Here is a 122,703-nt window from a genome sequence, read left to right as displayed (position 1 = left end):
CACAGCAAGAAGGTCCGGGTTCGAGCTCCGTGGCCGGCGAGGGCCTTTCTGTGCGGAGTTTGCATGTTCTCCCCGTGTCCGCGTGGGTTTCCTCCGGGTGCTCCGGTTTCCCCCACAGTCCAAAGACATGCAGGTTAGGTTAACTGGTGACTCTAAATTGACCGTAGGTGTGAATGTGAGTGTGAATGGTTGTCTGTGTCTATGTGTCAGCCCTGTGATGACCTGGCGACTTGTCCAGGGTGTACCCCGCCTTTCGCCCGTAGTCAGCTGGGATAGGCTCCAGCTTGCCTGCAACCCTGTAGAACAGGATAAAGCGGCTAGAGATAATGAGATGAGATAATTACAGGAAAATTACATTAAAGACACTGAGATTGTAAATACTGAAGGTTGTTTTCTGTTAACTCTCAGGCCTGTTCAAAAAGTCTATTATTCTAACTGCAGCACCTGCAGTGTTGTGTTGTAATGAGTGAGCCAAGACCATGTTGAATTAAGCAGTTGGGTCATTCTGGAGTGTTTGGCGTGGTAGACTGGTCAAAGCCACAAGTGTTGTGTTCATTTGCAGCCTGTATTAGCCTTAAACCTGATTTGACTCCAGTCATTTTGAATCATGTACTGTACGCTCTGAATGCTGTGTTATTCATGACCTACCACTGCTTCTGATATGTTTTGATTCTTTCTGAATTGACCATTCATACTGGAAAATTTAGCTCAGGTGATACAAAATACGAAACGTGAAATGTACTGCCCGAAAGAAAATGTTGAAGTGGTATGACATACGTTAACCAATGAAATTATTTGTATACACTTTTTTTTTTTTTTGAGACAGTATAAAATGAGAACTTTGTGATTTTGAGTTGGTTCACTCTGCAGACTGAACACAGCTTTTATTATTTGATTTAATAAAAGTAAACCTTTCTGCAACCTCTTGGACTTTTAAACTCTCCGAGCAAAAAATGATTCAGAATTTCCACATGTCCAGGGTGAGAGTTTGTTCTGCGGGACCATGGGTTCAGAATTCAGTAGACTGATTTACTCGATTATGAAGACACAGCAACAGGAACAAGGTTAGTGTTCACAAAAAAAAAAAAAAATCAGATTGTGAAGAATGACTTCAGAAAATAACCCCATAACTTCATTGTCGTTAAAACAAACCAACCAGTGTGTTTTGCCAGGGGCGGCAACAGCACATTGCAAAATTGTGTGATGTCTCACCTTATAAAATGACACTGTTTTTGGTTTGTTGCTTACGGTCCCACACTCACACTTCAACAGCAACTGTTCTGAAAATATGCACACGAATTTCAAGCCAGTGAAGAAAAATAACTGCCCATGCTTCTACCAAAAGTATAATTTGCTATTTGGGATGTAGCCCTGAAAGAATAAATTCCTATAAGATTTTTAATTACAAGGTTCATTTGAACAATTCTATGACTTCAGATCCAACTTTAATACCCAGGTCTCAAAAGTATAGACAGCGGTATTATAAACCTTTCGAAAGGTCTTGTTTATTAAATGGGTTCTGATTGTAGTGTGAATTTTATGCATGTGGTTTTAGATAGAGGGTTTCATGCTGTGTGTGCATGAGTTCACATGCAATCACAGGGGATAACATAGTGAAAGACATCATTACACAATTTTCACAATCACATATTACTCACAAAGATATATGAAGAGAAAAAAAACACCCACAAACTTAGTCATATGAGAAATGTGTGCGTTTTTCCTGTAAGGGAACCTTGAGATAAATCATGGAACCCTACAGGACCACCAAGCATAAAATAAACCAGTGGAGTTTAAAAAAAAAAAAGGGGGGGGGGGGGGTAATTCGATGCCTGTAACATTTCCCCCCCCTCGAGATAACAAAAAAGTCAAATCTATCCTAGGGCCATGATGGGTCATAAAAGGGCATGCTGTGTAGCAGCCCATCCTTTAACACTCATCTGATTGCACTTTATTTTATCAGCTTATCTTGTGCCAAATGTCAATCCACAACAGTCCGAGCCTGAAGACCGACAGTGTGTGCCAGTGAACCAACCTCCGGCAATTTCACCCTCTAGTCACTTGGACGCTATTTTCTTCCTAAATGTATTCAGAAGCATTTTTTTTTTATTGTGGGAAAACAGCTGAAGATTATAAACCACATTCAAGTTTACTATTATTTTGTGTATTTTGCAGCAATGTAAAATCCATTTTAAAAAAAAAACCTCAATAGTTATGTCCAGCAGGCGGCACGGTGGTGTAGTGGTTAGCGCTGTCGCCTCACAGCAAGAAGGTCCGGGTTCGAGCCCCGGGGCCGGCGAGGGCCTTTCTGTGCGGAGTTTGCATGTTCTCCCCGTGTCCGCGTGGGTTTCCTCTGGGTGCTCCGGTTTCCCCCACAGTCCAAAGACATGCAGGTTAGGTTAACTGGTGACTCTAAATTGAGCGTAGGTGTGAATGTGAGTGTGAATGGTTGTCTGTGTCTATGTGTCAGCCCTGTGATGACCTGGCGACTTGTCCAGGGTGTACCCCGCCTTTCGCCCGTAGTCAGCTGGGATAGGTTCCAGCTTGCCTGCGACCCTGTAGAACAGGATAAAGCGGCTAGAGATAACGAGATGAGATGAGTTATGTCCAGCTAATTTCCTTTAACCCCAGTGTTCCTTGTTTAGTTTTGTAGTACAGATACAGCTCACATTACTAACAAAGTGAAGAAACTTGGAGCTCCAGTATAGCGTCGTGCAGTGTGGGTGCACTTACACCAAATCACTTTCACTCACTTATTGATCTCCAGTATGCACTCTATCCTGGTCTGGGTCATGGTGGATCCAGTGTCCATCCCTGAAAACACTGGTTGTCATCCTAAATGGGACATGGAGCACCCATACACAGTATGGTACGTGTATACACATGTACACACACTCACTCACTCACACAGTGGCAATTTAGTCGAGCTAATCCACCTACTGGCATGTTTTTTGGGATGTGAAAGTATTTAAAATCACCCATGACTCTCTTTTAGCATCGCAGCATCGTTTTGTCCATTTTTATAAATAACAATACTTTACAGCATCAAAAATACAAACTTTGTTTTGACAATTCCGCATGATTTGATGTGTGTGTGTGTGATGATACAGTATAGATAGAAAAGTAAATGCACTTAATTGCACACTGATTAACTGGTAGCTATGCTAGTTGAAGAAACGCATCACATCTGAGAGGGGAAAACTAAATTATATTTGTTTTAACTTGAACACTGGTTATCCAACTAAGTTCAATGCATTTCTCGGACCATAAAAAAAAAAACACAACATAGATGACACACAAGTGAAGAGTGAATAAAACACACACCCCCAGGCCAACTCATTAACTCAGACGTTCACAAAGCCCCATGGTATTAGGAGCTGCTCTCACACCTTGCGAGTGAGTCACTGAGGGAGCGGATCCAAATAAGATAAATCCGTGTTGGCCCATTGGACTGTGACAAGCAAGCACATCTCTCCCAGGAGGCACGGGCATGGATCCATATACTGTAATTACCCACGTCAATAAACGGTGTATCCTACGCCAAGGCACAGATCCAATCCTGTGTAGAACAGCTTTGCACTAGGCAATAAAAAGTATGCATGGAAAGCAGGTCTTCCCGCACCCACTCTTTTAATGTAGTTATTGGACTCCTCTATTTAAAAATAAATAAATAAATAAAAATCCTCCACTGCCTCAGAGGCTGGCATTTACATGCAGGAAGCATTGCGTTTTTAATCTATGAGAGCGCGCATGCGATCTGCGCATTAGCCCTAATGATTGTCTTCCCATTGTGCATCTGGCCTATTGTTATTCCGAAATGGCCCAGGCACAGAATTGAACCTTTCCATGTCTTCCTGAGCTGAAATGGTTTATTAAAAGCAGATAAATAGGGAGAAAATGGCGCTCCAAGCAGAACCCAATGGATTGTGCAGTTTCAAAAAGGTAGAACGCAATAAAGAGTCGCTCCAGCTAACCTGCACACAAACACTTCATCAGCACATTTGCTGGCTATGTCAATAGCTCTTGCAGGATCAATTATGTACCCTACTTCCCCATCTACTGTGCAACAAATCACTTCGGAGTTGAGATAAAACTATATGGCAACCGTGTTTGTCTTGCGATTTCACAAGACCATCTGCCCCATTTCAGATTTTGGACTAGCTGGATGATAATGAGTAGAAATTAGCACCCCAGACACACAGACTGACTTGCAAAGCACGTGGACGTATTTTAAATGGCTGCAGCAATCAAAAAGTCACAACTAGGAACATCGTAATCAACTCACTATGTCTGCAACTTCAAAAATCACGTGCATGTTAAACCATGGCCACGAGTTCACTCTTATAGAGCCAAAGCACAGGCTCTCCAAAGATGAATGCTGATAAACACACTTCAGCAGATGGCCTTTGCGCTTTGATGGAGAATAGCAAGCCATTCACAGTCTTTCCCTTCCAGACATTTCAATCTCAAACTCAGCAAGGAGAATAAAGCAAATAAACCCCATGCATGCCAAGTGGATAGATTGGACAGATGCACCATGTTGCACATTAAAAAAATTAGAGTAGTTAAAAACACAAGAAGATACAGATGGCACCTGAATGTGGTTTGCCTTTTAAAGTCCCAGTGTAAAATGTTGCTATTACACCAAATTGAGAGTTAAGATAAACATCCAGAAAAGAATATGAAATAATTAAAAAACAAACAAACAAAAAACCCACAAGCTAAGCTCACCAAACAGACCAAGCCGAAAACTGTCCTAACGGGTGTGGTCTAATAATCTAATAAATATGCACGATTGACAGCCTACTGTCCAAGATACAGAAGCTGCTACCCCTCTCAGGAAAGAAGCAGAGGAAAGGAGAATCAGGAATGTTGAACACAATGTATAACGTTACAAACTCTACTCATCTTTGGTATATACACTATAGATAAAGATGCCACCCTTGGAATGCTTTCAGAAAAAGCACAAGCTGTAGAGGTTTTGCCCAAGAGCCGCAGAAAAACCAAGTCACACAACATGTACACTGTAACCATAACAACACACTAAATCAGTCATCGCTAGTTTCAGCTAACTATCTAGATTATAGTTACCATCAGTAATAAAGATGGCGATGAGGAGATTGTTATCCCCCTGGCATATAATGCGGCGGGATATAGCCATCGCTCCGTCTGTCTGTAAACATTTTAGTTTCTGGAGCACAACTCAAACTATTAGGATTTTTTTTTTCACAAAACCTGACAGTTATGTTAAGGGACTAGAGGAGTTGTGCGTTTTAACATTTTGGGATCTCTGAGATTTTTATTTTTTCCGTATTTACATGGCAACCAATAAAACTTAGGAAAATTTGGAGTGGGGTTTCATGTGGGGAGGGGGGGGGAGATAGGTCATCTCCTGCTGACTCTTGTTTGCCTTTGACATGTAAGAGATTTAAAATCTAGAGAAAAGGACCTGGCTGCGCGACTTGACTGCATGCAGCCCTGATTACAGTGGGACGTCGTATCACTAACCCATGAATATACCAAAAAGAAATACTTTTTTTTGTTGCATCGCAATGTTGGAATACTGGCAATAAAATATATTATATCCAACAATCAGCCATAACATTATGACCACCCACAGGTGACGTGAATAACATTGATTATTCTATCCACATTCACTGGATATGAGCAATTGCGTGCTCGGATTGGCTACTCTACTACTCAGCTATCAGCTCATATATCATGAGTAGAGAAAAACAAAATGGTGGAGCACGTTACTCAACCAATTGAGGATGCAATTAAAAGCTCTACTTGAAAACAAAACTCCAAAAAAAGGCAACAAAACACGGAATGAAAGTATTTGATGGTAAGAACGGTACCCCCGCCAGAATTATTATAGCATTTTTCATGAATTGCTACCGTCATTTTGCCATTTTTACATTCTAAGCAGATATTATTTTGTCGGACATTTTGTACAAAAGTTATTTATCGAATTTGTAAAAAACAAAAAACAAATAAAACAGCTCCGTTTCTCAAAATCGGCGCTACCATATGTGCTTCATCAGCTATCAGCTCATGTACGACTCGATTTCGTGGAATAACTTAATTATCTCATTACAAAGGCAGCTGTCAAGGGGTGGGATATACAGTGGTGCTTGAGAGTTTGTGAACCCTTTGGAATTTTCTATATTTTTGCATAAATATGACCTAAAACATCATCAGATTTTCACAAAAATCCTAAAAATAGATAAAGAGAACCCGGTTAAACAAATGAGACAAAAATATTATATTTGCTCATTTATTTATTGAGGAAAATGATCCAATATTACATATCTGTGAGTGGCAAAAGTATGTGAACCTTTGCTTTCAGTATCTGGTGTGACCCCCTTGTGCAGCAATAACTGCAACTAAATGTTTCTGGTAACTGTTGATCAGTCCTGCACACCGGCTTGGAGGAATTTTAGCCCATTCCTCCGTACAGAACAGCTTCAACTCTGGGATGTTGGTGGGTTTCCTCACATGAACTGCTCGCTTCAGGTCCTTCCACAACATTTCGATTGGATTAAGGTCAGGACTTTGGCTTGGCCATTCCAAAACATTAACTTTATTCTTCTTTAACCATTCTTTGGTAGAATCACTTGTGTGCTTAGGGTCGTCATCTTGCTGCATGACCCGCCTTCTCTTGAGATTCAGTTCATGGACAGATGTCCTGACATTTTCCTTTAGAATTTGCTGGTATAATTCAGAATTCATTGTTCCATCAATGATGGCAAGCCGTCCTGGCCCAGATGCAGCAAAACAGGCCCAAACCGTGATACTACCACCACCATGTTTCACAGATGGGATAAGGTTCTTATGCTGGAATGCAGTGTTTTCCTTTCTCCAAACAGAACGCTTCTCATTTAAACCAAAAAGTTCTCATCCGTCCACAAAACATTTTTCCAATAGCCTTCTGGCTTGTCCATGTGATCTTTAGCAAACTGCAGACGAGCAGCAATGCTCTTTTTGGAGAGCAGTGGCTTTCTCCTTGCAACCCTGCCATGCACACCACTGTTGTTCAGTGTTCTCCTGATTGTGGACTCATGAACATTAGCCAATGTGAGAGAGGTCTTCAGTTGCTTAGAAGTTACCCTGGGGTCCTTTGTGACCTCACCGACTATTACACGCCTTGCTCTTGGAGTGATCTTTGTTGGTCGACCACTTCTGGGGAGGGTAACAATGGTCTTGAATTTCCTCCATTTGTACACAATCTGTCTGACTGTGGATTGGTGGAGTCTGAACTCTTTAGAGATGGTTTTGTAACCTTTTCCAGCCTGATGAGCATCAACAACGCTTTTTCTGAGCTCCTCAGAAATCTCCTTTGTTTGTGCCATGATACACTTCCACAAACGTGTTGTGAAGATCAGACTTTGATAGATCCCTGTTCTTTAAATAAAACAGGGTGCCCACTCACACCTGATTGTCATCCCATTGATTGAAAACACCTGACTCTAATTTCAACTTCAAATTAACTGCTAATCCTAGAGGGTCACATACTTTTGCCACTCACAGATATGTAATATTGGATCATTTTCCTCAATAAATAAATGAGCAAGTATAATATTTTTGTCTCATTTGTTTAACTGGGTTCTCTTTATCTACTTTTAGGACTTGTGTGAAAATCTGATGTTGTTTTAGGTCATATTTATGCAGAAATATAGAAAGTTCTAAAGGGTTCACAAACTTTCAAGCACCACTGTATCAGGCAGCAAGAGACCAGTCAGTTCCTGAAGTTGACGTGTTGGAAACAAGAAAAATGGGCAAGTGTAATAAGGATCTGAGTGACTTTGACAAGGGCCAAATTGTAATGGCTAGTTGATTGGGTCTGAGCATCTCCAAAATGGCACATCTTGTGGTGTGTTCCTGGTATGCAGTGGTTAGTACCTACCAAAAGTGGTCCAAGGAAAGACAACCAGTGAACCAGCGACAGGGTCATGGGTGTTGAAGGCTAACTGATTCACATGGGGCACAAAGGCTCACTCATATGTTCCAGTCCCACAGAAAAGCTACTGTAGCACAAACTGCTGAAAAAGTGAATGCTGACACCTTTCTGTTTTAGAAAGCATTAATATTTTCAGCAGTTTGTGCTGCAGTAGCTCTTCTGTTCGATTTTCCATCTGCGCTTTTTCAGCCATGTTTGCTTTTCTCACTTATCCTCCAAGCTGCAACCTGATCGGGTCAGGAGGCAAAATGTCACGTTGGATATAGTCATATTTCCATACAAGTCCTACAAACATTCAACCACTTGTTCTTGAGATATGACGCTAATGACGATCTTGGATGAAAACACAGACAACCCCAAAACATACTGTCCCCACCAAGTCAAAGATGAAAGCACTCAATGATCTCCCTCAGACGTCTGGCATTATTATTATTATTATTCCCACAGAGCTTTATCAATTCTATGCATTCATTCCAAAATATCATGAGTATGAGCAACCTAAGAAAAACAAATGTGAAAATTTTTTTTTATAAGTTAAAAGCTGTCAGTTTCATTAACCATTTATGCACAGCTGTGAATGCTCGATTCTGATTGGTCAAAAGGTGTTGATCAATTTTCTAACACAGCAGCTCTGATCATAGTTCCAGCCGTAAGAGAAATCACAGGTTTACATTAATGTGCTCTTTCTAATACGTTACTGCTTATGTCGTAACAGCTAAGGCACTTGTACGGAGGATAAAATAACGGTTGCGAAATTGCTGTGGTTTAAGATGAATTTCAGAATTTGCTGTTACTGGGGGGAAAAACAACAGTAACTCTGCTTCACGTTGAGCCTGTTGATTATTTTTCTCTAACAGGATGCCCCATTCTGTTATTCTTCACGTAGCCCCTCCTACTTTATGTATAAAGAGAAGCCGTTCTTGTTAAATACATCTAGACCTTTAAATAAATTAATTAAATAACCCCCCCACAAAAATATTCATGCATTGTCCTACAGACCGTGCCCACAAGACCAATATTGACCCAAAAAGCAAATCAGGGATTGTGTGTGCCAGGGGCTTTAAGATTGGCAGCAGCAGTGCCGTTATCTGTGCATCCTACTGACACTTGGTAGCTCACATAAAATTTCCATTTCTAGATTTATCTCTGGTGGACAAAGACAGGCTGTTATGTACAGATAAAGAAAGATGGTCTAGCAAAGTCTAATTAGATGACTAAAATGTGTCGTCATAAATTTTATTTCACAAAATCTAATCCCACAACGTAGAAATGCATGAGACACACAAAACATCATTTGAGTCCATTAAACATGAAGTGTGAGCTGAGGGAAGCTGTGGCCACAGTGTTTGGTGGAAGTGAACTAACTCTGGCCTCCCAGCAAGTGCAGCACCAACTCCTCATCCTCCGCCAGTGAGAGACCAGTGTCCAGAGGCTCAGGTTCTGAGCTGTGCTGCTTGGCCTTTTTCCTTCCTGTAGCCCAGTGTCCATCATCATCGTCGTCTTCACTACTGCTGTGGGTCCTCTTCCTCCCCGCAAGCTCAGGGCCATCGCTGCTTTACAAGAGGCAAAGCATAAAAGATTAGCATGACCCTTCCATGAACAAGGCAGTCCCTAATGAAAAGCTGGTCCAGTATTTCGCACAGCAATACTAATCCACATGTTTGCAAAAAGAAAAGCGGTTCTGTGTCTCTTACAAGATCTAACACGGCCCATATGTGCTGTGTGTGCGCGCGCGTGTTCCCTCATATCAAATTAGGTTCTCTCTGCAGACTGACTCGGGGCCAAACTCAGACTGTGTATCTGTAATTTCCTCCAAGCTCTGCCCAGAGCATTCCCTCCACACTCCTGATGACTTTCAAGAGTTCACCAGCTTCTGTACGATGAGGGACATGTATGCATGAGCACACCCGTGCATTATCCGACTAAAAGGAGTTCAACTAGGCCTACTGCTGAATTATTTAAGCCTCTTATCTAAACGTCCCTCAATCACCATTTCATAATGAAGCATCAGCATAAAGCCAGGGCAAATAATGGCTGTGGAAAAAAAAGTGTTCGGTTCAAGTATTTTTTCTTCCTTTGTTTTACCTTTTCTTTTGGCCTTTATTTATGGTTTTTGCCTACCCATAAATGTCTCCACGCAGTGAAAAATATTAACCTTCCGAAATTGCAGACCATTACAAGACGCAAGTTATAATTTAATATTGATGGTTTCTCACTCACAGCTCACATGAATAAACCAAAAAGGTTCCATCAAAAGGTGAGGTTCAAAACTTTCAAATACTACATTTGATGAAGAGTCTGACAACTGTAACATGGTGAAAATATATTAAGGATGTATTGTTTTGTTTTTAAAAAAAAAAAAAAGAGGAAAAAAAAAGAAAAATATCTTTAACAGTGGTGGTGGGTTGATCAAACAGTTAATTGACTCCACTAGCATTTTTATGATTTTAACAACTCTTCATTTAATGTTTTTACATCTCTCAACAGTTGATGATCAACTTTTTTTTTTTCATTGAACATGTGCACATTTGGGCGGCACGGTGGTGTAGTGGTTAGCGCTGTCGCCTCACAGCAAGAAGGTCCTGGGTTCGAGCCCCGGGGCCGGCGAGGGCCTTTCTGTGCGGAGTTTGCATGTTCTCCCCGTGTCCGCGTGGGTTTCCTCCGGGTGCTCCGCTTTCCCCCACAGTCCAAAGACATGCAGGTTAGGTTAACTGGTGACTCTAAATTGACCGTAGGTGTGAATGTGAGTGTGAATGGTTGTCTGTGTCTATGTGTCAGCCCTGTGATGACCTGGCGACTTGTCCAGGGTGTACCCCGCCTTTCGCCCGTAGTCAGCTGGGATAGGCTCCAGCTTGCCTGCGACCCTGTAGAAGGATAAAGCGGCTAGAGATAATGAATGAATGAATGAATGTGCACATTTGTAAAGCTACTTCAGTTTTTGGCTGCTGGAAGCTGGACAGTTACGTTAATGGACAAGAGAGATAATCTGAGCTATAGCTTAATTTAGAACACAAACAAACAAACAATCTTCAACTTGAGGTAAAAGTGTGTTTTTGGTGTTAAACAAGACCGTCAATGACGGCGTCGCTCACGCCAGCCCTGTCTAGTCCAGAAGGAATGATCTAAAGTGGGGCACTTTGCGCAATAAATGTTGCAAGCTACAGTATATACACTATATACAGAAGCTATATACACCCTAGGAATGCCGACCTATTTGCCAGAAAGAATCCAAAACGGTGAGGAACTGACCGAGAAGATGCGATTTTTGTTGAACTGCTCATTAAGCCTTAATTAGTCCATAACTTCATTAATAACTGTAATGAAGCAAATCTGGGTAGAAGTTATATGCACCCTAGGTACCCCTACCTTCATGCCAGAAAGAATCAAAATCGGTGAAGAATTGAGGGAAAAGAAGCGGTGTGTGTGAAAACTGCTCATTAGGGCTCAATTACACTATCTTCATTATTAACTGCAATTATGCAAATTTGGGTAGAAGCCATATGCACCCCAGGCAGACCTACCTTCCTGCCAAGAATAATAAAAAAAAATTATATATATATTAGTAAAATATTTAATCGCGATTAATGTCGCGACTGTCATAGTTAACTCGCGATTAATCGCAATTTAATCGCACATTTTTGTCACATGAAAAACCATTGTAATTCTCTTATCAGCATAAAAAAAGTGAATGGGCTTGCTTTGTACCAATGTTTTTTTTTTTATTGCAGAGCATAACACGTCTTGTCACAGCCACTGACATCCATAACTTCCATATTAGATGAGAAAACCAAGGGATGAAAAATAAAGTGCATATCACTGTGAAAAATGTTTTATTTTACTCTTCATTAGTTTCTTTTGAAGAGAAGTATTTGCCATAAAAGAAGAAAAAAACAGATAACAAAAATAAAAACATTCATCATACGTTCAAAAACGTTCATCATAGTGTGGCACTGTATTCTCTAATTCTCACTGCTTATAACTCTACACCTCCCCGGTGGAGATGAGCTGGGAAACTGAAGACTGAAGGAACAGTATTGAAAAGTATTTTTCCAGTCTCACCTGTGAAAGGTAATCCCATGTGATCTCGTTTGGACGGTAAACCTGTTGGTACAGTTAAACACAGCACATGAATGAGGCATCTTTATTCTCGGCTACTGTCTAGACGCTATACCAGAGACGGTTGAAGAATCTCCACTTTGCCCCATCCAATATGGCGGCGAGGATGTTTATATGTCTATGCCTTTCTCCATCACTCACACGTACTCTTATTGAAGCAGCGCGCGGCAAGCCTCAGCGGGAACTACGGGTGACTCGCAGGGCCAAATTAGAATTTGCGTTAACGGCACTATTTTTTTTAATCGCGATAAATTGAGATCGAGTTAACGCGTTATCATCGCATTAACTTTGACAGCACTAATATATATATATATATATATATATATATATATATATATATATATATAAAAATAAATCACAGACACTAGTGCATCTCAAATAATTAGAATATTGTGAAAAAGATCCCCCCCGTAACTTGATTCAAAAAAAAAAAAAAAATTATATATATATATATATATATATATATATATATATATATATATATATATATATATATATATATATATATATAAAAATAAAAGTATGTGTGAGTACATTCATGTGCTGCGTTTAACTGTACCAACAGGTTTACCGTCCAAACGAGATCACATGGGATTACCTTTCACAGGTGAGACTGGAAAAATACTTTTCAATACTGTTCCTTCAGTCTTCAGTTTCCCAGCTCATCTCCACCGGGTAGGTGTATAGTTATAAGCAGTGAGAATTAGAGAATACAGTGCCACACTATGATGAACGTTTTTGAACGTATGATGAACGTTTTTATTTTTGTTATCTGTTTTTTTTTTCTTTTATGGCAAATATTTCTCTTCAAAAGAAACTAATGAAGAGTAAAATAAAACATTTTTTATTTTCACAGTGATATGCACTTTATTTTTCATCCCTTGGTTTTCTCATCTAATATGGAAGTTATGGATGTCAGTGGCTGTGACAAGACGTGTTATGCTCTGCAATAAAAACAAAGCAAAAAAAAAAAAAACACCACCATTGGTACAAAGCAAGCCCATTCACTTTATGCTGATAAGAGAATTACAATGGTTTTTCATGTGACAAAAATGTGTGATTAAATTGCGATTAATCGCGAGTTAACTATGACAGTCGCGACATTAATCGCGATTAAATATTTTAATCGCTTGACAGCACTAATATATATATATATCGGTGAAGAAGCAATTTTCGTGAAACGTGGACAACGCAGAAACAGACAGGCAACACATGATGGCCATAAGCTCATCGCCTGTTGGCCCGGATGAGCCAACAAGGAAAAGTTAATGTACAGCAAAAGACAAAAATCAAACTACAGAGGGTTAAACTCTGTGTGAACGGCTGCTGTTTACAATTCAATAAAATCCTGCTGGATAAACCCATATATTAAGTCCAGTCAAATATTATTTCCCAGCAGAACAGCCTGTCTTATGTATCATTTTGCAAAAAAAAAAAAATTTATGATTTCCAATTCACATTGGCTTTAACGAATATCAAATTACAGAAAATCGCAGCAAAGCATACGCTAAATGAAGAACATTTACTCAATTCAAAGCAAGAAAGAACGCGTGTCCTACTTCATTCTCCTACAACGTTCTTCTATTTAACAAATCACTGAACAAATTATCCATCCTCATTCGAGTGAAACGAAATTGAATTCTGTCCGACCTCAATCTTTTTAATCTGTAGTGATTTAGGTGTGCATATGAAGCTTCCCCCCAAATACATTTTGACTGATCCAGCTACAAATTGAATCAACATATGACGCTGCATGTAAACATGGCTGCCGCTTCACTCTATAAAACTTAGTAAACGGTCTCATTCTCCCATGTGTGCATTGTAACAGTTCATATCCGCGCAGTCACTGAGACTTGCATGAAAGGGCATTAAATGTCATTCAATCTGTTTAACAGTCAGCAAGCACACATCATTAGCCTTTTAAGGCATGTCGACTTTCACTCACTCCCATAAATCACTGGCCAGTTCCTAACAGCGCCGAGACACGCTGCTGAATATCAATTTGGACAGGAAGTGCTGGCTCCACTCCTCTCCAAACAAGGAGGCATCGACGGAGCCATCCGTAAAGAATAGGGCGAAGCTCGGAACAATATATTTTAAGATGTGAGTAATGCAGGTGGACAGGAGATAAAGTAGCTCAGCTCCAGAGGTGGGAGGATGTGCAGTAGAGCCAGGAGAATGCAGTCAGTGACAGGTGGTGTGTGAGAGAGCGCAGCAGAGTGAGCAGGGAGGACAGATAGCACCCAAATGAGCCAGGGCTGTAGTGCAGGACCTGGCTCTGGGCCCAGGCGTAACGTGACAGCGGCTGCTTCGCATTAAGGCTGGCCGGTGGAGGGAGGCCGAGAGCGAGCTGCTCAGATTTACAGTGCCTAAAGCCTCTCCTGCATTCGGCAAGTGTAGCCATGCAGTAAACAGCCAGCCAACGGGCATTAATCAGAAGTGCTGCTGTCTGAGGCGCTGGGGAGTGGCCCAGATCACCTGCCTCCAGCTTTAATAAACACCAGTGCAGACAAATACAGGAGACCGGGAGGAGGGCTGAAAAGGAAATATTGAGAGATCCTGTGATAAGCTCTGGATCCACTGTGACTCACAGCAGGATAAAGAGCTTAGAGAAGGTGAATGAATGAATGAATGAATGAATGAATGAATGCAATTTTAAAGGAAACACAATGTAACAGAACACAGAAGGAAAGGAACAGTAAAAGTAAAGAAGGAAGGGAAGGACAAGGAAAAAGAAAGAAAAGAAAGGAAGGAAAAATTAAAAGGGAAAAAGGAAGGGTAGAAAATGAAAAGGAAAGGAATGAAGAATGGGATATGAAACGACAGTGTAGCTCACCTCTAGTCCTGTCCAAGTCCAGAAGGAACGATCTAAAGTGGGCCACCTTGTACAATAAATGTTGCAAACTATATATAGAAGCTGTATACACCCTAGGAATACCGACCTATTTGCCAGAAAGAATCCAAAACCGAGAAGAAGCGATTTTTGTCTAACTGCTCATTAAGGCTTAATTAGTCCATAACTTCATTAATAATTGTAATGAAGCAAATCTGGGTAGAAGTTATATGCACCCTTGGTACCCCTACCTTCATGCCAGAAAGAATCAAAATCGGTGAAGAATTGAGGAAGAAGAAGTGATGTGTGTGGAAACTCCTTGTTCGGGCTTAATTACTCCATATCTTCATTATTAATTGCAATTATGCACATTTGGGTAGAAGCCATATGCACACCAGGCAGACCTACCTTCCTGCCACAAAGAATAAAAATCAGTGAAGAATTGAGAGAGAAGAAGCGATTTTCGTGAAATGTGGACGACGTCGGACAGACAACATGATGGTATCAGCTCATTGCCTGTCGGCTGGAGGAGCTAATAACCCAGAAAAGAAAGAAATAAGAAATGAAGGAATAGATAAAAAGAAAAAAAATGAATGAAAGAAAAGAAAGTAATGAAACATTTAATGAAAACAGAAAAAAAAAAACAACAACAACAAAGGCTTTCAAACAAATTTAATCTGCCAAACGTGGTAACCATTTGGCCTAATGAACACTGACACTCCTGACAGGAGAAAAACAGGACGAAACACGAAAGTTTACAAGCACAAATGTAATAAAAAAATATATTAATTTGGGCATTAAACATTCATTTAAAGAACCTTTTAGTCTAACTGTCCTAAAATACTCTCATGCAATCTTTTGAATATAGAGAAATGCAGTGTAGCCTCAACTTTGTCAGATGCTGTTCAAATGCATCAAAAAAGCAGTCATGCCTTTTCCGAGGCTAATTAAAGCGGCTGGCTGTTATTTTCCAGCTTCCTTATTACCTGACTAAATTGATTAATAGATGTCTCAGATTTTCTAATTGCGTTGTGATGGTGCATTATTAGTGGTAATTTATAAATTTGTTCCATCTCACAGCTTGGAGTGTGTTTTGGCACCTGGGAGTCAGACCATGCTGGATTTTTTAGCAATAAAAAGTATTAATCTGATATTTAACATTACATCACAGTGCTGTTGAGTTCTTGATTCTGATTTTTCAAACTTGGTGGAAGAACTTTTTTCTCTCCGTGCTCTTGCGGAAGGCGGTCGCATTCTCTCCATCTCCCTTCCCTTATCTTTCCTGCTTCTGCTGTCTCGTCTGTCTAAGTGTCTATATTCTGAGAGACTCTCTCCGCATTACTCTCCGAACTAAAAACCATGGAATTGGTTTCTTCACGCAATTGACACAATCTTCTCGACGAGAAGCCTGGGTTCGGGGGAACCAGCTTATCCTGCCGGAACGTTCGCAGCTGGCTATACGATGGACGCGTGGGAGAGGTGGCGGGTCGTGTGCCTGGCGGTTCTTTCTGTGGAGGACATTGAAGACATCTACCCATTCGGAACCATGATTACAGGACTTTTGCTGATTGGATTAGGCATTGCCCTGGTTTATCGAGGAAATCAGAAAACGATGACAGCTGTTCAAAGCCCCATAAAGCTGCCCGACATGATTGAAGCAGTGGGCAGAGCTGTCGGCACTCAGACTGTGGCTATTCAGAACTTGACCCGCAATGTGGATAATATCTTGGAGAAGCTTTCGGCTTTGCAATGGAAGTTAGATCGTTTTGGAGACCAAGATGGACATGGACATGCGGCATAGGCGTGAAAAAGAATGCGTCTGCTCACTAAGACCAAACAAATTCCAACCTTATCTATTTCGGCTCCCTAGCCAGCACTGGCCTTGGCAAGGTCGTTGCTGGGGCAACAATTCCCCTGGAGAACACTGCTGTTAGACCCTCTCTTCGAAATTCCTTCCCCCACTCCCCGCGGTCGCCGCTTTTCACCCCCCAGTGTGACAAGCGGATGCGTGACCAGCTCCCTCATGGCTGCAGGAGCGGACGGCTGCTTGCTTGCACTGGGTTACCTCTACCTCCTCCCCTCCCTCTCCACCCCCCCAAGTCCCGTGTCATGATGTAAAATGTACTTGTGTTTTCTTGTGCTTATGTGCTGAGGTTTTTTTAATGTTCCCACACTGTACTCCCGCAGGAGCATCGAGTGGGGGGTGTTCTTTTTTTTCTCCTCTCCTTTCCTCATGTTCTCCGTAATTTCTTTTTTTCCCTGTCTTCCTGTACTGTCCCCCTCTGTAAGGACAGGTTGATGGTCAATTTCACTGGTAAAACAGTGATAATAAAGGGTCCATTCCATTCCAAGAAAGTCTGTGTGGTTAGCATCCAAGTTTGCCTAATCAGCAAGAGAGCACAGGTTCAAATCCTGATGATGCCACATGGCCAAGAGTGCAAGAGAGCAAAATGCGTCTCCCTCTCCCACCCCCGTCACAGCTACTAGCCAATCACTGGTGCCACTGAGCTCATGTATGCAGAAGAGGGCAGACAGCTCTGTGATGTAGCATAAGCAGCAGTTCGAACAGATGCAGCTGGTCAACTTCACATATCTCAGAGTAATCACATTTGCTTCCCTTACCCTCCGGACCCTCCCTGGGTGGTAGCTATAATATGATAAGGGAGAGCTGGTTGGTGGGTGGGAAGCTGCTAATACTGAATTAGCGAGAAAATGGGGAAGGGTAAAAAGTTTTTTGGTATTTTCTTTTTAACCTTCATTCCACATGCTATCTTTAAATGTGAGGCAATTGCGTGCTTACACCGATATCGAGCCAAAAGTTGTATCAAGACCACATGTAATGTGTTCTTCTGTTACGGGATTTGCACACAGAGACGAAAATTGCTAGTCCTCCATTTGTTTTTAAAGTGTCTCCCTGTGCATGAGCGAAGAAAAACAAGAAAATCATGTGCGCGCTCATGGCTTTGGCCAACATCTTCAGCGTGTGCAAACTCTGGCTTGGTTGCTACAGAAGCAAAAACTGATGTACAATGTGAAACGCAAGTGATTTTTCACCTCCTGTATGAAAAGCTGTGCTGAGCGGGAAATTCTGACCTTTCGTAAATGAAGCGGAGACATGCAGAGCAGAGAGCCAACTGCTGTGTGAAAAGCTTTTTAATCAATACACTCTTGTTTGTTTATTAAATAGTATTAGGGAAGCGTGGTAGGCTGCTTAAGTCCAAATCTGCTCTCGTACATATGCTCCGAAGTCCAAGTTCTACTCGCATTTAAAAAAAAAAAAAAAAAAAAAAAAAAAAGGGAACAAATTCAAGCCAAAAACACCTGCACTACAGAAGCCTGCTTGTATACAGTATTCTTCAGACAGATTGCTGACTTCCCTGCATCTCCTGCTTTAAATCTGAATGTAATTACGCGTTTTATAGACAGTCCACTGCCATCACAGGGATCAATGTGTTACACCGCCGACAATTAATGAATCTTGTTCTTCTGTAAGGGAATAACTCCTTCTGAGAAGCAATTATGTAGTGCAGTCCAAGGCTGATGCACACAGGAGTGACTGTGCGGCAAACCTAATCAAAGTGTAGACCCAACAGACCCAGCAAGAGCCTTTGCAGTAATTAAGTACGGCAAGAATCAATTTCTCATTTTGAGATAATTAGAGGCTTATGGTTTGATGTTCTGCTTCGCTTTAGTATAGAACGCTTCTGATTTACTGTATGTCTCAGCACATTACACAAAAGTAACAAAGCAGAAAATCAAGCGCTTGATATATCTACACTGCAGAGGGGGGAAAAAGAAAATAAGTCAACTGGACTTATGACTAGCGTGAGGCAATGATGAGATTAGGGCTGAACAGTTAATCATATTTTAATCATGATCACGTTTTGGCTTCTGACATTAACTTATGCCTCGGTCACAATCGGCCGTATGTGCTCCTACGGCCGGTCTACGTGCAAAAAACGCAAGAAACGCACGGAGGGCGCGCGTGACGTGCTGATTTTCGAGCCGTAGACTGGCCGCAGAGGTTCTTTGTCATGTCAAACAAACTCTACGGGCGCTTACGTTTTTTTCAGGTTGCAAGACAAACTTACGGCCAACGTGCGTCTTTCTTCATGAACAAAAAAAAAAAAACCACAGCGATTTGGGAAACGCCAAAAATCGCACGGCCAAAAAAATCGTACGTCCAGTTGTGACCTAGGCTTAAGTGTAGGTCAGGGGTCTTCAATCCTATCCACAAAGGGCCAGTGTGACTGCAGGCTTTCATTCCAACCAAGCAGGAGCTACACCTGATTTCCCTTGTTTAATCATTTCACCCTCGTCTCCAGTCAACAATCAAGTGAGCCTCCAATTTGGCTGTAATGAAAGCCTGCAGCTACACCGGCCCTTTGCGGATAGGATTGAAGACCCCTGGTGTAGGTGATTGTGGCATTGGTGAGCTAACTGGCTAACATAATAGCCTAAAATTGAACACTTTTTACTAACTCTGGTAGCCTGGCTAATGCGACTTCAAAGCTCTCCGAGCTATTGGTCTGGCCAAGATAGCCCAACCGTTTCCCAGAGCCCGTGGTTGACCCGCCTCCCTGAAATGCCTCAGTTTGCTACTGGTCGAAGCCAGAAAAGGCTGTGACGAAGCTTAAACCAATCACATCACTCTTTCCTCTGACGTATGTGACGCGACGGGGCTAACTGGTAGATTAAACTCTTACCGAAGCCGGTCGGGAGCAAGACGAAAACGTCCTTCCTTTCAATAAATACCTCCAGGGCTGCTCTTTGCTCCGTTTTCAATGAGAACTTCCCGTTGAATGCTTTCAATACAGCATCTATGCGTAATAGATGCAGAAGCGTGAATGAAGCGCTTCCGGCATAGATTCTGTAAACAATCTATGGCTTCCGGTCGCAGTTCTACTACATCGGTGCCTTGAACACGCCTCTACCCAGGGCCGTTGGAGATGCTCAAAGTTGATTGGTTCCCGATTTTTCCGGAGCTTGGAAGAGCTGTAGATAGCTTGCCTGGCCAGACTAAGCTCGCAACAGGCCCTCGTGTTGCGTCACGCTTAGGATGGGCGGACCCAGGCTATAACTCTGGTGCCCTAAATTTATTTATTTATTTTTGGCCATGTCAGAAGTTTCGAGGTGGGGGGAGGGAAGATGACGACGGACCCTCGCCACACAAATAAAGCAGTTGTCCTCAGAGAAGACAAATAAAAGGTAAACCAACATAAAATACTTTAGCAAATATTTGAATTGATTCTACAAGTCTCTGGAACTGTACGAGAGAAATTAACACTTTTTTTTGCTGATAAATTATAAAAAACACTACTGTATTTCTCTTCTTCCACTGATACAAAAACACCATCAGGTATAAACGTTCAACAGTAAATGTACAACGTGAAAGAAGAAAAAAAAAAAACGTTCTAGGTTCATTTAAGATGGTGAAACGTGCAGTTTCGAGGTTCAGTGAAGCCATTTGATTCCTAAATCGTTTTAATAACTTGATTGCGACACACAATCACTTCACAGTTCATGCCTAAGACTTGCCTTCCTGCTGCAGTGGATAATCTCAGCTCAGACACTACGGAGTTCCACTTCCTAAGAAAAACACTCGCGCTCATCTCAGAACCTCCTATTCTTAATTTTAATTACAGAAATCAGATTTCTATAAAAGTTGCTTTGTGACCATGTGTATTGTTCAAAGTGTGAGACAAAACACAACTAAATTCAATTAAATTGAATTTTAATCCTTATGAGTCTGCAGAAATCCACGGAGATTTCAGAAAGAACGAAAAGACAGGAAGCAATAAAGAGAAACCAGTATGAGCAAGAAGCAGCAAAAGGAACACAGCAACACTAAAATGATGTGCTGGTTTTTCACAAAGGGAGAGGAATATTAAAAGGATAAGCCACATGAAAATCTTTCAAGTTTAAGCCTTTTTATAAAGACGGTCTTACCTTTCTTCATCTTCATCCTCTGAAACGCGCACTTTGTCAGGGTCGGGTAGCGTGCTGGGGTCAAACTCTTCATCAGCACCTGACAGGTACGCCACCACTTCCTCCTCCTCCTCCTCCTCATCATCTTCCACCCCAACGCCAGCCTTCTTCTTCTCCTGTTTGAAACAAAAGAGCAAAATTGCATATATACAAATCATTTCTGGTCTTGTTCAAATACCAAAAACTTATGAAACCCGGCAGGCAAAAGCAACATGGTGTGGAAGAGAAAAACTGGACAAACCTCTCTCTAATTTTTCTGTTTAAAATGGTCAGGAGAAAGCCTTGACCAGCTTCTCCATGGTTGGCGAACTTGAGTAGTGGGAAAAGTCTCGTTAAAATAATGTAACTCAAGTTCCCTGTTTAATTTATTGACCCATTCAGTCTCCACACATTCCTTATTAACTGTGCGAAAGCCCTCGCAATTAAAAAGAAGTTTTATAGTAATGAAAAACAATCAACTGCAATCTTGCGTGAACCCAGCTAAAGTTACATATATAAGAAATAAAACAAAACATGATGGGGTGTGCTTTTACAGGATAATAATAAACAATAAGGTGGTGTGGTTACAATATTTTTTAATAACAGTATTTTCCAAACAGCTTCATTCCTTTAATAGCGCAGCAGTGTGCCAACAATTGCATTTTTAAATTATTCAAGAACATTTCATACTTTTTATCCATTTATTGTTACTTTTATTGTTGTGAAATGTCCACAAAGCAAGTTACTTTCTGTTATCACTTGCATGATAACCTCTAGAAATAAATCAATCCCTCACCAGCCCCCTTATCTCTCCTTAGAAGTCAAGGAAGGGAGGGGGGGGAAGAAGAAGAAGAAGAAAAAAAAAAAGGCCGCTTGACATGTTCCTGAGAAACTGCAAACTGCACAGTTCTCTCTCCTGAAAGTTAGCGCTTTACCTTTGACTGTTACAGAGCGCAGTCTCTGAGGACTCCTTCTAAACATGTCAAATACTCCTTCCAGTTAAATACATTTCCTTAAGCCTCGGTCACAACCGGCCATACGTGCTCCTACGGCCGGTCTACGTGCAAAAAACGCAAGAAACGCATGGAGGGCGCGCGTGTGACGAGCTGATTTTCGAGCCGTCGACCGGCCGCAGAGGTTCTTTGTCATGTCAAACAAACTCTACGGGCGCTTACGTTTTTTTCAGGTTGCAAGACAAACTTACGGCCAATGTGTGTCTTTCTCCACGAACAAAAAAAACGCAGCGATTTGGGAAACACCAAAAATCGCACAGCCAAAAAATCGTACGTCCGGTTGTGACCTAGGCTTTAAAGAAAACAGCTTAACCAGAACATCAAGGACATAGTAGCTCATCTGGCCTGCCATCAAAACAACCATGACTACCAAAACGTCAAACAGAACTGAAATGTGACAATGTGAGAGAGGACCAATCTTCACAACAAACTGTTTACAACACGCAAAACAACAAAGGACTAAATTTTGTTCCCCGAGGGAAGATCTACCTAAAACATCGATCAGAACTGAATTCGCATGATAAATGAGAGAGGAGAGAGAATTCTAGTCAGAAGAAAATTGGTTAAGTTGACCTAATTACTAAGCAAAAAATTGACAATACAATGACCAAGTTGAAAGGAGATGCGCAGAACCATGGCCGGACTTTTTTGTCTATAAATGCCTTGAGACCTCAAGAATGGCACAGGAATAGTTTTAAGCGTTAACAGTAAAGCTAATATAGTAATTTTTACGATTAAAATTATTCATACAGGTAGCGGTCTGAGTGAATGACCTTGACATCTGTGGCGTCACAGCAGGAAGGCTATCAGTCTCATCGCCATTTCCGCTATACTAAAACACAGAGCTAATTGCAACTTTGATCCTCCATTTTGAGCTAATTTATCGCCATGCCAAGTAGACGTGTTGCTAGCGGGTGCAGCAACATGACAAGGTGGATTTACGTTGCATTCATGGCCCAAGAATGTTCAAACTGCAGAGATTTGGACGCGTTTTGCGAGAAGTTCACGGGCACATTGGGCGCCTACGAAGTGGTCTCTCCTCTGCTCTGCACATTTTACTGAAGACTCGTACGAGACCTCTGATCTGTTGAGGAGCGTAAGCTACAAGCCCGTATTGAAAGAGGGTGCAGTACCAACAATTAAAGGAAAAGAGAACTACAAGAAAAGGAAAGCAAGTTCAGTTGCACCAGTTCTCCCAGAGTGTGAGCCGAGGGTTGTTGCTAAAACCCGGGACGGAATGGGACGGGACATATCGCTCGGGCAGTGACCTTCCCGTGGTTGTTGCTAAAACCGGTGACGTCCTGTCCTGGGTTTTAGTAATTGCCTGAGCCGAGCAGCAATGGTGGAGTACTCAGTATGGAGAAAATAGAGAATGAGTGGAGCAGCCGTCTGATTTCTAAACTGGATATTGCTGCCATCTCACCCTTATGTGGAAGAAGTAAATGAATAGAGAACTGAACGAACAATTGAAAGATTGTTTCAAAACAAAATCGGCCACAAGATCGGCCTTCAAGAAGCGAGAACACAGACGGGTAAGCTCCGACTCTCACTTGGATACAAAACAACACGTTGTTTACCTGCATTTAGATTAATCCATGTAACCTGTATTGTGTGTTTAAGTTAGCGGTATGAGATTATTTAATTTGCTTCAGAATGTGATTGTCTCAGTTCATCTGATTATTTAATGAGCCTTTTACGTTTTATCAGTGAAAATGCATGCATGTATATGTATGTTACATAAGTTATAACACCCATCCTGTTTTAATGAGAGTCAACCCACAATCAATGAAGTCAAATCAGTCTTAGTTGAGCAAGTCGGTGACGGTATTTCTTACTTTCACCATAAATTTTTATTTATATGACTTTGGTCTATAGCTGTAAAAGGCCTCGGCCTTAAAAACATCATGCACTCAGGGCTGGCTGGCTCAGCGGGGCAACTCGAATGCCAACTTTACGGTCGAGTTGAACTCTTTTTTTTTTTTAAATTCTCATTTATGCAGCATACAGGAGTCAAGGATGGAGATACTATCCACTCAGAAATGTATTTAAAAATAAAGGTTCTGCGTATCTCCTTTAAGTAAAAATAAACAAAACAATTAGAACTGAAATCCATTGAGAACTGCGGGAGGAGACTAGCCTGGGAAATCCCACGCTGCTTTGCACAATCGTTCCGATCTGAAAAGACAGCATGGAAACTATGGTCTAAAGGCTCGCCTGAGTTAGGGAGCCAATCAGAGAGTGGGGAGGGGTGGAAAGATGGTGACGCGTACTACTCGACAAACGGTAGCTTGTAGTTTATTTGGGACTGTTTACGGATCACATTTAACATGGCGGCGAGCGATACGAACCAAACTAACCAAACCAGCTTCTCTCATATTTGTCTTGCACAAACGGCAGTAATCGTTCGGTGCCATTGTTTTCCTATTTTTGTTTTGCCTTCTCTTTCTCTTTCCTTCTCTTCTTTGCCTCTTCGTCTTCTTCGTCGCTCTAACTACGTCACCGGGTACAACTGCCATGATTGGCCATGGGCTACGTATACGCCAAATGATAGACATTCGCAACGTCCAATAAACGGCCGTTGACAATTGTAAACCACACCTCCCCTACGAGAAATTCAATAGGCGGATTCCAGACCATATTTCACTTGTGATATGGTCTGGTGTTAACCAGACTAGGAGGAGACACTATTTAACCGAAAATAAACAAAGTTACAAACAAGAAAATCAATAGAGTGCTCCGAGATGATGCTAAAAATAGTAACACTGCGGTCTGCGCGGCCATCTTGGAAGTCACTCGCTCCAGAGCGCTCATAGAGTACACACCATAGAGTACACATTCACCGATTCGTTTCCACGTTAGAGGGCTTAGAAGCTTGGATTTTTTAAGAATTTAGACATCTGAAGTGATGGAGCACTACTGTGAAAGTTTGGATAAGCAGGCACGGGAGCGTTATGCTGAGAAGGTACGTTTCATTGGGAATGTAGATCCATACACTGTTAGTGAGAAGGAATGGAAAGCTGACCCCAGCTTGTTGCCGCATAATTATCAATTATTTTAGTCAGTGAATAAAATGTAGGCCTAGTATGTAACTTGTACTAACAGCATGTGTACATAAACATTACTAGGCCTAGATCTTAAATGCCATTTGATGCAACAATGCACTGCAGTAGATATAAGCTACCTAATGTGACAAATATATCCATTAATCATTGCTGAAAGTACATAGAAAAGGTAATAGTTTGTATCACATTTATTTTAGTAACTATGAAATTCAAGACAATTTAACCTACCTGTCACAAAGTGATCAGAACAAATCCAGATACAGTCAAGTTGTCCTAAATTTGATCGGTTAATGGCAGCCAGCCACTGTCGTCTCCTCCGCTCGCTTTTCTCCTGTGCTGCAATTCCCTGGTTAGTCACGACTTTAGGGAGTCTGTGGAAGCTTTTGCCACCCTTTTCCCCCTGGCTACTACAGCCAACAATGACACACGTATTCGGCATTTTGCTTCGCTGAGCAACAACAATGCACTGACACAGCGACGTTTGACTTCCAATATGGCCGCCGCCGGGTTTGCGCTGATCTCGAAGCACTCTATGACCAAGATCTACCCAAAACATTGACCAGAACTGAAATCAGGTGAGAACTGCAAGAGGAGATACAATTCTAATGCTAAAGTTTGAAAACTCATTAAACTGACCTAATTACCAGCTCAATAGCAAAAAATTTGACAATACAATGGCTCAGTGTTGTGCAGAATGACTAGTTCTTTCAAACGAAACAATCAGAACTGAATTCCCTGAGAACTGAGGGAGATACGATTTAATTGAAAATCAACAAAGTTGTAAACAAATTGTTTACAACAGGAAAATCAACAAATAAACGACCAAGTTTTGTTCCTCAAAGGAAGATTTATCAAAAACATTGATCAGAACTGGGATCGGATGAGAAATGAGAGGAGATATAATTCTAGTGAGAGGCCGGGGAAATTCGTTAAGTTGGCCTAATTACTAACTCGTTAGCAAAAAAAATTTGACAAAACAACGACCAAGATTTGTGCGGAGTGATGAGTTCTTTCAAACGAAACGATCAGAACAGAAATGTGTGGAGAACTGATGGAGAAGATATGATTTAACTGAATTGTGGACGATGGACGCCATGCCGTGGCAATAGCTCATCGGCCTTATGACCAGATGAGCTATTGCTAACGTTAAAAAAAAAAAAAATCAACTTCAAACAAAGAAAAAAAAAAGTTATTAATATGGTGAACCATCTGTTAAGGGACATAACACTTGAGAAATGTAAAAATTTTTTTTTTTGGAGATTTAATAAGGGGCGGCACGGTGGTGTAGTGGTTAGCGTTGTCGCCTCACAGCAAGAAGGTCCGGGTTCGAGCCCCATGGCCGGCAAGGGCCTTTCTGTGCGGAGTTTGCATGTTCTCCCCGTGTCCGCGTGGGTTTCCTCCGGGTGCTCCGGTTTCCCCCACAGTCCAAAGACATGCAGGTTAGGTTAACTGGTGACTCTAAGGCCAAGTTTACATTAGACCGTACCTGTCTCGTTTTCTTCGCGGATGCACTGTCCGTTTACATTAAACCGCCTGGAAACGGGAATCCGCCAGGGTCCACGTATACAATCTAGATCGTGTCAGCTCCGGTGCTGTGTAAACATTGAGATACGCGGATACGCTGTGCTGAGCTCTAGCTGGCGTCGTCATTGGACAACGTCACTGTGACATCCACCTTCCTGATTCGCTGGCGTTGGTCATGTGACGCGACTGCTGAAAAACGGCGCGGACTTCCGCCTTGTATCACCTTTCATTAAAGAGTATAAAAGTATGAAAATACTGCAAATACTGATGCAAATACTGCCCACTGTGTAGTTATGATTGTCTTTAGGCTTGCCATCCTTCCACTTGCAAGTGGTAAGTGATGTGCGCTGGGATCACACACACAGCGGCTCAGTCCCGAATCACAGCTTGTTCACTTTACTCGCGCGCTCTGTGAGCTGCGCAAGGCTGGAGTGCGCACCCTCCAGAGGGCACTCGCTGTTCAGGGCGGAGTGATTTGGAGCGCAGGATGCCTGCGGAGCCGAGTGTATCCGTGTATTAGTGTTGCTGTGTGCACGCAAATCATGTATTGGTGTTGCTGTGTGCACACTAATCGTTTTAAAAACGTTAATCTGATGATCCGCTGATACGGTCTAATGTAAACATGGGCTAAATTGACCGTAGGTGTGAATGAGTGCGCGAATGGTTGTCTGTGTCTATGTGTCAGCCCTGTGATGACCTGGCGACTTGTCCAGGGTGTACCCCGCCTTTCGCCCGTAGTCAGCTGGGATAGGCTCCAGCTTGCCTGCGACCCTGTAGAACAGGATAAAGCGACTAGAGATAATGAGATGAGATTTAATAATTTATGGAAATAATTCCCAGTTTGAGCACTTGGTAACAGTCAAGTTTACCACCAAGGGCAATTGTCCAGGACAGAAAATTTATGGTGAACTGGGAAGTCGGAGTTCCCAATCAGAAATTTCTACTGGAACTCCCCCTGAAGTCAGATTTCTGACTCAAAGTCTGAGCAGCCTCACCAACCCAAATCCAAGATGGCTGCTCCTTACATCAACAGTCACTGAAAGCTGTAGTAATGTACTGTTTATTAGTACTTCTGTCTCATTAAATCAGACTATCCAACCTCGAACTGTGGACATGTTCGTAGTGCTTGTATGCACAAAATAACACAATGTGATATTTTGTTATAACTGGTATTGCGAACCACGGCTATCATAGCCAATGGCACCTTTCCTGGAGGTGTCCATCTTGATTCTCCGACTTCTTGTTCTGGGACACGGTCAACTTGGGTGTGACGTCATTCCCAACTCTGACTGAGACAAATGGAACGCAGCATTAGTGCTTTCAGGTTTCTCTGTAATATGACACGCTTATTAACCTATTAACTATGTGTTCTATTTCATTCCTCACTCAATGACCGTGTGAAAGAAAAGGCTGCATTCTGCTGCTTTAAACTTTTCCAGAACGAGCCAAGTGATGATTAGTGGTGATAATCCTGATCATTTTAGACATCACTGCTTAACCCCACTCAGCAGAATCAGAGACTAAATCAATACTCTGGATATAAACCTGCATGTTTGGGGATTAGATGCAAATTTGTGTATTAAGGGATTGCGAGGAGATAAAAAGTGCTCCTGTGCTGTGTGAGAGATTCATTAAAAATTCTGCTGACACATTTGTGATTTTAAGACTCGCCTGCACATGTGCAAAGTTAAAGCGTTGATGATTTACAAATGACTGATAAGAGACAAAGCAGGAAGAGCGCGAGAGAAGGATTTTGGGGAAGGGCAAAGGTAAAGCACGATATGGCAAAAACTCGAGTGTGAAAACACTCCAGCAACCGACAACTCGGGATATAAATGGCTGCACGCTTATTGTTCGCAAGGTGTGATTAGAACGCAGTTATTTTTCCTTCTCCGGCATCACTTGAACTCGGCCTAGGTGCCTGTCTCACCAGTCACAACGCTGAACATATTCTCATTTGCACATTCATCACTTCACTCCCTGCTTTAAATAACTCCTCAATCTCACCCTCCCAAAATCTGCACCATCACTTCAGCCCGGGAAATCATTTCCTAAAATGGCTGCAGCCTGCAACTACTTGAAATTCATGTCATCTATCCCGTAAAGCACGTCTCATCAGTTCTTGTGTATATAAACGTCACACACTCACATACACAAGTCTAAAAGCAATTTCGCCGCACAGCCAGCGTCTGAGCATGAATAACTGAATGAAAAAGGAACCATTTTATATTTTACAGCCTCATCAGAGCAGTGTCACTTCCTGAACTTCCTTGTGGCTGTTAAGTGGTGATATTCTGGATTTAAGGAGGTTCATCTCTGCAGGTCACTGTACATCACATTTACTGTCACAAATTATGTTGGGGTTTAAAAATAAAAGGGGAGGGGGGACAAAAACAACAACCCAGGAATGTTTTGCGATGTCTCTTATGTCAAATTACTTGTTACAACCTCCGTTTGTTCAGGCGAACGAATGAACATTACGCATTTCTTCAGGATGCACTGACCGTGTACTGCAATCACAAATACGAGTCCTGCAATTAAACATTCTAATCACTACACCACAGATTCACAGTTTTCATTGTTTCACTCCCACAGCTCGAAGCAGGAAGCCTGGATTAGTGAGTGCATTCAAAACAAGCAAAAGTTATTCTGTACGTTTTCATTATTTCCCACAATTACAGTATTAGTGACGTCTCTGATTAATTCCTCGTGTCACATGATCAGAGCTGAACTGACAACTCGCGTCAAAAGCCAACACTACTGGAAGAGGCTTTTATGATATAAATATTTTTCTTCCCCTAGGTTTCTCTTTCCAGCTCTCTCTCTCCCTCACACACACACTGTGATTCCCTTTCACTTTTTCTGTCAGTCTCTCTCTTCCATCAGTCTCTCTCTACATCTCTCTCCACCTGTTTATTGTTCATCTGTTTTTCTCCATCCCCGTCTCTTTGTCTGCCTGTCTGTCTTTCATTCTCCATCCCCGTCTCTTTGTCTGTCTATCTGTCTTTCATTCTCCAGCCCCGTCTCTTTGTCTGTCTTTCATTCTGCCTATAAAGCTTATGACTATAATAACGGACTATAAAGCTTCCTGGGCATTTGTTCTCTGGTTTGTTTCATTTACAGTTAATGAAAATATAAAATGTAAAACATTTTTTAAAAACAAATTTATGGAGTTTAAACGGATTTGTAACCCATGCTTTTATGGCAACCTTGAAAAGTTCTAATAACTACATCTTCAGCTGTTTGCAACCAATGTGGTGTTTTTTTTTTTTCTTTGGTTTTGGGATTTAATGCTATGCATCCTGAAGGATACGGAGATGTTTAAAGCAGTATGTAACTGAATATAGATAATAGTTGGGCTCCAATTCAAATATTTCATGATCAGAGTTTTCCAGAAAAGTTTAAGTTGCCGGCTTAAAAAAAATAAATAAATAAAAAATAATTGATCAGATTTTCACACAAGTCCATAAATATGACCTCGACGACTATTACACGCCTTGCTCTTGGAGTGATCTTTGTTGGTCGACCACTCCTGGGGAGGGTAACAATGGTCTTAAATTTCCTCCATTTGTACACAACCTGTCTGACTGTGGATTGGTGGAGTCCAAACTCTCTAGAGATGGTTTTGTAACCTTTTCCAGCCTGATGAGCATCAACAACGCTTTTTCTGAGGTCCTCAGAAATCTCCTTTGTTCGTGCCATGATACACTTCCACAAACATGTGTTGTGAAGATCAGACTTTGATAGATCCCTGTTCTTTAAATAAAACAGGGTGCCCACTCACACCTGATTGTCATCCCATTGATTGAAAACACCTCATTTCACCTTCAAATTAACTGCTAATCCTAGAGGTTCACATACTTTTGCCACTCACAGATACGTAATATTGCATCATTTTCCTCAATAAATAAATGACCAAGTATAATATTTGTTTAACTGGGTTCTCTTTATCTACTTTTAGCACTTGTGTGAAAATCTGATGATGTTTTAGGCTATATTTATGCAGAAATATAGAAAATTCTAAACGGTTCACAAACTTTCAAGCACCACTGTATGTGTGCTTGGCTTTCTCAGTTTCCCTCTGTAGTACGCTGCCTGGCTCTGTAACACAACTACATACGCTATGGCATGGTCATGTGGGCCAGCTCAGCCAAGCAGAGCGCAATTTCGTGGTAGAATAATTGGATTTGCATTATATGATATAAAAATCACTTCAACATTGAAAGGCAAGTTTTTTTTGTTTTTTTTTTTTCCTGGCGCATACTGCCTGTGTAGGCAGAGAAAACCGCCAGTCACTGGCGCTTGTGGACATCTCTGACGGTGTAAAAAAGTAAGCAAAAGGAAACGCAAAGGAATCTGTGTATGGAACAGCAATGTAATGGTTAGATTCGATAATACAGGTTCATTCATTCATTTTCAGTAACCGCTTTATCCTGGCCTGGGTCACAGAGATAGTCGGTGTAGATTTCATTGATTAAATCAAGAAGTAGAAAAAAAACAAACAAAAAACACTTGTTTCTTTGTCTGTCCAGTGCATGAATGCACCAGCTATGTTTATGTTTAGATCTCTAGATATAGTACTGAGACATGATTTACTTCACATTTATGTCATTTAAAAAACACACACACACACACACACACACACACACACACACCCACCCTAGTTCCATTCCTTTTTCACATCTTCTCTTATGAATGCACCAAATTTTCCATCTCAGGTTTTTCCATTCAGAATTTATTTGCATTTTCAACATACGCATTAAAAGCACATGACGAAAAACCCCATAATGTGGCCTTGTAATATGACATGATGCACAAAATCCTTGTGCATTTCTAAGACTCAAGTAAGTTGATTAAATGCAAGTCAAAAGAACCTTTTAGCCTTCATTTTTAATTTTCCATAAAACTGCATGCACTGTGATGCGCACCATTATCTAAAATTGCGCTTGTATTACCCATCTCTAGCAGAGGTCTCCATTAAAATGAATCTCTTCCCTGCTACATTTGTAGTGACTTCATTTACAGGTGTAATGATCCCCCCGAGCTCAGAACAAGGAAAATTGGACGAGCACACTGAATGCTGAGGCAGGGTAGGGATTTGATTTTGTGCTGGGCTGGGACGAGTGCCAAGGGACTTCTCTATTTGGTGGCGTGGGGGTGATGAATAATGAAGCGTCTCAGCATTGATCAGAAGGCAACTGAATGAGCAGCTGCATTTCCATATGGATGTGGGCTGAGATACCCCCAAGTGGGGAGAGAGTGGACACACGACAGCTGCCAGTGCAAAATTATGGGTTGTCTGTTGACAGGCTGCATACTAAGGACACCCCACTATTAGTGTGACTCATACTCAAAATTTCAGGTTTAAGGTCTGATAACCTCTTTTCATGTGCCAGCATTTGACTGTGAGGGGAAAAAAAAGGGCTTTTAAAAATACTCATTTCAGCTGAGACACAATTTGAACTCTGATTATTCCGTTTAACTCTTAATTTGGCAATTATTGAATTATAATAGAAGGAACAATCAGTTTATATCATTACCCCAGTGCAATCCAGTCTCCAGGTTTGATGGTGCTGAAGCTCTAACTCACCTCTTTAGCCCGTCTGCTTGCTTCTCTTCGCGCCGCCTTCTCCTTCAGCCTTTTCTCCTGTTTGGAACACACAAAACAGATTGAGAAACTGCACTGAAGCTGAAGCCAACACAAGCCCTACACTCTAGTGCCCTTACGTAAGCAGAGAATGATATGGACACAAACATACCAGTCACACTAAAACCGCGAGTTGGCCTAGTGTTTAGCGTGTCTGCCTCTCGATCAGGAGATCACGAGTTCTACTCACAGTCGGGTCATACCAAAGACAATCATAAAAATGGTACCTACTGCCGTCTGGCAAGACACGCTGCAATACAGATGTGAGTGGGGAGTCAAACTCTTGCGGTTACCAGAGGACTAGCCCTAACCCTAGCTATGTAATACAGTAGGCGAGAGGCTGAGGGCTACAAAAATGGAGATCGGCGGCGCCCTATGCGCCACATGGCGTGGGAAGGACTTTGATACCAGTCACACTAAAGCCTAGGTCACAACCGGACGTACGATTTTTTGGCCGTGCGATTTTTGGCGTTTCCCAAATCGCTGCGTTTTTTTTGTTCATGGAGAAAGACGCACGTTGACCGTAAGTTTGTCTTGCAACCTGAAAAAAAACGTAAGCGCCTGTAGAGTTTGTTTGACATGACAAAGAACCTCTGCGGCCAGTCTACGGCTCGAAAATCAGCACGTCACACGCGCGCCCTCCGTGCATTTCACGCGCGCCCTCCGTGCGTTTCTTGCACATAGACCGGCCGTAGGAGCACGTATGGCCAGTGTTCTGATAAACGGTCCTACATCCGCAAAGCGTCCTACGGTAGGAGGGGATGTCAGACATGTCTGTCGAGCAGTCCTACATTGCAGGAAATCCTACAGTGTGATTCAACTTTAACTTTTAGTCATAGTTGGCGGTTTCTCCCTCTGCAAAGAACATGCTTCTACATTGATACAACGTCCACCAACCCTGTCAGAATTCATATGAATGTAGGACGTTCTGACAATTCAAACGACTCCGTCAGAATATGCTTTTACATTCATATGAATCTAGGACGCTCTGACTCTTCAGTTGACCCTGTCAGAATATGTAGAATTAATAGGTTTTTTTTGTCACTATTCACAAGTACCATTTGCTCTATTAAAATGAGTGTAGGATGTTATTACAATTCAAATGACGCTGCAGGACGTTCTCACAACTCCTAACCCCATCAGAATATGCTTCTACATTAATAAATGAATGCAGGATGTTCTGACATCAGTGGGGCTTTGAAGGACGAGTAGGGTGTAGAGCAACTACAACAGCTGATCAGATAGGTCAGAAGTTGAAGCGCTTTGGTGGAAGATCGTGAAGGGGAGATATTTCAGATGTATTGCAAGACTCACGCAATGGTTAGAAATCAGCATTATGTGTTAGATTAAGTAGGAAAGATTGAATGCACACCATTAACCTGCACCGTTTATAGCACAGCTGATGTAGTACAAAAATCTGTTCAAATGCCAAGAAATGACATTTTGTGCTCTGCGCATGCGCAGTGGGGCTTTGTAGGACACATTGACGTGTAGGACAGTTTATCAGAACACCGGTTGCGACCGAGGCTTAAAGTGCCATTCCACCATTGGATGTATTCTTTGGCATAAAATACAATATATTTTGACAACATATATAAATGGTATCACTAGATAGAGAAATCTTTGAGCTTCAAAATGATATATCAAACAATTTTTTGACAACGACAAGTATATTAATTTTGCGACCAAAGTCACCTACCCTTTTAATTTCCGCGCGTGATGTCATCGGCAGGTTCCCCTTCTTGTGTACCACGTGACGTGGCACATATCAGCAATGGCGGATAGAACGCGATAAAAATAATACCAATAAATCTAGCTAATACCAATAAATCTAGCTAATACCAATAAATCTAGCTAACTGAAAGATTAACTCAATTTTTCGCAATTTTTTTGGCCCCCATATACGAGGAGAAATGACTCTCTCACTTTGGGGGTTTCCTGGTCTAAAAATAGACCGACACGTGGTACACAAGAAGGGGAACCTACCGATGACATCACGTTTCACTACCGCGCGGAAATTAAAAGGGTAGGTGACTTTGGTCGCAAAATTAATATACTTGTCGTTGTCAAAAAATTGTGTTTGATATATCATTCTGAAGCTAAAAGATTTCTCTGTCTAGTCATGTTGTCATAAAATATATTGTATTTTATGCCAAAGAATACATCCAATGGTGGAATGGCACTTTAAAGAGTAAAACTACATGCAGCTGTGCTGGATGAAGAAACCAGAAAAAGACCAATAACAGAGAAAGGTAAGGAATGACAAAGTGTGGGAGACAGGGTTGACTGATGGAAACTGGACATGACCTTCAGAAAGGAGGAGATGACGACAAAGCAATACGGAACTGAATGTTCTCAAGTAAACTGCCGCCTCTGATGCAGAGGGCTGAAAGGTAAATGGGCTATTAAAGTAGCAAACACTAGAACCGCTGAAGTGCTAGAACTGAAGATAGATAGACGGCAGTAACGGTTGTATTTCATGAGCTTTTAATTTCTTTAAAAATGTAAAGCACCCGCTCATGGAGAAATTGCTCCATCAGTCTCGATATACCTAAAACCATTTGGGATGTGGATGATGGGGGGCGGGGGGGGGGGGTGGGGGGGGGGGGGGAATAGGTATGACTCTAAATGATCTGTATGGATAAATCTTGTTTTTGGACCGGTGAATACTGATATATAGTTATGCATATCCAATACACAGAGTGATGAAAAAGCTTTTAGGCTGAGAGAACGTATGTGCCACGAATATCCATAAATATCTGATTTGCGATGCTCTTGGTGTATTGTAGATTACAAGCTGCAGCCACAAAGCAACCGGATCAGTGTTATAAAACTGACTTGGATTAGCTCAAATTCATGAGGTGTTGTTTGGATCTGTGAGAGTGAAAAAGGGGGGGGGGCTGTCTACAAGTTTAATTAAGCTCTGCACTTCATCCAGAAACTTTCAGGAGGAGCGATGAGAAGAAAGGCAGCATTAGTCTCCAGACTACTAAGTCGAGTGGATCGGATATGATTATTGTGTACAAATTGATAAATTATTGGATTACGGCTTCACATCACTAACAGGATGTACAGTGCCTTGCAAAAGTATTCATCCCCCTTAGTGTTTGTCCTGTTTTGTTGCATTACAAGATGGAATTAAAATGGATTTCTGGAGGGTTAGCACCATTTGGTTTACACAAGATGCCTACCGTACCACTTTAAAGGTGCACCATTGCTTTTTTTTTTTATTGTGACGCAAACAATAAGATGAAAAAACAAAACAAAACCGAAATCTGGAGTGTACATAAGTATTCACCCCTTTCATATGAAACCCCTAAATAAGAGCTGGTCCAACCAATTCATAAGCCACGTAATTAGTTGATTAAGATCCACCTGTGTGCAATCAGTGTCACATGATTCATCACATGATGTCTGTATGAATCAACCTGTTCTGGAGGGACCCTGACTCAACCCTAAGCAAGCAACATGAGAACCAAGGAGCCTCCAAACATGTCAGAGACAAAGTTGTGGAGAAGTATAGATCAGGGTTGGGTCATAAAAAATATCCCAAACTTTGAATATCCCAGGGAGCGCCATTAAATCCATTATAGCAAAATGGAAAGAATATGGCACCACTACAAACCTGACAAGAGAAGGCCACCCACTAAAACTCTCAGACCGGGCAAGGAGGGCATTAATCAGAGATGCAACAAAGACACCAACGATAATGCTGAGGGAGCTGCAAAGATCCACAACGGAGATGGGAGTATCTGTCCATAGGGCCACTTTAAGCCATACACTCCACAGAGTGGGGCTTTATGGAAGAGTGGCCAGAAAAAGTGTCATTGCTTAAAAAAATAAAAAATAATAATAATAATTGAAAAAATATATATTTGCCCAACAGCATGTGGCAGACTCCCCAAACACATGGAAGAAGATTCTCTGGTCAAATGAGACAAAAATTGAACTTTTTGGCCATCATGGGAAATGCCATCTTTGGCACAAACCCAACACCATGAGAACAACATCCCTATAATGAAGCATGGTGGTGGCGGCGGCATCATGCTGTGGGGATGTTTTTCCATCTGCAGGGACAGGAAAGCTGATCAGGACTGAAGGAAAGATGGATGGCACCAAATACAGGGCAATTCTGGAAGAAAACCTGTTTGAGTCAGCCAGAGGTTTGAGACTGGGACGAAGGTTCACAGTCTAGCAGGACAATGACCCTAAACATACTGCTAAAGCTACACTGGAGTGGTTTAAAGGGAAACATTTAAATGTCTTGGAATGGCCTAATCAAAGCACAGACCTCAATCCAATTGAGAATCTGTGGCATAACTTGATTGCTGTACATAAACACAACCCATGTAACTTGAAGGAGATGGAGCAGTTTTGTCTTGAGAAATGGGCAAAAATCCCTGTGGCTAGATGTGCTAAGCTAATAGAGACATACCCCCAAGATACTTGCAGCTGTAAAAGATACTTGCAGCTGTAATTGTAGAAAAAGGTGGCTCTACAAAGTATTGACACTTTTTTTTTTGGGGGGGGGGGGGGGGGGGGGGGGGAGAATAATTATATATATATATATATATATATATATATATATATATATATATATATATATACACATATATACATACACACACACACACACACACACACACACACATATGCACACTCCAGATTTTTTTTTTCCACCTTATTGTTTGTGTCACAATAAAACAACAATTTGCACCTTTAAAGTTGTAGGCATGTTGTGTAAATCAAACGGTGTGAACCCTCCAGAAATAGATTTTAATTTCAGCTTGTAATACAACAAAATATGACAAACACCAAGAGGGATGAATACTTTTGCAAGGCACTGTAAATACAAATGAAATATTTAGGCTGGATTTATCATCCACAGAAGTTAAATGTTACTCTGAGTAGTACTTCTCTCATCTCATTATCTGTAGCCGCTTTATCCTGTTCTACAGGGTCGCAGGCAAGCTGGAGCCTATCCCAGCTGACTACGGGCGAAAGGCGGGGTACACCCTGGACAAGTCGCCAGGTCATCACAGGGCTGACACATAGACACAGACAACCATTCACACTCACATTCACACCTACGGTCAATTTAGAGTCACCAGTTAACCTAACCTGCATGTCTTTGGACTGTGGGGGAAACCGGAGCACCCAGAGGAAACCCACACGGACACGGGGAGAACATGCAAACTCCACACAGAAAGGCCCTCGCCAGCCATGGGGCTCGAACCCGGACCTTCTTGCTGTGAGGCGACGGCGCTAACCACTACACCACCGTGTCGCCCTGAGTAGTACTTTTTCCAGACAAAGCCACTGTGGAGTAAAAGACCCGCATATAATATCATAAGGGGGCGGCACGGTGGTGTAGTGGTTAGCGCTGTCGCCTCACAGCAAGAAGGTCCGGGTTCGAGCCCCGGGGCCGGCGAGGGCCTTTCTGTGCGGAGTTTGCATGTTCTCCCCGTGTCCGTGTGGGTTTCCTCCGGGTGCTCCGGTTTCCCCCACAGTCCAAAGACATGCAGGTTAGGTTAACTGGTGACTCTAAATTGACCGTAGGTGTGAATGTGAGTGTGAATGGTTGTCTGTGTCTATGTGTCAGCCCTGTGATGACCTGGCGACTTGTCCAGGGTGTACCCCGCCTTTCGCCCGTAGTCAGCTGGGATAGGCTCCAGCTTGCCTGCGACCCTGTAGAAGGATAAAGCGGCTACAGATAATGAGATGAGATAATATCATAAGGCACATGAATGTGGCAGGTATTTTTATTTAAAAAAAAAAAAAATGCTTAAACTACCTCAGCACCACACTGGGACCGGCCTCACTAGCACATGTGTTTTGGAATTGCCCATACATTATAACATATTGGAACACTATTTTCCAAACCCTTTCCAAAATTTTGAAAAAACAGATCAAGCCAGACCCAGTTTTGGCTCTATTTGGTGTGAGGCCGGTTGCTGTACAACTGTCGGACACGCAGGATAGAATGATCGGTTTTGTGACTTTAATGGCACGGAGACTGATTTTATTATGTTGGAAGCAGAAACACCCCCTGGCCTTAATGAAAGATATTTTGGGACATTTAAAATTGGAGAAAATTAAATATTCATTGAAGGGGAAATCTAGTGTTTTTTACTCAACTTGGCAGTCCTTCATAAATTATTTTAATACAGATATATGATTATTTAGTTTGGTACAGTGATGTATATGATGTCCTCTGCGGTTTGTTTGTTCTTTTGTTTTTGTGTGCGCATTTTTGTACCATGATGAAAAAGCTTCAATAAAAAGAGATGATGAAAGAAAAAAAAAAAAAAAAACCTACCTCAGCACCTTAAGCCTCGGTCACAACCGGCCGTATGTGCTCCTATGGCCGGTCTACGTGCAAAAAAACGCAAGAAACGCACAGAGGTCGCGCGTGTGACGTGCTGATTTTCGAGCCGTAGACTGGCCGCAGAGGTTCTTTGTCATGTCAAACTCACTCTATGGGCGCTTACGTTTTTTCCAGGTTGCAAGACAAACTTACAGTCAACGTGCGTCTTTCTCCACGAACAAAAAAAAAAAAAAAAAAACGCAGCGATTTGGGAAACGCCAAAAATCGCACGGCCAAAAAAATCGTACGTCCGGTTGTGACCTAGGCTTTAGACGAGCCCGTTGATGTAGTCTAGTCTGGTTTCTGTGACATTCTGTGTGACTGTATTGTTTCCAGATGTAAATCATTTGTTCTGGTCATGTGTCTGTATCCAAAAAGTTATGTCCTATTCACAATATAGTTTTAATTTATAGTATTATAACTTAAGTGTTCACTGCATTTTTCCTTTGAAATCCATAATGCACTTTTACTGGCCATGGAATACTCCTGTAAAAACCCTGGTTAGCTAGAACCAGCTTAAAAAATAAATAAATTAATTAATTAAAAAGGAAGGGGGGGGGGAGGTGTCCACAACCCGTCTAATTAAATACATCAAATATCCTTAATGCACTGCGCTGTTCAGTTTCATTTGCGCACACCTTCACTGAGGAATACAGCAAACACAGCCAGATTTCTTACAAAATACACATAATACTCCTTTTTGTACAATCATTTTTGTCACGTTTTTATAGTCGTCTTGGTTCATTTATTTTGCTTAGGTTTGATACAGGTCAAATTATTATGTGGATATCGAGTTAGCCAATGGCATGTGTGCGGATGATTGAATGTGTTGCAGAGTGATGAGCAAAGCCCTGAGCAACAGTTCTGCTGTCGATAATGGTGTTCTATGTAGCGCTCCTGGATTTTTCTATATGGGGACGAGTGAGCAAGTAGGGGGCCATTTCAAGCACAGCCATGATGGCATGTCTAACTGGATGGAAATGAAATCCATGCTTTCAACATGAACAGCAAACACCCAATATCATCAGTGTTCAAGTGGTTAAAGCCATGAGAACCCTGTTACTACGCAACTGGGAAACTGGGATGATGAGCATAAGATGGCTAATGATTCATGGTAAAAATAGGCTCAATGAGGCTGTAGCTCATACCAGCCACTGTTGTTGTGTGCGAGTTTGAAATCCGATCACTCCTGTGGGTGGAGTAGTGATTTTTGTGAAATGGCATGTTACCCCTGTGTAGCCTCATCTATGGCAGGTGGCACCACCTGGTGAACAATTCTTGTTGGAACATGTCTTTAGAGTCTTCTGGGTGAGTTTCAGTGAAAACATCCCAGCAGTTTACGAAGAGTAGCGTTTAATGTGACGAGTCACTCAAAAATTTCAGACATCCATATCCCCCTCAGACATAATGTGTACAGTTGTACACATGAAGTTCCATAGCATTTTTCCTTGTGTCCAAAGGGGATAAAATCGTAAATATGACAGGTGGCACCACCATCTTGACAACTTTTATGCACACCCACCTGAGGACACCATATGTGAGTTTGATCGAAATCTGATCGATCCTGTATATGGAATAGCAGCAGCTTCTTTTGGCTGCTCCCAATTAGGGGTCGCCACAGCGGCTCTTTTGTCTCCATTGCTCCGTCTTCCGCATCCTTCTCTACCACACCTGCCACTTACTTTCATGTCCTCTCTCACCACATCCATGTATCTCCTCTTTGGCCTTCCTCGTTTTCGTGTGCCTAGCAGCTCCATCCTCAACATTCTCCTTCCAACATGCTCTGCATCTCTTCTCAGGATGTGCCCATACCATCTCAGTCTCATCTCTCTTAGCTTAATTCCCAAGCTCTCCACATGTGCTGTCCCTTTGATATGCTCGTTCCTTATCCTGTCCAACCTTGTCACTTCCATCGCAAACCTTAACATCCTCAACTCCACCACCTCCAACTTTGCCTCCTGTCTCTTCGTTAAGGGGACAGTCTCCAATCCATACATCACAGCTGGTCTCACTACTGTCTTATCCAGCTTACCTTTCACTGTAGGAGGAATAGCAGCGGTTTTCATAAATTGTAGATAGACAACGCGTGATCGCATAAGCTCATCTGGCCTGGCCTGCGGCCAGATGAGCTAAAAAGTATTTAATTTAAATGCAATGCAAGGCAAAATTACAGTGGAAGCAAAAGAAAATATTGGGAACATAAATATTTTGCTCAGATGTGTTGGTAAATAAAAATAAAAAAAAGTGGATTATACCAAGTATTGACCACTAACAACTTCCACAGATTTAGCTTTATTAATGTAAATTTTTTAATTTAAATTTGTTTATTTTTAAATGTTCAGAATTATAAATTCTGAATATTCAAAATATTTTGATTACCAAGGTTTACAAAATGAACAGCACAAGTCTGCCATTTATGTGGAATATTCACAAACACTCTAAGCACACAATCAGATTTGAATGTAGCATAAATCCTTCAAGTCCATAAGGCATGCACGTCCTTACAAAGCAGTGATTAATATAAATGATTAATGCTGAAACCTTGTAAATTACATTAAGCTTCCATTTGTCCAATAAAGCCAGTTTCCATGAGCTCAGCTATGACTTTCAATGCCAATGCCAGCACGGGCGCAGATAGAGGGGGGGACGGGGGGGGATTCGTCCCACCCAGATTTAAATTCACCTCGTTCGGTCCCCCCCACTTATAGGGAGGAAAAAACGTCTATGCTGTCTTTCTTTGCATAAGGCAAACCTCACGGAAAAATCAAAAGACTAATTACCATTCGGTTTATTGAGGTGCACAGCAGTACATACATAGTTGCAACAACTCACATAAAACAAAACAAAGACTGATATTCGGTTGGTTGAGCTGCGCAGACTGCACAGGTTGCGAGCTCGAGCTTGGTTGCTATGGTTATCCACAACAAGTTTGACAGGCATATCGGGGACAGCTCCTAGTTCAGGACCCCAACATGGCATGATGAAGGGTGCCAAACCGAAAAGGCAGAAAACGATTGCATCGTTTTTTTCAAAAAACAACAACTGTAAGTAAACTGTGCCTTACTTTATCACATCACCTTGCAATTTTTTGATAGCCTGTTCAAAGTAATGTCGTAGTGAAAGTAAAATCGTACGGAGTAGAGATGCCTTTCTGGTAGCCTCCTTCTTTCGGTGGCAGCCTGTAGATACAGTGCTCAGAAGGCAGTTTTAATGTTTAATCTGGCGTTCCCTGCCATAATTTCAGCGAGCATATTGTTTCATAAGGAAACTTCATAAGGAAACACACACACACACACACACACACACACACACACACACACACACACACACACACACACACACACATTCAACCCACATGACATCCTGCTGTGTCAGTGGTAAATAGCACATGAGAGCACCAGACATCACAGGTGTGCTCTATTCCTACTCTTTATTTATTAGTAGGCCTAAGCTAACGGTTGCAGGGATGAAGGAGTGATGGTTTTTTTGTCTTAGCTGAGTAATGTTGCTGCCCTGAGGCATCAGAGTATATTCCTTGCACAACACATGTTGTGGTTGGTTTGCTGGCAGCTTTGTCCCCCCCCAGTTCAAAAAACGTATCTGCGCCCCTGAATGCCAGTAGAGTTGACCAGTTACCGGAAGGTTGTAGTGAACACTGACAATAGAAACAGTAATAAATGTTCAGATTAAAATGAGGCTAATGCAAAAATGGCCGCACACGTTGCTTCTTTCTTTTCCAAGGCACAACAAAAGGCCTGAATACAAAAATATATATATATATATATATTTTTTTTTTAAAAATAATTAATTAAAAAACATTTAATTCCAGGCGGCACAGTGGTGTAGTGGTTAGCGCTGTCGCCTCACAGCAAGAAGGTCCGGGTTCGAGCCCCGTGGCCGGCGAGGGCCTTTCTGTGTGGAGTTTGCATGTTCTCCCCGTGTCCGTGTGGGTTTCCTCCGGGTGCTCCGGTTTCCCCCACAGTCCAAAGACATGCAGGTTAGGTTAACTGGTGACTCTAAATTGACCGTAGGTGTGAATGTGAATGGTTGTCTGTGTCTATGTGTCAGCCCTGTGATGACCTGGCGACTTGTCCAGGGTGTACCCCGCCTTTCGCCCGTAGTCAGCTGGGATAGGCTCCAGCTTGCCTGCGACCCTGTAGAACAGGATAAAGCGGCTAGAGATAATGAGATGAGATGAGAAATGTAATTCCTAGCTGTAAAGACATGAGTGACGTTGTTCAGGAGGAGAAAGCAAACCCCATGTCAACCAGTGCTTAGGCAAGACTGATGATGTTTTAATTGCCATGCAGGAGAAGCACCTGTGACTCCATTCAGAAAAGCTATTCTCAGATCCATTCTTCATGTCTGCCGGGGTCAGGAATGAAGTAAGCAGAATGAATAGGAACTGGATTTGTTCACAGCCGCTGCCCCATCTTCGAGTTAGACTGACCAAGAGGTTTTAGGCTTTGAGAAAATGGAATAAGGTTGTGACAAATTGGACTTATGAATTCAAGGCTCATGTGCTCTTGATAATAAATTCAGAAGACACTGTTTCATGCCGCTTCACTGCAGAGCTTCTTTAGTGATCAATAAAAAAAAAAAAAAAGTGAATTCCTCCTGGTTGACAGAAATTGGGCGCTCTTCTCAATACCTGAACAGAATTGCTGATGCCGGGGGGACGACGACACACCACTTCTTTGAACGGCACGAAGTGTATGAACTTGCTGGAAAGAAATCACTTAGAAACTCATCATAAAGCTGCATCTGCAGTAATAACTCAAGAGCCTGCTTCCATTATAGTGCCTGAAGCTCAATGCTGTGCAAACTACACCGGCATCTCAGCTATTCCCATCTGCCTCAACATGTGAGCGCCACAAAGAGAAGGGCTGCTTTTAGCTTGCCCAGTGGTTAAATCAGACTGGCTCTGTTTCAAGAAAGAAAACCTAGTATAATGCGTGTAAGGAAAATGCTGGGTAGTTCATTTTCAAAGCAGAGGTATTTTGTGCCAACAGCGAGAGGTTGGGAAGTTATACACTTATGCTATGAAAGTAATAATTATGTTGCAATTCCTTGATCAGCATTTTCAAGTATCTATGGCAACTAATCCCTGTTATATTTGAATTAGGGACAGTATTTTTCCTTTTTCAGGATAAGGCGATATACCGTTTGGCAGATTTATCAGTGTTGGTATTAACAAAGGTAAAAGACAAGAAGAAAGAAAGCACAACTTGATTCATCACACACTTGTGAAATTTCCTCTCTGCATTTAACCCATCTGAAGCAGTGAACACACACGAGCAATGAGCACGCACACATACCCAGAGCAGTGGGCAGCCACGCTAACAGCGCCCGGGGAGCAGTTCGGAGTTAGGTGCCTCGCTCAAGGGCACCTCAGCCCAAGGCCGTCCCATATTAACCTAACCTGCACGTCTTTGGATTGTAGGGGAAACCGGAGCACCCGGAGGAAACCCACGCAGACACGGGGAGAACATGCAAACTCCACACAGAAAGGCCCTTGCTGGCCGCTGGGTTCGAACCCAGAACCTTCTTGCTAACCACTTACACCACCGTGCCGCATCACAAGGAAGTGAAATAAAACGCAACACTGTTTTAAAACAAACCCTCTTTCTTGAATAGCCAAGATAGCATCAGGATTTAACCCGATGGTCCCTTAATGAAACCACAGGAAGTTGCATCACTCTTTGACAACAAATATAAGTAGCTTGGTTTTACATGCATGCAACAATTTCTGCTCCAGTTAATTTTAGGCCTGGTTTTTTTTCACCCCTGTTTGGTGTTTTTGGAAATACTCAGACACCTTCACATTTTCCTCATCGCTTTAATCTATCGATTCTCTCACACACACACAAAATGTTCTGAACAAATCTTTGAAAGTCCCCAAGCGGCCCCTCTCTGGAGAGACCTGAAAATAGCTACACAACACAACTCCTCATCCAACCTGACTGAGCTTGAGAGGTTCTGCTGGGAGCAATGGGAAAAGCCCTCAAAATCCAGGAGTGGTGTTTATCACATCTAACCAAAGAAGATTTAAAGCGGTATTTAATCACTGCCAAGGTCCATCAACAAAAAGATGAATAATTGGTCTGAATATCTATGAAACCCTGTTTATGCTTGCACTTTTTAATGAGCGTTTCTTCTGCAGATTGATGAGGAAAAAAAAATAATCGAATCAATTTTAAAGTAAGGCTTAAATGTGAAGGAGTCAGTATACGGTCAGAACACACTGTAAATCAGACCCTAGCTTAAAGCAGAACTGTAACTATGATAAATTAATCTATCCCTTAAATTGCTTAGAACAAGCCATGCAATCAGACCGGAGATTGTAATTGTAACAGTAATAAAGGGGAAAGTGTTAAGGCTTACCCGGTGTTTCTCTTTAATCTTCCGGCTATATTCCTTCTTGTCAAACTCTTGGTCCTCCCTGCGCAGTCGTTCTTTTGCTGCTTCCACATTAATGCCTGTTGTGTCCTCGTCGTCATCGTCATCTGGCACTACAGTCCTCTGTAGCGGAGGCCACTGCTGCACCTCCTGCAGCCGATATTACCAAAATTCTTAACAATGCTTACTTGAATATTAGGAGTACTACGCCTTGTTTACACTTTGTTTTAAAACGCGTCTTGGGTGATCGGATCACAAATGGACAGAGATAAATACAAGTGTAAAAGACCACCAAGACGCATTCTGAACGCATTCACTCAAATGACATGCTGCGGTAGTCAGGGACGCACTGACCACATATCTTTTGTAGTGTAAATACCGATGCGTCCCTGACAAGGACGTAACAGGAAAATCGGTCCTTAATCCAGGACGTGGTGGTTGTTTTGGTGAGTGTGCGCCACACTACACTCAAACATGCTTCGAGTGCAAGAAAAGAATGAAGACATGTTGCAGGCTGAACGTTTTTAACAACTGTGCACGGGGCCCTCTGACCTAACAGAAGTGATGTAGGCAGGAACGAAATCTGAATCCAAGTGGTCAGCTGGACACGTTAGAGAAAGATGATAGACACGGGTTAAAAACGGCGATGTCCACTTGTGATTGGATCACCCAAGACGCACTTTAATACTTGGTATAAACAGGGACCAAGATAGGTCACCATTTAAATCAATGACTTAAAATTGTTAACCTATTTTATTTGGTTAGACTCTAGATAATTTTAATTAAGTTTTTAAATGTTCTTTTATTAAAAACGTCTAACAGTTACATATGGCACAATACCAATACTAAATCCTTGTTATGAAAGATGGCATGGATCTGATATTAGATTTCAGATCAGTGGCATCTCAAGTAAGTGAATACAAGACTATATGCAAACTGTCTTCAATATTTCAGCTTTGAATTCTTAAAGCAGACAAGTTGCACCTTTCATGGTTTAGATGATACCAAATGCATGGAGCAATACTGATCATTTGATTAATTTATTCAAATCAGGTGTTTAGTTTTTGACACTTAGCCTAAGAAAAGAAAGTATTTTTAATATCAAACCGGTGCTGGAGAGTAAAGCAAAACTTCACGCGTCCTAATATTTATCTTGTGTCTTTGATAGTGGACTACAAAATGACCTGACATGCTCCTTCACTAGTCTGATGGAGATGAACACCTCCAAAAACAATTGCACAAACCTCTCCATCCTCAGTGAAGACCTTCTTGGTGTTCACCTTGAAGTTTCTCTTCTGTGCTTTCTTTGCTTCCTTAAACTTGGACACTTTCTTGCTCTGAGCCTTGGGATCCTACAGGAAAAGAAAAAGATGTGCAAGATAAAGCCATGGTCCTGAAAGTGGTGTCTGGAGACATACCGAGGGGTTCAATGGATTTTTGTTTGAGTGGTGGGGAAGCCATGCTTCGAATTCCTTGGACCAGTAGGAATGGCTGAAGTGCCCTTGAGCAAGGCATGTAACCCCCCCCCAACTGCTCCCCAGGTTGCTCTGGGCATGTTGTACGTCGCTCTGGATAAGTGTGTCTGCTAAATGCCTTAAATATAATGTAATGGTGGAAGCACAACTAACCATTATCAAAAGTTGTTTAATATTACAACCCCGATTCCAAAAAAGTTGGGACATAAATTCCATATTTTATTCAGAATAGAACATAAATGACATATCAAATGTTTAAACTGAGAAAATGTATCATTTAAAGAGAAAAATTAGGAGATTTTAAATTTCATGACACCATATCTCAAAAAAGTTGGGACAAGGCCATGTTTACCACTGTGAGACATCCCCTTTTCTCTTTACAACAGTCTGTAAACGTCTGGGGACTGAGGAGACAAGTTGCTCAAGTTTAGGGATAGGAATGTTAACCCATTCTTGTCTAATGTAGGATTCTAGTTGCTCAACTGTCTTAGGTCTTTTTTGTCGTATCTTCCGTTTTATGATGCGCCAAATGTTTTCTCTGGGTGAAAGATCTGGACTGCAGGCTGGCCAGTTCAGTACCCGGACCCTTCTTCTACACAGCCATGATGCTGTAATTGATGCAGTATGTGGTTTGGCATCGTCATGTTGGAAAATGCAAGGTCTTCCCTGAAAGAGACGTCGTCTGGATGGGAGCATATGTTGCTCTAGAACCTGGATATACCTTTCAGCATTGATGGTGTTTTTCCAGATGTGTAAGCTGCCCATGCTGCACGCACTAATGCAACTCCATACCATCAAAGATGCAGGCTTCTGAACTGAGCGCTGATAACAACTTGGGTCATCCTTCTCCTCTTTAGTCCGAATGACACGGCGTCCATGATTTCCATAAAGAACTTCAAATTTTGATTCGTCTGACCACAGAACAGTTTTCCACTTTGCCACAGTCCATTTTAAATGAGCCTTGGCCCAGAGAAGACGTCTGCGCTTCTGGATCATGTTTAGATACGGCTTCTTCTTTGAACTATACAGTTTTAGCTGGCAACGGCGGATGGCACGGTGAATTGTGTTCACAGATAATGTTCTCTGGAAATATTCCTGAGCCCATTTTGTGATTTCCAATACAGAAGCATGCCTGTATGTGATGCAGTGCCGTCTAAGGGCCCGAAGATCACGGGCACCCAGTATGGTTTTCCGGCCTTGACCCTTACGCACAGAGATTCTTCCAGATTCTCTGAATCTTTTGATGATATTATGCACTGTAGATGATATGTTCAAACTCTTTGCAATTTTACACTGTCGAACTCCTTTCTGATATTGCTCCACTATTTGTCGGTGCAGAATTAGGGGTATTGGTGATCCTCTTCCCATCTTTACTTCTGAGAGCCGCTGCCACTCCAAGATGCTCTTTTTATACCCAGTCATGTTAATGACCTATTGCCAATTGACCTAATGAGTTGCAATTTGGTCCTCCAGCTGTTCCTTTTTTGCACCTTTAACTTTTCCAGCCTCTTATTGCCCCTGTCCCAACTTTTTGCAAATTTGAAATTTCAAAATGAGCCAATATTTGGCATGAAATTTCAAAATGTCTCACTTTCGACATTTGATATGTTGTTTATGTTCTATTGTGAATACAATATCAGTTTTTGAGATTTGTAAATTATTGCATTCCGTTTTTATTTACAATTTGTAATTTGTCCCAACTTTTTTGGAATCGGGGTTGTATATTCATTAGAATAATAATAATAATAAATGATTATTTGAATTGAATGGGTTTAACTACTTGTGTCAATCCCCTCCTTTTAGATAAGATACACATCATTATGTGTACAATACAATACAAAGCAGGAATTTTGCTTTCACCAAGATTAACTGCTTTCATTGAAACCAGTGTATTTCCAAACCATTACGTTGGGGATGTGTACTCGTGCGAACCGGGGAATGTACATTCATTGGTGTGTGCATCGATTTTCCACGTCAATAATGCTTTAACCATTTCCAATCGGTTCAAACTGGATCTCGGCTCGTAAACCAATGCAACAGTATTGTAGATTGTCGGAGTGATTTTCCCCATTCTTTATGCCCCTAGGTTTAATCTGAACCTCAATAACTCAAATAATTAGGCTTATAAATAATGTCAACTTGAATCCAATACTGGTGGAATGTCCAGGAATAAAAAAAGCTTTTTGGCTCTAACAAATAAGATTATTACTGCACATGTTTAAAAATCATGTGCCTTGTATTCCCATAGCTGAATTATGTTCATAAAAGAAAAGTGTGCTTCGGCGGTCCATGGAATTCATTTCACAGTTAAACAGGTCCCTGCCTGCAAAAGGTTTAAGAACCCTCGAGACATAAGACACAATAAACGAGGACACACTGAGTCGGTGTAAATAAGCAGAAATTAATAGAATTATGCCCCGAAAGCACAGTCATAAAGCAGAAATTAGATGAATGATTCCAACACACTTGCGTGATGCATTTAATTCAACCAATTTTGAACGTGACGGCATGAAAAGCTGAAGCCAGTTGGTCTGAATCGTGTGTTGTGATAACACCTTTCTCACAGTGTACCGTGCATCCTGATCTTATGTGGAGGACTAGAAAAGAAATTACATTTTCCTCCCCTCATCAGTACTTCTGCAGAAGTTCCTCAGCCCGTGTGCAGATAATATATTGTTTTTTATTCATTTTTTTATTATTACCTGCAGGGAACATTCGGCACTCTTCGATCATTGCTTAAAACAGACACGGCAATACATACACTCGTATGTCAAATTCTGTTTAAAATGTCTAGAGGAGACACACAACGCAACAGGAGCCATAGTGACTGCAACAACAAAGAACGGTTTTGTGTTAAACAGCGGTCCGGTGTATCTCAGACGTTTGTGACTCATGGTTTTGACTCTCTTCCAAACTTGAAATAGGAGTTGCATTCCCTGTGCTGTGCTGTAGGTAAACAGAGACGTGTTTACATAATCTGTCATATCTAGAGGGTCGAGTGAAGATAATAAACAGGGCTGCATAAAGAACAAAGGCTGGAAAAACTACATATGGGGAGTGGAACCACACAATGTCCAGTTGGTCCAAAAAAAAAAGTTTTATTGGATATTCAAAATACAGGGTTAGTCTAAATTATGTTAACGCTAATGGATTATTCTTATTATTCTTTAAATGGTACTGTTGCTCGCTGGTTTTTGCGTGTTGAACACGATGGCGAAGAGATTGAGACCGTCCTGTAAACCATCTTGCACGTACGATGTATATTTTATGAATAAATGGTTTCTACTGTACCATTTAAGCGTTAACATAATTTTGACTAACCCTGTATACACTTCATTATCTTTAAATTAAAGGCTTCGTTTGTTAAATTTGGTCCAGCCAATCCAGAGACATGAGCGAAAATGTTTAAGGCATCATCATTGGAACAGAAAATCAAGTTTGGAGAAAATCAGCCATGAATTTGTGATGTGTAAATTGAAATTAATACATAGCACACATTTATCTGGCCTACAAAGTCATATTTATAGGTTGTTTTACAGTATAATATTTTCACGATAGATACATTATAAACGGGTGGCATGGTTAGCATTAGTAGTTAGCACTGTCGCCTCACAGCAAGAAGGTTCTGGGTTCGAACCTCATGGCTAACGGGGATCTTTCTGCATGAAGTGTGCATGTTCTCCTCGTGTCTACGTGAGTTTCCTCTGGGTGGTCCGGTTTCTCCCACAGTCCAAATACATGCAGATTACGTAAAATACCCAACCACTGGGGTTGTATAAGACAGTGCATACTTAGTGCCGGTCCCAAGCTCGGATAGACTGGGGAGGGCTGCATCAGGAACGGCATCCGGTGTAAAACTAATGCCAAATCAAATATGCGGAACAGATCTGCTGTGGTGACCCCTAACGTACAGGAGTAGCAGGAAGTAAAAGATCATGATGATGATGCATTATAAACAAATTTTCTCATCCAATCATTATCTCTAGCCGCTTTATCCTTCTACAGGGTCACAGGCAAGCTGGAGCCTATCCCAGCTGACTACGGGCGAAAGGCGGGGTACACCCTGGACAAGTCGCCAGGTCATCACAGGGCTGACACATAGACACAGACAACCATTCACACTCACATTCACACCTACGCTCAATTTAGAGTCACCAGTTAACCTAACCTGCATGTCTTTGGACTGTGGGGGAAACCGGAGCACCCGGAGGAAACCCACGCGGACACGGGGAGAACATGCAAACTCCACACAGAAAGGCCCTCGCCGGCCCCGGGGCTCGAACCCAGGACCTTCTTGCTGTGAGGCGATAGCGCTAACCACTACACCACCGTGCCGCCCTAAACAAATTTTAAAATTAGAAAAAACATTCTTTGACACGTGTTCCAATCACGATATCTGAGAATGAACTTGAGTGACGCTGGACTCGTGTTGTAGCGGAACGTTCCACATATTGCTGAATTTCTGCTAGTGCTGGCTAGCATGGCAATACAACATCAAAACTGTGATAAATTAGTTCACAAATTTAATCACAAGGTCACACTGTGATCCACTTTTAGCTCACAGGTGTCTCAGTCACCTTTCTTTTAAAGGTCCCATGGCATGAAATTTTCACTTTCTGAGGTTTTTTAACGTTAAAATGAGTTCCTCTGACCTTCTTAAGTCACCCCAGTGGCTAGAAATGTCATAATGTGTAAACCAAACTATGCCCACCCTTCGTCAACATTTGAGAATGGCGCGTCAAAATGGCGCGTTGATAGGCTCTTCCCTTTACTACATCAGCAAGGGAGATGATCCCCACGCCCCCCCTCTGGATTCCCACCCACTGTATGGATTGCCCGCCCAGCTCAAAAGTTGCCACCATAAATACGTCACTTCAATTTTGTAGTGAGGAGACCATAGAGGACACAACAACATGGCATCACCTAAGCGAGCGAAACATGGAAATTGCGCTGTACATGGATGTGACAACACAGAAAAGAGTCTGTTTTTACTGCCGACGGGAGAGCCCCTGAAGACGCAGTGGCTTAATTTTATTTACTTCAATAATACGCTGTTGAGTCTACCTAAGACGGTGTATGTTTGTTGGAAGCATTTTCCTGATGAATGTTTCCACAACTTGGGACAGTACAGGGCAGGTTTTGCACATCAACTGTCACTGAAGCCTGGGTCTGTACCAAGCATCCCTGCCGCATCAGCCACAAACACCGAACAAGTAAGTGTATAACTGTTAAGTCGTTTTGCTGTGTTTTAAAATCGGTGCGTTAGCCTTGCAATGGCTACATTAGCTGTGCAGCTAACCGCTTCCTGCAGTTAGCCAGGTACTCTGCGCTACAAAACTAAAAAGCATGCAGCATGCTCTGTTAAACTGAGTTTAGTCTGGAAATTGACTAACTTATGAGCTTATGTTTGACTATTGCTCCGCAATGCATGTCTTCTGTTGGATAAGCGATATGTTGCTGTAGTTGCTGCTTCTATCCTCTTTGGTTATGGAGTGCGTGTTCAAGCCTAGGGTATTATACGTTCGTAAACTACCACTCCGAACACTCTCACTCATGCCCGCAGCTTGGTCAAGCCCCTCCCCCTCCCCCCATGGCCCTCCCCCACCCTCTACCCTTCCCCGCCTCCATGCTTCTCATTAGCAAAACGACGCACTGGGAAAAGGGCTGAAATGGGGCTTTCTCCCAGTAGGCTATATCTACGTGCTGAGGGTTCATTTCGAGAAAGGCTGCGGATATAACATCCGGAAACCTCCACGAGCCCGTTTAAAGCATCAACAAACCACCATGCCATGGGACCTTTAATACATCTTTATATAGTGGACTAAACTTTTTTTTTTGTTTAATTTAATGAATATAAAAATGTAAACAGAGAAAATTTATGCTAGTCTATTTCTGCTTTTAATAACAATTACAAACTGATTAGAACTAGATCATTTGGTGTTAATTTTGTAAAAAATTAAAACGTCAAATTTAGTTCCTTTTTTCCAGTGTTAAAAAATTTTGTAGACATTAAATAAAAGCATCATTGAATTCCGTTCCTCGCAATTTTTTTTTTAAACATACTTTAATGCTTGTTTTAAGGGTCCTGTGGGATAATCGACTGCAGGCACTGAATGAGTCACTGCATCAAAGAACGGAAGAAGAAGGAGGTAAATCACTGACTGCAGAAACAGACAGTCATTTTCTACAATTTCAATTATAGGTATTGAGGTAAACAGACACAGGTGCATCTCTGTAGGGATCCTTCCCATGTTGTTCGACATTAAAATAAAATGTTATGAGCCTGTAAGTGGTGAAAACAAACGGTTTACTTTGACACTGATGTTTGCCTTGTCAGATTACACTGTATAGCCGTTTTGCGGTTGCCAGTTATAGCGTTCTAACTCAATAACGAACTGATTTCAATTGTTTTTGTCTCAAAGAGATGGGAAAATACAGCTCAGGTTTAAAAAAAAAAAAAACTCAGAGCTTTCCTTTAAGGTGTGTGCAATCTCAAGGTTGTCTGAAAAGTCAGGAACCAATGAAAGTAAAAGTACACACACTTAATTTGGTATTTATGATTTACATGATAAATATGTAAAACCTAAGGGTTATCAGCACTGGTTCCTGAATTTTCAAACACTCTGTATAGTAAACAACACAGAGGATGTGAGTGCAGTCTTTATATCAATCACCTCTCCTTCCTTCTCCCTGTCTTCACGGACATTAAACACATCCTTCCGTTTAACTGTCAGCAGGTCCAGATCTTCATCCTCATCATCAGCACTGCAGAGCTGGCCTCCAAACTTCACCTGCTCTTCTTCCACGTCACTCTCCTCCTCTTCAGACTGACAGTCATGGTTGCTGCTTTGGTCTCTTCTGAACTGGGCTTTAAAGCGCTTTAGTTCCTCATCAGAGTCAGCGCCAGCTGCAGTGCTGATCTCTTGCATCACCTCGTCCTTCTGTTTCTGAGCTTTATTCAGGAAACGAACTCGTGGGGGAACAGCCAGACCCAGAGACCTACAAAAGACACTCACTTAAAAGAAAATATCTCGCAAATAAACAAATTGAGCTAAAAGTCAGTCCTTACATCTGTCCTTTATTTAAAAAAAAAAAAGCTGCACGTTGAATTTGTTCTTAACGATATAACCAAAAAAGTGATAAAAACAGACAGGACTATTTTTTGTCAGGGAGGCCGCCATAACGCCATCATGCGTGATGTCATTTTCCACGAGCACAGGGGAAGTGTACAAGTGCATGCTACACTAGTACCAGCAGAGTAAAGCATTCTGTCAGTGGGGGTAAAGTATTCTGTCAGGGATGGTTGGAGATGGATGCAAGTGCAGAAGATCTTTATTATAAAGAAAAGTGCAAACAGGCAAACAGTCCAAGTCGGCAGGCATACAGTTAGGTCCATAAATATTTGGACAGAGACAACATTTTTCTAATTTTAGAACCACAATGAATTTTGAACAAAACAATTCAGATGCAGTTGAAGTTCAGACTTTCAGCTTTAATTCAGTAGGTTGAACAAAATGATTGCATAAAAAATGTGAGGAACTAAAGCATTTTTTAAACACAATCCCTTCATTTCAGGGGTTCAAACGTAATTGGACAAATTAAATAATTGTAAATAAAACATTCATTTCTAATACTTGGTTGAAAACCCTTTGTTGGCAACGATTGTCTGAAGTCTTGAACTCATGGACATCACCAGACGCTGTGTTTCCTCCTTTTTAATGCTCTGCCAGGCCTTTACTGCAGTGGTTTTCAGTTGCTGTTTGTTTGTGGGCCTTTCTGTCTGAAGTTTAGTCTTTAACAAGTGAAATGCATGCTCAATTGGGTTGAGATCAGGTGATTGACTTGGCCATTCAAGAATATTCCACTTCTTTGCTTTAATAAACTCCTGGGTTGCTTTGGCTTTATGTTTTGGGTCATTGTCCATCTGTATTATGAAACGCCGACCAATCAGTTTGGCTGGATTTGAGCACACAGTATGTCTCTGAATACCTCAGAATTCATCCGGCTGCTTCTGTCCTGTGTCACATCAATAAACACTAGTGACCCAGTGCCACTGGCAGCCATGCATGCCCAAGCCATCACACTGCCTCCGTCGTGTTTTACAGATGATGTGGTATGCTTTGGATCATGAGCTGTACCACGCCTTCACCATACTTTTTTCTTTCCATCATTCTGGTAGAGGTTGATCTTGGTTTCATCTGTCCAAAGAATGTTCTTCCAGAACTGTGCTGGCTTTTTTAGAAGTTTTTTTAGCTAAGTCCAATCTAGCCTTTTTATTCTTGAGGCTTATGAGTGGCTTGCACCGTGCAGTGAACCCTCTGTATTTACTTTCATGCAGTCTTCTCTTTATGGTAGATTTGGATATTGATACGCCTACCTCCTGGAGAGTGTTGTTCACTTGGTTGGCTGTTGTGAAGGGGTTTCTCTTCACCATGGAAATTATTCTGCGATCATCCACCACTGTTGTCGTCTGTGGGTGTCCAGGTCTTTTTGCATTGAGTTCACCAGTGCTTTCTTTCTTTCTCAGGATGTACCAAACTGTAGATTTTGCCACTCCTAATATTGCAGCAATTTCTCGGATGGGTTTTTTCTGTTTTCGCAGCTTAAGGATGGCTTGTTTCACCTGCATGGAGAGCTCCTTTGACCGCATGTCTTCTTCACAGCAAAATCTTCCAAATGCAAGCACCACACCTCAAATCAACTCCAGGCCTTTTATCTGCTTAATTGAGAATGACATAACGAAGGAATTGCCCACACCTGCCCATGAAATAGCCTTTGAGTCAACTGTCCAATTACTTTTGGTCCCTTTAAAAACAGGGTGGCACATGTTAAGGAGCTGAAACTCCTAAACCCTTCATCCAATCTTAATGTGGATACCCTCAAATGAAAGCTGAAAGTCTGGACTTTATGTCCATATTCATTATATAACTATAACTTGAATATGTTTCAGTAAACAGGTAAAAAAACAAAACTTGTGGCAGTGTCCAAATATATATGGACCTAACTGTATATCATGAACGGTAACACAGGCAAAAGGTAGAGTGAGGCACAAACAGAATATCGTAGACAGAAGCAGGGTCAAAAATGAGGAATCAGAAACCAGGAAATCAGTCAGGAAACAAGGCCCAGTAATGGGTCACAACAACGCAATACTTCGCAAAGTCAGTCTGCATTCCGAGTTTTTATTTGGGCGTGCTGATTGTGCCATAATCCCATGCAGGTGTGGGTCATTCATGGCGCGCGAGAGTCAGTTCGGCGCGTGCACGGTCCAGAGCGTGCCTGAGAGTCCTTCTGTTGTGATAACTAGACTATAGTATAATATTATGGCGCAGTGTGACTTCTTGGTTAATTTGTTTGCATTTTTCCACAAAAATTATGCCAAGGCAATATTAGAAAAGGAATCAAAATAAAGTAGTGGCTAGTTTATTGCCAGTCGATTTCTTTAAAAAAAAATATCCACACAATTACCTGCATACCTTTCATCCATTTGATGCGTGATATGGTATGTTGTCGTGTGGAATCCTACGTCACGCAGGGCCACCCTCGTTTTCGTCTCCTAATACATCCATATACCTGGCTAATCCAGTATGGCCGCGCCCAGGGAAACGGCCCAATGGACTGATGTTACAACTTTAACATGTTTTTTAAGCTAAAGTACACTTAACTTTTTGTCGAGAACATCTTGTATTAACGTATAATGACATTTCATAACCCCGTAATTTCAAAATTTCCTGGTTAATCGCTTTAATACACATACTGAAGGCAAGAGTAGAACAAAAAAGGTGGCGATTAACTACACTGCAGTATATTTTACAATAACAAAACACAACAGGAGCACAATTAACAAACCCTATTCCTTATTATACCACAGCACTGATGAAAAGCTCCTGTGTTTCGACTCCTGCGGCTCTATGTGAAGCCGTATCAGACGTATAGGGGTGAAATAGAGACGCTGTACTGCATTCAGGCACAATGATTATAAGGACATATCCGAGTCTATGCGTGCTCACCTGTCACGGAGAGCTATTTATCCAGGATTATTATGGCTATTTAGAGCAGCTCAGGAACATCATGTTTGGAGTATTTTTCTCCCCGATACAATAATTATTTTGTTCTGAGTACATTGGTGGCTCAGTGGTGAAAGGTTTGTGCACAGATCAGAAGGCCACCGATAAGTTTTAAATTTTTTAACCAAAAAAAACCCTCACTATAGCATGACATTTTTTTGTGTTGCTTTTTCTGTAAACGTTAAAGTGCATATTCTGGACCAATTTGTTTTTTTATCTGAAAGTATGTCCCTTTACACACTCATCCAGAAGGGTAATTTTGCACAAAGCCATCTGTCTACAGCAGAAAAAAATAAAATAAAACGCATCTGGAAAAATCCCAAGGGAGTCTGGAGCCAGATTCGTGACGTTACCTGCGGAAGCACCAGCAGGCTGCACGAGCTTTGCATGGTTTCAGTGCACAGCCTGTGTACACCAAGCGCTCCCATTTCTCTCTCATTGTCCGGTCTTTTGGGAAACGATGAGTACTAATCCCATCAAGACTGGTGTTCCTACACCCTCCTACGATACATCTGTTAACCATTTTAATAATTACACGATAATGTTGAAGAAATTTGCAGAAAACCACCAGGTCGTTTTCTCATAAACAAACCAGCGCTGACGTAGGATTCAGAGGGAGGCGTCCCGCACGCGACGTCACGAAAATCAATGTTTGCCGGGAAATCCAAATGCCAAGTTTTTTCAGAGGCGGACCAATTCGCCTCAAATGGCTTGATTTCAACTGAATTTTTCTGGTATTGCGCAAGGTAAAAAAAAAAAAAATTCGCAGAGAATGCAGAATGTTACAGATATTTGACCAAAAGTTTAATATAAAATAGGAGAATTACATTGATTTTGCTCCTGAATTTACCCGTGATATGCACTTTAAATGTCACGTTGGTAGTTTGTTAGCAAAACTGTAGTTAAGTCTCACTAATATTACTATAATTACTATGTTATAAATCCTGAAGTAGTAATGGCACCTTATCATCCTGTCCACATTCATTGTCCCTGATGTTGTGTTGAGCATCGATGCTAAATGATTAGGTGCTTAAATATGCTCTCAAAGCTAGAAATAAAACTTGTAAGAGAATCCGTCATGGTTGTTTTTAATTTATTTAAAAAAGTGAAGAAGTCCTGTTTGGGCTATTACTATTAATCTGGATTCCTAATTTGTTTTAAGAATCTACTCACGTGGCATATTCTGGGAGCTTCAGCTGAAACACATCAAAGACGTCTTTGTTCTTCATCAGAAAGACGGAGCGAAGGTAAGACACGAAACACTGCAGGCGTAAAAAAAATAAATGCATATATTAGGTAGATATATATAAGCAGAGACCACCACCAGGTATGGGCAGCATCTCACAACACCTGAAAACAAACATGGCTGTTCTTTGGTTTTAGCACCGCATTCTCTCCAAAATCAAGCTTAGCAAGAAATCCCTCAAGCGACCATCACAAGGCACAACTACTTCAACTCAAATCCCTACCAGCCGTGCCAGAACTGTAGTGTAATGAGGCGGATTAAAGACTGATAGATCAGAGGCAGTGTGGGACCGGCACTCACCCTCTGAGCTCTTTCCTTCTGCTCCTTCTCCTGGGCCAGGAAGGCCTCCAGTTTCTGCCGCACGCACGTCAGCTTCTCTGGGTTCACCCTGCACAGCACAACACGACGCCCGATCACATTCACCGCTAAAAGCTCATAAATCACTTTTCTCTCACGACTCATTAATATGCATTAAACCGGCGGTGCAGAGAGCATCACCGTCGTAGCTCCGTTCCAGATTTTGCCATCAGTGATTATGCAAATATGCTACGTGTGACGACAAAGGTGTTTTTCGTTCCTTTTTATAAATCTGCCTTCTCAGTTCTTTTGCAGGTTCTAACTTAATTTCAAGCTGCATATTCATTTGAAGCACTATTGATCCACTGTTGATAACGTATGCAACTAAGAGCCTACTGTGCACTGGTGTGAGACTAAAACCTGTTTATTGTCCGGCTGCATGTATGAGGGCATCTTCTGTCCTCACACACTAGCACGGTGCACTGCTGCCTGCTGATAAAGCACAGGACTCAGACAAAACAGCCAGCTGGACCACAGGCCAGTTACACACACCCAGGGCCACGCATAAATTCTGCTTCCTGTTTGAAACAGGAGTCGCTGGTGCTTGCTTTTAGCACCGAGTGTCAGTTGCATCATGATGCTGGAGGCATAAAAATTTTTTTTTTTTCAAAAGTTGCAAATTTTTATGCACAAACAGTGGTGTCGATGGCTGAACTAATTAGGAAAGTAGAATATGAACAGCATGAGCTATTTTTGGCTTGTATCCTTCTGCAGCTTCTTCAAATAAAAAGATAAAAACTAAGCTTGTAAAATTTGTCCAATTTAAATGTTAAATTAAAACGACTAGTGTCATTGTATTCTGTGATGTATAGAACAATGAATGAATAACTAGACTTTTAAAAAAAAAAACCACGTGTTGCTATATTTAACAGTTATTCCACGAAATCGAGTTGTACATGAGCCGATAGCCGATGAGGTGCATAGCGCTAAGTTGTCTATGAGCCATGTACGACGAGATTGTGGATAGAATAAAAGTTATTCCACGCATTCACTAGATTTTGAGAAACGGAGCATTTTTAATTTTTTTGCAAATTCGATAAATAAAAATTTATACAAGACGTCCAACAAAATCATTTCTGTTTAGAATGTAAACAAACCGGTGAAATAAGAGTAGCAAATTGTGAAAAACGCTATAATTATTCTTGGGGGGGAAAAATTCTTACTGTTAAATACTTTCATTCCATATTTTGTTGCTTTTTTTTTTTTTTGGTGTGTGTGTTTGTCTGAGTTTGTCCTTTGGTGGCTCAGCAGCACGCTCCGCTATTTTCTTCTTCGTTAGGTTTTTTTTTGGCAGTTGGCAAACCAACTTAAAGGTGTATTACTGCCACCGACTGGGCTGGAGTGTGGAACAGGAGATTTTTTTTTTCCCCGGGGGTGGGGGGTTGAGGGGGAAATACAAGATTCTTTTAGCTATTTCTGTTTCTTTTAAATACTTGATAAAAAGTGATACGTGACTTGATGTGCTCTGCCATTTTGTTTTTCTCTGTGCATGGTATATGAGCTGATATCCTAGTAGTAGAGTAGCCAATCACAGCACGTGATTGCTCATATCCAGTGAATGTGGATAGAATAAAACAAGATTATATAATTACTAATCTTGTGAATCTTGCTGTAAGGAGATTTATGATTTTTGGAAGAAGTCTCCAGGGTCAGCATTTGGGAACATTTAAAGGATAAAGCTGTACCTTTATGCGTTTTGGTTTCCCTGCAACATGCTCTTAATATCTTATTAATTTAAGGGGGGGGGGGGGGGGGGGATGAGGGTAGGACTGTTTAAATTTGTTCAAATGTGACAAGAGGAACTAACTTGTTTCATGGAAGTTCCACAACATTAAACGTAACTACAAATGGATAAAATGTACATCAGCATTAAGTTTAATTAATAAATACAATTTTAATCATGGGTGGCATGGTGGTGTAGTGGTTAGCGCTGTCGCCTCACAGCAAGAAGGTCCGGGTTTGAGCCCCGTGGCCGGCGAGGGCCTTTCTGTGCGGAGTTTGCATGTTCTCCCCGTGTCCGCGTGGGTTTCCTCCGGGTGCTCCGGTTTCCCCCACAGTCCAAAGACATGCAGGTTAGGTTAACTGGTGACTCTAAATTGACCGTAGGTGTGAATGTGAGTGTGAATGGTTGTCTGTGTCTATGTGTCAGCCCTGTGATGACCTGGCGACTTGTCCAGGGTGTACCCCGCCTTTCGCCTGTAGTCAGCTGGGATAGGCTCCAGCTTGCCTGCGACCCTGTAGAACAGGATAAAGCGGCTACAGATAATGAGATGAGATTTTAATCGTTGGCAAACTACTGTGGGATAAGAAAAATAAAGCATTTTCAGGAAGTGTTGTTTAGGATATCTTCAGGATGGAAAAAAAAAAAAAGAACTTTGCTTCACACTGGGTAATTGTAGATTCTTTTCCTATAATCAGCTTGAACATGAGTTGGATGATAATATAATATAGTTCCTTTCATTCGTATGTTGATTATTGTTGAAATTCACACCGTTTCTGCCATTTTATCAAACTTGTATTCTCTCATTTAGTCTTGTACAAAGCTAGAGAGGAAACCTTAGACACCAAACCCGTGCAATGGGTCAAACGGGTAAGTCCAAGCCAAAAAGACTCAATATATAGAAAATTGGTTGCAGCAATGTTTTTATTTTAAATGGTGGAAGTTACTGATGAAAATATATGTAAATCTAAATCAGTTTTCAAAAATTTCAGCTTTCTAGACCCAGAGGTTTATTTAATGCCATTTTGAGAAATTACTAAATTAGACCAGAATGTACCCCCTAAATCCTCGCCAGGGATTTTTGCGATTTTAAATGCATTTTTCTCAGCTTCTAGGCTACACAGAGGTTTAAAATTTGGTAAATTAACTCTCTACATGTTGCTAATCTGATAGGAAAACACAGAGCCATCTATCTAGAAAATCCTGGCCATAGATACTTCCTAAAAATGCTAAAAATTAAGAAAAACACACTCGCAAGTGGGGTTTAGGGCCCTAAAAATACTAGAAAACAAATGTATTCATCTCCGATCACTACCTGCTCTTATTATAAACCAGATTGCCTGGTCACTTATATAATGGGAGCTCTCTATATAGAATATTTACAGAAATATGGCAGATTCAATTATGTACCCCACAAAAAGTTCAAAAAAATCTCATCTTTATGACCCTGAATGGAAATGAAGCACAGGTCTGCAACTTGGTAAATAGTTTCATTAATTCAATCACTACAAACATGTGAAGTGTCGTCTTCTTATTTGTGCATCATTCTCTTTTTTCAATCCCAAATCATCCATTTTTAATGCCCTCGAATTTGTTGTGTATTTAGTAGTGCTGTCAAAAATGTCGCGTTATTAACGTGTTAACTTGACTCAATTTTAACGGCGATAATTTTTTTATCGCGAGATGAACGCTCTGTGACATGATGTAGGTTTTTCATAAGCTTTTGAAACTGCCAGGAACTTGGAACAGAGACTTTGCTTAGAAAAACGATAGCGTTTTTCTAAGCAAAGTCTCTGTTCCAAGTTCCTGGCAGTTTCAAAAGCTTATGAAAAACCTACATCATGTCACAGAGCGTTAATCTCGCCCCGCACAGCCAGAGTCCTCTGCCCTCCCCCGAAGAGCCACGGTGCTCGGCTTAGGTTTCGTTTTCCCATCGGCGGCTCCAGCCCGACTTTGCAGTGGCTGTGACAAGACGTGTTATGCTCTGCAATAAAAAAAAAAAAAAAAAAAAAAATTGGTACAACCAGTGTTCGAACTATGCCGATATTTTCGGGGGGGTCCCTTTTTTTCCCTTGGGGGGGTGCTTGCGCTCGTCTCAGAGCGCGGATCTACATCGCGTGCTCACTTCGGATATGCAAATGCTTCCCATTACACACGATTGCTATGTCAATAAACATCATTTTGCCAATATTTGAGACACCCCCCCAACATTTCCCAAATCATGTTTTCAAGGGATCTCATGTCTGTTTCAGGGGAGATCGGATCCCCCGAGTACCCCCGTAGTTCGAAGGGTGAGCAAGCCCATTCACTTTTTTATGCTGATAAGAGAATTACAATGGTTTTTCATGTGACAAAAATGTGCGATTAAATTGCGATTAATCGCGAGTTAACTATGACAGTCGCGACACTAATCGTGATTAAATATTTTAATCGCTTGACAGCACTAGTATTTAGATAAAAACAGAAAGGAAATATTAAATAAAGTTATATAAATTCATGGATTAAAGCAAAAAAAAAAAAATCATCTGACTGAAAAAAAAAAAGCGCTCCATGTCGTTGGCCCCTACCACGTCAGCGATGTGTCAAATTTTAAACGCCGTGTTGTCCATTATCCCCTTGGCCCCTACTTATAGTATATTTACATAATTTTAACAATGACTAAAGCTAAGGCAAGACTTTACCATTGTCATTACTGGGTATTCATGATGAAACATCAAGTTTTCAGCACAAAGTGCAAATTTATTTCAACAATACTTTATTAATGCACAGCAGTGGTTAAGAGAAAAGTGCAAGTGCAGTCGAACTTGAACCATGTTTTCAAAAAAGAGTGGAACAGAAAGAAAAATAAGAAAATCTGTTGAAATAAAGCCAGGAAACAAGAAAAGTAAAGTGAAAGTTCACTTTTTCTGCTTCTTCGCAGTGAAGCCAAAGGCATCTAGTTTGGCAACACCTGATGCCTGTTTTTGTTTCTTTTTCCTTGGCACAGCAGCAGCAGCTTGCCATTATCGCCCATTTCATTTAGCCAAGCCCATCTCCACTTATTCTTTTACCATTTTGTCGATGTCTGACACATCTGTGCCTTCATTTAAAAGAAGCGCGTCCATGCTGGCAAAACCGAAAGTAATTTGACGCGCTCTAGTGATGGAAATCGAAGGGCCTATGTCAGGTGAAATATGGCCTTATACGCAGTACTCGAGTTGAGGGGGGATGTGGGGGAGGCATCCCCCTTCTGAAATAATCTCAAATCATCCCCCTTATAAAACAGCCATCCCCCCATCACATCCCTTGGGCCATTTTACCAATTAATGTGGAAATTAGCCTACTATTATTTTAACAAATATTACTACCATTTCAACATTAGAGGCTTTGCGCAGTGATAGCCTACATGTAGCCAGATAAAAAAGACGCATATTTATTTATTCGGTTGCACCTCTCATGTGTCTCTCTCTCTCCCGTGTGTGTCTCTCTCGTGTGTCTCTTTGGATTACAAAATTTCCTATACGGAGGTTTCAGTCACTGAAAACAGCTACTTTCGCAAACTCTGGGCAGAGTGGAGATTTCTGAAAACTCCATCTTCAGACACGCGTGTAAATCGGGAAAATGAAGCAACAGTGGGCGAGAGGGCGCGCACGAATGAGTCATAGGTGTGAATCTTTCACCGAATGCCAATTGTCCCGGTTCTTCATGAAATCGCACGCGCAAATTCATTAGGTTAACTTTCAAATAACTGTTCTTGTGCACTTGCGACACCGGAGCCACTTTCCTGAATTTTGAGCTGAAGTATTCGCTTCTTTATCTATTTAAATCAATGAATTTGTCACATACATTAAATTACTAATGTAAACCATTAGTAGCCTATTTAAGCAATAGCTGTTTTCTCCACTGTTTTCCAACCTTTTGTGCTTAGTGAATGAGACACTTCATTACACTCCACTGACCGACTTCCAATTCCGGACTTTTTTGAAAATGTAAAATATAGGCCTACGAGATATTTTTTTTGGCACTTAATTCGCGTTGGTCCTTCACTATTAATTTTTGAGACTGACGAGGCACTAAATACTGTGGAATTATTTTCTCCTGACTATGAAGTTTGGCATCTTAAACAAGTGTCGGGAAATCTTGCAGCCCGACTCTGCAGCCTCCAATGTTTAAGCGAACTGCAGAAACCATAATGTTTAAAGATTAAATCGTAGGCTAATCAAACCAAAGAAAAACACAGCCTTTCCAGAACATTGTCTGCCGAAGCCTGTTTAACCTACAAAAGGCTTAATAGCATAGATCTTGCTGCGGCTTCAACAGGGCTGTTTAAATTTTTCACCTGATCGCCTTTCAATAGGCAAATATCATTATTATTATTACTACTACTACAACAATAGGCCTAGTATTAGTAGTAGGCAAGTAGTTGCCTAGTAATAGGACAGCCAGATTGTTTCATCAGTGGAGCCGCTGTTAAAAGGAAACTGATGCGGAGCGCCGCGGCACGCCTCGGGGTGAATCGTGTCCCGAGGCGCGGGGCTGGCCTGCCCTGGCAGCACTGGTTCGTTGGGGAGAGGGCAGAGGTCACTGGCTGCCAAGTTTGGAGAGGCTGGGACCTCCCCTGGCTGAGTTACGAGCGTGCAAAGTCGGGCTGAAGCCGCCGATAGAAACGAAACTCAAGCCGAGCACCGCGGCTTGCTGCCTACGCCGAGCCTCCCCGGGACTAGACAGTAGTGTAGGCTGTATTTATTTATTTAGGCCTATCTAGCGCAACAACTTATTCCTTTACATATACTCAAACATAGCACAAGAAAGGGTTCAACAACAGGCAATCACAGCAGCTTGGTGAAGTTCTAAAGCACATCGGTGTCAGACCTATGGGCCTCCACCCCCCCCCCCCCCCCCCCCCTTTTCCTCGGATCTGCATCACTCTCATTATTGACCTTTAGCGCTCCCAGTTGACGGAAATCCGTCGTAGCGACGGAAAACTTTAATCCATGTAAATTATATATGTATTTTAAAATACTGGTGTATACATGATCTATGGAAAATTATAAAATACTGACATAGAGACTGTCAGAAATGCAACAGTAAACAGACAATACACCCAATATCAGTCATGACAAACATATGAATAGGAGAGTGCTGCATCTGATCTTAAATTACTCTCATCGTCAAGTATATAATTATTTGTGAACTGTAGAGTACAAGTAACAGCAAAAACAACAAATTCGAGGGCATTAAAAATGGATGATTTGGGATTGAAACAAGAGAATGATGCACAAATAACAACAAGATGACACTTCACATGTTTGTAGTGATTGAATTAATGAAACTATTTACCAAGTTGCAGACCTGTGCTACCTGTGCTTCATTTCCATTCAGGGTCTTAAAGATATGATGATACTTTTTGTGGGGTACGTAATTGAATCTGCCATATTTCTGTAAATATTCTATATAGAGAGCTCCCATTATATAAGTGACCAGGCAATCTGGTTTATAATAAGACCAGGTAGTGATCGGAGATGAATACATTTGTCTTCTAGTATTTTTAGGGCCCTAAACCCCACTTGTGAGTGCGTTTTTCTTAATTTTTAGCATTTTTAGGAAGTACCTATGGCCAGGATTTTCTAGATAGGTGGCTCTATGTTTTCCTATCAGATTAGCAACACGTAGAGAGTTAATTTACCAAATTTCAAACCTCTGTGTAGCCTAGAAGCTGAGAAAAATGCATTTAAAATCCCAAAAATCCCTGGCGAGGATTTAGGGGGTACATTCTGGTCTAATTTCAGTGATTTTCAAAACGACCTAGTTCATCTCATCTCATTATCTCTAGCCGCTTTATCCTGTTCTACAGGGTCGCAGGCAAGCTGGAGCCCATCCCAGCTGACTACGGGCGAAAGGCGGGGTACACCCTGGACAAGTCGCCAGGTCATCACAGGGCTGACACATAGACACAGACAACCATTCACACTCACACCTACGGTCAATTTAGAGTCACCAGTTAACCTAACCTGCATGTCTTTGGACTGTGGGGAAAACCGAAGCACCCGGAGGAAACCCACGCGGACACGGGGAGAACATGCAAACTCCGCACAGAAAGGCCCTCGCCGGCCACGGGGCTCGAACCCGGACCTTCTTGCTGTGAGGCAACAGCGCTAACCACTACACCACCGTGCCACCCATGACCTAGTTCATTAAATAAAAAAAATTTCAGGGCCCCATTATGTATCAGTTCATATTTCACCAGTATCTATTACTATAAGCTCTTACAAAGAAAATGAATCTGGTGCTGCAACCACCATCTGGTCATTTGGCATGGACCTACCAAACCTGGTGTGTATTCTTGATATTATGGGTTCACTAGAACCTCAAAAAGAACTAAAAACCTGCACATAGTTCAAAACATCGACACAAACTACAGTCGTGGTGTTTGCTGTTGATCAGTCATCGTATGTGTCGTTAACATGTAGAGCGTGTCACTTACTGGATTTTGTTGATGGGGACTTTTTTCTCCTGAAGTTGAGCAATCATGCCCTTCTCTTCTGAGGGCAGTAGTATGAGCAGGGCTTCTCCTCCCTCCTTATACCTGCACATGGAGAGCAGAGATTTATGAGCGCACAGCTCCAATTCATAACTCTTAAAAGAAATAATTTGGTCAGTGACTGAAGGTACGCTGTGTTGCACTTGCACCAAATGTATTTCATCAGTGAACATATGTCTGGTGTCAAACGACTGCTTGTTTGTTGCGTTGGGGGGGAAACAAGGCTAATACAACTAATACAAGCCCATTTCATCGAAAATAATTTTGCAGAAATACTGTAAAACTGTCCAGTTCACAGAGATCTAGTGCTGTGCTTCAGGACACACTGTGACTTACTGTCATCTACACTCACCAGAACCTATATGGAAATCATTTGGCAGCAGCGCAATGCATTAAATCATGCAGATTCAGCTCAAGAGCTTCAGTTAATATTCATAATCAAACATCAGAATGAGGAACAACGTGATCTCAGTGACTTTGTCCATGGCACGGTTTTTGATGCCAGGCAAGCTGGTTTGAGTGTTTCAGAAACAGTTGATCTCTTGGAATTTTTCACACACAACAGTCTCTCAAGCTTACACAGAATGGTCTGAAAAACAGAACCATCCAGTGAGCAATAGCTCTGTGGGTGGAAACACCTTGCTGTTGTGAGCAGTCAGAGAATGATATGGTCACTCAAATGACCACAGCAGAGGTGAGCAGAAACACATCTCAGCATGCACGCAACCACAAGACCACTTTCAGTTCCATTCCTGTCAGCCAGGAACAGGACGCTGAGGCTATACTAGACACACGCTTGTTTGAGGATTTCCCCCCCCCCAAACATTGCATGTTCTTTTTTTAAATCTTCAACTGTCCAGCTTAGCTGAACCTGTGCTGGCCTCATGTTTGAGGTCTTGTGCATTCTGCGATGCTTTTCTGCTCACCATGCTCAGGGTTTTTTCTAGAAAAATTTAGTACGAGGGCGCTCACCATGGCGAGGGAGCGAAGCGGCGGGGGATGGTGCCGGTTGTCCGTCCCCCCCCCCGGCCGTGCGAAGCCTTTGAAAAATTGAGGCTATAATGGGACATTCTGAGGCTATCTGAGAGGGAAAAATTGTAACAAATTGTCTGTCAACATTGAAAAAGAAAGAAGTAATCATCTTCTGCCCCGGACAGTCTTTGGCTTTCTTCCGTTTCGTGCCGCGGGATGACATCTTTAAATGCCCAAGTGTCAAGAAAACAACTTGCGAACTACTTCTGTCAAAAGCTCCCACGCCGGTGGGTGAAAGGTCATTCAGTCTCGAGAAATCTCGCTCTACAAGTCAGCTGACCTTGTATGTAACCCATGTCAAATCTCGCGAGAGCAGCCGCGACAAGTAAACAACATGGCGCCTCAGTCTGGAAAACGCCAATTCGGATTGTTTTTGCACCGTCTGGCGGTGTATATACTATGATTGGAATATTTTTGGAGTAATTATAACGTATTTGATGATCAGACACATTGTCACGTGGTGTTGCTGGGATGTTTTCACGGAGAAAAGATCGTTTTGAGAAAGACTGCACGTTGTGCAGTATCATATAAGTGCATGGCCCAAGTGTGACTTGGGGTTCAATCGGCATTTTGGTAAGGGGGCGCACGCCGAGAGTAAGAGGGCGCAGCGCCCCTGTTCCCCGGTTTAGAGGAAAGCCTGACGCTTATAAAAAGAGTGCTTATTTGAGTTACAAATTATCACACCTATTATAAAATAAACCATGTTAAATGTCTAAAAATGGTATAAAAGGTTTGCTACATGTTTCACTGGACATTAAAAGCACAAATAGATTTGACCCAAGTGGAAAAAATTGGGCACTTTGTTTTTCCACTGAATCATTCCTTTCAGACACCAAAAATAACATCAAAACCTTTTTCCATTACAACCACCAACGCTCATTTTACAAATAATCCAGTATTACACGGCTGCAATGCAGACAAAAAAAAAAAAAGCTGTGCATGACCAACAACGTTTTTCTGGTCGCAGCAAAATCCTTCCGAGATTGGAAAAAAAAAAATTTACTGAAAATTGCCAAGTGAAATCAAGTACTTTTTTGACCAAATCAGGTCAATGCTCAGGGAGCAAACAAGAAAAACCAGCATGGAGGACAAGGTGCTGGTGAAAATAGTCTTCATATACCCCTTTTCCACCAAATCAGTTCCAGGGCTGGTTTGGGGCCAGTGCTGGTGCACAACTCGTTCAACTTGCGAGCCAGCTGAGAACCAGTTTGCTTTTCCATAGCTCGCGGTGCTAAGAGAAGACACGTCATTACGTCGCTGTATACGTCAGTTACGTCGTTGTATACGTCATTACGTCGCTATGTTTGCATAAACCTTGGCGCGAATATCGAAGCAAAAACAACACGGAAGAAGCAGCAGCAGCAGCAACAACAACAATAATAATAATAATGGCTGACTTCGCATTTGTACAGCTGCTGCCTCTCGTTGCTTAAAAATGGCGATCTTTCGCGGTCTTGTTATTGTTGTTGGTCTTAACAACTCTGCCCCCCCGCTGACATAAGCGGTTCTTTCCTCTGGCCCAGCAGAAAGTTGGTGCTAGCCTGGAACCGGTTTTTCTGGCCCCAGATCCAGTTCTTTGTCAGTGGAAACAGAAAACCCGGTTCCAAACTAAGCACTGGCCCCGAACCAGCCCTGGAACTGCTTTGGTGGAAAAGGGGCAATAGTGAGCGAGTACGAAGAACTTGACAGCATATTGAAATACTGAATGGAAAATATTTCGGTGCCAAGTCTCCAATGTTGCAACGTAACTGAAAATAACGTGTCGAATTTTGGGACATTGACCAGCATGTGGTGCGACATGCCACTTTAACCGTCACTGCATATAGTCAAGTCACACAAGCAGCTCGATTTTGATTCATTTTAGCGAGCCTGCTTGTCTAGATTGTTAGCTGATACTAGGCAGTACTGGTAACAGTGTTGTTCCACTGTGCTGGAGTGGAAAAAGTGAAGCATGTTGCCCTCAACAGAAAAGCCACACAAGTGTCTCAACACAGCAATGTGTTCCAGCTGTTATATTGCTGCCAAAAGCCAGAGAAACGGTGCCAGCGTTCAGCCAGAGGCCCAGAACAAGCTCAGTCAGGCTCCACACACACAATATTTACTCAACAGCAAGTGATCATGCGCCAGGCACAAAACCCTGCCTCCATCACTCACTGCTGTTGATTTGGACAGAAACACGCAAGAGGTCATACTTATAAAATGAGGGTTTAACAACAGACCAGTGAAACTGCACCAGTTTCAGATGCCACAGAAATTCTCTAATGAATGTGCTTTGCGTAGCATCTTCACACTGGGAAACTCAGCAAGTGACCACACAACACTGTGCGGTTAATATTCAATGATCTCATCTCATTATCTCTAGTCGCTTTATCCTGTTCTACAGGGTCGCAGGCAAGCTGGCGCCTATCCCAGCTGACTACGGGCGAAAGGCGGGGTACACCCTGGACAAGTCGCCAGGTCATCACAGGGCTGACACATAGACACAGACAACCATTCACACTCACATTCACACCTACGGTCAATTTAGAGTCACCAGTTAACCTAACCTGCATGTCTTTGGACTGTGGGGGAAACCGGAGCACCCGGAGGAAACCCACGTGGACACGGGGAGAACATGCAAACTCCGCACAGAAAGGCCCTCGCCGGCCACGGGGCTCGAACCCGGACCTTCTTGCTGTGAGGCGACAGCGCTAACCACTACACCACCGTGCCGCCCATACTCAATGATGTGTCTATATAATATAAAGAACATCACATGCAGTGTTCTCCACTACCTGAAGTTAGAGCTCGGCGGTAGTATTGAGCGGCTGTCGCCGGGGGGTTCGCGAGGGGGGTGTTCCCCCCTCGCACCAGAAAATTTTGAACTAAGAAACCCCTCAGATGCCATTTCCTGGCATCTAAGTTGCATGTTATTTATTTCGCAAGTAGCTGCTTTTGTGCAAAATCTTCGGACACCGGGAGCCGACTTTCCATTGATTTTGTCACTCTGTTACTGAAGTATTTATTGAATAGAATATCTTTGTTTTCAGTTGAATTCTACACAAAATTACCTTTCATTTGATGTGCAGTATGTGTCTTTTCTTTCCACCGTACTCCTCTCGGAGGTCTGAGGCAATCGGAGCCACTTAACTGACACGCACTCCTCTGTCGCCGCACTACACATGCGTAGTGACAAGTGAGCGAGCAAGCGTTAAGGGCCTCTGATTATCTCAGGATAGAAGAAAGCAGAGCCCGGGGAAGAAGACAACACTGTCATCATCGTGACCACTGGGACCAGCTTAAAGGGGGAAAAAAAATGTTACGGAAGATAGATAATTCGGCAAGTCGGCGTTCGACTATATGCCCGTGCGACATTGAAACATGTTGAACCTATTGTAAAGTAAAGCGCATCAACGATCTGTGATCAGAGAATTACTTTGGTGTTTGTATTGGCATGGTTTTTTTTTTTATTTTTCTTTGAAGTAAACTTTTATTTTTTTTGACTGGGCGGCCAAAAATTAAGGCTCGGCGGCGCATTTATGAGTCGGCGGTAATAGCTCTTCTAGCCGTTACGACTCGGCGGGCCGCCGAGTCATTAACGATAGTGGAGAACACTGACATGGTGGTGCAAAGATATGAAGTTCAGTGGCAGCTGGTAGTCTTTCAAACGGGGAGACTGGTCAGTTACGATATTTCCAGATTTTAAAAGAAAAAACATCAATTTTGCCCATACTCTTGCCTCTGATCTGGCTGATTGTTGGCAGGGTCACAAACTGTGAAATAAACAGGTTCTTTTGGCCTATTAGCCTACTGTCCAATATACATGATGGTGGTGTTAAGGGGGGTATATTTTAACATTTTAAAATTGTGGCATGTTGTTTAAAAATTGATCATTATTGAAAGCAGCTCTTTGTCAGGAACCTCAGCAGTAACAGCAGAGTGTTCTGGAATAGGCACAAGCACTGACCTTGGGGAGCCAAACATAGAGCTGGGTGCCACACATTTCATTCAATGACACTTTCCCTATATTTTACTTATTTTGACTGAGATGTTTTATTGACAATTTTGATAACCCTTCACTTTTAATCCAGGTCTGTAGTGTGAAATGTTCTCGGCTGTGTTTTTGTTTAAAAATGTTTTCCAAATTGTAGCTGTGTTTAATTCATATCCAGAAAAATATATATTCCAATATAATATACTCAGCATAAACATTTTAAATAGATTCTATATTTTTGGTCCATCCATGACACATTACTAAAAGTAGCCTATTTACTGTTGTTGATGTGGGTCACTTGCTGTTAGCCAATTCACTTTCTCGTACCAGGAGAGCTGAAAGGAACGAGTATTATTCCCTACCTTTTTCACCAAGTCAATTTGAGGCGTTGGTCTACCCTGCTCTTTAATTTTAATTTTTTCCTCAAAAGGAAGACTGGCAAATGGCTTCGCCAAAATTAAATCAGCAATGCTTGGCATCCGTGCGCAGCTTTCTTGCTAGCTGACTAGCCCCCTCAAGTTCAAGTTCAGTCACTCAGGCCATGTACACACGTAGCCAGGTATTTTTAAAACCAAACATTTTCCCCCCCTCCTTTTATAAAAATGTTTTATCCACACCACCTCGTCTTCGAAAAAAATCCCTTCCACACATAACCGAACATCTGCGTTTTCAATCACATTCATAAGCATTCCAAACCTGTAGATGGCATTATTTCCCCAAATCCTACCCCCTAATCACATCAGAATAGCCCTCTGTTGGCGTCACTTCCGCCTAAACATAAAACATGGCGCAAAGCTCGTTCGTCTGGACAGACTCGGAGACAGAATTGCTTCTAAACACAATTTGAGTATAAACTTCAAAAGACGCAAGAAAACGTTGATTGGGAATCTTGTCAAAGCAAATATGTGGACATATTGACCCTGTTTTTGGAGCAGTAGTTGGGCTTCTAAAATTAAACATGTAAATAGCACCTGCACAATAATTAACGCTTTCAAGGCACTACTCCGATCCATTATTCTTTGTCCATGCTTAATCTGGCTTCTGCAGTAAACAAAGGTCGCACGTTTGACGTCAGGGCAGATTTGTCGTCATTTTTTTGGCGCAGACTGTGACGTTCTAAAACGCAAAACTCCGGTTATCTCTGTCTACACGAAAAGGCATACACGGAGTTTTCAAAAATCTTCACTTTGCCCGGAGTTTTTTTAAATATTCGTTTTTGATGTGTTTTCATGTGGATGACAGGCCAAAACGTAGAAAAATATCTTCGATTTAGCAGATACCCGGCTACGTGTGGACGGGGTCTCAAATAAATGAAATTTCTGGAACTAAGATAGCAAACTTGACAACACTATATTTACACTTTATTTACAATGAAAATATATACAAACTAAAAAAGCTGGTAGAAACCGTATGTAATGAATGAAATCGAAATGTAAGCTGATCTCTTACAATACACCACAGCACTTGTGAATCCGCATGGGACTGAACTGAAATTCACCGCTGCCTGTCTATAGTTGAAACGAGCTGTCAATCAAAGAAAATATCCGGCCGCTTTCACCAATCACCAGTCTCCTCGCGGAAACTGCCATGTCCCTCCCACTGTGAGGCTCGGAGTCCGTGGGCGGGCATTTTCGCAGTATTTGTCCAATAACCGTCTTGCATTTTGAGATTGAAAAGCGCATCGCTCCCAAATGCTATTGAAGTCCACTGAGCCTGGGAGTCCGTGAGACTCCGTGGGCGGGCGTTTTCGCAGTATTTGTCCAATAATCGTCTTGCATTCTGAGATTGAAAAGCGCAGAGCTCCCAAATGCCATTCAAGTCCACTGAGGCTGGGTTGCATCGTGCTGTCACGAGGGGGAAAAACTCACGCACACATTAAAGTTATAAGGGAATGATTTTGCACTGTAGTGGGTTGAGCACATATATTTCTATGATTCTGGATCTGAAATAGCAATGTTATAAGGTCGGCTATAACATAAGCCTAGCGCAGTTCATCCTGATGTTCGTCATTTTTAGAGGAAGCTGAGCCTCCCTCGTCTTAGAGCAATCACCCGTGATGAAGTTCATCTTTTCATGTTGAAAAATTTTCACTACTCGAAGGGAGATAAACTTCATATCTTTGTGTGACCGTGTAACATCTTTTATATTTAGTATGTGATCTACTCAAATATAGAAATCAAGTTACATATCAAATATAATTTGGGATCCGGCTAGTGATTTCCTCAGATATGCTCTGAACATTTTTCTGGTCATGAGATTCAGGATCTTCAGGGCTGTATCCTGACTTCCTCACTGCACTTCAGTGCATATCCTTTTCCATTAGAATTTTCCCCCAGAGCAATATATAGTCTCTGTACCGGAAAAAAGAAAAAAAAAAAAAAAAGGTTCATAAAAACTCAGTGGAAAAAGGACTGTGGTTGGTCATGTGCCAAATGTCCTCTTTTTTGTGAAAGTAGGCAAGTCTTGGCCATATTTATTAACAAACCGTAGTGACAAAGTGAATACTAGAGTTACGACTTCCAAGATTAGTGTCCTCAGGGACCTACAACTCATTTTTGCTCTTGCCCAGCTCCCAGCACAGGGTTCTTACTAGGTCTTTTCAGCATATCAGGCTGATGCGCAATGTTTCCTTACCACTACGCCCACAATATTCCCGACACGCTTGTAAAAGTTGCTGCTACACTAATAAAAGCACTTGTCAATCTTGAAAACGTGGTCTTTTGTTTAATTTTCTCTTCTTATCCCTACGCGGTGGCAACAGCGCACCACCATGTGAATGTTCTACATTCAGACAAACTCCACTCCCCGTCCACATAAACGCCCAGTGCATAGCTGCCCGAATAGTTCTGTGTGGAGATCATCCCTGATCATGCTAGTCCGGTTTACCTTCTTCCTTATGCTGTGTTCGCGGTAAAGTGCCATCCGTGTTAAAAGGCACTTACGCGCCATGCACGTAATACGTGCCGGTCCCTGATAAACTGATGAAAAACCGCTGCATAGATAGGAGTTAGATCTGGATCGTCATGTATTGTAACTGAATGGCTGAAGCTGAAAATAAAGCTGACACTTGGTGAACATCAACTGGTTGCTTTATTCTTATTCCATAAATGTGTCACCAGTATAGTTGAATATTAATTATAATAAGTCTTCAGTCGGGCAACACGGTGGTGTATGGTTAGTGCTGTCGCCTCACAGCAAGAAGGTCCGGGTTCAAGCCCCGTGGCCGGCGAGGGCCTTTCTGTGTGGAGTTTGCATGTTCTCCCCGTGTCCGCGTGGGTTTCCTCCGGGTGCTCCGGTTTCCCCCACAGTCCAAAGACATGCAGGTTAGGTTAACTGGTGACTCTAAAGGCCTCTGCATGCTCTTGCGACAAGGCTTTCGCAGATAGCTTTTCGCAGACAGTTGTAATTTATTGTTGAGCGGGAGTAATATTTCGCAGACAGTTGTAATTTATTGTTGAGCGGGAGTAATAGGCGTGCGCGATGTTATTCACCGGCACAACGCAAGGGGGCGCGAAGTCGCTAGGAGTAGTTGGTGGGTGTGGTTAGTGGAGTGTTTATCCTCCGGTTACTTATAATGACTAGAACTTTTTTTTTTATAATGACTAGAACTGGAGTCGTATAGATGTACGTACTTCCTCACTTCCTCAATCAACCGCTCTTCGTGCTGCTCCATCTTCGCTCGTGTTTTTAAAAATGCCGGTCGTGAAAACAAACCAAACCGGGAAAGTAGGGAAGCGGAAGTGCGTGTACAGCGGATGTAGAGTGGACCAATCAGAGCCCTCTTGTCTGCAGCGCTGTCTGCGAGGCTTCTGCGGTGGTCACAATTTTTGGGAGGTGCGCGCAGAGCGTCTGCGAAGGTGGGGGGGCTACGCAGACACTGTCTGCGACGCCATCTGCGAGGACTGGGTTGTCAGTATAAATTGGCCTTAAATTGACCGTAGGTGTGAATGTGAGTGTGAATGGTTGTCTGTGTCTATGTGTCAGCCCTGTGATGACCTGGTGACTTGTCCAGGGTGTACCCCGCCTTTCGCCCGTAGTCAGCTGGGATAGGCTCCAGCTTGCCTGTGATCCTGTAGAACAGGATAAAGCGGCTAGAGATAATGAGATGAGATGAGAAGTCTTCAGTCAAAAACACATCACAGCAACTTTTGCCAAAAAAAAAAAAATTCATAAATATGGCCGAATGGTTTAGAAAAGCAACTTTGAGACCAAAATGTCGCTGGTTCAATTCCCTGGACCAGCAGGACTGCCTGAAGTGCCCTTGAGCAAGGCACATAACCGCCAATTGCTCCAGCAAGAGTGGCGGTGTACCTTGTGTCTGATTAGCCAAAGAAAAGCTGATGTGATCATCAGTTCAGGTGGTGCCCGACTGAAATGGGAACAGAAAAAAAAAAATCGAGTGACTTTCAGGGAGACCTGCAAGTGCCAGGAAATGCACTAGAATGCATTTCTGAGCATGTAGAACCCATGAGCTTTCGGAGGGGGGGGCCTAAGGCGGCCCCTGAACCCCCAGCCGTTATGACTGGTGCCACTACGCTGATATTTTGGTCTAGTTAGAACCCTGCAGCATACCTGTTCCACATTCAGTCAGGCTTGCTTTAGGAGTGCTGGGAGAGAAAATGCAAATAATAAACATTTGTGAGGGGAAAAGGTAGATATAAAAACTGTGAGCCAAGTCACGACAGATAACCAAAAGATAAACAAAGAAGGATAGACAGACCGCCACTGTCGACACATCACTGACCTGGAGGAATAAGAAACTGAGCAATACTGCCATCTACTGAGATGTCTTCTAGGTTTTTAGCATTATTAACACGACTAGATACAACAAGCACATATTGCTCAGTACCTGGCTGTCCTGCCGACTCTGTGGATGTATGTGTTGGCGTCCTCCGGGCAGTCAAACTGAATCACCCAGTTCACAGCAGGAAAGTCTACACACACACACACACACACACACACACACACACACAGAGATTAAAGCTCAAATAATTCACAGCCATTTTGCACTTCTATTGAACCACTACTGTTTTGCTGAATTATTAGGGGTATTCACACGGCAACTTTTACTCCGGTGTAGCACTGGGGCTGCCCCGGTAGAGCGTTCACACGGTACAAAGTTATACCGGTGTCGCCCCTGAAAGCTGCTTAAACCGGTGCAAATCTAACCCTGCTCGGGAGGTGGTTTAAGAAATTTACTCCGGAGTAAATGCTAGTTTGCGGGGCAGCACCGATATAAAATGGGACGTCTGAACGCTACAGGGGTAGACTCGCTACGCGTGAGAAGAGTTGATTACATACGGGCATTGCATAATTTGCATCCTGGTATTTTGCGCTTCCAAAATGGCGAATAACAACAACAGAACTGCATGTCTTCCAGTGTTGCCAGATTGGGCGGTTTTAAGTACATTTTGGTAGCCTGGCAAGCCAGACTAAATGTGAATATTTAGTCTGGCCTTGATCTGTAGACATTTCTGAAGGGTGGGGGAGGAACAAACCGCTGTCTTTCAAACTGTCTCTGTGCGTATAGGCCAACGCTCTGACCAATCAGCGCAACAGTGACTGTGACGTAGTCAGAGCGACAGAAAGCAGTGGGGGAGACCTTGAAATAATTTTTCAAAATGCGTATTAATTAATAAACAGGTTCTAGATATTAAGAAGTTTGGAGATAATGACCACAAGTTTGGAGTCTGTACCACATACTTAACATACACTTATTTTTTTCAAGTGTTTTTCAAGGGTTTGCTTAAACTGTTTTTGAGAGTTTTTATTTAGTGGTGTTTGGTGAAAATTTCCCTTAAATTTAAAATAACGGGAAAATAAGAAACAATCAAAAAGTAATGTTTCAAAGCTGTTTATTACTTCTTCGTACTGCACAAACTAACCCCATCCTTTTGGCTATGAGCGGAGCCAGCTGGTAGATCAGACTTTTGCCATAGCCGGTCGACAAAACAGCGAAAACGTCCTTCTTGAAAAGGAATGAGCGGAGAGCCTCTTCCTGCTCATGTTTCAACGAAAACTCCAAGTCTAATTCTTCTAAAACTGATTCCAAAGCGGAGTCAAACGCGCGCTGTTCACTAGCCGTAGCCATCTTTCCTGCTGTGCTTTCTCCAGCGTCGCGCAGCTTTGTCGTCACTCCTGCAAAAGCCCGCCCAAAGAATCCAAACAAAAACCTTGCGTTGTGATTGGCGGGCATGATTTGATGCCCGGGGTGTTTTTGTTTATATGGTGCGAGGCTAGACCCATTCGCTAGGCAAAAATATTTTTGGCTGCTAGGCGGGTGGGTCTAGTTTACTAGGCTAACATTTTGGCGGATTTGAACATATTTTGGGCTGGAAAACGTCAGCAGTACCTGGCAACACTGGTGTCTTCATCCACGTTGTTTTCCTGGCGCTTGGTGATGCCATGACAACCGGGAAAAGGAAGTACATTTTCACGCATGCGCATATTTCATTTCCGCATTATTACTATCGTATAGCACGGCCGCAAAAACTGCCGTGTGAACGCAAGTGGGGCTGCACCGGTGCGAACACGCTTCTCTCTAGTAAGCAGGTTTGTGACGTGTGAACGCTCCAAAAAATTTACACCGGTGTAAGATATATCGCAACAAAATACATCGGTGCAGCATCGATGCAAATATGTGCCGTATGAACACCCTTATTTTTTTTTATAAGACTTTTTTTCCCATATCTAATCTCTATTTTCTTCATTAGTAGCGTACGGGAGATTACCACACACATATTTTGGCCCATTTTCCTGTATTGAGATAAGAACCTTTGCTTGAAACGCACAAGAGAAGCAACCACAACCATTTTCCTGTTTGTTCTCAGTACACAGAAAACATGTCAAACTTCTTGCCTGTCTCTCACACACACACACACACTTCACTACATATATGGTGGATAAAGACTAAAACATAAATATATTCTAAAATATTCTTCGGAGAGTCAGCACACTTTTCCACTGGTTCCTTACAGCAATATGATCATAACCGTGACAAATCATGCCCTTAGTTTTTACTCATGGCTTTGAGAAAAATGTTTTACCATATACTCATATTTCACGTAGATCCTCAGCATTAAGATCCTTTAGGGAAGAACAAATGACAAAAAAGAGACAGATACATGCACCAATTCATCCTGCTACTTCTATCAGCAATCACATCAATCACAAACACCAATGTCCCAGTGCCGTTATTACATGTCCATGTCCACCTTGTTGAACAGATGATGTTGTATCTATCGACTCGTCTTTGGACCGCATGCTGACAGTTCCCATGAACAGCTGCCAAATGCAAATTCACCACTTGGAATCAACTGCGGACCTTTTAACTCCTTAATCGGTCATGAAATAATGAAACTGGCCACATCTGGCTATGAAACTGCTCATCAGTCAATTGTCCAATTACTTAAGAGCCTGTAAAAATGGCATATTTTTGTTAAATGCCTTGAATTAAAGATGAAATTATGCACTTGAATCAATATCATGACTGCTTCATTTCAAATCCACGGTGATTGTGTACACAGGCAAAATTACACAAATTGTGCCACTTTCCAAATATGTATGGATCTGACTGTATAGTTTATACATAAATGATCGGTAATTTATTGAAAAGTGAATGATATTAAAAGTTAGGTCATTGCTGTAAAGAGGAAGAATCTCTGAAAGAAAAATCACTCTGGCTACAAAGTTCCTCGAATTTTATAATATTTTTCTGCACATCAAGTACACATTGTGATATGTAAGGCCCTGGTCACACTACAGCTCACGAGGGGTTTGCGAATACTTGGTGATGAAAAATTGGTAGCATCATCACCAATCGTGCGATGCATGGAGAATAGTCTCCAAGCTTCGCCAGTTGTTTTTTGCAGGGTTCCTACACATTTTCAAATTTAAAATTCCAGACTTTTTCCCATACTCAAAGGCCGAATCCCATTTCACCCCTTGGACCAACCCCTTAGCCCTTCCCCTCCATTTTGCGCGTTCACGTGAAGGGGTAGGGGTATCCCAATCCCAGTTAACGCGGAGGGGTAGGGGAAGGGGGAGGGCTTCTGTACCCCTCCAAACGGAGATTTTCCTGGAGCTGACTCCGAACGAAGGGGTTTGAGTGATTTCCACAATGCCATGCGGATTTCAGCGAGATTTCATGCGGATTTCAGAAAGATGGCGGTTCCCGCGGCGAAAGATTGTCATAAATGTATTTTCTCCATTATTTACGCGTTTTAAGTTGTTATCCAGAGGAAACACGCCGCTTGATTCGCTTTCGAGCTGAGAATGAGCAGCGATTTCTGAAATCCAAGCTGCTGCTAAAAAGCTTTGGGAGTGAGTATTGTTTTCGGTTGCTTTACTGCGTACGTTTTGTTCTGTTATTCTCGCTTTTATTGTTTACATGAGTGTTCTGACACCTCATTCTGTCGGATGTGGTGCACGAAGCGCCAAAGATATCCCATTCAGTGGTGTTAGTTAACAAATCACACCCTGCCAGCAGAGATTTCTGGTTCTGGCTCTGACTGTAGCGGCTGGTCGCAGCCAATGACGCATTTGGTCGCATTTTGCTAACGTAAACGCTGACGGAGGTACGCGATGACGTATGCGATCGTTGAAGGGCTATCCCAATACGTAAGGGTTGAATTTCAAGCCCTATCCCTTGTAGCTCAGTTTCAAGGGGAAGGCGGAGGGGAAGGGGGAGGGGTAGAAATTAGAATTGGGATTGGGCCAAATTCTCAGGTTTGGAGACTTCAGCGAACAAACAACTACTCACATATTTAAAAGAATTACTTGAAAATCAAACAGGTACTCACATTATGACATACCACCAAAATGCATACCATATTTACCATACCAAATGCCTAAAATTTGTATCAGTGCCCTGTTTTTGTCATAAATATATATACACATTACACAAAATATAGGATGCCACTCTGACGCACACGTATCTGATGCACACTTCAAGACATTAAAACGCAGGTGTGTGAAGATGTCAAGCACATACAGGATGTCCCGAAAAAAAAATGTATACACACTTTTAATCACTGTAAAGTACTGTATGTGTTTATTAAAATCCATGTCATTTTCAAAGAGTAATAGAATTTACAGACATTTTATTATTTAGTCACCGCCTGTTCTCAAACTGACATCCATTCTGGTCCAGTCACTGCTGACAACGCAAATCACATTCAATTCTCTTGGTATTTTTGGACATTCACTTTCAGTGACTGTTGCAGGTCTCATAGCGTAGACTATAAACATCAGTTAGCGGCAGTGATAAAACAATAAAGTGATGTCTGTAAATTCTATTACACCTTGAAAATGAAATGAATTTTAATAAACACCTACTTCACAATGATTCAAAGTGTGTATACATTTATATATGCATGTTTGCGTACACAGCCTTCATATTTTTGTTGCCAGTTTTTTTTTTTGTCTCGGGTCGCTTGTTTTCAGGGTCCATGTGCCTTATTTTTCTAGCAAGTTCTGGCAACACTGCCAAATAAGCCATAAGCATTTTTTACACTGACTGGAGCTATGATGTGTGTTCACGCGTGTTCAAGAGGCGTTTTGTAGCAGGGGGTTTTCCTGCATCTTGTCCAAAGTCTTGCAAGAAGCAAGCAGGTTCAGGGGGTGTGGCGGAGCGCATGCCAGTACAACAAAACACCCGTTTCCCTCCCTCCGCATTTCAACACATTTCTTTGGCAAAATTCAACTGAATGTCGGAATGTTGAGCTTCATTTTACTATGTAGTGGCAAAGGTCTGGAAACACAAATATTTCTCCATACCCTAATTTCCATTTTCCATACTTTTCCAGACATGGAAAATACTAAAATCAAATTCCATACTTTTCCATACTGCGTAGGAACCCTGTTTTTGGTGCGTCTCCGCCTCGCAAGTGGCCAAAAACGCCGTGACAAATTTCAATGCATGCATTGAAATTTGGTGCCGATGTTTTCGTCGGCAAACCAAGCAGCGGATCCTCACAGGCAGGTTTGGGAACATTTCCCGAAACTCTGAGAACCTTCTTTGAGCCTCGAGATGCATGTGTCTCGAATCCATGTCCCTGATGCTCACAGGAGCCTCATCAACACAGCAACTCGGCATAGCCTAACCGTCACTGAGACTGAAAGTGCATTTACATTCGGATCCTTCGGAGTGTGTTGTGCGTCTACTTGGGACCCGGTCATTATGGGAAACACACGATGCTGACTTCAGCGCAATCAGCACGTGCGTATAAGGACGCTTATCTGTGAAGAATCTGTCATCCAGGTACATAGTAATCTGTGGTTGGTTGAAGAGAGCAACTGGACTTGCTTGAAGATTCTTGAAAACGTTTCGCCTCTCATCCGAAAGGCTTCCTCAGTTCTGTCTGACTAATACGTTTTCAAGAATCTTCAAGCAAGTCCAGTTGCTCTCTTAAAAACGTATTAGTCAGACAGAACTGAGGAAGCCTTTCGGATGAGAGGCGAAACGTTTTCAAGAATCTTCAAGCAAGTCCAGTTGCTCTCTTCTACCAACCACAGAGTATAAGGACGCTGTTCTCAGACTTTGCAAGTATGCTTTCAGATTTACAGCAGTAGACGGATCCAAGTCCAGGACGTGTGTTTATTAGCAGGTGTGATATTTACAAAAACAAAACGTGAGGCAAGGTCAGAGTAACAAAACTGAAAGTAAAGTCAAACATAGCTAGAAACAAACATGAGTGATCATGATAATATTTTGCAAAGCCTCTGTGTCCTTATACGCGTGTGCTGACTGTGCTCAAATCGGCATCAGGTGTTTCCCATAACGACTGGGTCCTGTGAGCGAGTGTGGCCGCTCGAGTACGCAAAGGCATGACAGTCAAGTGTTCGCCTGCTGTGTGACCACAACTTTTATCCTATCCAAATTCACTGGATATGAGCAATCGTGCGTTCCGATTGGCTACTCTACTACCAGGATATCAGCTCCTGCACCGTGAGTAGAGAAAAACAAAATGGTGGCGCGTGTCGCTGAACCAGCCAAGGATGAAATAAAAACCTCTACTTGAAAACAACCCCCCCCCAAAAAAAGCAACAAAATATGGAATAAAAAGTATTTGATGGTAAGAACATATCTTTTTTCAAGAATTATTATAGCAGCATTTTTCACATATTGCGACTGTCATTTCGCTGGTTTGTTTCCATTCTAAGCAGAAATGATTTTGTCAGACGTTTTGTACGAAAGTTTGTATTTATCGAATTTGAAAAAATAAATAAATAAAAATGCTGTTTCTCAAAATCCAGTGAATATGCATAGAATAAAACAGTTACTCCGCTCAATCTCGTCGTACATGGCTTATAGTCTACTCGGCGCTACGCACCCTGTCGGCTATCAGCTCATGTACAACTCGATTTTGTACATGTACAACTTGATTTTTTGCCTCATTTTCATCAATAACCCATCGCAAAGCATCGCAAGCTGTAGTGTGACCGTAGCTTAAAAATACATTTTATATCACTGACATCACAATAACTCTTCATACAAATCTTTATGCTTTTCCTTATAGATACAAACTCGAAGCAGATGTTTGGAAGATAGTTTTTAAAGATTCGTTATCTTACAATTGTAACTTTTTTTTAACAGGATTTTAAATTTTTCCTTCTTTCAGTATTAACGTATATTACAGTCGAGTTTTATATTTTTAATGCAACATTACTATTTTGCACGTAGTTCATTGGTCATCCTAAACACTGCATATTGTTTATAGTAGAAAGGTCTCGAAATATCATGATACGAGAACAAAAACATCCTCCGTTCCCAGCCCTGACTATACGCGACAGGAGATTATGTGGATCCCCTCTAACTGTGATGCCTAGAAGCGTCAACACGAATCAGCCCAGCAGCAATAATCTCACACTAATAATCTCACACACTGTTCCTGCATCACTGCTTTCTCAGCTTCGGCCTAGCAGCAAGGTTCAGAAATCAGAACTGAGCCACGTTTGTGGGCTGAGAACCGAGTGTTCTGATATGGAAAATGGATGAAAAGATGAGAACTTGCACCACCACATCAACAGAAAAGCATCATCTGATTGGCAATTTTTGTATTATGATCTCCGTGATCTTTCTGCACCCAGATGTTAAAAGGAGCACGGATGGAAGATATTTAGTTACCAAGTCCTCTTGCAGCGATATCGGTTGCGAAAAGGACAGCAGCTTTCTTGCGGACAAAGTCGTTGTAGACCTCCACCCGCTTCATCTGCTGCTGCTTTCCGTGCAGGGCCGAAACCGAGATACCGGGCCGCAGCCGGCAGAACACGCGGAACAGGTACTGCACCTGGAACAACACACACACACACACACACACACACACACAAAATTGTGGATGTCAAGGAACATGCGCTGATAAAGCACTGTTATGTCCCTCTTCTACCTGTAGGTTCTCCCGTATTTTCTTGTGTTTTGCCTGTTGATTGTCTTCCAGGTGTTCCCTGTTGGTGGGACGTCTCCAATTGGTCTACCTGGCATGCTGCGCACTATAAATGGGAGCTGTGACCAGGAGCAAGAGGGGTTGTCTTCACGCCAGCAGCTGATGCCGTTATTTACCCTTATCATATTTAGTTATTGTCTTTATTTTTATTTACTATTTTCTTATATTGTAAACCCCTTACTTGTAATAAACCCCCTAGACTTGAGTCTGTTGGTTTTTTGGTCATTCGTGTGTTACGCTGGTTAGCTGGTTGTAACAAGCACCGAACATCTTTAAGTATTTTATATGAAACTCGTAAGCAGACAAAAAGAACTAAATAAATCGACATGAAAAGGGCTTCACAACGTTCATAATCCGAGTATTATTATAACCAGCATGGGCTTGATTTTTATATTACTACAACTTTAACACAGAAAGGTATATGATCTGGAAACATTTACCTCTTTGCAGGAAGCGAAAAAGACAATAATCTTCTTCTGCAGGTGACTCCTCAAGAAAGAGAAGAGCATGTTGACCTTCTCGTGCAGCTCGCACACTACGTAGCTCTGCTCCAGAGTAGCTGGAGTGCTGAGGACCACAAAAATCAGCAAGACAGAATTTCCTCAACAAATCAGAACCAGTTCAATCTCTAGGACAACGATTTTATCATCTGCTCTTTATTCGCTCATTTGTCTCAACTCGGGAGCAAAAACTTCACTAGCCTAAGGCGCAAGTCCGAAGATGCATCTCTGAGAAAAGTAAAAGATAAAACTCGAATCAAAAACAGAAAAATTAGTGTGACCCGAGAGAAAGAGTGAATATATACCGGACCGTTCACTTATTCCAAGAGGAAATTCTCTGGATTTTACCACTTACAATCACTTTCTTCTTGCTGCAGTGATTAAACGTGTGCATGTGGTGATTTTATGCCGTTGTAATGCTTGCTAGGATGTTAAAATTAATTTGCACCAAAACTGTTAATTATTTTCTTATAATAGCACACCATGTGATGGTTTAATCACACTGGGGGGAAAAAAAAAATCTCTTGTTAAGAGAAAATATCTTTAATATGGGGGAATTTAACTAATATTTCTTATTAGAAGATTATTAGAAGTCAGATATAAAGTTATTTAGCTTAGGCACTTTTACTCATTTCAAGCTTTAAAGTTTTCTTATTCTATTGGCAGATAATTAAATTTTTTTTTTTAAGAATTAAATGCTTAAAATTTGCAAGCTCATCTGCCAATAGAATAAAAACATTTAAAGCTTGAAATGAGTAAAAGTGTCTCAGCTAAATACAACCCTGATTCCAAAAAAGTTGGGACAAAGTAAATAAAAACGGAATGCAATGATGTGGAAGTTTCAAAATTCCATATTTTATTCAGAATAGAACATAGATGACATATCAAAATGTTTAAACTGAGAAAATGTGTCATTTAAAGAGAAAAATTAGGTGATTTTAAATTTCATGACAACAACATCATCTCAAAAAAGTTGGGACAAGGCCATGTTTACCACTGTGAGACATCCCCTTTTCTCTTTACAACAGTCTGTAAACGTCTGGGGACTGAGGAGACAAGTTGCTCAAGTTTAGGGATATGAATGTTAACCCATTCTTGTCTAATGTAGGATTCTAGTTGCTCAACTGTCTTAGGTCTTTTTTGTCGTATCTTCCGTTTAATGGTGTGCCAAATGTTGTCTATGGGTGAAAGATCTGGACTGCAGGCTGGCCAGTTCAGTACCCGGACCCTTCTTCTACGCAGCCATGATGCTGTAATTGATGCAGTATGTGGTTTGGCATTGTCATGTTGGAAAATGCAAGGTCTTCCCTGAAAGAGACGTCGTCTGGATGGGAGCATATGTTGCTCTAGAACCTGGATATACCTTTCAGCATTGATGGTGTCTTTCCAGATGTGTAAGCTGCCCATGCCACACGCACTAATGCAACCCCATACCATCAGAGATGCAGGCTTCTGAACTGAGCGCTGATAACAACTTGGGTCGTCCTTCTCCTCTTTAGTCCGAATGACACGGCGTCCCCGATTTCCATAAAGAACTTCAAATTTTGATTCGTCTGACCACAGAACAGTTTTCCACTTTGCCACAGTCCATTTTAAATGAGCCTTGGCCCAGAGAAGACGTCTGCGCTTCTGGATCACGTTTAGATACGGCTTCTTCTTTGAACTATACAGTTTTAGCTAGCAACAGCGGATGGCACGGTGAATTGTGTTCACAGATAATGTTCTCTGGAAATATTCCTGAGCCCATTTTGTGATTTCCAATCCAGAAGCATGCCTGTATGTGATGCAGTGCCGTCTAAGGGCCCGAAGATCACGGGCACCCAGTATGGTTTTCCGGCCTTGACCCTTACGCACAGAGATTCTTCCAGATTCTCTCAATCTTTTGATGATATTATGCACTGTAGATGATGATATGTTCAAACTCTTTGCAATTTTACACTGTCGAACTCCTTTCTGATATTGCTCCACTATTTGTTGGCGCAGAATTAGGGGGATTGGTGATCCTCTTCCCATCTTTACTTCTGAGAGCCGCTGCCACTCCAAGATGCTCTTTTTATACCCAGTCATGTTAATGACCTATTGCCAATTGACCTAATGAGTTGCAATTTGGTCCTCCAGCTGTTCCTTTTTTGTACCTTTAACTTTTCCAGCCTCTTATTGCCACTGTCCCAACTTTTTTGAGATGTGTTGCTGTCATAAAATTTCAAATGAGCCAATATTTGGCATGAAATTTCAAAATGTCTCACTTTCGACATTTGATATGTTGTCTATGTTCCATTGTGAATACAATATCAGTTTTTGAGATTTGTAAATTATTGCATTCCGTTTTTATTTACAATTTGTACTTTGTCCCAACTTTTTTGGAATCGGGGTTGTATTTTAGATTTGAGTTCTAATAACCTTCTAATAAAAAATATTGGATAAATTCACCCATATTAAAGATTTTTTTTTTTTTGCAGTGCATCGCTTACACCATAGCACTTTTAAATTCTCAAATCTGATTGGTCAGAAGGTGTTGATCAATTTTCTAACAATGGCTCTGATCTCTGGTTTGACCGCAATGCACTAGTTCGAATACGTTATTGTTTCTACAGTAACAGCTCATTCACTGTGACTTGTATGATGGATGTTCTACATAATCTAAGGGTAATTGCTGGGTTTCAGTCACGTGACTTTCCTTAGCAGTTTTACCGGAAGTGAAATAGCTGGTGGTCTAAACGGCTGCCGTAGTGCAAACAACTAGCGATAATTTATCAGAGTACGCTCGTAATCTAGAAGCCACTGCTCGCTTTAGATATATTCAGAAGATTGCTATGTGCAGTGGAATCGACTCCTACAGTCTGGGAAAGAAGGATTTGTCATATGATCTCGAAAACGACCCTTCAGTCGAGTTCCCCCGACATCTCGAACTATCTGGTGTTGCAGACGTCCTTCTACACCGTAAAACAGATGAAAGTGTGGAAGAGTATGGAGGCTTACAACTTTTTTTGTATGTGGCTGGGTAAAGGACCTCGCTATCAAGTCGCTGCCGAATGAATCCTGTATTGTTTGTTTTTTTTTTAAAGTGCATATCACGGGTAAATTCAGGAGCAAGATCAATGTAATTCTCCTATTTTATATTAAACTTTGGTCAAATATGTCATATCTTGCGCAATATTTTTCCCTTGTGCAATACCAGAAATTTTCAGTTGAAATCAAGCCATTTGAGGCGAATTGGTCCGCCTCTGAAAAAAACTTGCCATTTGGATTTCCTGGGAAACACTGATTTTCGTGACGTCGCGTGCGGAACGCCTCCCTCTGAATCCTACGTCAGCGCTGGTTTGTTTATGAGAAAACGACCTGGTGGTTTTCTGCAAATTTCTTCAACGTTATCACGTAATTATTAAAATGGTTAACAGATGTATCGTAGGAGGGTGTAGCAACACCAATCTTGATGGGATTAGTACTCATCGTTTCCCAAAAGACCAGACAATGAGAAATGGGAGCGCTTCGTGCGAGGCACCCGGAAGCCGAGGACCAAAGCCGAGCCGAGAAAAAGACCAAGAAAATCGGCGATTCACAAGTTGACTGTTGCCAGGGTAAGAAATAAGAGAGACTATACTCGAAATTAGGTGTTCCTGTGTTTGTGTGGTCCACGGATAATGTTATTTATTGACACACAAAAGTAAACAACACAAAAGCGCTGGGCGATAATACACTTACTTCACATGTATTAAGGGACATGCGTGTCAGGGCTTGAGATCTTGGGACCTGTCAAACACGTTAAATGTATATACAACCCTGCTTAGCCGATTCCATGTGTGTAGCTTATGAAATCTTTCTCCTACAGTAGCCAGTACTCTTCTAAATGAAGAAATACATAAATACATAGTAATTAGAAAAAATATGATTTATGTAACAATAGATAGATGAGCATTGATACATGAATCCTTCTGTTTAGAAGCTCAGGTGACAATTCCTTATTTCAATGCAAAATCGCTCGGTGCTAAACTTGGTGTACACAGGCTGTGCACTGAAGCCGTGCAAGCTCTCGCAGCCTGCTGGCGCTTCCGCACGTGACGTCACGAATCTGGCTCCAGACTCCCTTGGGATTTTTCCAGACGCGTTTTGGTATTTCATTTTTTTCTGCTGTAGACAGATGGCCTTGTGCAAAATTACCCTTCTGGACGAGTGTGTAAAGGGACATACTTTCATATTTAAAAAAAAAAACCCATGAAATTGGTCCAGGATATGCATTTTAAGCTTTTTGTTCTCATCTTTACAACGAAGCGCTGCAAGTTGAAGTGTAAACAAACAGTTGGCTTGATTCTCACTTGTGTTGGCTCTTATCTCTCAGGTAAATCATTCACAAAGATCATCAGAAACCCCTTTAAAGACCTGGATCTTAGTTAAACAAGACGGAGAAGTGATCACGGCGCATTGTAGCTGTATGGCTGGGGAAGAATTTTGTCGCGACCTTCATGCATATGGACTTTGTGAGGCGTAAACAAAACAAAACAAAAAAAACAGCTGGGGACTTTAGCGCTTCATGACTTAAAAAAAAAAAAGTGCCGTAAAATAACGACACACGGCAAGAATAGTACTTGGAAAACACTAAGGCCATAGCTGAGAGGGATATACAAACCTTTCACCAAGTGATCACTCCAAACTCGAGCATGCTTCGACTCAGCTCCCTTCGATTTCAGTGAGAGGTTCAAAAGCCACCTTTCTCAACATCTTTTTGTAAAATCCTGTGTTCGTTCACCCTTTTTTTTTTTTAAGTTCACGGGGAACCCTGAAGAAACTTTTCAGTTTCATGGTTTGATCAATTCGAACAACCTAAAACAACGCAAGCGCAAGACATTTTTCATGCAAGCAATGCATCTTCTCCGTACAAACGCTTTTGTCAACTGAGCTTTGGTTGACGACCAGCTAAAGTTTTGAATAACTAATGAGGCGGATGTGACGTCACGTGAAACCCAGCAATAACGATGGTCACTTAGGTTTGGAGAGAGACAGAGTACAGAACAAACAACACGCATACTCAGTCCGAGTCTCTTTAAGATAAGGAGAGACTGAGTCATGGTGTAAAAGTGAAAGAGAAGCAGACACACTGGTGGTCGTACCTGAATTTGGCCTGTTCGTGAACCCACACATACTCGGGGTTCTTCAGGCTGAGTCTGGCCAGGTCTTTCACAGACTTGGTCTGTGTGGCAGAGAACAGCAGCGTCTGTCTGGTTTTTGGAAGGTTCTCCACAATGGCGTTGAGTGTGTCGGCGAAGCCCATGTCTAAAATTCTGTCAGCTTCATCCAACACTGTCATAGGAAACAGATGGAGTTTTTAAAAATCTAATCAGATCAACTAATTTTAGAAGTTAACGGATTACTTGGTGGAAGAACGCTAGCCTACGCAGGTCCCAAGTTATGGAATACCTTGCCGAGAGAACTTAGGTCATGCGTAAACAAACAATTTCAAGAAACAATTGAAAACCTTATTTAAATCAGCTTATGCTTCTTAGATTCTGAATTCTTTATTGAAAATAAATGATTTTTTAATTTCATTTTTATTCTGTCATGATTTTAGACTTCAAGTATAATTGTTTGTTTGCATTTTTTAAAAATTGTAGAGCGCTATACAGTGCGCATATACAGTGGGGCAAAAAAGTATTTAGTCAGGCACCAATTGTGCAAGTTCTCCCACTTAAAAAGATGAGGCGCCTGTAATTTTCATCATAGGTACACCTCAACTATGAGAGACAGAATGAGAAAAAAAAATCTAGAAAATCACATTGTCTGATTTTTAAAGAATTTATTTGCAAATTATGGTGGAAAATAAGTATTTGGTCAATAACAAAAGTTCATCTCAATACTTTGTTATATACCCTTTGTTGGCAATGACAGAGGTCAAACGTTTTCTGGAAGTCTTCACAAGGTTTTCACACACTGTTGCTGGTATTTTGGCCCATTCCTCCATGCAGATCTCCTCTAGAGCAGTGATGTTTTGGGGCTGTCGCTGGGCAACACGGAATTTCAACTCCCTCCAAAGATTTTCTATGGGGTTGAGATCTGGAGACTGGCTAGGCCACTCCAGGACCTTGAAATGCTTCTTACGAAGCCACTCCTTCGTTGCCTGGGCGGTGTCTTTGGGATCATTGTCATGCTGAAAGACCCAGCCACGTTTCATCTTCAATGCCCTTGCTGATGGAAGGAGGTTTTCACTCAAAATCTCACGATACATGGCCCCATTCATTCTTTCCTTTACACGGATCAGTCGTCCTGGTCCCTTTGCAGAAAAACAGCCCCAAAGCATGATGTTTCCACCCCCATGCTTCACAGTAGGTATGGTGTTCTTTGGATGCAACTCAGCATTCTTTCTCCTCCAAACACAAGTTGAGTTTTACCAAAAAGTTCTATTTTGGTTTCATCTGACCATATGAAATTCTCCCAATCCTCTTCTGGATCATCCAAATGCTCTCTAGCAAACTTCAGATGGGCCTTGACATGTACTAGCTTAAGCAGGGGGACACGTCTGGCACTGCAGGATTTGAGTCCCTGGCGGCGTAGTCTGTTACTGATGGTAGCCTTTGTTACTTTGGTCCCAGCTCTCTGCAGGTCATTCACTAGGTCCCCCCGTGTGGTTCTGGGATTTTTGCTCACCGTTCTTGTGATCATTTTGACCCCACGGGGTGAGATCTTGCGTGGAGCCCCAGATCGAGGGAGATTATCAGTGGTCTTGTATGTCTTCCATTTTCTAATAATTGCTCCCACAGTTGATTTCTTCACACCAAGCTGCTTACCTATTGCAGATTCAGTCTTCCCAGCCTGGTGCAGGTCTACAATTTTGTTTCTGGTGTCCTTTGACAGCTCTTTGGTCTTGGCCATAGTGGAGTTTGGAGTGTGACTGTTTGAGGTTGTGGACAGGTGTCTTTTATACTGATAACGAGTTCAAACAGGTGCCATTAATACAGGTAACGAGTGGAGGACAGAGGAGCCTCTTGAAGAAGTTGTTACAGGTCTGTGAGAGCCAGAAATCTTGCTTGCTTGTAGGTGACCAAATACTTATTTTACTGAGGAATTTACCAATTAATTCATTAAAAATCCTACAATGTGATTTCCTGGATTCTTTCCCCCCATTCTGTCTCTCATAGTTGAGGTATACCTATGATGAAAATTACAGGCCTCTCTCATCTTTTTAAGTGGGAGAACTTGCACAATTGGTGGCTGACTAAATACTTTTTTGCCCCACTGTATAGTGCTATATAAATGTAATAAATTAGGCCATTATTAAAAAATGTTCTGTTTCCGGTCCACCGGCCAGGTGAGTGCCATTTGTGCGGTTGAAATTTTTTTTTTTTAACGCCGGTTTTTCGACATTTTTTTTTTAAAGATATTTTTTGGGCTTTTTTCACCTTTATTGGATAGGATAGTGTAGAGACAGGAAACGAGCAGGAGAGAGAGAGACGGGGAGGGATCGGGAAATGACCTTGGGTCGGAATTGAACCCGGGTCCCCCGATTTATGGTGTGGCACCTTATCAACCTGAGCCATGACGCCCCCAGGTTTTTCGACATTTTTTTTTTTCGGGTTCGTAAATCTAAAATCGAACTTGACATTTACGCATTCCCAGGGCTTTCCACTAAGGCTCATACTAGCCAGCCATGACAAATAAGTAGCCCGGGGGGGGGGGGGGGGGGGGGGGAGTAAACACAAAAGCTCCTGTGCATGCAGTTCCCAGGATTAAATGTATTTTCCACAGACCATTTATTTATTCACTTTACTCAAATACAAAGTAAAATGGCAGTAAATCATCTTTCTTTTCTTGGTAATGCATCATGAGGCGTTCCTGGCTTGTAAATCTCTTATTTTCGGTGCATGACACATTCACGCAGCTGAGCATGCTATGAATTAACAACGACAACGGTCTGCAGTGGGGCTACACAATTAAACACTCAGCGAACATTTCTCCATTTGTGTATGAAAATACACTCCAACGACTCAGTTTGGTTTCATTTACAACCAACGGTGTCTTTTGATGCCAGCACGTAACTGAATGAGAGAAGACTGGTTTACCGGAGACAAAATAAGCATCATCTCTGCTTCTGTTCCCTCCGATGTCGCCTCCGACGGCCCTGACACACGACTGCCTCTGCCGAGTGCGCGCGCGTGCACACACACCCCGCATGTCGGGGCCGCGGATGAGTTACTCTCCCTTGATCAACGAAGTCGGCGGGGAATTTGTGGTTATTGGTACAAACAGCGCGAATCATAACTTAAATGAGTGCAGTTCAGTTTGACATTGTCAGTCCGTTAGATAAACATTTAATTGTATTAAAATCGAAAATTAATATTTAGAGCCTGTGGGCTACAAAAATAATAGTCAATAAAGTAGCCGGCTGGACTTAATTGTGTAGTCGGCTGTATGGCCGGCAGCCGGCGCTTGTGGAAAGCCCTGTCGAAAGCCCGTGCGGCACAAAAAAAAAAAATGGCAGCCACCATGAAGGAAGGAGATCCGGAGTTTTCAAACATTTGCTTAAGTGTGAAATCGCAAAATGGTATTCTAGCGAACAACAAAATAGTAAAGATTCAGAAAAACAAATCATTCAGTGATCATTTTAATAATTTCATCCGAACTAGGCCTAACGGTCGATTTAGAACTACAAGAAGTCTGTGTGTCGGACATTTTAAGTACCTTTGTAAAAGTTTTGCAAATGTTGCAGTCAGCATTTAAAATGCTAACTTAGTTTTTGTACAAGTTTCAGTTGATTAAACCGTCATATTTTATTAAATGTGCCTGCTTTTGTAATAAAAAAAGTACTGAAAGAAAAAGCAAACAACATTGCGATTTCTTATCCATCCATATCCAAATTTTCAGTCAGGAGGGAGGGATTTATATATATATATATATATATATATATATATATATATATATATATATATATATATATATATATATATAAATAAAAATCCCTCCCTCCCGACTGAAAATTTTTTTGCTCACCCGGTGGACAGAAAACGGATTTTTTTTTTTTAAGGATGGTCTTATGATGATGATGATCATTATTATAATGATGACGGAAACAGCACAGTGTAATAGTTTGTACCAGGTTAAGTGCTGTTATGGGATTTCAGAAAATCCAAGTAAAACATTCAAATATTCAGGTTATTTACTGCATGTGAGGATACATTGCATTAATGCAATCCTTTTGTACCTTTAGACCTAAATTAAATCTTTTAGTTTTTGATTTTTAATCTTCTCATAGAGCTTATTATGTTTAAAACCAACACTGAGTAATAACTTGGCGTTGAGCCTGAGCGTGTGTGTACCGAGCATGTGCAGGTCTGAGGCGTGGAAGGTGCAATTTTCGTCCATGTGCTGCAGCAGACGTCCTGGTGTACAGATGATGATGTTTGTGCGATGAATCTTCAGTGACTCATCCTTGAGGTCCTAAAGCCAGATATATTATTAACAAACGTTAATAACAGGCAACTATGTGTACTGCATTTTCTGGACAAGAGGTCACTCTGGAGGAAGAAAGAAATCAACCTGAAAAATTAGAAATTATTCGAAACAAATCAAACTGACAACCACAGGATTGCCCAGGATGCCTCCAATCACTACCCTTACACTATACTTTAAACATGAAGGAAGTTGTTGAAGAAAAACTATCAGACGTCTGTCTGACCTTGCTGTGACTATGACCCCGTTTGCATCAATTCCAAAACTGAATCAGTTCATCGACTGGGTACAATCATAATTCCATATAAATCAGAGAAATATCCAACCACTTGTTCTTGAGATATCGGACACACAAGAATCTTAGACAGATGGCTGGACAAGCCAAACTCACTCACTCATCAGATATGTTACTTTGGAGTATACAACGTTTATATTAATATTTGTGCAGTCCAATTTTTTGCCCCATTAATACTGCAGTGGTTCAGCATCGGACTGACTCTGGAGATCAACCTTTTGCTCCAGTCCTGTCTAGGTAGAGCCCTCCAAGTTATTATGTAGCAACACTTTATGCTAAAACCTTTTATTCTATCTACATTCACTGGACATGAGCAATCGTGCGCTCTGATTGGCTACTCTACTACTACTACTACTACGATATCAGCTCATATGCCATGAGTAGCGAAAAAACGGCAGAGTGTACTGCTGAACCAACCGAGGACGGGGGGGAAGCCCTCTACTTGAAAACAAAATCTAAAAAAAAAAATCAAAAAGGAACAAAACTAATTGACAAGAACATTTTTTCCCGAAGAATTATTATAGCCTTTTTCACAAATTGCTATGTCATTTCGCCAGTTTATTTACATCCTAACTGGAAATGATTGTCAGATGTTTTGTATGAAGTTATTATTGATAGACTTTGCAAAAAATAAAAACAAAAATGCTCAGTTTCTCAAAAAATCAAGTGAATGTAGATATAACTAGACAGGGACACTCTAACGAGTGCAAACCCCGCCTTTTCCCTATTAAAATACATTGGGCGAAAATTTCGAAGTTCTGCCATGACCTTGACCTTTGACCTCCCAAATTTAATGGTTTCCTTCCTGGGTGATTGGCAACACGTACAAAATTTGGTCCAAATCGATCCATTGGTTCTTGAGATATCTTGCAGACACACAGACAGACAGACAGACAGATACACACACACAGACTGACGCAGGTGAAAATAATAACCCCTCCGACTACTGTCGGCGGGGTTAATAAAACAGTTATTCCACTCAATCTTGTCATACATGGCTTATAGTCTACTTGGCGCCATGTGCCTCATCAGCTCATATACAACTCGATTTCGTGGAATAATTTATTTATTTTATACAGGGCTTTCCCCAGGAAAAAAAATAATAATAATTTTATATATGAGTGATTCCACGCTTATGGGTACTGAAATGGGGACATGAACTTATTTTTAAAAATTCACCTAAAACCATTTCTTTTTTTACCATCAGGTCACAAAACATGTAATCTTTAATGAATGATATGTTAAAAGATAACTTTAATTTTCTGAGATGTAATAAAAACATATTTATATGCCAAAGTCAGAACGTAACAGAAGTGTTGTGGACATATATATTCTCAATTTTAACAATGTAGAATTACTTTTTGAAACATAGGAAGGTGATGTTTTAGCAAATATAATTAATAAACATGTGTAGTAGAATAAACATACACATTCTTTCAATAAGATTAACATGGTATATAGCTAGATTGTAATTAATTTGTAACAGACGCGAGATGGACAGTCGTAACAGAAGTAATGGAACAGACATCATTTTGGAACTCATAGGCTTGACTTTGGCATATAAATATGTTTTTATTACATCTCAGAAAATTAAAGTTATCTTTTAACATATCATTCATTAAAGATTACATGTTTTGTGACCTGATGGTAAAAAAAGAAATGGTTTTAGGTGAATAAGTTCATGTCCCCATTTCAGTACCCATCAGCGTGGAATCACTCATATATATCTCAGAGCAATGCTACTGACATGGAGCACAGCCTGTAAAGGCTGGCCCGGCCCCAGAGGGCCCCGAAGGCTGCTGGGGGGGGGGGGGGTCCAGGGGCTACCCTGGAAATTTATTTAATTAGAGACTTCAAATGGTGCATTCTAGCGGCATCTAGGGCTGATTTAGGCACAACTCGACATTATTAAATTTGCTGTTTTTTGCCTTGTCAAATATGCAAGGAGCAAAATTTAAAGGGCAAAATTAGATTTGAAATAAAAACACTTCGTAGCGATAGGCTCCAGCTTGCCTGCGACCCTGTGGAACAGGATAAAGCGGCTAGAGATAATGAGATGAGATGAGACACTTCGTAGCACACCTTTTCATTTTCCAATTCCAGGATGCCAGGAACAGAATCAAGGTCAAATCACACAACAGCGCCATCTAGCGACCAGTGCTGAGGACGTGATGTTATGTATGGTTGTGAATGGCAGTCAGTGCACACATCGAAACCCTTTATTTTCACTTCTGGGTTGAGTACCAGGATAGTCTAGACCAAGGATATTCAACTAGTTTGCAATGAGGGCCAGTTCATGAAAAATATTACAAATGAGGGGCCTGATAAATAGCACTTGAAATATGAGTAATCACATGAACAGCGGCGGCACGGTGGTGTAGTGGTTAGTGCTGTCGCCTCACAGCAAGAAGGTCCTGGGTTCGAGCCCCGTGGCCGGCGAGGGCCTTTCTGTGTGGAGTTTGCATGTTCTCCCCGTGTCCGCGTGGGTTTCCCCCGGGTACTCCGGTTTCCCCCACAGTCCAAAGACATGCAGGTTAGGTTAACTGGTGACTCTAAATTGACCGTAGGTGTGAATGTGAGTGTGAATGGTTGTCTGTGTCTATGTGTCAGCCCTGTGATGACCTGGCGACTTGTCCAGGGTGTACCCCGCCTTTCGCCCGTAGTCAGCTGGGATAGGCTCCAGCTTGCCTGCGACCCTGTAGAAGGATAAAGCGGCTACAGATAATGAGATGAGATGAGACATGAACAGCTAAAGTACAACAACAACACAGGAGATCTTATTTATATTGTATTTTGTAACTGCATAACATCAGTGCATTGTATTGTTTTAAGACAAAGACCCAACCCTCTCTCCAAAAAAAAAAAAAGGGGGGGGGGGGGGGGAGAGACAAAAAGACAAGTGCATAGTATGGCATGACCCAGAGGAAAATATTACTACTTAAAGTGGTGCTTGAAAGTTTGTGAACCCTTTAGAATTTTCTATATTTCTGCATAAATATGACCTGAAACATCAGATTTTCACACAAGTCCTAAAAGTAGATAAAGAGAACCCAGTTAAACAAATGAGACAAAAATATTATACTTGGTCATTTATTTATTGAGGAAAATGATCCAATATTACATATCTGTGAGTGGCAAAAGTATGTGAACCTCTAGGATTAGCAGTTAATTTGAAGGTGAAATTAGAGTCAGGTGTTTTCAATCAATGGGATGACAATCAGGTGTGAGTGGGCACCCTGTTTTATTTAAAGAACAGGGATCTATCAAAGTCTGATCGTCACAACACATGTTTGTGGAAGTGTATCATGGCACAAACAAAGGAGATTTCTGAGGACCTTAGAAAAAGCGTTGTTGATGCTCATCAGGCTGGAAAAGGTTACAAAACCATCTCTAAAGAGTTTGGACTCCACCAATCCACAGTCAGACAGATTGTGTACAAATGGAGGAAATTCAAGACCATTCTTACCCTCCCCAGGAGTGGTCGACCAACAAAGATCACTCCAAGAGCAAGGCGTGTAATAGTCGGTGAGGTCACAAAGGACCCCAGGGTAACTTCTAAGCAACTGAAGGCCTCTCTCACATTGGCTAATGTTAAATGTTCATGAGTCCACCATCAGGAGAACACTGAACAACAATGGTGTGCATGGCAGGGTTGCAAGGAGAAAGCCACTGCTCTCCAAAAAGAACATTGCTGCTCGTCTGCAGTTTGCTAAAGATGACGTGGACAAGCCAGAAGGCTATTGGAAAAATGTTTTGTGGACGGATGAGACCAAAACAGACCTTTTTGGTTTAAATGAGAAGTGTTATGTTTGGAGAAAGGAAAACACTGCATTCCAGCATAAGAACCTTATCCCATCTGTGAAACATGGTGGTGGTAGTATCATGGTTTGGGCCTGTTTTGCTGCATCTAGGCCAGGACGGCTTGCCATCATTGATGGAACAGGGTCATTCCATGTCAAATCTCTGAATGCTCCCACTCGACAATCTCAGATTTGGCTGAAAAAATTCCAGGAGGTTCACACACTTCCCAATAGGAAAAGTCCCAAATTTTAGCTCCCAACTCCTTATAGTTTTGTCATAAAAAAAATATTTTTGCAACTAACCTCGGACCCGTTTTGAGCAGAGTTTTTTGGGGAGCCACTTTGAGATTGCTGTATCTAGAAAAGTATTTAAGCTAGGTCCTTCAGATTTTCAAGTGTCAAAATCTGGCAAGAGTACTTGTAGAACATGGACTTTTAGTTTATCATAGAATTCTGGGGACTTGAATTTGCTTGGAAATTCTACACTACGCTCTGTGGCAGCATATCTGAGATGGTCGAGTGGGAGCATTCAGAGATTTGACATGGAATAACCCAACAATGAATTGTGAATTATACCAGCGAATTCTAAAGGAAAATGTCAGGACATCTGTCCATGAACTGAATCTCAAGAGAAGGTGGGTCATGCAGCAAGACAACGACCCTAAGCACACAAGTCGTTCTGACAGAGAATGGTTAAAGAAGAGTAAAGTTAATGTTTTGGAATGGCCAAGTCAAAGTCCTGACCTTATTCCAATGGAAATGTTGTGGAAGGACCTGAAGCGAGCAGTTCATGTGAGGAAACCCACCAACATCCCAGAGTTGAAGCTGCTCTGTACGGAGGAATGGGCTAAAATTCCTCCAAGCTGGTGTGCAGGACTGATCAACAGTTACCGGGAACGTTTTTTTGCAGTTATTGCTGCACAAGCGGGTCACACCAGATACTGAAAGCAAAGGTTCAAGTACTTTTGCCACTCACAGATATGTAATATTGGATCATTTTCCTCAATAAATAAATGACCAAGTATAATATTTTTTGTCTCATTTGTTTAACTGGGTTCTCTATCTACTTTTAGGACTTGTGTGAAAATCTGATGATGTTTTAAGTCATATTTATGCAGAAAATATAGAAAATTCTAAAGAGTTCACAAACTTTCAAGCACCACTGGACAACAGTCTTGTCGTTGTCTCATAGAAATAAATAAGATCTTACTGAATTTTGATCTGTTTCTCCTAAAATCCCTTTAGGAGAAAGAGAGAGAAAAGGAGAGAGAGAGAGAGAGAGAGAGAGAGAGAGAGAGAGAGAGAGAGAGAGATCAATATAAGAGCTGATTTGTTTCTGAAAGACAAAGATAAGACTGTTGTAAGAAGCGATGTTTTCCTCTGGGGAATTATATGACAACATATCAGTGCAGTGTTTTAAGACAAAGTAATTCTATTGAAATTGCATCAGATATTTCAAAAATAAGCCAACATTTGTCATCTAGTGAGAGAAATGACATTTTTTCGATTTAGCAAGAGCAGTGAAGTCAGGTGTATATGCGGTCAGGGCCATACGCATACAGTGGTGCAGAATCTGGGCAGTGAGGGATGCGTGATTATTCGTTTTAATGGCAGTCGTGTGTGAAAATGCCGATTCGCATGCGCAAGTCCTGCCAAACATTGCGAGGATAAAGAGAGCAAGACCCCTTGAATGAGGGAATTTCTCATGGCTGACATCATGAGCTCAAAACTTTTCAGAACCTGCCAGCTGTAACGACTGTCGCAGGTCGCCTGATAACTGACCCTGTGTCCGAAATCAATCACTCATTCACTACTCTCTACTCACTATATAGGGAATTACAATATAGAGGACTATATAGTGAGCTCATTGGTAAAATCAAAACACGCTTTCGGACACTAGTCCGTCGCACTGTTATTTACGTCATTCTTCTTCTTCATTTCAAACGTGCCATATCAGGCATGTATTTATTATTTTTGAAAACCCACCAGCCGCCTGATCTGGTACGTTTTAATTGTGCGACAGTAATGACGTAAATACCAGCGCGACGGACTAGTCCTTATCCTGTCGTCTTTCCAACTCTTCTCTACTCCACGTTGGTTCGAAGTTGTATGGAATAATCTCCATGTCACGTACGTGAGGGAGGCGGATGTACACAACCGTTCAAAAGTTTGGGGTCACTTTGAAATGTCCTTATTTTTGAAAGAAAAGCACTGTTCTTTTCAATGAAGATCACTTTAAACTAATCAGAAATGCACTCTATACATTGCTAATGTGGTAAATGACTATTCTAGCTGCAAATGTGTGGTTTTTGGTGCAATATCTCCATAGGTGTATAGCGGCCCATTTCCAGCAACTCTCACTCCAGTGTTCTAATGGTACAATGTGTTTGCTCATTGCCTCAGAAGGCTAATGGATGATTAGAAAACCCTTGTACAATCATGTTAGCACAGCTGAAAACAGTTGAGCTCTTTAGAGAAGCTATAAAACTGACCTTCCTTTGAGCAGATTGAGTTTCTGGAGCATCACATTTGTGGGGTCGATTAAATGCTCAAAATGGCCAGAAAAATGTCTCGACTATATTTTCTATTCATTTTACAACTTATGGTGGGAAATAAAAGTGTGACTTTTCATGGAAAACACAAAATTGTCTGGGTGACCCCAAACTTTTGAACGGTAGTGTATGTGCAGAAGTATACAGTTTAATAAAGTGCAGAATATATATACAGCGAGACAATAAAAACACAGGCAAACAATCCAAAACTGCAGGCTAGATCAAAAACGAGAATACAGGCAAAAGGGTCGGTTGAGGCGCAAACAGTACATCAAAGGCTAAGCGAGGACAAGAACGAGAAACGGGTACAAGGATCGTGAAACAGGAAATCAAGACAACGGGCAGAAAGGCTCGGTAATGCGTACGTGCGTATCGTAATACTTTGCGATGCAAATGCATCAGCAAAGTCCTGAAATACGCAAACTCACAGTTCCTTAATTGAGCTCAGGTGCGCCTTGTTCACGGTGCGCGTGCTGGAGTCCACTTGGCGCACCTTCAGGTGCACGCGCCACAGCATGCAGGACTGACACTCCATCACTGATGAAGCTGGCAAATCTCGAAATTAATCCAAGTTGGAATGATATGGCGATCTGGCCGCTGTGTAAACAGTTTTCAAAATGGCGGCGCCGACACTTCACGTTTGAAGTCTTGCACAAGTCTCGTGAAGATCGTGCGGATAAGCGACGCCTGCCGTGGACCAAACGAACTACATTCAACATGGCTAAAAACCGAAAAGGCTTATAAGTGTAATATAATATGCCAATACGAGTCACGATATAAGGTTAATAAAACCGAAAACGTAGTTGAATAATACATTAAGAAATAAAGCAAGTTTAAAAATGACTTCAGTTCCCCTTTAAAGGGCCGGGACAAATTGCCTCACAGGCCGCCAATTGAATAGCCCGAATCTAGATCCATATATTTCCATTTCTATAGCTATTACTCATTTTCAGAGGGGAATAGGATATACAGGTAGTCGTCGACTTATGACTGCGTTTGGTTACGACTGACCGGTTGTAAACCGATCTGGTCGTAAGTCGGCCTATGTTAAATGAACGTAAGTATATTGTGATGTGTAATGATATTGTAATCATCTTAAAGTCTTATTTCATCAACATTTTCTTATTTCATTACCTTGGCTCATTATTTGGTTTAAGTCAAACACTGCATACTACACTGCGTACAGTACAATTCGTTTAATATGTGCAAAACAAAAAATACAAAATACAGGTGTGAAAAATAGAAAACATTTTAGTTTGAAACATACCAAAATACAAATGTAAAACATAGCAAAATACAAAATTTAGTGACCGCTGGCATCACTGGCACTTGGCTGTGGGTCGTCTACGTCAGGGGTGTTCAAATTGATCCATAAAGGGCCGTGTGGCTGCAGGTTTTCATTCCAGCCATGCAGCAGCACACCTGACTTGGCTCATTCAATCAACTGAACTGTCTTCACACAGTCAAATACTTGCAGCCACACCCACCCTTGATTAAAGGGTGGGTGTGTCAGTTGATTGAATAAGCCAAATCAGGGTGCTGCTGCATGGCTGGAATGAAAACCTGCAGCCACACGGCCCTTTATGGATCAGTTTGAATCCCCTGGTCTACGTCATCATCAGCTGTTGCAGCGCTCGGGCTGGCGGGAGCATTTGCTCGTTTCATAAACCGGGAGCTGGGGCGGAAACTGTATGACGGAGTGCGCGAGGGAGACTGCGCGTGTGCCTGGAGCTGGGGCGGAAACTGTTGTACGCGGCGAGAGGCGCTGCCGGGAGCTGGGGCGGAAACTGTCGTACGCTCAGCTGGGAAACACTTGCCAGTCATAACCAGACGGTCGTAAAGTCGATCGGTCGCAAGTTGACGACTACCTGTATTTAGGTGTGGAAAGTACTCTGCATTGTTCAATTTATGGTTTTGATTTTTTTATTTTTTGGTGTGCAAGTGATAGCGCAGTGCTGACGTCGCACAGTACGGCAGAGCGCCGTGTGCCCGCGCTTTGGGGAAAGCCGTGTCATAATCTCACTTTTGTAATGCAAAATGCACAGCTATGGGTTTAATATGATGCTGACTCTTGGGGACGGATTGATCCGATACTTGATGATATAAACAAAGGACAGTGTCAAAGCACGCCACCATCATCCCTCTAATAATTCACAATAATCGTCCTCCCTGTCGGTGCATCCCTAGTACAACCACTAACAAATAGCACATCACATGTAGCTTACAAGCTGCAGCACAATATTTCTCTTATAAACAGATAACGCACCTTTCCACCAATAACAAGGCCAGCTGAGAACTCATGGTTCTTCCCCACTTTCCTCAGCACCTCGAACGTCTGATAAGCCAGCTCTCGAGTGGGAGAGATTATAAGCGCACCGAGACCATCCATGGCTGTCCACTGGTTACGGTACAGACACTCCAGCACCTAGCAGAATTCAACATAAAACCATATCAAGCTATTTGTGCCGTTTTAAAGAGCTGTATGGCAGAGATAACGCATCGCAGCCTTTTCTGTCATTCAGCAGTCGTCGCTTACAGGAATGAGGAAAGCAAGAGTTTTTCCTGAGCCGGTTTTTGCAGCACCCAAGACATCTTTTCCCTGCAGAGCAAAGCCGATGGTCTGTCTCTGGATCTCCGTGGGCTGCCGATACTGAGCCTCTTGCAAACCTGCCAAAATAATAAAACACACATTCACTCTGCTGGTATACAGGACCGGTCAAAAGATTGGACACACCTCCTAATTCAATGGTTTTTCTTTACTTTTATTCGTTAAGACACTTCGTGTCTTAAAGTAATGATGGATGTCGTTTCTCTTTACTTAGTTGAGCAGTTCTTGACATAACACAGATTACTACAGGTGTGGAGTCAGGCTATTTACTGCATCTTCTTATTTACCCCTATTCACCCCTGGGTTTTTTCCGTTTCCGGTTGAGAGTATGTCATGCGCATTCTGGCTGCTGCTTCTCACCGGAGCCATTTTATTTTCTCTCCTTTTTTTCTTCTTTTTTCTGTATTTGATGTTTGAGTGTTTTTGTCCGCCGGTTGCGGTGTAGCTCCGGACCCAGTTTTGGGCGTCCGTTCCCTCCAGGCCTTGGTTCGCTGTGGGTGATGCCTGTGCTCCCAGCTATGGACTGCAGTGAGCTCGCTGCTCATTTTAACATCGTGGTTGTCCAGCGCTCGGTGCTTTAATGCTTGGCGTGATGTTCCGAGCGATGTTGCTCGGTGGCGTCGCGGCAGCTGTGCAGGCGGTTTGGGACACACCAGCGCTCTGCATGGCGGTGCTTCTGTGCTCGCTTTGTGGATTCATGGCGTGGTGTTCGAGCGATGTTGCTGGCAGCATCACTGTGGCTGTGCTGGAGATGTGGGATTTGTTTTCGTGTGCCTTTTGGTGGGACTGTGGCCGCTACACCACTGGAATGATATCCTGACCTCTATTTGGTGGACTTTTTTTTTCTTCTGCTTATTACTGTAAAGCGACCTTGGGTTTTGAGAAAGGCGCTATATAAATTCAATATATTATCATCATAATTTACTCTTTGATCTCAAACGCGCCGGCACGGTGGTGTAGTGGTTAGCGCTGTCGCCTCACAGCAAGAAGGTCCGAGTTTGAGCCCCGTGGCCGGCGAGGGCCTTGCTGTGCGGAGTTTGCATGTTCTTCCCGTGTCCGCGTGGGTTTCCTCCGGGTGCTCCGGTTTCCCCCACAGTCCAAAGACATGCAGGTTAGGTTAACTGGTGACTCTAAATTGACCGTAGGTGTGAATGTGAGTGTGAATGGTTGTCTGTGTCTATGTGTCAGCCCTGTGATGACTAGGGATGGCGAAAACTAAAAAAAATCTTGACCGACCACCGAGCCTCATTAGCCGGTTAACCTGTGAGTTTAAACAGGGATGCAAACGGCGCGCCTTTTTCACGGCTCGTGCAGATCCGATTTTTTTTTGGGGGGGGGGGGGGGGGGGGGGGGGGACGTTGGAGTGTCTGAATAATTTCATCAGAGTAAATTCTGTATTAAAATTACTACATAAGCAAATGCCGTTACAGTCCATGAAAAAGCCGTGAAAAAGTCGGCATCTGCGCCTTTAGTTTGTGTGGAGAGATATGATCTGCAATAACATGCATTGTTGGCTACAGACCGAAACATACTTTCAGAATGCACTGGCCAAGGCAGGACTAAACTCCATGTGCCTTCTAATAATAATTAAAAAAAAAAAAAGAATAGTAATTTGTAAGCTAAAAAGCCTGTGTCTACACTTTTCTTTCACTGAGTGGCAGCTGTGTTCAACTGGGGCGGGACGTGACTGAATGGGTGTTTCTGATTTGTCAGCTGTCTTTAACTGGGGTGGGAGGGCGGGACATGACTGAATGGGTGTTTCTGATTTGTCAGCTGTCGTCCTTACACCGCATGGCATGCCCAAGCGTTTACAACACAGAATTCCAAGTCCTCCGCTCCAAAATCGGCAGCTTCAAAACGATTGATTTTTTTTTTTTTTTCACCGACAACCAAAAAATTAACCGGTTGACGTTGATTCGGTCAACCACCGGTCAAACGGTCATCAGTTAGCATCCCTAGTGATGACCTGGCGACTTGTCCAGGGTGTACCCTGCCTTTGGCCCGTAGTCAGCTGGGATAGGCTCCAGCTTGCCTGCGACCCTGTAGAACAGGATAAAGCGGCTACAGATAATGAGATGAGATCTCAAACGCATTAAGGCAGCAAGAAATTGCACTAATTAACTTTTGTTAATTGAGAAGCGTTCCAGGCGACCACCTCATGAAGCTGGTTAAGAGAATGCCAACAGTGTGTAAAGCTTGTGGTTGGCTACTGCATAAACTCCACAGATGGGATGGAACATGCAGGCGCAAGTCTACTGATGGCCCTTTTCCACTACCCTTTTTCAGCTCACTTCAGCTCGCTTCAGCTCACTTCAGCTCACTTCAGCCCGACACGGCTCGCGTTTCGACTACCTCAGAGCGGCGCGACTCAGCTCAGCTCGCTTCAGCCCTGCTTAGCACCCAAAACTCGCACGGTTTTGGAGTGGGGCTGAAGCGAGCCAAACCGAGCCGAGTGGGGCTAGGGGCGTGAGCAGACACTCCCCTGTGCACTGATTGGTGAGGAGGAGTGTCCTCACACGCCCCGCGAGCACGCTGGGATCTGTAAACACTGTAAACCCGGAAGAAGAAGAATTACGAATTACGAGAATTTCTGAAGCCTTATGCGCCTCGTCTCATCTATACGCTCTTGCCAGTATCTGTTGGCGTTGTCGGTGACAACAAGCCACAGCACCAAGACCAGCAACACTAACGACTCCATGTCCTCCATGTTTATTGTTTACTATTCGGGTCGTGAGACTACCGCTTAAAAGCTCACTGATGTCACTGTTTGCGCTGCCTAACGACATCACGTGACGTCCACCCACTTTCGCTAACTCCACCCAATGTGTCCACCCACTTCCAGCCAGCACGGTTCAGCGCGGTTGTAGTCGAAATGCAACTTCAACAGCCTCGCTCAGCTCGACTCAGCACGGCACGGCTCAGCCCAACTCAGCCGCGTTGGTAGTGGAAAAGCGGCATGAGTGGGATATTAATTCCTGAACAGGGATTTTTGGATGATGTTACCCAGATCAACTGTCTGCAGTCTGGATTTAAAGTTGCCTAGGGTGGGGGCATCTCTAACATTTGCTGGGAGACAATTCTGTTGTGCAGATGTCCTTGGGAATCGTGAATATTTGTAACAATCCTTATTAGCTTATATTTTGTCAAATGAGTTGGCTGTATTTTTCCTTGGTAATACTCCTTGTGTATATGGCTTAGTTTGGTACAAGTCTGTGTCCAGGGAAATTAACTTATTCACCGATTTGTAGATGAGTGTCATCTTCTACACCACCCTCTTGTGTCCTAATGGTTTCTATTTAAGCATTTCTGTTACACGAGCCTTTTTCTTATTATTGTTCAAGACGAATCTGGCTGTGCATCATTGAACTCCCTCCAGCTGTGATATGGAGTCCTTTTGATAAGGATCCCATACCAATGCACAATATTCCAAGTGTCATCATGGTAGTGTTTTAGTATCTACTTTGAAGAAACCAAAACAATTTTTTTATTTACCACATAATTCCATATATGGTTCCATGTGTTATTTCATAGCTTTGATGCCTTCAGTATTGTTCTACAATGTAGAAAATACAAAACAACCTCTGAATGAGTTGGGGTGTACAAACTTTTGACTAGTACTGTACATTTTCGTCACAAATTAAAACATAGCATTAGCTTAAATGATAATACCAAGTACCTTGCAAAGTCTTCTTTGAGAGTGGAAAATCAGAGAACTTCACAGCTTCTTTTGGATTTATCTGCAAGGGGGGAAAAAAAAAAACAGTCATCTATATCTCCCGCCCTATATACCAACTATAAACCAAGTTTCAAGATATTATTTGTCACATTTTTCAAGTTCTGCTGCAGGAAACCAACCCTACCTCTTTACGCTGACCTCAGCAGCCCATGGCATAAGCCCATCGGACCTTTGGTCCAGGTAAGCTAAAAATTACAATTTCTCACATTTCTTAGTATCAAACAGCACATATACATTACTTAATCAACACAAATACCAACTTTCAAGACCGTACCACTCACAGTTTTCCAGTTCTGCTCCAGAAACAAAACCTACCCCTAAAGGCCAATTTATGCTGACAACCCAGTCCTCGCAGACGGCGCCGCAGACAGCGTCTGCGTAGCCCCCCCACCTTCGCAGACGCTCTGCGCGCACCTCCCAAAAATTGTGACAACCGCAGAAGCCTCGCAGACAGCGTCGCAGACAAGAGGGCTCTGATTGGTCCACTCTACATCCGCTGTACACGCACTTCCGCTTCCCTACTTTCCCGGTTTGGTTTGTTTTCACGACCGCCATTTTTAAAAACACGAGCGAAGATGGAGTAGCACGAAGAGCGGTTGATCGAGGAAGTGAGGAAGTACGTACATCTATACGACTCCAGTTCTAGTCATTATAAGTAACCGGAGGATAAACACTCCACTAACCACACCCACCAACTACTCCTAGCGATTTCGTGACTTCGCGCCCCCTTGCGTTGTGGCGGTGAATAACATCACGCATGCCTATTACTCCCCGCTCAACGATAAATTACAACTGTCTGCGAAAAGCTATCTGCAAAAGCCTTGTCGCAAGAGCATGCAGAGACCTTAAGACCAACCTGAGAGACTAAGGCCCTGTCCACACAGCAACGGATTCAGGTGAATCCGATAAAATTGTTTATCGTTTCGGCCTGGCGTCCACACGGCACCGGCGTTTTGGGTGCCCCAAAACGATATTTTTTGAGAACAGTTTCCAGAGTGGACAAATCTGGCAACAGCGCTGTTGCGAAGTCGTCTGGATGAGTAGAACGGATTTGTTTACGATGACGTCACAACCACATGACTAGAACAAGCAGCACTCTCGCGCGCATCATTAGTAACAGCAACAATGGCGGACCCCAGAGTAGTAGTAGTTTCAGTGCTGCAGTCGCTGCTAAGTTTATTCGCATTATTGAAGCAAAATGTACAGGTGTTATACCAACTAGGCGAGCGGCAGAGACGCTTGCACGACCACTTGTTGTTGCGTTTTTGTTCCTGTGAGTGCTTCAGGCCGGGTAGAAGAAGGGGTTTATGCGCATGCGTCCTATTTCTTCTATTGTTCTGGTGTCTCCGATGGGACCGTCTTACAGCGCACATAGAGATATGGCATGTGTATTGCATCGTTTTCAGCAAGCGTTGCGTTGCCATATGTACCTGATATTTTACTGATCCGTTGCCCATGTGGACACGATATTTTTTTTTACCCGCTAAAAAAAAAAAAAATCTCGTTGCCGTTGTCGTGTGGATGTAGCCCAAGTCTGAAATTGTTTCCATGGAAACATGAAAAATTTAAATTTCTCAAAATTTCTTAGTATGCAAAGGCACATCTACATCACCTTGTTAAACATGTACACCAAGTTTCAAATCCGTATCATGAATAGTTTTGGATATATGCTCCGGAAACTAACACTGCTCTTAGAAACTAAGTCAAAATCTATTTTTTTCATGTAAAAAATTTGAAAAACACTTTTTTTTCCAAAAATCCAAAATAATAAAAGGCACCAGTTTACAGTTTCATGACTATATCTTCAGTAGTTTTAAAGATATGACCCAGAAATGAAAACGTGACCGGACGGACGGCAGAGGGAAGGAAAAAATCTGCTCAATTTTCTTAAATGGTGACTGAAGAGCTGATGCTTTTTGAAGAGTAATGAAAAAAGTATCCAATATTCCAAATTCCAGCAAAAATAATAAAGCCAAGACAAGACATCTGGCGTCTGAACTACCATCTGTACACTGTGACTGTCCAAATCATGACCACATCACGTTCTTCAGTATCTGATACACTTGCTTATATGGTTTCTAATACTATATGATAAAAACTGATAAAATCAGATGTAGCTCCAGAAGATGGAATCACTTCAACTCAGCACTTAGTTTGGATGATGATGAACCACCACCAGTAACCACTTAGCTTGGTCAGGGTTGTGATGGAACCAAAGCTTAAAGGGCACATCTTGGGTATATTTAGGAGCAAGATCAATGTAATTCTCCTATTTTATATTAAACTTTGGTCAAATATCTGTCACATTTTGCATTTTGTGCAATTTTTTTACCTTGCACAATACCAGAAAAATTCAGTTGAAATCAAGCTATTTGAGGCGAATTGGTCCGCCTCTGAAAAAACTTGGCATTTGGATTTCCCGGCAAACATTGATTTTTGTGACGTCGCGTGCGGGACGCCTCGCTCTGAATCCTACGTCAGCGCTGGTTTGTTTATGAGAAAACGACCTGGTGGTTTTCTCCAAATTTCTTCAACGTTATCACGTAATTATTAAAATGGTTAACAGATGTATCGTAGGAGGGTGTAGCAACACCAATCATGATGGGATTAGTACTCATCGTTTCCCAAAAGACCGGACAATGAGAGAGAAATGGGAGTGCCTCGTACGAGGCACCCAGAAGCCGAGGATCAAAGCAGAGCCGAGAAAAAAAAGACCTAGAAAATTGGCAATTCACAAGTTGACTGAAGCCAGGGTAAGAAATAAGAGAGACTATACTCGAAATTAGGTGTTCCTGTGTTTGTCTCTCAGCCTGCTGGCGGATCGGCACGTGATGTCACGAATCTGGATCAATATGGCTTCAGACTCCCTTGGGATTTTTCCAGACGTGTTTTATTTTATTTTTTTCTGCTGTAGACAGATGGCCTTGTGCAAAATTACCCTTCTGGAGGAGTGTGTAAAGGGACATACTTTCATATAAAAAAAAACAAAAAAAAACACACACACACACACACACACAACCACACACTAAATTGGTCCAGGATATGCCCTTTAACCCAGGGATATTTAGTGAGAGTCATGAATACACCCTTCAATGGGACACACACAATCACACCTCGGCACTATTTCGAGTCATCAATTCACCTATCAGACATGATTTGGGAGGTGGAAGAAAACCAGCAGAGAGAGCGTGTGTGTATGAGAGAGAGAGAGAGAGAGAGAGAGAGAGAGAGAGAGAGAGAGAGAGAGAGAGTGTAACTCGAGCCCAGGATCAACCCAAGCACCCTGGAGCTATGAAACAGCAACATTACCTGCTGCAATACACAACAGTTTCAAACTTGTTCCCAACGAGCTGATCCAAAAGGCTACATCCAAACTGGGTGTGCAGCCAGACTTGCTGGAGCAAGTGTCAGAAACTCCTCACAGCAGAAAATCACTAATGTGGACCAAATGTGTCTCGCTGAGGGCCAAAAATTGACCATGTCCTTTCCAGCAGAAACCTATGGTATATTGCCACAAATTACATTACCGTTCAAAAGTTTGGGGTCACTTTTGCCGCTTTTCCACTACAAACGCGGCTGAGCCGTGCCGTGCTGAGTCGAGCTGAGCGGGGCTGTTGGAGTTGCATTTCGACTACAACCGCGCTGAACCGTGCTGGCTGGAAGTGGGTGGACACATTGGGTGGAGTTAGCGAAAGTGGGTGGACGTCACGTGATGTCATTAAGCAGCGCAAACAGTGACATCAGTGACAGTGGCGGAACAAGTCAGAGCCGGGTCGGGGGCGGGGCAAATGACCGGGCCCTTTATTAAAGCTTATCATAACATCATTTTAGGCTACAAAATGTCCGCAACTGCGGTGTTTACCAATTTCAACACTACCGGGTGCAACTATGTTATTTAGTACATCAAGTCCTTCAAACGAACATGTAACTCAGAAACAAAAAACATTAGGATACTGTACATGGCTCATAATAAAACATCAATAGCCTATACTGCGCACATTATTTGAAGGGCATACGAATGAGCGCTCAGAGGTTGCAACGGTGACAGGAAGAGTCAGAAATAAAAGGAGGGCGGTGCAAACCTCACTGAATGCACTGTGTTTACCAATTTCAACACTACGGGGTGCAACTATGTTATTTTGTACATTAAGTCCTTCAAACGAACATGTAACTCAAACAAAAAAAACATTAGGCGACATACTGTACATGGCTCATAATAAAACATCAATAGCCTACTGTGCGCATTATTTGAAGGGGATACGACGAGCCTTGCGCTCCGCGAACTCGTCCACGATGCTCTGTATGTCACTGATTCAGTGATCTTTTAAGCGGTAGTCTCACGACCCGAATAGTAAGCAATAAACATGGAGGACATGGAGTCGTTAGTGTTGCTGGTCTTGGTGCTGTGGCTTGTTGTCACCGACAACGCCAACAGATACTGGCGAGGCGCATAAGGCTTCAGAAATTCTCGCAATTCGTAATTATTCTTCTTCCGGGTTTGCGGTGTTTACAGATCCCAGCCCGCTCGCGGGGCGTGTGTGGGCATGTGAGGACATGCCTCCTCACCAATCAGTGAACAGGGGAGTGTCTGCTCACGCCCCCAGCCTCACTCGGCACGGCTTGGCTCGCTTCAGCCCCACTCCAAAACCGTGCGGGTTTTAGGGGCTAAGCAGGGCTGAAGCGAGCTGAGTCGTGCTGGTTTTTGGTAGTCGAAACGCGAGCCGTGTCGGGCTGAAGTGAGCTGAAGCGAGCTGAAAAAGGGTAGTGGAAAAGGGCCATTTGAAATGTCCTTATTTTTGAAAGAAAAGCACTGTTCTTTTCAATGAAGATCACTTTAAACTAATCAGAAATCCACTCTATACATTGCTAATGTGGTAAATGACTATTCTAGCTGCAAATGTCTGGTTTTTGGTGCAATATCTCCATAGGTGTATAGAGGCCCATTTCCAGCAACTCTCACTCCAGTGTTCTAATGGTACAATGTGTTTGCTCATTGCCTCAGAAGGCTAATGGATGATTAGAAAACCCTTGTACAATCATGTTAGCACAGCTGAAAACAGTTTAGCTCTTTAGAGAAGCTATAAAACTGACCTTCCTTTGAGCAAATTGAGGCCCTGTCCACATGGCAACGGATTCAGGTGAATCCGATACAATTGTTTATCGTTTCGGCCTGGCATCCACACGGCACCGGCGTTTTGGGTGCCCAAAACGCAATCTTTTGAGAACGGGTTCCAGAGTGGAAAGATCTGGCAACGTTGCCGTTGCGAAGTCGTCTGGATGAGTAGAACGGATTTGTTTACGATGACGTCACAACCACATGACTGTGAGTGCTTCACGCCGGGTAGAAGTGTAACGAACTCGATGCGAGTTGTCAACAAATCCTATAACTTGGTTCATGAAACGTGCTTACAAAATATTTTCACTGTGAATATTTATTGTGTAATGGTGCAAAGTGAGAGAGAGAATAGCCCTTAGGGCAGAGTCAATCCCGTCAGCAAAAATAGGGAAAAAAAGGCACGATCTCACCTCTTCAGATGTTGGTTTAAGTCCTACAATACATTCCTCAAAAAGGGCATAGAAGAGCAAATTAATCCATCAACGCGTAGCATTCAATTTATTCCGGACCATTAAAGACGCCGCCTTCCGCGTAGAATCATACGTCATCCTCGCCGCCATATTGGATGGGTCAAAGCGGAGAATAAAGATGCCTCATTTATGTGCTGCGTTTAACTGTACCAACAGGTTTCCCGTCCAAACGAGATCACATGGGATTACCTTTCACAGGTGAGACTGGAAAAATACTTTTCATTGTATTTGGGCATGATAATGTAATTTTACGAACAGATTTTTCTGACTTTGTGGCTAATATGAAGTCTTGCGCATAATAGTTTATGCGCATGCGTCCTTACTTCTATTGTTCTGGTGTCTCCGAAGGGACCGTCTTACAGCGCCCCTAGAGGTGTGGCATGTGTATTGCATCGTTTTCAGCAAGCGTTGCCATATGTACCTGATATTTTACTGACCGTTGCCCATTTGGACGCGATATATTTTTAAATAACATCTCATTGCCGTTGTCGTGTGGATGTAGCCTGAGTTTCTGGAGCATCACATTTGTGGGGTCGATTAAATGCTCAAAATGGCCAGAAAAATGTCTTGACTATATTTTCTATTCATTTTACAACTTATGGTGGGAAATAAAAGTGTGACTTTTCATGGAAAAAACAAAATTGTCTGGGTGACCCCAAACTTTTGAACGGTAGTGTATATCTAATTTATACCTGTAAAATTTCTCTCACTCACCTTCAACAGCAAAAAAGTTACATACATTCAAGTTACAGCACTATCGGGGCCTACGGACACTACATTTTGCCATATTACTTTGCATTTGTGATAAAGAAATGAGAAATGCTATAAATATACTTGTAAGGCCAAAATTATTGACAAATTGATTTGGTATGTAAAATCAGTCATTAAGAGCAGAGAACAACAATATCTTCCCCATTACTGAAAAGACTGCTCTCTGCTAATATATGTACTGAAAAAAAAAGAGTCATATAAACACTTCCTTGTAAAAAGAAACGTCTGAAATTTGAGTTATAGCATCAACGAAACTGACTTCATGTTAAAACTGTTAATATTATAGTCAGGCTGTCTGTTGTTGCCCAAATGAGGATGGGTTCCCTTTTGAGTCTGGTTCCTCTCGAGGTTTCTTCCTCATGTCGTCTGAGGGAGTTTTTCCTTGCCACCATCGCCACAGGCGTGCTCATCGGGGATCGATTAGGGATAAAACTAGCTCATGTTTAAAGTCATTCAAATTCTATAAAGCTGCTTTGCGACAATGTTTATTGTTAAAAGCGCTAGAAAAATAAACTTGACTTGAAATTTGTCATTAATGTACATTTGTCTTATCATTTACATCTCTACAATGATGTGTAAATTTATATTCCAATCTAGCTGAATTCAAAAAAAATTATGATTTTTATGGTTTGAAGATTATTACTGTGAAGGGGCTACGGACATTACAAGGTCGTCAGTTACAACTCCCAACTATTTTGAATTGTTTTCAAAGCATTTATTAGCTTATAAAGGATGCTTTTCATGTTCTGATTAACAATATTCAGGTCTACAATTTTTAAAAGCAATATTATCCCAATACTTGGTTTTAACTTTAGCAAGATCAGAATTCGCAGCATGTGGTGTTTTGAACTGTAATTAAATCTTCCAAATATCGTGAAAAAAAAGTTCCTTGTGTATTTGTTTGTCACATACAGAGAAAATGATTTATTTTTCCTGATTACTTCAATAAGTAGCCTATAGCCAGGCCTTTCAATTACATGAAACCTGTGACGGATAACGTCGTCGGTGCCCAAATTATAAAGGCGCCCAAAATATGCTACCAAAAGTTAAAAAAAAAAATAAAAAAAAAACTGAAGTGTCGATTAAATACGCTTGGCTGCATCAAACCTTGACTTTCTTCTTTGAAAACACCAAAATTAGCGAGAATTAGCATGCATTTCTTGTAATTGACGCGAAATCCGCACCATTCCCATGTTGTTCTGGGTTCGTCGAACTAGCTGTAAGCCTTGCGCAGAGCACGAATTCTCCATCAACGGTGATCGGCACGCCATGATTTCATGGAGGCGCGAGACTCGCGTACCAATAACCAGAGTGGGATTTCCACATTAGGTAAACCTTCTTTCATATTGTTTTATGGCGGTTGGCAAACAGCTTTTAGGTGCATTACCGCCACCTTCTGGACTGGAGCATGAATTGTCCTAACAATTCCTATATTATTTAAAAACCTAAAAATAGCCTGATATCCCACATTATCTGACCTCAACTGCAATATCTCTCTGATACCTAGTGTCATATGATTTAAATCAGGTAAAAGACTGAATAAAAGAGAGCTGTTCAGGACACAGCTGTGGGTATTTAAGATCCAGCTTGCATCTTAAATACACACAGTTGTGTAAGTGTGGGTGGAATCAGCTTGCTTTTCCATCGCTCGCGGTGCTAAGAGAAGACGTCATTACGTCACTGTATACGTCAGTTACGTCGCTGTATACGTCAGTTACGTCGCTACGTTTGCATAAACCTTGGCGCGAATATCGAAGCAAAAACAACAACAATAATAAATGACTTCGCGTTTGTACAGCTGCTGCTTCTCATCGCTTAAAAATGGCGATCTTTCGTGGTCTTGTTATTGTTGTTGGTCTTAACAACTCCGCCCCCCCGCTGACGTAAGTGGTTCTTTCCTCTGGCCCAGTTGGTGCTAGCCTGGAACCAGTTTTTCTGGCCCCAGAGCCAGTTCTTTGTCAGTGGAAACAGAAAACCCGGTTCCAAACTAAGCACTGGCCCCGAACCAGCCCTGGAACTGCTTTGGTGGAAAAGGGGAATCAGTGACTTGGCGCTTGGTCCTCTTGTTGTTGATAGTCTTGGACACTGGCCTTTCATTTAAATGAAGATCTTTTACCCGACTACATGCTGTGAATTGCGCTGCCGATTCTTGTGATGGGACTGAAAAACCTTTTGTGTCGCAGGCAGTGGTTGCGTTAGACTTTTTCATTGTCCGTCATTTTGACGGACAGGGTCGTAAAAATTCTGTCATTGTCCATTATTATCTGTCATTTTATTTTAACTTTTAAATGACAATGTATATAGGCTATAAATGCTATATATTTAATAACTTGTGTTTTCATGGACTCATTTTCATTTAAAAATTAATTCACAGAACAAGCTTGTATTATTTAATCATTTATTTATGTATTTATGATGCAAAAAGATGAACAGAGATTCTGACGTTCGGTCACTTGTGAACCCATTTTCCCTCCGCTAAAAACACTGCGGCTGTTGTGCCTTAACGGGCATATGAACAATGTTATTTTACAACGTAGCAAGACAATTGCAGTTAAAATATGAACAGTCCACTACAATGATTTAAGTGACAATCTAATTTGACCTGTTTGCGTGAGCTCAAACCTTCCTTCTGGCCCGCATGGATTTAAATTGGGAGCTCGCTTGTGCATAATCAAAGTTGTCAATGGAGACTGCTGCCGAGGCAATTGTCATTAAATTTTGCGTCTTTGCCTCGGACAGACGACTTCTCATTGACGTTTTAATTTTATTCTGAAGGCTGAACCCGCGCTCTGCTGCGACACTGGAGACTGGAATAGCCAGCGCCACTTCAGCCAAAGTTCTGAAGTCGGGAAACATTTCTCCCAGGGAAGTGATCAGAAGCCGGCAAGAGCCTCTGAAAGTTGGATTTCCCGACCCTGCTAGTACTCTCTTCATAGGGAGGAAATCCTGCAGCATGCGGTCTTTCTGCACCAGTGGTGCAGCTGCACCCCGCGGTGACCCGTAGTGGGCCGACACGGAAGGTCTTAAATAAAACAAAGTTATGTTTAAATGTTAGTTTGTCTACCCGTGCTCTCATTAAAATGATAGTTTAGCAGATATTCGAGCAGTGATGTTCCTAAGCTTCCTAAGCTTGCTGGGGAAGAATACAATAAATCGACATTTGTTTCATTTTAAAAACAAGAAAACAACTAGCCTAAATGAGCGCTATTGCATTAAGACGTGCAGGCAGGGAAACGACACAAACAACCCAATGCATCTCTTTTTTTTTAATAGCAAAAATGACGTGTCTTCTGCAGAGAAGGGAAACATTAATCCATCTCACTGTGCTAGTGGTTAGAAAAGTCAGAGCGCGGTCAGGAGCGCGATGGGGGGAACAGCCTTGCGCAGTGCCTACAGTGTATACATGAGTAGCCTATGCACTGAACATCAAGACTGCCGCAACGTCGGCTCAGATTGAAAGTGATGGCAGTGAAGACTATGTATACTGTATGTAAGAAAACTCTGCCACAACTTGCCAATCATTTCAATTGTGTGTTTCATTATGTTTTATTATTGTTATTATTAGGCGATTATTGTTATTGGTAATGGTAACGGTAAACATCCGTCAAAATGACCGACGGCCTTCAGATTTTTCCGTCATAGCTAAAAAAAAATCCGTCAATGACGGACAATTGTCGGTTAACGCGACCTATTGTCGCAGGTCTGCTACAGGTTTGTCTCTCTGACGGAAACAGTGCAGAACTTGCGTTTTCATTCCCAGGCTCCTTTCCTCCAGGCTCTCCTCAGGCCCAAACACAGCTTTTAAATACTAACAAACTGTATTCTAATTATTTTTGTCATGTACACGTACATCGAGAGGGATTAATGCTATAGACCAGGGTTTTTTCTAGAAAAATTTAGTATGAGGGCACTCACCATGGCAAGGGGGCGGCGGGGGGTGCCGGTTGTCACCCCCCGCCGTGCGAAGCCTTTGAAAAATTGAGGCTCCAATGGGACATTCTGAGGCTATCTGAGAGGGAAATTGTAACAAATTGTCTGTCAACATGGAAAAAGAAAGAAGTAATCATCTTCTGCCCCGGACAGTCTTCGGCTTTCTTCCGTTTCGTGCCGCGGGATGACATCTTTAAATGCCCAAGTGTCAACAAAACCAACTCGCGAACTACTTCTGTCAAAAGCTCCCGCGCCGGTGGGTGAAAGGTCATTCAGTCTCGAGAAATCTCGCTCTACAAGTCAGCTGACCTTGTATGTAACCCATGTCAAATCTCGCGAAAGCAGCCGCGACAAGTAAACAACATGGCGCCTCAGTCTGGAAAACGCCAATTCGGATTGTTTTTGCACCGTCTGGCGGTGTATCTACTATGATTGGAAGATTTTTGGAGCAATTATAACGTATTTGATGATCAGACACATTGTCACGTAGTGTTGCTGGGATGTTTTCACGGAGTCGGTAAGGGGGCGCACGCCGAGAGTAAGAGGGCGCAGCGCCCCTGTTCCCCCGTTTAGACGAAAGCCTGCTATAGACATTTTGCAATAAAGGTAAAAATAACATTCATACATCTCTTTATTCATAACTTTGTAGCTAAAAAAGCAGCAGCAGGTTTAAACACAGAGCGCTCGGAAAACAGCACTTTGCGCATGCAGAAAAGCCCAAATTACCCTGTCTTACGACGGAAAACGCCCAATTTAGAAATACAGGGTGTAGCCCGAATTATATAATTGAAAGGCCTGGTTTCTGTCACATACAGAAAAAAATGAATGATTTTCCCTGATTACTTCAATAAGTTGCCTATAGCTTTTTATGTAATTGACTCTTTGTATGAGATAACACGGGGGCCGCAGACACTACACGTGAGTTAATTGTCCTGCATTTTGTAATTCAGCAAGACATTCCAAGTACCATATAGACATATTGTGTTGTTACTAAAGACACTTCATAGTTATTGTACGTCTCTCAGCATTGTGTACATGGTGGGGCCTATGGACACTACGGAGACTGTCATTTTGATACCATTTTGAATCATACCTCAGTAGTATTAGGAAGTTATATTGTGAACATGTTCGGGGGTTTTTTTCCCCATCTGGATACTTTGTAGATGAGAAATTCATTATAAACTAGATATTAAATGCAAATCTGCATCATGAGCTTGATAAATTTGTGAATGACCTTGACGTCCTTAAGCAGGAATTATATCGGTCTCATCGCCATTTCCGCTATACTAAAACACAGAGCTGACTGCAACTCCGATCCTCCATTTTGAGCTAATTTATCGCCAATGCCACGTAGATGTGTTGCTGGCCGGTGCAGCAACACGACAGAAGGTGGATTTACGTTGCATTCATGGCCCAAGAATGTTCAAACTGCAAAGATTTGGACGCGTTTTACGAGAAGTTCACGGGCACATTGGGCACCAACGAAGTGGTCTCTCCTCTGCTCTGCACATTTTACTGAAGACTCGTACGAGACCTCTGATCTGTTGAAGAGCGTTGGCTATAAGCCCGTATTGAAAGAGGGTGCAGTATCAACAATTAAAGAAAAAGAAAACTACAAGTATTTTATTTATTTTTAAAAAGCAAATTCAGACTGGTGCAAACCAGTCCTCCCGGAGTGAGCCGAGGGTTGTTGCTAAAACCTGGGATGGAACGGGACGTGACATATCGCTCGGGCAGTGACCTTCCTGCGGTTGTTGCTAAAACCGGTGATGTCCCGTCGTGTCCAGGGTTTTAGTAACTGCCTGAGCCGAGCAGTAATGGCGGAGTACTCCGTATGGACAAAACAGAGAATGAGTGGAGCAGCCATCTGATTTCTAAACTGGATATTGCTGCCATCTCGCCCTTACGTGGAAGAAGCGAATGAACAGAGAACTGAACAAACAACTGAAAGTCAGATTGTTTCAAAACAATCAGCCACAAGATCGGCCTTCAAGAAGCGAGAACACAGACGGGTAAGCTCCGACTCTCATTTGGATACAAAACAACAAAAATGACAACACTTGTTTAACTGCATTTAGATTAATCCATGTTGTATTGTGTGTTTAAGTTAGCGGTATGAGATTATTTAATTTGCTTCAGAATGTGATTGTCTCAGTTCATCTGATTATTTAATGAGCCTTTTACGTTTTATCAGTGAAAATGCATGCATGTACATGTATGTTGCATAAGTTATAACACCCATCCTGTTTTAATGAGAGTCAACCCACAATCAATGAAGTCAAATCAGTCTTAGTTGAGCAAGTCCGTGACGGTATTTCTTACTTTCACCATAAATTTTTATTTATATGACTTTGGTCTATAGCTGTCAAAGGCGTCAGCCTTAAAACCAGTTACCGCTGTGACGTCACGCACTCAGGGCTGGCTGGCTCAGTGGGGCAACTCGAATGCCAACTTTGCGGTCAAGTTTAACTCTCAAAAATATATATTTTTAATTCCCATTTATGTAGCGTACAAGAGTCAAGGATGGACATACTATCCACTCAGGCACGGTGGTGTAGTGGTTAGCGCTGTTGCCTCACAGCAAGAAGGTCCGGGTTCGAGCCCCGTGGCCGGCGAGGGCCTTTCTGTGCGGAGTTTGCATGTTCTCCCCGTGTCGGTTTCCTCTGGGTGCTCCGGTTTCCCCCACAGTCCAAAGACATGCAGGTTAGGTTAACCGGTGACTCTAAATTGAGCGTAGGTGTGAATGTGAGTGTGAATGGTTGTCTGTGTCTATGTGTCAGCCCTGTGATGACCTGGCGACTTGTCCAGGGTGTACCCCGCCTTTCGCCCGTAGTCAGCTGGGATAGGCTCCAGCTTGCCTGCGACCCTGTAGAACAGGATAAAGCGGCTACAGATAATGGATGGATGGAAAGACTTCAGTTCCCCTAAGGTACTATGTATGCCTTTTTAAGACCATACATGTTCCCAGGCAATATATAAAGAGTACAAATAAGTCCCTTCGAGGGTCCTGCATCAGTGACGAGCCACTGTAGCCCTAAACGAACAATAATGCACTTTATTTTCTGATTGTGTAGTTCATGAAACTCAGCCAAATGATGCGAACTGAAAAATGATTTGAAACAAGTGTGTGATTTAGAGACGCAGATTCGTTGAAGCCACCTTACTTTATTAAAATAAATAAATAAAACAAACTTCTACTGAAAGCATGTGGAAAAGGAAAATAACTAAACAGTTGTGTATAGAATTTATATTTAAAGGAACAGTCCACCGTACTTCCATAATGAAATATGCTCTTATCTGAATTGAGACGAGCTGCTCCGTACCTCTCCGAGCTTTGCGTGACCTCCCAGTCAGTCAGACGCAGTCAGACGCGCTGTCACTCCTGTTAGCAATGTAGCTAGGCTCAGCATGGCCAATGGTATTTTTTGGGGCTGTAGTTAGATGCGACCAAACTCTTCCGCGTTTTTCCTGTTTACATAGGTTTATATGACCAGTGATATAAAACAAGTTCAGTTACGCAAATTGAAACGTAGCGATTTTCTATGCTATGGAAAGTCCGCACTATAATGACAGGCGTACTAACACCTTCTGCGCGCTTCGGCAGCGCATTGATATCTGAGCTCCGTATCAATGCGCTGCCGAAGCGCGCAGAAGGTGTTAGTACGCCTGTCATTAATTATAGTGCGGACTTTCCATAGCATAGAAAATCGCTACGTTTCAATTTGTGTAACTGAACTTGTTTCATATCACTGGTCATATAAACCTATGTAAACAGGAAAAACGCGGAAGAGTTTGGTCGCATCTAACTACAGCCCCAAAAAATACCGTTGGCCATACTGAGCCTAGCTACATTGCTAACAGGAGTGACAGCGCGTCTGACTGACTGGGAGGTCGCGCAAAGCTCGGATAGGTACGGAGCAGCTCGTCTCAATTCAGATAAGAGCATATTTCATGATGGAAGTACGGTGGACTGTTCCTTTAAGGGAAACGGTTTTAGAAATTAAAACATTGCACCTTTAAGTCACTGTGATGAGCAATGACGTCATGCACTCAGACAACACATGAAGCCCCAGTTCAAAAAGCTAGTTTTTAGCATTCGCCTTTAAAACACTGATTTAATTATAATTATGTTATTAAATAGGCAATATTCACTAAATATTAACACTACTAATACACACCTGTACAACCAACCACAAAAGAATTAAGGTGGAATAACATGGAAGCAGAAAAGCCCCTTTTCTCTGCACACTAGTCTGTTGAATGTTAAACCCCTGGCTGTGTGTGTTTACTATCCAGTACAGTAGGATGTACACTACCGTTCAAAAGTTTGGGGTCACCCAGACAATTTTGTGTTTTCCATGAAAAGTCACACTTTTATTTCCCACCATAAGTTGTAAAATGAACAGAAAATATAGTCAAGACATTTTTCTGGCCATTTTGAGCATTTAATCGACCCCACAAATGTGATGCTCCAGAAACTCAATCTGCTCAAAGGAAGGTCAGTTTTATAGCTTCTCTAAAGAGCTCAACTGTTTTCAGCTGTGCTAACATGATTGTACAAGGGTTTTCTAATCATCCATTAGCCTTCTGAGGCAATGAGCAAACACATTGTACCATTAGAACACTGGAGTGAGAGTTGCTGGAAATGGGCCTCTATACACCTATGGAGATATTGCACCAAAAACCACACATTTGCAGCTAGAATAGTCATTTAGCACATTAGCAATGTATAGAGTGGATTTCTGATTAGTTTAAAGTGATCTTCATTGAAAAGAACAGTGCTTTTCTTTCAAAAATAAGGACATTTCAAAGTGACCCCAAACTTTTGAACGGTAGTGTATAATACGGATGAACTTGCCTGTGTGTATTTAGCGACCAGCTTCTGGATGTTTTCTCTTTCTGTCTCCCACTCGCGTTTCTTCTTCGGCTGTTTTGTTTTTTTCTTGCTTTTGTCATGCCTCTTTTTCCATTTCTCAAAATCCTTAACTGGGTCTTGAGGAAGCTTTTTCTTCTCTTTCCCTTTTTTTATTCGCATTTTCTTCGCAGTGTAAATACTCAAGAGTTAGACACACTCCAGCAGATACGACATGTGGAGGAAACGTTCTCCTGTTCTTCGTGAACTCTGCTCGCTACAGAGAGGAATAAGAGCTCATCAGCGCCACCTGTCGGAATGGAGTAAAGTGAAACATACTAAACATGCCACTAGGGGCGTCCAAGATATCTCATCTCATCTCATTATCTGTAGCCGCTTTATCCTGTTCTACAGGGTCGCAGGCAAGCTGGAGCCTATCCCAGCTGACTACGGGCGAAAGGCGGGGTACACCCTGGACAAGTCGCCAGGTCATCACAGGGCTGACACATAGACACAGACAACCATTCACACTCACATTCACACCTACGCTCAATTTAGAGTCACCAGTTAACCTAACCTGCATGTCTTTGGACTGTGGGGGAAACCGGAGCACCCGGAGGAAACCCACGCGGACACGGGGAGAACATGCAAACTCTGCACAGAAAGGCCCTCGCCGGCCACGGGGCTCGAACCCGGACCTTCTTGCTGTGAGGCGACAGCGCTAACCACTACACCACTGTGCCACTGTCCAAGATATTATTATTATACATTCAGTGCTGAGCGTAAATGAGTCCACCCCCTTTGAAAAGTAACATTTTAAACAATATCTCAATGAACCAGGGGCGTGTTTAGCCTAGTTTTGGGGGTGCTCAAGCACCCCCAAAAACGAGCTCAGCACCCCCTAGCTCAGCACCCTC

At 42.1% G+C, this 122,703-nt stretch overlaps 1 protein-coding gene across 2 annotated transcripts; it reads right to left on the bottom strand.

The window, feature by feature from the left end:
- Positions 1 to 9,166: 9,166 nt before the first annotated feature.
- Positions 9,167 to 122,055, bottom strand: ddx10 (DEAD (Asp-Glu-Ala-Asp) box polypeptide 10). Of its 2 annotated transcripts, none has more exons than XM_060936161.1 (18): positions 121,793 to 122,055; positions 106,588 to 106,648; positions 102,840 to 102,970; positions 102,570 to 102,728; positions 93,524 to 93,644; positions 89,327 to 89,516; positions 84,162 to 84,288; positions 83,406 to 83,568; positions 76,128 to 76,212; positions 66,217 to 66,318; positions 57,977 to 58,064; positions 57,604 to 57,692; positions 53,038 to 53,362; positions 46,133 to 46,240; positions 44,874 to 45,038; positions 32,066 to 32,122; positions 20,859 to 21,013; positions 9,167 to 9,513 (listed from the first exon to the last, which is right to left on the bottom strand). In XM_060936161.1, exons 1-18 carry the CDS (start codon positions 121,967 to 121,969, stop codon positions 9,321 to 9,323), a joined length of 2,496 nt encoding a protein of 831 aa, XP_060792144.1. In that variant the 5' UTR covers positions 121,970 to 122,055; the 3' UTR covers positions 9,167 to 9,320. The 2 variants fall into 2 exon arrangements, with proteins under 2 accessions (XP_060792144.1, XP_060792145.1); XM_060936162.1 differs by having other exon boundaries at positions 9,167 to 9,510.
- Between the last annotated feature and the right edge of the window lie 648 nt (positions 122,056 to 122,703).

The sequence above is a fragment of the Neoarius graeffei genome, chromosome 12, assembly GCF_027579695.1.
Source record: "Neoarius graeffei isolate fNeoGra1 chromosome 12, fNeoGra1.pri, whole genome shotgun sequence".
Taxonomy (NCBI): domain Eukaryota; kingdom Metazoa; phylum Chordata; class Actinopteri; order Siluriformes; family Ariidae; genus Neoarius; species Neoarius graeffei.
The sequence above is the reverse complement of the archived record's forward strand: the minus strand, read 5'-3'. Positions and strand labels throughout refer to the sequence as shown.

Coding starts and splice junctions, on each gene's coding strand:
- ddx10 (XM_060936161.1), bottom strand. CDS start 121,969: ATGCGAATAAAAAAAGGGAAAGAGAAGAAAAAGCTTCCTCAAGACCCA. Junction 66,319..76,127: donor AGAGTCGGCAGGACAGCCAG/GTACTGAGCAAT, acceptor CTCCATGTGCAG/GTATAAGGAGGGAGGAGAAG. Junction 57,693..57,976: donor AGAAGGAAAGAGCTCAGAGG/GTGAGTGCCGGT, acceptor TTACGCCTGCAG/TGTTTCGTGTCTTACCTTCG.